Raw genomic sequence first — 130,734 nt, forward strand, 5'->3', positions numbered from 1 at the left:
AAATCGACATGTACGATTTATTGAACTCATCCTTACACCAATGATATTCATATAAGGTCTGGGCCAACAGGCAGCTTGCTGGTGTTAGAAGTAAAAATGTTGTAAACATTCCTGAACATCTCCGAACAGATAGAAATACGTCACTGCCAACATACTGAGAACAGATAGAAATACGTCACTGCCAACAGCTGTTTCGTGTAAAAAGATAAACATTGCAATAAAATACGAACACCACTAAACATTTGCACATTTCACTAACACCAATAAGCCCTTTGGCCCAGACCTTATATAAACGTCATTGTCCTTACACGGCGTTGCTCCCGTTAGTGTGCGTGCGTTAAAGGTCATTAATCTGTATATGTTATATATAACACTAGCTGAGTGTGCCCGGCCTTGCTCGGGATTCAATATTAGCTTGAGTTTATGCGCCAATTAATAAAAAGCATGCTATATTGTATGTAGCCCCCCCTCCCTCCTTTATCTAAGGGGCTACCCCGTATGACCTCCACATGCCAAATTTGGTTCCATTTGCTTGATTAGTTCTCGAATTGGGTTCTTTAAGGGTATTGAGGTAAATGCATATTCGTAATCTGCATTAAAAATGGAACCCAAACTCAAAATTTCATCAATTTTGGTACACTGGAACTATTTTAAATAAGTACGATTACATTTGCAAAAAATCACCTTATTAGCACTCCTCGGTGTCACTTTGGTTAAAAAAATTTATCCTTGGATTAAATTTTTGCTGAAAATGGGTTTAAATAAATATATAGCCTTGTTCATACTGCAAGCCTTGTTACATGTTATTCAAAATATGATCATATCATATTAATACCATAGGTAACTCTAAGACTAGAAGGTCTCGAAATAACGTGCTCAACTTTTTGGCTCAGCTATGGTACTCTCTTTGGTCCCAAGCTAATCGATTCACCCCTCGAAACATAAGAAAAACCAATAACCCCTCATTGTATCTGTCAAACTTTCATAGCGAATCAAAACAAACATTGCGTAGTACTAGAATTTCGACTAGAATGGGGTACGTTAATGGTTTGCTTGGGACCAATAGGCTACCCAAGTAACCATAAGCATTAAGCCATAGCTCTATATTGGCACTAATTCAGCATTCCTAATGCCAAAAAGCCGTATATTAGCATTTTTAATGCATATGAGCCTCATATTAGCATTGCTAGTGCACAGAAGCATTAATAAAAATAAGCATTACAGAAAGCTTAGTATGCGCATATAGTGCAATGATTTAGTGCTTACATGCATTTAGAAAGCCTAGCATTAAAACTTTCTTGAGTGCTTATAAAGGGCTTGATTAAAGTTTAGAAGGGCTAAAAAGTTATGTGTTGATCATCAAAAATACTTTATAAAATCAAAATAACATGGACGGTCCTCAGAAGTGGAAAAAAAACGTTAAAAAGTGGACATTTCAGACGAAAAGTACATGTGTATCGTAATATAAACGTTTCTGATGTTCCCAATGCTACGGAAATTGAGCAACCGAATGAACTGGGATCAGAATCAGCATTATTTGTTTGTGCGGTTCCGGAACGTCCAACAAATTCTGCAGACGAGGAGACTGATGAAGGCAATTCTCAGACAGCTTCCCTGGATAATTCCCTGACAGATTATAGTCCCGATTTCTTTTTTGTTTTCATTCAGTTTGGGTCGATGAAAATAAATTAAATTTATATAAAAATTTCTAAAAATAGAGCGCGGTAAAAAAATTTGACGTTTTATAAGATACCCTAGATCAGCATTAGTAATGCTTATTTGAGGCTGCCATCGTAGCATTTTATTAGCCCGCTATTTCGCCTTTTTAGCTTTATATCAGCCCTTTATAAGTATATACTGCATGATAAGCATTTAATCACTGTTTTATATGTGAATATAGTGCTAAATTAGAGCATTGTTCTAATGCTTACTGGTTACTTGGGTAGTTAAGTAGTGAACCAATTTAAAATCGTAAGTTTCGTATGGATTGTTATTAATACCTAGATCACATGTTTCCAAGTGATATTGTAAAATATCGCAAGGCTTTTAGTGGAAGCAAAACGAGACATTGAGTAATAAATTTGATAAGTTTGACAATCAAACTTTTCTGAAAAAAACACTTTTATTGAAAACAGCAACAATTTCGTATTACTCACGCTCTAGAACGCAAAGTATTTCGGACGGAGGGGGAGAATTATCGCTTCTCTCACTTGACTTCATTTGTTGTTGACTTGCCATCTTCACGAGTAATGTTTGTCATCTGCGTTTTTGACATTTGCTTCCAAAAGCAAAACTAATCAAATTCAATGGATGAAAACACTGGTGGATAATCATTTTGATTTAAAGGTTTTATACGGTACATATTTTTCAACGACAAATCACTTTGTTTCAAAACGCAAATAACTTGAAAATCAATGATAAATCGCTTCGATTCGTAGTACCGCATAACAGACTGAGTCGAGTGCAAGATCATTTTGATTAGATGTGATAACTTTTTACCGTGTAGATATACAGATTAGTGACGTTTAACGCACGCACACTAGCGGGAGCAACGCCGTGTAAGTTGTTTATTATTTTCCTCTGACTACCCTAAAAAATGTATGAAAGTAGATTTGTCAAAATGAGTTTGACATCGTTTTGTTATATATCAGGCGTAACATTTGATAACGGCACAAAAGCATGTGTAAACAAACTTTCCAAAGCCCATAGACGAGTGCACGGATGGATTTGAGTTCACTCACTCGACAAAAAGTGACACAACAGCGGGGCCCTGTTTACTAAAAATGAACATATATGTGTTCATTTTTAGTAAACAGGGCCCTGCTGTTGTGTCACTTTTTGTCGAGTGAGTGAACTCAAATGCATCCGTGCACTCGTCTATTACACGCGAACCAAAATACGCTTACGAAAACGAATCAGTGTATCCAAAAGTGGGACAACATTTTTGATCATCAAGCGATGCTTGTGGATGCGGTTCACACGGGTTTTCTATGGGCACGCACAACATTAAAGCATGCTGTCCATATAAACTACACACAGCAAAAAAAGTTGTTGAATATTACATCGAAACTGCTGCAACCAGGTCAATCCATCGGTTGTGTAATATCACATTGTACGATGTACATCGATTTTGCGAACAAAATTACATCCATTGATGTAATATTGTATCTGCTTTTTGCTATTACATCATTATTTCATACATCAGCTTGAATTACGTTGATCGATATTACATTTTTTTTTGCTGTGCATGTAAAGCTGGCCTTCTACCGCTAGGTTCACATAAATAAATGGAGCCACGTTTGGATCCGAAGTGTTATTTCTGTTCTGTGCAATTAGAGAAATCGTCAGCCATTTTATCTCATGTGTGCAACAGGATAAACATTAATCCTTTTGTTACATATGCAGTCTGGTATCAATGACGTTTATAGAAGGTCTGAGCCACCAGGCAGCTTGCTGGTGTTCGAAGCAAAAATATTTTAAACATTGCTGAACGTAGAACAGAACAGATAGAAATACGTCTCTGCCAACAGCTGAAAAAAGATAAACATTGCAATGAAATATGAACACCACTATACATTTGCTCAATTCACTACCAGCAATAAACCCTTTGGCTCAGACCTTATATAAATGTCATTGGTCTGGTATAAGAGGTACGAGCCGTACGAGCACGACGTGCGAGAGGCTCAGCGAGAGGTTTTTAGTTTCCCTCGGAAGTGGGTGAAATCGTATGATATTTGCTAGCGCCTGTTATTATTCATTACGAATCGATTAATCCGACATTAATCATACTTCATAATATGTCTGATTGGTTCAGTGTGTTGGGAGTGAGGTAAATACATATTCGTTATCTGCATCAAAAATGGAACCGAACTCCAAAATTTCATCAATTTTCGAACACTGGAACAATTTTAAATAAGAGCGATAACGCCCCTTGGAGGGACTTTGTATGGGAGCGAGCTGTCAACGAATATATTTAGTGTCAACGATCAAAAATTTAAATCTTTAATTAAAAATCGAGATGAATGTCTACACTGATAAAATTTCAAAGATTGTTTTTATGTGTCCCACACATGAATTTTTGCAAAGTGATCAACAAATGATATCTATGTGTTGACACATACTTAATATGTGTATACATAAAAGCCATGTGTAACCACACATATTATTCATTTGACTCATAAATTTCATGTGTGCCTCTGGGTGGATTCTATTTATGTGGAATTTCACATGGAAATTCGTCAATAAAAATGTGTGGCATTTTATTAGTGTACGGGATTAATAAAAATATCGTTGTGCTCAGAAAACGAATTTCTATTGTCACAATTATAACATGTCGGAAAATCGGTGTTCAGTGTCAAACAGTGAAGTTATTATTTTGATTTAAATCTTGATTTAAAAATCGAGATGAAAGTGTGTGGGTTCGGAAAAAATCACTGTGCTCCGAAAACGCTCTTTCAGATGATGTATAAAAAACGAAACAAAAAATGTTTACAAAATTGATAGGCTCTTCTCAAATCTTACGCGAGCTTTTATCACAGCAGAGACACACACCGTAAAATTACAGTTGTTTTTAACGTTCTCCTTGCTTCACTTACCCCTTGTTCGAATGTCAGTTGTTGTTGCTGTGCTGCGCTGCTCTAGTAATCACATCAATTTGCTGTCGTACGCGATTAATATTATGGGTCGTCCTAAAATTGTTCGAATCCATTGAATTATTCTGTAAATAAGTGCTTTAAGTGCTTTTATTCTTTACTCGGATCATAGAGTGTAACAGTTGAGAGGATTTTTTTTAATCAAAGCCGTATGAAAGTACGTAAAATGAGGCGTACTTTAGCGTAGGTTCGGATTCTTCTTTTTTTTTTGCTTTTTTTTTCTAAGTGCATTTGGTTTCTGGAAAAAGTGAACCATTCAAAATGGATGACGAATCGGCGATATAATAAGTGTTTTTTAGTGTTCCTAAACTTCCACAGTGTAAACTATGTGATTGACAGGGTAATATTTCCTATTTAGAGAAGAAAAACGTAAAACAATTGAGACGCGACTAACGGTACTCATTCAAGATGTGCTGCAGGTATGAATCTCAATATTGTCATTAGAAAAGCTACGATGGTCATGATATGAGTTATACGCGTTGGAAAATTCAGTTTCTGAATACTGTTTGCAGTTAAATGTCGTTTTATGCTGAAGAATGTTTTTTATAGCTTTTATCCAGAGAAATATGTAACATCGGGCATTGTCATACGTGAAAATTTTTGGTCCATTATAGAAACGCACACATTAAGCCCATGCAAAAGCATACAAAAACAATACTAATACAAGCATAATATTTCGTACGGTGCGTAATCAACATGTAAATATTTATTTACACATCCCGATGATTAGATCATTCGCCACTTTTTTTTTGTCTCACAACACGCCTACAAAAAACAAAAAAAAAACATCTCTGTATCTAATGTTTTCTAATGGATATAGTTTATTTTATTAATCAAAATTATTTTATTTTGTATTTCTTTAACAGTGACTGTTAATATGGAATGAAATGAAGATTGGATCATAAGGTTCATCAGCCTGCTAATATCTTATGTGGATAAAAACAATGTATTATCTACGGAGTTGCTGATAGTGAAAAGTGTTTATTTATAAAAAAGACGAACATAGTAATAAATGCTAAAGACGAACATAGCAGTATAATCAAAACAAACGTTAAGTATACATCGAAAAAACAAACATTCCAAAAAATCTCGAAGTCAAAGCCCTTTTAAATTGACAATTGCACGGCTCAGTGTAAATAAGGATGGCGTACCACAAACCAACAGATATAGATGGGTTCATCACACAGATGGCAAAAGCAGATATGCGAGTTAAAGCACAACTTGCAGAAGACTTGGTATTGTATCTCAGCGATTCGGAAAACTCGATAGAATGCGTGGATTTAGGCCTCCTCATAGATGGATTAATCCCGTGGATGATAGGGAGCCATTTCAAGGTATGGTTTATGCGTTTGATTTCAATAACCTTCGAATATTTGCGATTGCTTACTAATGTCACGCTTCAATGATGCCAATCCTAGTATATTATATTTAATTTTGTTTTGCTGACATAAGCTCTATACCGCCTGAGGGCTATTAAAATCACCGAATAATTTCATGTTTAACCCGGAAAACCCGGAAAAACTCAGAAAGTCGATGGAAGAACCGGGAAATCATTGAACTATCTCTCTAACATTTTATGCATAATGCTATATGCTATCTCATAACATTTTGACAAATTTTTCATTGCGAGGACGGCCCCAGCGTAGTGGTTAACATCGATACCTCTCACGCCTAAGTCACAAGTTCAAACCTCATCGAACGTTTTTTTTTAAATATCATTTATGATTTCGTTGATTTTGGACCATCTTTTTGGCATAGACGTTATTAATTATTATTATTTTATTAAAAATTTAATCACAAGGAGCAAAAAAACATAATTTTCTAAATCCGTTTGATACGGTGCCAAAATCGAACCCCATACCAAAAAAGAACGGTTTTGGTGTTGTTGCCAACATCGAACGGGTACTGTACTTCGGAAAGTACTGAATCACTTAAAAGAAAACTGGAATCACTACTAAAATAACTAAATCACTTCAGAAACGTTCGGAATCACTTCGAAAAATATTGAATCCAGTGGCTTCCCGTAACCTCACTTTTTACCTGTGCACCAACTTTCAAAACCAGATTTAATGTCATATTCATACTCGAAAAGTCTCGTAAATAAAGCTAAATAATAAATAATATTTCTGTCACTGACAGAGCGTCATTAAAAATTTAACCACTTTAAATTTAAGTGAAATTGAATGGCAAAATTATTTTCCGCATCAACAAAAGTTTATAAAAATATATTAACTTAATTTTGTCAAGTGAATCATTATATCAATCCATTAGTCTTCTATTTTAAAACAAGTAAATTTGATTTTCATGTTTATAAATTGTATGTGCATGGTCATTTTTGAAATAAATATTTCAATAAAATGAAGAGATAGCTGTTTAATAAAATTCCTAGTTGAGTTGGTATCATCTGTGGACTCAGCAGCACTAGGTACTTGTTTCTTTCGGTGTCGATCGCTTTATCGACAGTTGTTTACTCGGCCACGGTGTTCGTTTAATGCCTTTGTTCTTTGCTTGCGCTCGGTCAGTGGTCTTTGCCGTCGCCGTAGAAGCAATGATTTCGATAGGAATGTGCGAAATAAAACACACTTTGTGTTTTGCCTATTCAAACGGCAACCCAAAGCCTGTGATGGTAGAAATAGCCAATTTCTTGACAGGATCGCCACATATCGCATTGCTTAGGAAAAAGCGACCTTCATCAAATTTAAATCAGAAGCAAGTATGCATTATGCCCTGATGCACAACCCGGAGCAATTGGCTTTCCAATATACTAATGGAAAGGCAGTGGAGGTACGAATGTCGCTTGCATGTCACGTGCAACACGTGCGAGTGTATCATTTACCACCAGAAGTACCAGGTGAGGATCCAACGTTGGTGTTAGGGAAATACGGGATTTAAAAAAAGTTTATTGAGGTGAAAATGGACGTGGTGACCCCGGAGACCGAAGCCCAACAGTCTGAACCCGAACTGACGGCGGAACATTGAGTGAATCTGGCGGCACACGAAGCATAGGAGAGGAAAAAGAGATCGGAGAAGAAAAATCATGACCCAATAACTGTGTTGAAAAAGATAAATATATTAGTCTCTCGGTTCCGACATTGAGCCTACCAAATGAACACTATGGAAAAAAAAAATCCCAGTAGGTACGCCAGTACTGTCTATAACCGAATCTCAGTCCCGTATGCATTTTCGCCCATTTTGAGACGCTATCTACTATCAATTGGCATCTACTTCCATATTAGGGTAAATTATAGCTTCGGCACCCATTGACTGTTTTCGGCAACCGAAATTGAAACGTTTATTTCACTGTATTTTCCCATCAAAACTCTTCGCTGAATGTATTAAGCCGATTCCTTACCTTTTCAGCTTCAATCTGATTACATTTTTACGACTGTGAATTCCTGTTATACCATATTTTTCTTTAAATGAAATATATATACTACAAAGTACGGCTGATTTCGAGTTGCCGATAATAGAACAGCTGGTTAACATGCAGTTCAAATGGAAAGGGTGCCGAAGAAAAAGAGACTGCCGACAATAGTCACTCTCACCTGAGAAGTTTGGAGCGTTGTAAAAACATGTTCAACCCGTTTTGATCAATTCTGTCGATTGGAATTGGTAGAACAGCAAGCAGCAGATAAATGTTAACAAACAAACCTGTCATGTATGTGTGTGACGCTGAGAAATCGCTAATAGAAGTTCGGATGCTGCTTAGATTGACGAGAATACGTAAATTCCCCTATGTAATAAAACTACTGACTTGTATCATAAATTGTTCACACAGATTTGTCCGGGCCAATGAGTAACGTCACTCCCGGAGGAAGTAGATACTTTATGGTGAAAATCGATGACTTCATTATTTCTCGCCCTGTATGTACCTGCAATAAAGGACATGCAAAGGATTGCATCAAAAGTGACGTGAGACACATCGAAAACCAATTCGGATGAAATCCTCAGATTATTTGTTCCTGCTGGGTTCGTATACAAGCAGTTCAATCAGTTTTACCAAGACGAGGGTATCAAGATGCAGGTGGAGTGGCTGTAGGAGATGGCAGTTTGTTTGCTCCATATTACTCGGCTCCGTAGAGTTGTTTTTACGACATTTGAACCTACCAAGACAACCATGGAAGATAACCATGCGAGGTTTCTTGAACTCGGCTTTAAGCTTTTTTTTTTAAATCTTTATTATGGAGATGTTTAGCCATCTGGCAAGTTCATCTCCGCCGGTGTTAGGCTTCGGCGCTGGCAGTAAATAAAATAGGTGAAGAAGTGCTCAGTGAAGACGAACATTTAGTGAGTGATAAAGATGAAAAATCAATCGAGGTAGAATCATTGCTAGATAGTGATGACGAGGAACAGTTTAGTGATGACGCGTTCCTAATGATTAGCGATCGAATGCGGGGGCGTTGCACAAGAAACTCAGTGATTTTGTTGTGGGCGTGACCAGGATGGAGGAGCGTAATCTAATGAACTTTAAAGAAGCAGCTGGAAGTGTTAATAAAAAAGAATGGCTAAATGCCATGGACGATAAACATGAATCACTGCAATTGAACGATGCTTGAAAGTTCGTTCCTCCGCCAAAAGACCGTCATGCGATCACTACTCTACATTGCGATTAACTCCATGGGTGGATGTAGCAGAAGCGGTATTGATCCTGAGCCACAATATCAGCTGTCCCACGCAACGGGATTGGGTAGAACTAACGCGCGTGGTTCGTTATTTGATCGGGACAAAACTATCAACTGATACTGGCTAGTGACGGTCATCAACAAAGACAATCGCGGCTGTATTGATGTTGTCTCGTCGGAGCAACAGAACTAGAAGAGTAAACACACCGATACGAAGTTCTATCATGCCAAGGCTATCTGTACCCGTGGAGTGATCCAGTCACGCTATTGCTCTACGGACAACATGGTGGCTGACGTTTTTAGTAAATACTTGTTACTAATGTCGTTTTCGTTTTTACTACACTACACCGGTGTAATGTAAGCAGCAATAAGCGCGAGTCATTGACAGCCCATCAAGCGGCGCCGGTGGTGTAGTGGTAAGCGTGATTACCTCTCACCCCAGCAGGCCTGGGTTCAATCCCAGTCGGCGTCGCCGGAATGTTCTGAGGCACAGTGTTGGGAAAATATAAAAAAAAATCAAATCTCACCAACGCCCAAGATCACGCTTGATTTTCGTAGACAAAAATCAGCAAGCAAACAACTGCGGTTGATTTTCCAAGCTGTGATATCGCAGCTCGGAATATCAAGCTAACAATTTCCAATTTCCTCGGCTCCTTGTGCACTAACTAAGCTAGTTCCACATCACCCTCCTCTAATTGTCACTGTTGAGGACAAACTCGTGCGTGATTTTGGCGACTATACTGCTACGGTTTCTTATGACTTCCGTAAAGCTGACCACCGTAGCATCATAGATGTATTGTCTAGCATGGTATGGGAGAACATCCTTGATCCAGATGACGTTGAGGCTGCAGCGCAAACCTTTTCACATGTCTTGGCATATGTCATTGACAGACACGTCCCGAAAAGAACTCACCACAAAGTGTCTCACCCTCCCTGGCAAACGAGAGAGCTACGTAGGTTGAAGTCAATCAAGAGAGCAGCATTGAGAAGATTTACGAAGTATCGCACGCTTCCTCTGAAACTACATTATGTGAGGCTGAATCACATGTACCAGCGAGTCAGTCGTGAATGCTTTTCAAATTTCCAACGAGGCATCCAGCGCAAACTTAAGCTACACCCGAAATCCTTTTGGAACTACGTGAACGAGCAACGCAGGGAATCCGGCCTCCCATCGTCTATGGAATTCAACGGAGAAGTTGCTGCCACTGTTCAGGATATATGCCACCTTTTTTCCGAAAAGTTTTCCAGTGTATTCACTAATGAGACACTAACTGACGACCATATTAACCTGGCTGCCAGGAACGTTCCAGTAAACGATCAAACGCTGGGTGCAATTGATGTTAATGCAGAAATGATTTCTAAGGCCGCGACTCTGCTCAAGTCATCCTTCAATCCTGGACCTGATGGAGTTCCATCTGTATTTTTGAAGAGACATATTACTAGCTTGTTAATTCCGCTTCTTCGCCTGTTCCGAATGTCTCTCTCAGGTGGCATATTTCCATCTTGCTGGAAATTTGCGCACATGTTTCCCGTCCACAAAAAAGGAAGGAAACGAGCTGTGGATAACTATCGAGGAATTACATCGTTAAGTGCCGTTTCGAAGCTATTCGAGCTAGTGATTATGGAACCGTTGCTGTCCCATTGCAAGCAGTATTTGAGTGCTGATCAACATGGGTTTACTGTCGGCCGCTCTACAACTACCAATCTGCTGTGTCTCACATCGTATATAACCGAAAGCATGTCGGATCGGGTTCAAACGGACGTTATTTATTCAGACCTATCCGCAGCATTCGACAAGTTGAACCATGCTATTGCGATTGCTAAACTCGGCAGGCTCGGTGTATGCGGTAATCTTCTGAGTTGGTTTCGATCATATCTTACTGGTCGGCAACTAAAAGTTACCATAGGAGATTGCAGATCAGCTAGCTTCTTCGCCACATCAGGTATACCTCAGGGAAGCCACATGGGACCGTTAATTTTTATACTGTACTTCAACGACGTGCATCTGGTCATCGAAGCTCCTCGGTTATCATATGCAGATGACCTCAAAATCTTCCTACGAATCTGCTCCATTGCTGACTGTCACTTTCTTCAACGTCAACTGAATGTATTCGCTAGTTGGTGCAGGTTAAACAGAATGGTAGTGAACCCAGCCAAATGCTCCGCTATTACGTTCTCACGAAAACAACAACCGATAATATTTAGCTATGACCTGCTTGGCTCGACAATCGAACGCGTGAATCAGGTGAAAGACTTGGGTGTGATCTTGGATTCGCAGCTTTCTTTCAAGCAACACATTGCATATGTTGTTGATAAGGCGTCAAGAACTTTAGGGTTCATTTTTAGGATAGCTAAAAACTTCACTGATATCTACTGTCTAAAATCTCTCTATTGTTCGCTTGTTCGATCGACGCTTGAGTATTGTTCAGCGGTTTGGAACCCAAACTACAACAACGGTGCCGAGAGAATTGAATCTGTTCAACGTCGCTTTCTTCGTTTTGCGTTGCGTAGATTGCCTTGGAACGATCCGTTTCGATTACCAAGCTACGAAAGCCGTTGTCAACTTATCGACCTAGAACTTCTCCGGACTAGAAGAGACACAAACAGAGCCCTTACCGTGGCCGATATCCTACAAGGAAGGACAGATTGTGAGGCTATCCTGAGGCAAATTGACCTGAATGTTCAACCCCGACCGCTTCGTAATAACCTTATGCTAAGACTGCCTCTACGTCGCACAAATTATGGAGCGTACGGTGCGATTTGCGGACTGCAGAGAACATTCAACAGAGTTGCATCTGTTTTTGACTTTCATCTTTCCCGTGATGCGCTTCGTCGAAAGTTTTCTTCTGTTTTTCGCCAGCAGGAGTTAAGATATTGACTATAAGATATACGTTTTTTAATGTTTTTTTTTTTTATGTTATGACCATGCTTGAATGTATTTTTTTTCCATAGTTGATAAGGTTTAAATCATTGGGGCTTCATCCAGCCTGTTGATGTAAATAAATAAAATAACAAAATAAAAAACACGGCGCTAATGATCATCTGACCCTCAAAGTTGCCTCAAAGTGTAATAAAAAACATTTTTTTATTATTATTATTCTGATCTGGGATCTTTAGCCACTTCTGGGCTAGTTCATCACCAATACATTGTTTTGTCATTCTTTTCCCAAACCAAGCAAATTAAACACGTACCTACTTCCTTCTCCACAATAGTGAACTTTTCGACGCTTTGTGTCGTTGTTTCGGGATGCTGTGCTCTACTTTGACCATATCTTTTCCGATATTGGGGACTGTATACAAAAATCAAACATGGCTGCATCAAACAATTTTACAGATTAGAACACCTATGAAGAGAAATCGGCGATTAATATGTTTGTTTACAAAAGCATGTACGCGCTTAATCACGATTCAGTTCGGAAATTAACTTTTTTGTAATAAATATCGTTTTAATTTTATTTCAATGCACTTAATAACATACAATTAATACATTATAACAATAATTTCAGATTGCTCAACGTGCACTAGAGGCATTCACAGAGTTGATCGTACGTCTTGGTCAGGATTTCAACGCGTATACCTCAACAATCCTGCCACACACCGTGGATCGCTTAGGAGATAGTCGTGATACAGTTCGAGAGAAAGCACAATTACTGTTGCATAAGCTAATGGAATGTCGAGTAGTTTCTCCACAATCAATGTTAGATAAATTGACGGTTTGCTTCAAACATAAGAATGCGAAAGTGAGAGAGGAGTTTTTGCAAACAATTATTAATGCTTTAAATGAGTATGGCACCCAATCACTCTCAGTAAAGATGTACATCCAGCCCATAGTGCTACTTCTAGGAGACCCAACACCTACAGTACGAGATGCAGCAGTGCAAACTTTGGTTGAGATTTATAAACATGTAGGAGATAAACTAAGAACTGATCTCAGGAAAAGAGATGTTCCGGCTGCAAAGTTTGCCATCCTTGAACAAAAATTTGATGAAGCAAGAAATGATGGACTACTACTTCCGTCAGCGATCAACTCAGCCATTTCTAACGATGATGTTGATACTGCCATTGTGGCAAGACCAACACGCTTAGTGAAAAGGACTCCATCCGCCACGCCACGGAAACCCTTATTTGAAACGCAAGGATCTGGAGATTTGTTGGCCGCTGGTGCTGTGTCATGGGAAATATTTGAAAATTCTTTCGAGAATGTTCCACAGCTGACTATATTTTCACAACGAGATATGGATGAGCACATGAAATCAATCAATACTGTAATTGGTGATAAAAACATGGACTGGGAGAAGCGAGTTGATGCGCTGAAAAAAATTCGGTCGCTTCTTATGATCAATGTGCAAAATTCGCCCACATTCACTCAGCAGCTTAAAGACTTGTCCATTGCATTCCTCGATATATTGAAAGAACTGAGATCACAAGTTATACGCGAAGGGTGTATTACTTTGGCGTATATGTGCAAAGTACTAAAAAATCGAATGGATCAGTTCGTGATATACATCTTGCAGGAGTTAATCAATTTAATTCAAAACTCTGCAAAAGTCATATCGTCTGCGGGACTTATTACTCTCAAATACGTCATCAAACATATACATGCTCCAAAAATAGTGCCAATAATCACCCAGAATCTCATGCAATCCAAGTCAAAGGATATCCGTAGTATGTTGAGCGAAATAATGCTCTTGTTATTGGACGAATGGCCCACTAAAGCTTTAGAGAAAAACAATTCTTTATTAAGAGATGCTTTACGCAAAGGATTTTCTGATGCAGACAGTGAAGCAAGAAGGCACAGTCGATGGTATGTAATGTAAGGCCTGTTTATAGCTTGAATATTACTTAACTCCTTGTTTATTGTGCTTTCAGTGCATTTTGGAGCTTCCGAAGACATTTCCAGGATCTAGCAGATAATCTTTATTCATCATTGGATCCCGCTACACAACGTATGATGGAGCGAGATCGAGACAATTTAGGAACAAATGGTACCAATTCAATGAGTGTTAGCTTGCGTGGCAGCAATAGTAGCTTGAACTCTGTCCCTGGTGGGGTGATAAGTATGTGTTTTGTTTTCGTCTTTATATTCTAAAACATGGCCTGTTAGATTTTGGCATCACACGATTTTTGGCCTTAGCTTGCCACACATTTTTAATTTAGCAATCCTGATTAGCTGGTCACATCCAAGCTTCAATTATCCGAATAATCTAAGAAAAATATTGAATAGAGTTTAAGCTGTTAAACTGCAGAGCACAATCTAATTAAAGACATTGGAGACGTGTTGCCAAAATCGATCGGACACTGTATACGTTGATTTCATTGATGGATTACTAAAATTTTGTTTCTAAACTATTCTAATATTCAACTATTGATAATTCAAATATTCTCTCAGTAACTTATAACTATCAATTCTATACTTTCATTTGTTACTTCACGCTAACCAGAACGTAGGCAATCTTCGGGACTAAGAAGTCCAGCGTCTGCTCAACCACCAGGTAATTATGATATACCTGATGTTTTTAGTCATCTATTGTAATACGTAATAACTATGTAATAATGCCGATAATGAAAAACAAAAATGATACTGTAGTTGTCTGTCATTCTGCAGGAACTTACAGTTACTGTTATAAAAAGTTGTTACAGTATTTTCTGCTTTTCCTCTACAATTGCAATTCGAGAACAGAACTTACAAACACTTAATTTCGCGCCTAGATTCGCTCAGCCGAGATTCGCTCCACCGAGATTCGCTTAGCCGAGATTCGCTCAGCCGAGATCTCGGAAATAATGTTTTACTGATATATCAACAAAAGTGACGTTTGGTTGTTGAGTATCGAAAATTGTTTCCATCTCAGCCAACTAACTTAATATCTGCTGATATCTCAGTAAAATTTATTGGCGAGATCTAGATTGTGTAAATTTCGGCAGAATATTGCAAAGATGGGGAAATAAAACTTCAGCGACATACAGATATTTTTCATCCCAATGAACAATAAACTAAAGTCACATAAAATCATAACAGAATAGGCATACATATTTCAATTTATAAATATAATGGAGAATAAAATTAATTAATAATTTATGTACAATTTGATTCTTCAGAGCCCCTCCTGGCTACGTAGCTGCTCATCACCGCTAAAATGTTTGATTTCATCATATTTTTGCTATTATGTTGATTCGAATAATCAATCTGACAACAAAAATAGTCCCATTTGAAAATTCAAGGTCCCTTGTAAGAAGGGTCAAATTTAGATATAGAGGTCTTCCTCGTCAGACATATGTAGGCTATAAGCTGTTTTTTTTTTAACTATTCCCTGTTTTCCCCACGAACGGTGTTTTAGATAAAAATCTAATGTAGTTAATTTTCACATTTCCTTATTCCTGCACGCACACACCAACATGGATTATTACTTACGTATGTCTACTAATGACGGTATATCCTTAAAAAGGAAATGCAACTAGTATCAGTACAGAAAATTTATCATGTGCCCAAGCGGCTTCTTCACGATTACAACGGACTCCGTCATTACCTCGAACTTACTCTCGCAATCGTAGCGGAATTCCAGTTGCGCATCGAGATAACCAATCATCTGTGCGAGGTCTATATACTTATACATTAAACGTTCGCTAACTGAAAAGAACTTTTTGAATATTTTCAAAATTTAAACTTATCGTACAGAAATATTTTCCGCTGTCAAAAATTGCTCAGCCAGTAACTTATCTTTTACAGTTTTCAAAAAAGGACTGAAGAAAGATACGATTTTTACAAAAATCAAAAAGTCGTTTTCATTTAGCCAACGTTTACTTACGAACTTACTTATATTACTTTGTTTTTTTTTTATTTGTCTTATTTTTCAATGATTGTTTTAACACATCGTTCCATTATTTATACAATTTTCTTGTTTTTTTTCCTGTTTGAAAAATCACTCAAAGCATCACTTATGAAATTTATTTCCGATATATTGTCTTATGATATTTTCTGATTGTATACTCATTCAAAGTGTCATATTTGTTTAACTAAATTGTTTGAGCTACAGTCATGTTTTTCTACATTCATCGGGCATTATCAAAGTAACCCCAAATCAAAATTCAGTCATTTCAGTCACAAGACTAAAAAAATAGTGCAAATGCAATAATTTCCGTTAAAACCAGTAACGCTGGTAGATCAGCTTTTCGTGGTGCGTTGTATAAGATCTACCTCCGAACCCTAGTCCTGACAACTTCAAACAAGGGGATCAGGATTCTTCAGTAATCAAAGGAACACATTTTAGTCCTTGTTGCTTTTTATGCCTTTTTATGCGGAAATCGGGCATAGCAGCCTGCATGCCTTATCGAACGACAACAGCCAACGATGCGCGAGCTTTGCAGCCTCCCGTGGTATGGTAATCCGAAGTACCTTTTCCCCCCGCAAGTATATCCACAAAGCCACCTGGAGATCACCTGACCAACACACAGAAAACCAAATCGATATTTCTAATCGACGGGAAATTCTTCACCGACATCATCAACGTCCGCACGTACCGCAGTGCGAACATAGATTCGGACCACTACTTAGTTGTAGTATGCATGCGCTCAAAACTCTCGACGGTGCATAACACCGTGTGTCGTCGTCGATACTAAGATATGGTGGTCCAGCCTGGGTTGCAGCGCTGGAAACCAAGCAGAACCAAAGGAAACTGAGCAGTACATTCCGGCTCATGGCCATGCGAGTCGTGAGTGCGTACTGAACCATCTCGTCGGAAGCAGTATGCGTTATCACCGGAATGTTCACAGGCAAAAGAGTGCGGTATTTCCTCAAATACTCTTTAGAACTTTCTCTAGCCAATAAATCATCAAACTAAAGCTTCGTGTTGATATTAGTATAGCATTTCCTCCCAATTCTTAAAATCGTAAACTTCACGTATGCAGTAACAAAAACTTTGATTGAATGCAATAACTCAGGGCGGGAATAACCATCAACAATGCTGATGATGGTACAGCACCCAACAACACCCTTCTCCTTCTCTCTGAGATGACTACGTTGGACAATAGTTGGGTAAAGAAAAGTTGCAAAACATACATTCGGCTACGTGGGTTAGGTAGTGATAAACGTTGAACATAAAACTATTCATAGAACTACATAGGAAATACCTCAAATCCCCTCGCCCATAAAGTGTGAGCTAGGTAAATAAGTGTGCATTTGATTAGTATGGTCCTTCGCTCAATTTCAATTTCTGGTAAATTTTCACACTTTTTTTTTATAACTGTTTTTTTTTTTAGTAAACTTCACATGAAGTAACAAAATACCATGATGATTTATGGTCGCCATGGGTGAGATAGCATTGAAAATGTATTTATTTCCAAAACTGTTGGGGGACTCTTGCCCTATATGGCACATTTTCCCCACTACCCTACCAAATAAACTGAACGCGTAAAGGCCGCATGTTCTTTTTTGCAAACAGCTTAATATTTACGTTTTATCAGTTGTTGCACAGATTTGATTGAGGTTAGGAAGACCCGCCAAGTTGAGAGTTGTAAACAAGATTGATGATCATGTAGATTTACTTCATATCGAGTATTGACTTAACATATGTTAGAATCGCTAAAACATGAATATCTTCAATTGAGCAAGGCATTATTGATAAAAAAATAAGTGATAGGGTTAGGAACTACGTGCATGGTGTATGTTCGACATTAATTTTCCAAAATTATCAGTTTTGTACGTTAAAAATGCGATTTTGTTGTATGTGTGTAAATATGTATATGTATATGTATAAACCACTGTTAAGGGATGTCATATGCGTATACGTTATGTTATGTTGTACGTGTGTATGTTTCCAAAATATGAAATGCTACATCATACTTTCATCACAGACAAACAGATATAACACATTTTCGTTGTCACTAAAACACTACTGCCATCTGTTGTCACGGGTAGTACGAGCAAGAGTTATGTTTGTCTGTGCTTCCATCCTGCATGTGTCTTAATTATGATTTCAAGTTATAGCTCGTTATACCAGATAAATTTATTACACTAAACGAATACTTTCATTTCCCGTTCTATGCCATAAACACTTCATTCCATTAATACAGCTGGCTTGCGCAGTGTTTCTGCTGTTGATACTGCTGCTGCCCAGAGAGCTCGCGCAAGAGCACAGTACTCAAATATGGCACGCATGAAAATATCTTCAGGGTCAGCATCGCTACGTAAGTACCATAGTTTCGCATTTAATTATTACGGTTGGCAAACGGCTTCGTACCCTCCTCCCCTCCCGAGTTCCTATTCCAAGCATAGGGTAAACATTTCCTGCAGCATGATACTTCACATCATAGAACATCTATTAGATAGATTTCCGATGAATTTTCTTTAAAAAACGTGCTTGGAATAGGGTCTCGGGGTGAGGGTTGAAGCCGTTCGTGACCCTTCTTGATATTTTCTGTGATACCTTATCTCATCAAAATTCTTTGTGGCTAGTTCATTTCTAGTCCATAAAGAAGTTAGAATTTTTATATAATACATATCTATGGTCTAGCATAGATTTTAAGTGAATAAGATCGAAACATCTCTGTAGAGGGTGACTAGAGCTTGGACCAGTATTGATGCATTACCACCCCAGACAACCAGAATGCATGTAGGGTAAACGTATCAGTTTTGGCCCTAGTGGTCGTCTAATTGGTCCTATCTTAAATTTAAATATTTTTCATTCTTTACTAAATTTATTTCGATGCAAAGTAGAACATACATTTGTCCGCCAATAAAACCATGAAAAATTATTTAGAATTTCAGATAGGCCCTAGCATTAAAAGCTGTAGCACTAGTGCCATAATTGGAACACAGCCTATACACTGAACAATTACAATTACAATGAACATGTATACCGTGAGGTCATCCGCTCGACCTCCTTTCACTGCTCACTACATATATATTTATTATCGTTATTTCTGTAAATTATTGCAACGAAAACCTATACTATTATACAACATCATTATGCTATTAAATTTTAATTTTGTTGAAATAAGGCTGGATCAAATCATAATTTTGACTTTTGTATACCCCTCCCCCTTCAAATATTCTGAAAATCAGGAAGTAAAAAAATGTGAAATATGTGTTTTTTTAAAGCTGCATGGAGGAAATTTCGTGCTCTTTTAAACATAGTAACACATACTCATAATCTGTATAATGTTTATTTGGTATATAAATAATTAAACTATATTTTATAATTATAAAACTGATTTTAAAGAATATGGATGATATTTTTCCGTTTTTCCAACCTCTTTACCATACTCATATCATTAAGATAATCGGGTTGTGATTGCCGTTCTTATTTTTCTAACATATAGGGGAAATGGCTCTAATGTTGGCCTATGGACCTAAGTTTGGGTCCATCGCTAAAAATCAACTATTCATCAATTGGATATTTTTGGTCACTAATGAAAATTTAGTCGATTGCTGAATGTATATATGGGTCCGAATTAGGGGTGTTAAGGCCGACATTACATCCATTTCCACTATTTTCTAATTTAAACTATTTATAAACTTTTCCATATACTTTATTTTCCCGTTAACTGTCTATCTGATCGAGTTTGTATGAGAAATTTCACGAAATGTCGTTGAAAATTGAACTACAAGCATTTCTTAATCCACCGGTGCCCTTAGATTTTTTCGCAAATTTTCTCACACACACGTCTCTTACCGATGATATGTGCTTACCTCTCAGTATGTTCAAACTTTCCTATAAAACAATTAAATTGACTGCAAAGTCGCTAAACCGTAAATCAAAAAGTAAAAGTAGGATATTCATCAACTAAGGCCCGGTCGTCGGAGGTGAGGCCGGCAGCTCAAAATGTTATAGTCATACTGTACTGGACATATTTCAGCATGTAAGATGTACAACAAAAATGAGCTGTGTTTGTTCACATCGACTGATACTGAGTGGTTGCGGTACAAGCACATATCGTCGATAATAGACGATTGTTGTGTATCAGAGAACGCTTGCGCAAAAAGACTAGGGTGGGGAACGGATTCGAAACTCAAATGTCATTAGCCAAATACATCCGTAGACCCACCGTAGGTCCACCGTTGTATAATTGGCAATGCACCCGTGTACTGAATGGGAATTGTGGGTTCGCATCCCACCGGTGCCCTTAGATTTTTTCGCAAATTTTCTTACACACACGTCTCTTACCGATGATATGTGCTTACCTCTCAGTATATTCAAACTTTCCTATATAAAAAAAAAATTCCTAAAATATAATTATTTTTTTTATTTCCTAATAAGTATCCCAGGATCTCTTCAAAGTTTTTTTTTTCACAATATCCTAGCTAAATTTTGGGATTCTTTCTAGAATTCCCCTGAAATTTTCTCTACACCATTCTAAAATTTCTCTGCAGAACACAATGAAATCTTGGTTTTTATTTAACAATTTTCTTCTATTTTGTCAAAATTCTTGCAATAATTTGCTAAAATGTATTTCCATAACTTTCTTTGACGTCTCCTTGAATTATTCAGACCAATTCTTCTGAATTCCCTTGGAGTTCTTATCCGAATATGTTCGCACATATCCTTTAAATATTGTCCTAGAATTTCCACAGAAATTGTTCAGCTTCAAAATCTTGATATGTCTATAAATAGACCATGTTCCGGAAACATTCATTAAATTATGGCAGTTTCCATACAGAGCACTCCCAGCTGTTCATCTTTTTACTCCTTGCCAAAAATTATATGAAGAGTTAGTATATTCAGAAAATATTATCAGAAGCAATTCTGCAGTGGATGTTACCTATCTTTTGCAAAGGCATACTCAGGCTTCTACGCATAAACGCAAACCATAACTTGACCTTACCGAAAATGCTTAAACATTGTTTATAATCCCTGCTAAACTTTAACTGAAATGGTTATGGAACTTTACATGAACGTTTGTGTAATAAAGTATTAACCTTATGAATTATGGTTTAATGGAAGTGAACCTTACAAATGATGGGTTGTTAAGAACCATTACCATTCAAAAAACTTGTTTTCTCCATAGATTTTCGGAAAGAAAACTATTTTAGAACCTTTTAACTTATGGCTTGAGAATTTTTATGGTAATGGTTATGGTAGTCAGCTGAAAATCAAATTGAGATTAAAATTTGCTGTCATGATGTAACTTATTTTGAATACTCCAGTTGATCTAATTTTGGTTGACTTACACAGCAAAAATGAGAGCAAAATTTGAATCAAACGGAAATCTAATCCTGCTTTCAATTAAATCAATTTGATTACTGATTCTGCATTCATAATATTTAACTGAATACGGGCCTGGCGTAAATAGTTAGCATCCATGCTTCTCACGCTGAAAGACTTGAGTTCAAATGTCACCACGCACAAGTCACGAATGACCTAAAATTTGTTAAACAAATCAAATAAACAATAATCGTTAGTTCAACAACAGATGAACTTAAATTAAATTTTAAACAAGACGTTAATAGCAGAACTTCATGTCAAGTTGCTTTCATTTAAAAATGTCATTCGACTACTTAATGAAAGCACAATATGATATCAGACTTATGTCACGACAATTGAAATCAAAATGAGTTTTCATTATGATAGGAACTGCAAACTGTACTACCGATTTGGTTTCATTTTGTTAACCCACTTTGCTCGGGCTATGCCAGGGATCGCTAAGTGAGAAAAAACTGGCGAATCAAAGCAAAGCCAAAACTGGTCATGCGACACCTAGTTTTCAGATCAACAATTACAAACATGATGATGTACTTAAAAGGTCATCCAACAGATATCAAAACGTCATTACAATTTTCACCCACTCGCCCCCACACAACGGAGCGCGAAACAAGTCGCCCGTATTTGATTTCAAATTTAAGAAAAACATTTTTTATAGCGAAGTGAGTAGAAGTAACCCTGTGTGCATTGTTATACGACTTCTGGTTGTCTGGGACATTATGGCACAGACAAACATACATAACACTCGCAAGTTGTTTATCAAACAAGCATTTAACGGTCAATTTAATAGTATCGTAGTCGGTAGTACCGCCAGCTGTGGCGCGCATAGTCATTTCCATTGAGTTTGACGTTTACACACTACCGCCATCTGTTCAACGTACTACCCACCACAGTGTACTCAACAAATGGCGGTAATTTTTCAGCGATGATGTTTTACAGTGAGAAATATTCAATTTTTTTTTTTTTTTTTTTTTTTTTTTTCCTTTATTATAGAGATTTTTAGCCATAGGCTAGTTCATCTCTTAAACAGAAATATTCAATGTGTTATGTCTGTTTGTCTGTGTTAATACCATAACCTGTACATATTTTATTACTTTTTAGTCCATGACAGTTCATAACAGTTATCATACATTACTATATAATTGTTGAAAGTTTGTACATTCATATTCATCCTTCGATATATTTTATTTATTTGCATGTATCGCCTTGGTGGATGACCCTGACCTAATAGAAGGTCAATACGCTCAGCAAGGTAATTATACTCTTAATCTATACACAGGGCGTTTTTTTTCCTGATTTTATATTTTTTCAGAGTAGATAGGAATCCGCGATGTATGAACAAATGTCCATAAAACATAGATCGGAAAGACTGCTAAGTGAGTTATTCAACATTTTTATGCATACTCAATGTTTTTCTGATTTCAATATACCAAATGAAAGATTGAAGTCTAATCGATCAAAGCTCCTTTAAGAGGAACTCGATTAAAGTTAATTATGATACATAAAAATTGAAAAGTATCTTGAAAGTACCAACAAATCTGGTCAAATTACGTTCATTTTAGTGTTTTTACGTTGAACATTTTCATTACTATTAATTCATTTGTTCTACAAAATATTCTAGATTTGTGCCTTTGGTAGTAATCTTCAAGGTTATAAAGTTTATTCGTATTTATTAATTTAAAATACCCATGAAAACTTGCGACGTTTTCTTTAAAGTGCGCTATGGGTACCCCATTCGTTCGTACCAGCTGTTCCAGTTCAATACGTGCGCGGAAATTGGCAAAAATATTATTGTGAATTTTACCGCACCATCATCTGTTCCGAAATGCGAAGATGTTTTGCGGTACATATTGATATTTCTCAGTTTGAGTAGAACACACAACGAGAGACACCTAATCGGTGAATCCTGGGAGAAAGGGAGAGAAGTATATAGTGGTAGTAAGTCGATATCCCTTTTATATCATTGTACACGCAGGCAGATGTTGAAACGGTAGACGTGGCTACTACACTAGCTTCGTTATCGTGCGCGACAGTCTGCAAAAAAAAAATGTAATATCGATCAATGTAATTCAAGCTGATGTATGAAATAATGATGTAATAGCAAAAAGCAGATACAATATTACATCAATGGATGTAATTTTGTTCGCAAAATCGATGTACATCATACAACGTTATATTACACAACCGATGGATTGACCTGGTTGCAGCAGTTTGGATGTAATATTCAACATTTTTTCTGTGTACCGTCATCTCTCTTACACAGCACAAACGGTAGAACAACATTCGTGCAAAATAAAAAACGGAGTAATTAAAAAAACTTCTAAGAACTTCAAAAGACGTTCTTATAGAAAATAAAAACAAACTTAAGAAAAGTGCTGTAAAATTCGAAGAACTTCTGCGAGCTTCAGAGAAATTTAATTAAATTCAGAGAATTTAACAAAGCTATAGATTTTTTTAAAATTATTAATGTTTGCTTTCTTTAAAATAGAATTCAAGAATATTCTCAATGGATTGCAGATCTTCTCTGACAATCATTGAATGTTTCTGATGTTTGCAGAATTTTGCAAAACTTTTCAAAACTCATTTTAAATAGACAGAATTTAAGTGACACTTGCTGAACTTTTCTGAAGTTTACAGGTATTTTTTGAAGTCCGCAGATGTAACCGAAGTAATTAAATTGATCAAATACCTGCGTAATGTTCTCTGGGTATTTTGGCAGTTATTCTGGTTATTTACTAATTATTTTGAAGATCTCTAATTGTTCCATAAAATAAAGCATACCTCTAAGATATTCTTACGAGAAATTCGGTTGGTCAGGAATTATCCCAAAGACCTCAAATTGATCAAAAACCTGCACAATGTTCTCTGGGTATTTTGGCAATTCTTCTGGTTGATTAGTTAGTATTATGAAGATCTCTAATTGTTCTAATTGTTCAATAAATCAAATCATGTCTCTAAGATATTCTTGCAAGAAAGTCAGTTGATTGAACAATTAGAAATCTTCAAAATAATAACTTATCAGCAAGAAGAATTACTAATATACCCAGAGAACACTGTGCAGCTACTTGATCATATTAAGCTCTTTAGAGTAATTACAGTGGTTAAATTATCACAATAGGCCGATATTTATACAAACTAGCCAACTATTGCATGTTGCAACTATGTTTTGTTATGATTAGTTGAGCTGAAATTTTGACACATGACTACAAATAAACTTATTATCTAATAAATAAACCCAGGCAATCACTCTTACCACTACACCACCAGTGCCGCAAAACATCTCCGCAGTAATATTTTCTTTCGGCACATGTGCGGTAATCAAAAGTAAATAATGTATCTCAGCATTCACAATAATATTTTGCCTACGTACGTATTGAACTGGAACAGCCGAACGCACGAACGAATGGGGTGCCCATAGCGCATTTTGAGGAAAATTTCAGTTTTCATGGGTAATCAATAATTACGAAGAAATCATGAAAGAGATGAACTAGCCTTAGGCTAAAAATCTCTAAAATAAAGATTAAAAAAAAAGAAGAAATCATGAAACCTTAAAGGTTACTACCAAAGGCGCATATCTAGGGAACTGCATAAAGAAAGCTTTGTAGAACAAGTATATAGACTGCCTCTCACTCCAAAGGGCCTAGGTTCAATCCCATGCGTCGGAATTTTCTGAGGTATAAAACATCTGATCAAGGGAATTAAAGCCGTTGGTCTCCGGTCCATGAGTTGATGGGTAGGTTCCAAGTGGTGGAAGCTGCCTCTCTGATGTCGGTAGCATTGCAAAACAAGATCGACGGAAAAAAAATCATAGGAAAATAAAGAAGTACCTATATTAGCAGTAATGAAAATTTTCATCTCTAAAAAACCCAATCAATTTTTGTGTATCATAATTAACTTTACTCGAGTTCCTCTCAAATGAGCTTTGATAGATAAGAATTCAATCTTTCATTTGGTATGTTGAAATCAGAAAAACATTTAAAGGTTGAACAAATATAGCTAATCAATGTTGGGTATGCAGACAAACATAGACTGTTGAATAACTCACTTAGCAGTATGTTCCGACCGTATGTTTTATAGGCCTTTTTTTTCATATCTCGGGAAGCCGTATCTACCCTAAAAAATATGACAGTAGGAAACAAGCATACTGTATAATTTTCGATTGTATGTAAACAAAAATTGATATTCTCATGATTCAAATAGTCAGTGATAGAATCCAAAATATCCGACTTCCTATAACACTACCCCGAATGATACATTACCTCGAAAACCATTTCCACGAATGACAAAGTACCCCGAGTTTTTCGCATTGTGTTTATTTTGCAAAATATGAGATCTTGTTATATTGCCGTTGAACGCATAACTGTTCCATGCGCTATGGAGTTTAATATACACATAGGACAATAATTATTATGCGTTTATCGGCAGTGGGGTAATATGGCTAACATGAATGAATGAAGAATGATTTATTCCTTCTTATTGATCATAAGCTGTTGTTCGAATTTTAATGAAAGAATCAACGTTTTCGAATATTCCTCCTCGTGATAAAGATCTGTTAAACAATATGAAAAAATGTTTCAAATGTTTGATTTTTCTACTTTTAATCATAAGCTGTTCTTCCATATTCCATTGAACAACCATTTATCTTCGAAGATGCGCCGACACTCGTCAACGCATCAACCGACTATCGCTGACAGAACGTTTTGTCACGCAGTGAGAGGTAGAGCCATGACAAACAACAATCACCAGTAATGGTCGCTGCTCACAGACAAACTGCAACACTCGCTACTGATGATGTAAAGCACAACGGAAACAGTGAAGACTGAAGCACAACGAAAACAGTGAAGTGTGCAGTACGATGATGAGAATTAGCGAACGACAGAAGGAAATGAAAACAACGCCTACGCATTCCAATTTCGTCTCGGCATGCGCGACTGTGTGAGTTACAAACTGGCAAAATTAAACGGAAGCTGTTGGGCTCACTCACCAACACACTCACATAAGCAAGCAAAGCAGCAACTGATTCAAAACGACACTTATCTGTGCGTGATTGTCGGGAATGACCAGATCGGTGATGGATCACCACCGAAGACGACATTCACAAGTTGGTTTTTACTTCTTTCGTCAACTTGATGGATGGTCATGCAGAGTGCTTCGACAAGCATATGATAGGAATGTACCAAACGTTACTACCATCAGCTGTTTGACGATCGTGATTGTAATAGGTCGCAACTCTGGTTCTCAATATACAATATTGCCATACAATTTTTTGCTGCAAATGTGGTCTACTTTCACCTCCTTACGGGTGTAACACGAATTACCAGTCACCGTGTATAACGTGAAATTTTGTTGTTGAATGTATAACTCAAACGTTGGACATATTTTGCCATTAGAATGCACCTTCGTGAGTTATGGTGGGTAAAAAAAAAGGTTATTTTCAACCAACTTTAAAAAATCATAACTTTTTAACTACTAAAGGGTGATACGGTCAAAATTTGGTCAATATCAACTTGACGTATTTCTTTCAATTTTGCATTTAAAAAACCTGAACACCCCTCATTTTGAAGGTGTGTGTGTGTAGAATGTTGCTCCTATTTTGATTTTGGAATTCACTCTTCAGTTGTCAAAATGCCGTCCAAGCAAGAAGAGCAGCGTATCAAAATTTTGCTCGCGCATCGCGAAAATCCGAGCTACTCGCACGCAAAGTTGGCAAAATCGCTAAAAGTTGCCAAATCAACCGTTACAAATGTAATTAAAGTGTTTGGGGAACGTTTGTCGACAGCCAGGAAGTCTGGATCGGGGGGAAATCGAAAACCGGAAGCCGCTGAGACGACAAAGAGAGTTGCCGGTAGTTTCAAGCGAAACCCTAACCTCTCTCTCCGAGATGCCGCAAATAAGCTGGGTGTATCGTCTACAACCGTGCATCGAGCCAAAAAACGAGCCGGACTATCGACTTACAAGAAGGTAGTGACTCCAAATCGCGATGATAAACAAAATACGACGGCCAAAGCGCGATCCCGGAGGCTGTAAACGACGATGCTGACGAAGTTTGACTGCGTGGTAATGGACGACGAAACCTACGTCAAAGCCGACTACAAGCAGCTTCCGGGACAGGAGTTTTATACGGCAAAAGGAAGGGGAAAGGTAGCAGATGTTTTCAAGCACATGAAACTGTCAAAGTTCGCAAAGAAATATCTGGTTTGGCAAGCCATCTGTACCTGTGACTTGAAAGGCAGCATTTTCATAGCTTCCGGGACTGTCAACCAAGAAATTTACGTGAAAGAGTGTTTGAATAAACGTCTGCTGCCTTTCCTGAAGAAACACGGTTGTTCCGTACTGTTTTGGCCGGATTTGGCATCTTGCCATTACGGTAAAAAGGCCATGGAGTGGTACGCCGCCAACAACGTGCAGGTGGTTCCCAAGGACAAGAACCCTCCCAACACGCCAGAGCTCCGCCCAATTGAGAAATACTGGGCTATTGTCAAGCGGAACCTAAAGAAGACCAAAAAAACTGCTAAGGGCGAGCAGCAGTTCAAGGCAAACTGGCTTTCTGCGGCGAAGAAGGTGGACAAGGTGGCTGTACAAAATCTGATGGCAGGGGTCAAGCGTAAGGCCCGGCAATTCGGATTTGGAAAAGCGGAAGCCTAACTGAATATTTTTCCTGAATTTTATACTAATTGAACTTGAAAAAGAAATTTAATTTGATTTTTTAAATAAACGATTTCACCGATTTACACGCGTTTTCCCTTGACCAAATTTTGACCGTATCACCCTTTAAGCCGATTTTCGAACTTTATGGGAACTTTAACGGGATGGTCAAACAACATCGGTTTCTCATGTTTATGCATTTAAAGTACAAAGTCTCCATTGAGTCAAAGCAATTGAATAATCATGTATTTTTATTAATTAAAACTGACCTCCCTGATAAAACATTACCATACACGAACGATAACCCAAATGATTGAACTAGTCCACAAATGATTAGATGATACCCCGAACACGTCGGCAAATTAACCATAACATTTTTATTAGGGGTAGAACACTGGCTATTTTCAATATGAAAGTAGTACCCATATCTTTCAGCTATGTTAGTAAAGTTATGATGTGTGTTATTAAGTCAATGTTATTTTACCTGTTTGGGCTTCTCACTGTGACCAGTATTTTGTTGTTTTGTGATACAGGTTTCTTGTTTTTTTTTTCGATTCGCCACCTGCTTCATTGGGATTTTTTTTTTCTCAAAATAAATCCAGAATATTTATTTGTCTGTCTATTTATTCTATAGTAGTATTATACAATTTTACAGTTTTACACGTATTTTTTCATCCGATAACGAAAATCGTTTCACAATTATATTATTTTTCATCTATTGGCTTGAAAATATGAAACGTCTGTGTTCCGGAAATTTGTTTTACACTAGTAGGTATTAGGAAAATTAAAACCCGTTATAATAACGGGTTTTAATTTTCCTATCGATTGCTTTATTATCTGTTTCTGAAAAAAAAAAACTCAGTGCACTTTTCAATTAGGATTCCCGCATAAATGCGAACCATAACTTGACCTAACCGTAAATGGTTAAAAATTGTTTATTATTATTTTTCAAGTTTTTCAAATAGTTGCCCAGTTGATAAGCGATGAAATTGTGTGGCAATAAATCGTTTATTTTTTTAATTAACATTTGATTTACTACAAAGAACTTTGGAAAATAAGTCATCAAAAGAATTCACTCCGGATAAATGAACTAATTAGCACATTTATAATTCGAAATTTTCGAAGTCTATTATTTCGGAAGTTTTCGACCATGTCGTAAATAAATTTCTTAAGCACGCCGTCGTTTATTGGCAATATGGTTGAAAATTTTAAAACTATCACTTCGGAAATTTCAAATTATAAATATGCTAATTAGTTGACCTTTTTCAACCAACCCGTCAATTTCCGGCAAGCGCTTCCAATAATTTTATTTACCGAAAACATCATATCAAGAAGACTGGCAACTTTGCCAGAATCCAAGTGACAGATACAGTAGCGCTGCATTTGAGCGAAGGTGGAATCAACGCATAGAAAAACGAGCAAATACACAAACCTTTCTTCTGAGGATGTAATCTTTGCTATCAAATTCATTCGAAGCATTTACTTTTGAGCGGCAGATGACGCTTTTGTACCTGCCTCATAGCGATCGTTCGAGAAAAATGGAAGAGTTGCCAGTCTTTTTGAATGGAAGAGTTGCCAGTCTTCGATATTACGTACACGCAAAATTCAGCATATTTGTAGTTCTGTACTTCAGCATATTTGTAGTTCAGCTCAATTTCACATCATAAAACATAGTTGCAACATGCCAAAGTTGGCTAGTTTGTATGAAAATTGGCCTATTGTGCTAATTTAAAAACCACCATTTTTTTTTTTTTTTAACTTTATTAAAGAGATTTTTAGCCTTAGGCTAGTTCATCTCTAGTTAAAGGCCACCACCGTAAAACAACCCTACGTTGTGTTTATGTTTGCGTGGATTTGACAGCTAACCCATGAGTTATCTGTCACTTACGTCAATAAGCAGCTTACCTTCAATAAGCAGAAATGATTACCTCCACTTGGCAACATAATTATGTTAGATGATCATGGATGACACTATAGGATCATAATAAAATTTACATGGCATTTGGATCAGGCCATTACGGTATGCGTAGAACGCCAACATGGACTTCGGTCCGCACGGTATAAAGTATATGTTTTTGTTATATTCGTAAAATTTTACACTTAAAAAATATTATTAATAATTTATTGTTATTACCATACTTTGTACGCATTTCATGTTAGCGCGAGCTAAAAAGCTACCAGCATCGATAAATACCCCACAACAACCTCCAACCCCTGAACGAAGAATCCGTTCGAGGTCAGGCGTGTCTCAATCACAACGTAAGCATTACTAACGCAATGTGATATCATTCAAGTTCATATGATAATTCTTTGTTATTTTGTTCCAGCAACATCAAGAAGCACTTCTCCTTCCAGTAGGTTACGTGACAATTTTGGTATTCCTTCAATTTACAAACAAACTGGCACCGTGCCGAAAAAAAATTCTGGTATTCCGCGATCACTGGTCAACTCCCGTGAAACAAGTCCTACAAGGTGAGTTAATATTTCTAGCCCACAATTTTCGATTATCACTCGGGAAGCATATTCAAAATATCTGCTTTTAAAATAATTGACCAAGTTGTGCAACATACTGCTACAATGTAAGCTCAACACACGACAGATAGATAAGCAGACCTGGAAAACGGGCCTTTTCTATGTGATACACAAAAACGAACAAGCATTATTTTGGTTGTGTTCCATTTGGTGAATTTTCACTTAAAATTGAAACTTCAAAAATAAAAAAAAAATGTTCGAAAATCCCTCTGGCAACATGTCGATCGAGAAGCGCCGGTGGTGTAGTGGTAAGCGTGATTGCCTCTCACCCAAAAAGGCCTGGGTATTATCCCAGTCGGCGTCGCCGGGATTTTCAGAGGTATAAAATCTCTGATCACGCCTTCCTTCGGAAGGGAAGTAATGCCGTTGGTCCCCAATCCATGAGTTCATGGGTTTATAGGTAGGGTCCAGGTGTAAGAGCTGCCTTTTGGAGTCGGTAGCATTGAGGGAACTAGGGGCATTATTACCATCCTAAGGATTTTGACAAGTTTGACTTGATAAGAAACAAAATATTGTTATGTATTATTTACTACACACTTTTGTCACTAATTTAGCAACAGTAGCACATAGAAGCAAATTAAAAAAAAATGACTTTTTTCTTCTTCAAAAACAATTTGAAAATTTGTTACATTACATTGACATCGTAAAGTTAGTGGGGTAAAATGGACACCCCTTCTACCCCAACGGGAGAAAATATTGTATCGTTAGTTTTTGATTGTTTTAATGTACCTACCAAAAATGAAGTAATCAACGATTTAGGGCTTAGATCTAATTTTGGGCCTACTAAGCACAACCCGTCCTTGCCTCTATTTTTCGATTGGATTTTTTTCACAAAATGGATTGTTTTCAGATGACTTCTTAATTTATTTACCTTTCCGTACGTACCGAAACCAAAACGCGTATCGTACCAAACACATAATTGACTTGTTAACTCTGAAACAATGGATTTATTTGATGTTTTCTTCTCGATAGGCCAAATGGCCGCTTAGGCCAAAGTAGGGCTCTGCCCTATGTTGGAACAAAAAAAAAATTGAATATTCCACAACAAACGATAATTGCAGTCTAATTACCGTAATCTGCTCGCTGAGAATTATAATTTTTCAGCCACAGAAAGCCTGTGCGTTTTTTCAAGAATTTACGGTGATTAGGAAAATATTGAAATTGGTTTACTCGTTAAATTACTCATTCAGAAGAGAAATCGAATATCTTCTAAATTGATTGATGAGCGTTTTAGTAGAATAATTTTATACCTTTTTCGTCGATTTTTACTTTTAATTCTACTACGTTTTTATCACTTTCACTAATTCGCTTTCACTCTTTACTTTCACTATCACTTTGAACTATATCAGATCGTTTTCAAGTAGTAAACGAATTACGTATCTGTTATAGTTCAAAGTGAAAGTAAAAAGTGAAAGTGAATTAGTGAAAGTGTTTTAGTGAAAGTGAAAGTGATACAAACGTAGTAGAATTAAATCGACGAAAAAGGTATGAAATATCTGTTACATCTAAATTGAAAAAATGTTGATATTTTGAAAAATATAGGGGGTGTCCAGTCTGGGTGTTCATAATGCCCCTAGTTCCCCTCCTCATTTAGCAAACAGGATCGACGGAATAAAAATCAAGGAAAAAATGTCGATCGAAGCTAGTGTGGGAATGCATTCTTTCTTTAAAACAATTGGCCGAAAGGAACGTAGTTACATTATACTGGCACTGGGTGTCCGGTCATTGTTTATTTATTCGTCAATCAAAAACGTAGACTACATTATAACTTATGATCTATGATTTCGCAGTGCTTGGAAATATTTTTTTCACTTTTAGGGGCGGCATATTTAGGTCTATCATTTTACAGTGTAGATTATGAACAGACATCATCCGATAACCATATTTCACGTAGTTAGTGAGGTGACGATCTACCGCGAACAAATGTCGATTACGCAATTGACGAGAGTGTACATAAAAATTAAGTCTTGATAATAAATAAGCTGAGTCAATGCGTTGCGAAGCAATACTGTTCACGTAAGAGACCATAGCCTAATCCCGAAGCTCTTTCAATGACTGAATGTTGATTAACAAGCAACAAGCTTCATAAGATTTTTTTCTCCCTTTATTTACAAGGCTTTCAGTCATTGGCTGGTTCGCCTGCTTCATAAGATGGGAGAGGAAATTCTGTCCATCCCACATCCCACGTAGTGCATATAATAAAAATTGCCTTTGGATTGATTCTATTCGTTCTGCATGCCTTTTCATATAAGGTGACCAAACAACACTGCAATATTCTAATATTAGCCTTACATACACACTAAGATTATTTCACCGCAACCTGTGAAATTTTACCGAAATCTCAACAGCTGAACGTTCGGTGATTTTTCACAGATTTCCTGTAATTTTTCACCGAATATCTGTGAAAAATTACAGGAAATCTGCGAAAAATCACAGAACTGTTTACCGAACGTTCAGCTGTTGAGATGTCGGTAAAATTTCACAGATTTCGGTAAAATAATCTAAGTGTGTAGGCAACATAAAGTGTTTTAATTGTGTAAGGATCTTTAAAGTGGAAACCAAAACCCTTTATAAAATTAAGCATATTGCCTGCTCTATGAATTATTGTGTTATAATGATCCACAAATGTAAATTTAGGTAATTATATAATTGTGGTATCAGTGATGGCTCGCTGTTTTGGGGTCTTTTTCATTACTTTTTATAATAGATTGCTAACGAGCATTTCTAGCTCAAATCGTTAAAAAAAATGTCAATTTTGTCTCGACCCCTTCTGATTTGAATGAAACATTGCTCACGTGTTCGCTGCTACTAATGGTTGCATTTTTCATTTAAATATGATTTTTTCCTCCAGAGTAACTTTTGAAAAGGGCGTATAAAAAATGGATTATTTTTTTCCAAAAAATCATAACTTGAAAACTATTGATCTGATCAAAACGGCATATGAAAAGAAGTTTTAGGTAATTAAATTATCTTTGCGGAAAAAATACACTGAAAGAAAAAACTTCGTAAATTAGTATTTAAAAAACGTAAAACGATGATTATCTCAAAACACCCCCCCTCCTATCTTTATAATTTTTTTTTCAAGAAAATTGATGGAATACTCTTAAATTTCATGAAAAGTGTATGCTGGTAACTTTCTTAAAAAGAAAGCTATAATTTTTTTAAATTTTTGTTGATTTTTACAAGTTGATGAAAATGCATATTTTTTTATAAAATAATAATTTATTTGGATTTTACGCATAATTTTCAATAACTTTGCATATAGAAACTTTTTTCCTAAGTCCAGCCGTTCTCAAGTTAATGCGAATTAAAAAAATATAATTATAACAATTTTCAACATATTAGGCCATTTTCAAATGTTCGTCGAGATGTCCAGCAACGAGATTTTATTTCATGATTGTATATTAAAAACCAAACAATTCATTCTCAGATATGGTAGCTGTCAGACTTACCCGTTTCTATCTAGAGGCAGCGGAAGAGAAGCACGTTGATGTGGTCAAATGAAAGATTTGTTGAGATAAGAAACAGTATATATTTATTATTTTATTTTACAACTCATATTATTTGAATACATTGAAAAATTTGGGTGTATCGTTTGAATTAGAGAATATTTTTACTGCAATTTGGTTGTTTGAAACTGGAATATAGCAATGATATTTTCGAGTTCCAGGAATTGGTTTCACTTTCTTAAAAATTGGATCAAATTCCGTGTCAGCCTTTTTGTATTCTTCCGTAGAAACATAACAAAATGACATTTTTGTTTGAAGATCTTCTTTACGCCTATTTGCCCAGTCGTACAGTTGTTTAGGGTTCGTTATAGGGTGCTCGTGTTGCTTAGCTAAACTTGCTCTGGTTGCCATTCTCTTAAGGGTACCGCCAATCGCATCACAAGGACCTTTGCCGTGTGAAGTTGCAAAAAAAAGCCATTCCATTTCTATATTATGCTTATCTTTAAATCCACAAAGGCTAGCAAATTTTTTTATGTTTTTGTATTGTGATGCTGCTCTATCTAACATAAAAATACACTTTTGGACTGTTATTTGCGACTTTAAAAATTCTAATAATTTTGAGATAAACAACTGAACTGCTACTGTGTCATGCTTTGAAATTGATTTAGGTAGAGGTTTACAACACTTGAAATTGTTATCCATCGTAAAAAACTACTTGCTTTTTAACTTGAAACGCTAAGAGAGATGAACTGAATGGAACAGGTGAAGAACTTGCCTTAAATGATCTTTATTTCATGTATTGTGTGGTTTACATGTATACCTTATCAAGTGACACAGATGCGTCTTTTCAGCTTTAGTTCCTTTTCAATTAAAATTATTATTAATTACAGTTTTTAGTCCTATCAGGCCTGTTTTAAGAATGACAACCTTGGTGGGATTGGTTTGTTTAAAATTTGAAAAAAGGAGACTACTTATAACTACTATTTACAACTACAACTAACCTACAACTACTATATACATGTTCTGATAAAATACATTTTTGTGCAAATTTAGTCTTAATTTCGTTAATTCGGGAATCTATTTTGGCAATGCCTGCCTCTTCATGTAAATTTGTTATTCTAGTGTCGAAAGGACGATCAAGAACCATCCTCAGCACTCTATTCTGAGTGATTTGGATTTTGTTCCTGTGAGTCTGTGCACATGATTCCCACAGGGGAGCTGCATAGAGGATCGCAGGTGCTATGATTTGTTTGTAGACAGCCAGTTTTTTCACCCTTGAGAGGCGGGATCTGCGGCAAATCAGCGGATACAGAACAGGTGAAGAACGTCCCAATATATGTATATATATATATGTAGCAGAATAATTACAATGTTGACATTATACCTATCTTCATTAGGTACAATTGATTATAGCAAACTTTTTTAAGTGTGAGTGTAAGAAGCCTCCACGGGGTGCCTTTTTATGTAGTTGTGATATCGCGGGATGAGCTCTTAAGGCACAATATGGTATACGTCAGAGAAGTACCTAGAGAATTTATCTCAATTACAGGTTTAATAACATATTTGTTTACCTGTTTATGTTTTGAGCCTCTGTTATGACATACACAATTCTATCCAGGTATACAACTAATAGAGGACAGAAAAAAGGCACATGAGTGGGTTTGTTGATTATTTGGGTATATTTGAGAGTATTTACTTATAAACTTGTTTCTTTTCTGCTGCGTCTAAATAGAAACGGGTAAGTCTGACAGCTACCATATTTGAGAATGAATTGTTTGTTTTTTAATATATATTCATGGAAAAACATCTCGTTGCTGGACATCACGACTAACATTTGAAAATGGCCCAAAATGTAGAAAATTATTATAATTATTTTTTTAAATTGCATTAACTTGAGAACGGCTGGACTTAGGAAAAAAGTTTCTATATGCAAAGTTTTTGACAATTATGCGTAGAATCCAAATAAATTACTATTTTACTAAAAAATGTGCAATTTCACCAACTTGTAAAAACCAACTAAAATTTCAAAAACTATAGATTTTTTTTAAAGAAAGTTACCAGCATACACTCTTTACCAAATATTAGTGCATTTTTTCAGTTTTCTTGCAAAAAAAAATATAAAGTTCGAAGGGGGGGTGTTTTGAGATAATCATCGTTTTACGTTTTTTAAATACTAATTTACTAAGTTTTTCTTTCAGTGTTTTTTTTCCGCAAAGATAATTTAACTACCTAAAACTTCTTCTGATATGTCATTTTGATCAGATCAATAGTTTTCAAGTTATGATTTTTTCGAAAAAAAAAATAATCCATTTTTTATACGCCCTTTTCAAAAGTTACTCTGGAGGAAAAAATCATATTTAAATGAAAAATGCAACCATTAGTAGCAGCGAACACGTGAGAAATGTTTCATTCAAATCGGAAACACTCATGACCAACCAGTTTGCGTTTTGGGCTGGAAATGCTCTAACGTAAAATCCAGTTAAATTTTAAGTTAACCCATCGTAAAAAATTTAATCAAATATATTATGTTAACATATTTTTCGGAGACACGATGTTCGGCCAACAAGTGCGTCTTTACACCAGAAGTGGCTACTAATGTATTATATAAATATTACGTGGGATGCTTCAAAGCTACAGCAGAAGTTTAAGTCAAAACTTGTTTAAACAATTTCAATTAAATAAAAACAAATTTAAACAATTATTTTCGTGATCCCATAGACATCTACAGATTTAAGCAATGTTCAAAACTTTTTTCCCTGATTATAATTAATGTAATAAAATTATATTTTTCATGCGTAACAGTTTTAGCTCACTCACAGCTCGACTGTAATCATATGCATATTGTTTGCCTTTTCTGACGTTAGGGTGTGTTTCGAACAGGAAGTTTCTGTTCCTTACGTGATGTATTGAAAATCTAAGTGTAAAATATATTGTTAATGTAGCATATTTGGTTTAATGCTATTAATTTCCGCACCCTAATTTAAAATGCAAAATTTCCGCACCGTAGAGCCACGCTCTGTGCTCTGCAGTGCGAAAATTATTTTTTATTTGGAGATTAATAGCACAAACTATCTATTTTAAGATGGGTTAACTGATTTTTTTTATTTCTTTATTATAGAGATTTTTAGCTGTGGGTTAACTGAAATTCAATTGGATTTAACGTAAGCATTCAATATTAAAAAGTAATGAAAAAGTCACTAAAAAGCGACCATCCCATCGGTCGGATGGATTTTGGGGAGTCCTTGAGTGCCCTTTTATTTTTTTTTCTTTTTAAATCTTTATTTAAGAGATTTTTAGACGAAGACTAGTTCATCTCTAAGAGTGCCCTCTAAGGATAGAACTAAAAACATAGGAAACGTCTATGGTAGAATCCAACTGGAACGCCATGGATACAGAAATTTATTAGACCGAGTGCAGTAAAAGTCCGGACTTTACTTAATCTTACAAAAATAGATCTTCGGGTTATAACTACAGACGGTATTGTAAACACAGACTGGGGAATAGAAATTCCGTGCTACTAACAGCACTGATATTTTTATATTCATTAGGTCTGTTCGCGTGCTTGCTTGGGTACCTCAGGGTAAGTGGCCAGTTTCTGACTTCGACCGAAACCCGGCGACACTTCAAAACACATGGTAATTAAAAAACAAGTTAAATTGTGGATACGAGGGTGGATAGGTATATAAAGTGCTCAGGACCAGGCATGAAAAATCATTTACATTCATTTCGTGCATCCATTTATATTCATTTGCTTCTAACTTTTTTCATCAACAGAATTTTGTAAAATGATGTATTAAGTTTTAATAGTTTGGGATATTAGTAACAACTTTAGTCATTAACTCAAATCTATATCTCATATGCATGACGAACTAGAGCGGACAGAACTTGTTATTGGTTTTCAGTGAACGTAATTCACATTCACTGTAAAACAATGGTGGGCTCTGTTCGAATGTTCTATTTACAAAAGTTGTAGCTTATTTGCAAACCTACAAAAGCTTCATACATCATTTTACGGAATTCTGTTGATGAATAAAGATAGAGGCAAATGAATGTAAATGAATGCACTAAATTAATGTAAATGATTTTCCATTTCTAAGGATTGGATACATTCGGACATGTTTCGGGGACCCTAAAGCTCGATTCATTTAAGATCTGGACGTAAGAAATCAGCTCTATTTCGGGATTGTTTTGATGAAATAAAACAGTTGAGCAGTCAAAATAAATGTTTTTTATTGCACTTTCAAAAAATATCAACAGTCTTAGAGATTCCGATTTGATTTTTATGAAATGACGAACTTTTCTTGAAAACCTCGCATCATCTTTTGGACACTCTGTTCGTCAACTTGAGCGGCTATTTTATTCCACCATTTCTTCATCTCTGCAGCATACCGAGTCACTTTTCCATTCTTTTTCAGCTTCCGCTGAACAATTGCCCAATTGCTCAATTGGGCGAAATTGAGGGCAATTGGGTGGGTTGAGGTCTTTTTCGATGAAATCCACCCTGTTGTCAATGTTGCTTTGATGAATGATAGAATGCGTTTTTTCAAGCACTCTTTCTTGTAGAGCTTCGAGTTAATTGACTCATTTGTAACAAAAACTTGAGTTTTTTTTGTCCGCAGCTGCAAATCGCAAATCAAATCAGAAATTTTCTAGCGAATTTATCAGCAAAAGCAATGTCCCTCATTAATATGTTTTTCCTTGATTTGTTTTCCGTCGATCTTGTATTCCGTGCTGAGAACCAATGCTACCGACGCCAAGGAGGCAGCTCCCACACCTGGACCCTACCTATTGACCCATCAACTCCCCGAAGGAAGGTGTTATCAGAGATGTTATGCCTCAGAACATCCCGGCGGTGCCGACTGGTATTGAACCCAGGCCTGCTGGGGTGATCCCTCATTAATATATTATTGTAATTATAAAATGTTTTAGAACTCCGTGGAGTCGGGAATGAAAATTGCGATTATAGGCAGCCTGTGTCTGTCTCCTCTTTAAATTTGTTTCCGTTTATTATGAACAACCCTCCTATTGTCCTCCTCTATGAATTGAAAGCAAAATATAATGTTTTGATGTTACTAATTTTGTCTACTCATGTTGCTTGTGTTTACGGTTATCCTATTGAAGACAGCGCATTGCACTGAGTCTCCCCGCACCCACTCATTACCCACCAATTTGATTTTTGTTTTATCTTACAGAGGAACACAATTCGGATCACTACGCCGTAACGCATATGGAACAAACAGTCCTAGAAGATTGGATCGACCACCAGTGAATCCGGGACGGCCTGTCTTAGCGCAAAAAATACTACAACAAAGCAGAGAAGCTGAAAATGCTTTAGCAGATGCACTTTCACCAGATGATCATGATCTGTCATCAGATTTTTCTCGTTTAGGATTGCATAGAAAAATATCACGAGACGAATCTGATGAAAGTGAAGCTTCGTCTGTTTGTTCAGAGAGAAGTTTTGACTCGTATAGAAGAGGAAATGATGTACGTATGCTTATATGTGATGATGTTCATTTCGTTAGAAAAGTATTAGTTATGAAGCAAGCGTGTCTTACTCAGCACCGGTTTCTAAATGAACACGTATATAAAGAAATGATTAAATAAATTTTAAAACTAAGAAACATATAATTTATAGTTACTATATTCATAGTCACTATATTTATAGTCACTATATTTATAGTCTTGTGGATAAACAATCCTGCAAACTGATAAATTTGATTTCATCAATTAAAATCTTGCACCACGTGAAAATGCTCAAGCTTTTGCAGAACGTTTTCGTTTTACGCAACATACACATTTTTCATGTGTGCAGTATCAATATCATTGTTTAAAATGTTATGCGGAGATGGAGAGAAAAGAATATCGATCAACTTATACTTTTCAACGCATATCTGCAATGCATTTGCCAAATTACTATTCCATCCGTTAAAAAACTATCGAAAAGTACCATCAGAGTACTAATTTTCGCTCATTTAAGGCAATGTTAAAGTAAAAGAAAAACGCTGGAAAAGCCCAACATTGTTTTTGGTTTATGTTTTTTCATCATTCGTTAGGGTAACTTATACGCTATACGAGGGAAAAAGAAAATAAATTTTAAACAGCAAAACAATATTTATAAAAATTGAATCTAAATTCAGTCACATGTACCAATTACCGCTCACGTTTTGATGAGGTGTTCTAATTAACGGTCATTTTTATTAGATTCTAATTGTGTTTATATTGTATAGACATTTTTTTTAAGGCTTTATTAAAGAGATTTTAGCCTTAGGCTAGTTCATCTCTAATTGTATAGACATTGTTTTGAACGGAACAACAGTTAACGGGTTCAGTAGCAGTTAATTTTATTATACATATTAACGTAACATTAACGATACAATTGTTCTTTTAATAGTTATTTTTTTCAACTTATGTTCGAAGATTGTTGTTTTTCCAGAACTTTTTTTATGCTTCGAGTAATGTTCAGTTTAGGATGCTTAACTGTGCGAGTGGCATTATTCATCCAACTCACAATTCAAACTTCTTCATCTGGCATTGAAACAGTCAATGAACCAGGATTTTCACTACAATGTTTTCAATATTTACCCAATAATTTATCTCTCAAAGTTCTGGAAGTTTTGCAGCGTGCACTACAATATAGATTGCCTTTGCGCTATATATATTTTCTTTGAGACTGTTTATCAGTTTTCGGAAAATCATTCTCAAAGCTCATTCGCGAGAATAAACTCGCGTGCGAATGCGGCAAATAAAATGGACGCTAGAGAATCTCATAAATATTCACGCACTCACACGCACAACGCCGAAAAATCTTTTTAGCTTTAAACTCATAAAAACCACTCAAACGTCAATTGATAGCATGCTTATGTATGTTGTTAGTTTTCCAACCCAGTAATAACAATTCATAGCGCCGACATATAAAGAAATTAATTTTTGAACCTGAAAACTCATCGGTGATTTTAGCGAGGTTTTTTCTTCTTCCTTGATTTGTTTTCCGTGCTGAGCACTAATGCCACCGACGCCAGGGAGGCAGCTCCCACACCTGGACCCTATCTATCGACCCATCAAACTCATGAACCGGGGACCAACTGCTTTACTTCCCTTTCGAAGGAAGGCGTGATCAGTAGAGTGATGCAAAATTTGAAATTTTCGCTCCACAATACTTAAACGATTCCAAATCGGATCCTGACTAACCTCTCAAAATTTGAACTCATTTGGTGAGAAACTGAGATGGCACAAACCATTTGAAGTTTGTATGGGAATTACTATGATAAAACCAAGATTTTTGTTCATGTCTCTCTAATAATTCACCATATCGGTCTGCTTCAAAAACTTTCAACTGTACTTGTAGGAAATTTTCCCAGCTACAACTTTGCTCAAGACCACTTTTTGATTAAATGCAAGGATCGAAAGTTATCAATGGTTCAATGCACTGATGTCTTATGATCATGCTCAATCAACTGCTCAACAGGCAACATTGGTGTTTCTGGGGCGTTGAATAGGACACAAAAATCATGGCTACTATGTCACACTGCAAAATACAGTGTTGCCTACAGAGCAGCTGCTTGATCATGTCATAAGTTTACCAATCTCTTAAATAATTAATAACTTTTTCCTGTCTCGTTTTACATAGAAACGATCTTCAGCAATGTTGTAGCTGAGAAAATTTTATATAAGAATGGCTATCGAACTGTTTCGCAGCTCAATATGGAAAAAGACTAGAAGGTAATGAACAAAAAGTTGAGATTTCCCATAGTAATTTACATGTAAACTTCAAATGGCTTGTGCGAAGTCTGTTTCTAACCAAATGAGTTGTAACTTTGGGAGGCTAAATAGGACCCGATTTGAAACCATTTAAGCACTGTGGAGCGAAAAAGTCAAATTTTGCATCAGTCTAGTGATCAGAGATGTTATGCCTCAGAACATCCCGGCGGCGCTGACTGGGATTGAACCCACGCCTGTTGGGGTGAGAGACAATCACGCTTACCACTACACCACCGGCGCCGCTGGGTTTTAGCGACGTTGAATTATGGAAGGCAAAACTCATAGGCAAAAAAAAATTCTTGCATGAGATTTGAGTTTTTGAGTTTTTCCGAGCACTGCTATTTATATACAACGAAGATACTTTAGGAGAGAGGGGCAAATCCATGGTCCATACAAATTTCTAAAACATGTATGCATGATTGTCCACGCATGGCGTTGTTTGGTCTAAAACCTCTCAAAAGCTGTCCACATGGTATGTGAACAGCCCTGTTGGCGCGTTTACCGTGGCCAACTCCGGTGGGTTGGAAGTGGACTGTATTTCGTTCGGATTGAAAGATTCAACACACTAATCAAATTATCACCTTATCCCTACTTTTATTCTAACTAGTTCACTATTTCTCTACAGATTGCTTTCTTACTTCACTGGATGTAACTTGGATGGTGGTCGGAATAATACTCAAAAAAAAAACGCTGGCTGGCTGTGTCGCTTTTATAGCAGTAGTCCTATCGTATTTTGCTACTTTTGGTCCTATATACTTGCCTGCCGTGCGCTACGGCGAGCAGCAGGCAGCAGCATGTTGAAGAGAAGTATATAGTGCTTCTCCCTTCTCGTTCGGTGTCCTTAAAATTCTACCTGGAGAGCGTTGTTGCCACGATGGGTGGTTTGAATGACGATCGTTTGCGTTGTGTTTTGGAAGCTACTATAGCTTGTTTCGCACGGAACAAGCCCTTTACAGTTCCTAAACACGACCAAAGTTTAAGGATGTTGTAATGAGCGGAAACTGGTACTCATCACATTTGCAGTGTATCAAAAAACCGCTAAATACATTTTTGGTTCAGAAACAAGTAAAAGTGCTGTGGCTCTCAAGAAACTTTGTTTGAAGCATGCATACTACATTCAAATTTACCCACCTATGCTGTTTTGAGCCAAAAAACTTAAATTTCAAACGCCGACACCTTAGACAAAACAATAACAACGCGTGACGTCTGACATTTTCGTCGATCATGCAACTGGAAAAGATGTTTTTCGGTAATTAGACATTTTTTCAGCAAAATTAATAATAATCAATGAAAGTTAAAGGGTTTTACCGGGCTTACAAATTTATAAACCTATTGCAATTGATCTAAAAAATAACCTTTATTTACAAAAGTAGCGGTATATGGGGCATGAGCGGAGGCTGGTTCATTGATGGTATATTGCTTATTGTCTACACGCCGTCGGGTCGATGTTCTGCGTTAAAAACGTAAAATTAGCGTTCAGAATTGTATTGATAAATTACTACCGAAATGATTTCCTTTTTGTTCGTTTTAATTATCGTCACGATCATTGATACAGTTATGCTCGATTAAATCCAGCGAGTGACAGGTGAACTTGGCTCCCATCATTATCTCGGCCAGTGCTGAATTTACAATCAATGATTACTCCTTCTTTTCATTGCTGCTCTTCTTTCGCATAAGATTATTATTGTTTAAATATTTCCTACTTCGAATATTTAATAAAGTAGGGAGCATTCCATTATTTGAATGTATCGTAAAGAAGTGAATGCTTCTTTCATCAAATATCAAAAATCAAATATTTCGGAGATGAACTAGTCATAGGCTAAAAATCTCCTTAATAAAGAACTAAAAAAAAATTAAAATATTTAGTAAAGAAAATACTCACTTATTTGAATATATAGTACATGTGTTGTGCGTGAGCGCTTAGAATATTTTTGGGTAAAAGATCCGGAAGAATGATGTGCATTGATCGAGGAGCACAAGAAGAGGATTGATGCCACCTATTTAGAGCAGTTAATGCATAAAAAAGAAAAAAAATGTTTCCTAATTTAAATCAATTGTTTTTTTTTTTCAAAGCATGCGGCTCCGTTGCTGTAGCAAATTTTTCCTTCTTTCAGACGTGAGCAGCCTTTAATTACCCCAGAAGAACATGGATAGGTATTATAAAAGAACAAGCAAAAATTAAAAGGAGGAATAATCATAGATTGAAAAGTTATTGGTTTAAAAAATATGTCGAGTAATAGAAATTATGCCAAACGAACAAGACCCGTTTTAAACACATACCATACTAACAGTCGGTACCAACATTTTTGATAAGTTAATCGGATTTTTTTATTGTTATTCTCCTGTTGACAAGTTCTTGATCTTTTCACCTAATTCTGGCAATATGGATATTCAAAACCGTAAACACTATTACTACTTAGTTTTAGGTTTGGTGATTTGTTTATAACTACCTCCAACTCCGAAATGCTCCAATGTCACTTGTCATTGACTAGAAATTAGACATTTCATTGTCAACATTTCAAAGGGGCGTAATTGCATTTGTAAACAATGGCTTTAGCCATCGATTTCTCGCGAATAAAAGTTTACTCATGAAGATTAATGACACCAGCAGGTAGATGAATGTTTCCTTTACCAGCTAGCAGCGATAGCTCAATCCATTGTTTTCAAAAGCAATTACGCCCTTTTGAAATGTTGTACATTCAAATCAATGACATCCTTTGAATACACATAAAATCATACATAATTGTCTTATTTGTACTTCTCCCCAGGTATACATACTTATAATTTAGTTTACCATTAAGACTGAACCCGAGCATTATTAGCATATAAAAAAGCTAGCGCCATCATTGTATTCATAATAAATCAACTGCTTTTATTTTTTAGTCATACTCGTGGAACGGATCACGAACGCGTCTTGATAGTTCGAGGACCATGATTGAGGACATCGATACTATAATTCAATTCTGTGCATCCACTCATTGGTCTGAGCGAAAAGATGGCCTTATCAACCTTACACAATATCTGAGTGAGGGGAAAATGTTAACTTCACAACAACTTCAAGTATGTAGTATTTGACCAAATCTCTGCATAAGGAGCATTGCTTTATAGTTATATATTAGGGTGTCTCTAACAATATTTCTCAGAGTTGCCTTGATACAATTTTTCTGTAGCCCTTCAAGCTATTATTTGGAGATTGAGCCCTAAGGTTTCATGACAAAGAGGCTATTTTGGGACACCCTTTTATACATAGATCTTTTCTCTTCATTGATTTTCTCTTTCAATTGCGACGGACGGTGGTATAATCTTTTTACATTAGGGGTATTCACAAAGCGCATAACGTATGCATCCTAGTAAATGTGTAAACTTCCATTACACTCCAATGAACCCTGGTATTTTTACGATAGTGTATATGTTTACGATGCTCAGTGAATAACCCTATTATGAAGACATTTTCGGCTATTTAATCACACTGTTGGGCTTCGTAGTCGCTTCGGTTTCGTCCAGCCGGTGGAACTTTCCCAACCTGGAAATTTTACTACTACTACTGGGTATTGTGTTGTCCGTTATCAAGGTTCAATTTATTTGATGTATTTTCGAAAAATTCAAAAGTAGATTGCAAAAAAGCTCGCGTCATTCTTTTCCCTTTGCGTTGAAAAAAAAACTGTTTTCGAATTTTTCGAAAATGTATCAAAGTAAACTGAACCTTAAGGGTTTAGTCTGTACAACCTCTGGTTGAAGACGGTGTCAATCTTTATTATTTATTATTTTCTTGCCATATGACCACCCAACAGCAACTTATATTTGTTCTCAACTTACATGTAGCGCTTTTAGTTACTGGACTATCGGTAGTTTCTAGCCTAGGTATTATCTACTGGTTAACCGACTTAATACGTTATACGTTGTATCCGCAGGATCGTATAGCTCGCCTAATTTTTCATAGCAAAATGATTTTTTTCCTTTATTTATAAGGCTTTCAGAATTAAATATACGATCCCTCGGATACTACGTATATTCGTTACAAGTCAGGTAACTCAGAAACCCTTAAAGGACAAACACAAGGAAACGTTTTCCTGGTTGGGTTCTTAACGAAAGAGAAAATTGACGAAGAAAATCGGTCAATGTACCACAATGGATTTTTTTTTTGCTATTTCGACATGAATTATGTATTAATTAGAATTGCTTTAAAACATTACTTCTTTTTTTCAGTGTGTTCTTGATTTGTTCAGAAAAATGTTCATGGATCCACACATTAAAGTCTATGCTCTGTTTTTGGATACTGTCAACGAACTCATTCTTTCGCATTCGAATGATTTACACGATTGGTTGTTCATTCTGCTTACAAGGTTGTTTCAAAAGTTAGGCGGTGATTTGTTGGGTTCTATGCATGGGAAAATTTGGAAAACGTTACAGTTGATTTACGAGTACTTTCCAGCAGATCTTCAAATGCAGTGTGTCTTCAGGTAAAATATCGCGGGTTATATTTCTGTATTTACCGAATAATGAATCATCCTGATTTTAAGGATTCTTATTGATGCTGCTCAAACACCAAATATCAAAACACGACAAGCAACGTTGAAATTTTTGACTACACTCGCTACTACATATTGCACCGCTGCACAGTTTGTAACACATAGCCAAACTCAACAGTTAGTTGATAGAGCAATATTAAAAATTGTTCAAACTTCGTTGGACCAAAAAAGTCTTGAATTGAAGTCACAAGCACGATCATGCATCGTAGCATTGTATAACTGCAATCCATCACAGGTAAGATAACTTCATATAAGTGAAACGTTTTGTTTTTTATATTTTAGATTTTTTTCTTATCTTTTTAGATGACAATGACTTTAGCTAATCTTCCTAAACAATATCAAGATACAGCAAAGGCAATCATACAACACCATATGCGACGTAGTACCTCAGGTATTTTCTAATTTAGATCGGTTAGGTTAGGTTATCTTTATTAGCGAGACTTTCAGCCAGAGGCTGGTTCATCTCTTCTTTTTTAATTTATATCGGTTATTCGAATCCCAGGAATATTTTTCACATTCATTGTTTCCACTTCTGGGGTCTGTATATATGTGTAGCCCGTAAAATTGAGACGTTTCTCAATTTTTGCCGTCACCACCGAAAAAAAACGAAATAAAACGCGTCTGAACTTTGCAAAGCGGAAGTATGGAATGTTTTATTGTCTGAGTTTGGAGAGTTTTTTCAGTTCGTTCGAAATCTACACAGTTTACACATTTCGTAGATAGTGGTAGGGATGTACATTAATTCGTTGTGGATAAAATATAGTTGATCTATGCTAAGTAGTCTTGGGGTTATTAGTTTTGGCCTACAGCTCGGCCATCCTGGCTAATTGTCCTCAATAGACGTTTATTTTTTTTTTTTCTATAACAGTTTTAAAGTAAACTTAAAATTAAAGTTAGTATAGGGTGGACCGTTTACTCGGTGGCACGAGGTTAGTGATTGACATTTTTTTTTTTTGTTCTAGGAAAGGAAGGAAGGAAGTGTTACAAAAATATGTTATTATGTTCTTCTATTTATCGCTCAGAATGTCGGTTAAAATGTTCCCTGCAATTTAAAAAAAAACTTAAATTATTGATTCTTATTATCAACTATTCCCTAACCATCACTCGAGCTGGATTTCTGGTAAAGTTTCATTGTGGTTGGATCAAAAATCCCAGTGAATGGACGATTTGACACCTGAAATCTGTCAATATCAGTAATGACGTACCGATTATGATCTAACACCTTCTTGACCACATACGGACCTTTGTACTTCGGCTTAAGCTTTTGGCTCTCTCCTACCGTCCCCACATTACGAATCATTACCAAATCACCAACCCTATAAACAGAATTAGCCGTCACTTTGCTGTCATAATACTTTTTATTATATTCTTGAAGGCGCTTCACGTTGTCCGAAGATCTTTGTCTAATTTCATCCAGATTGCGTTCCTCACAATCATTCATATCTTGCATGTACTCCAATAAGCGTTGATCTACTTTTAACTTTTGAGCCACGCCGAATAAAACTCGCGATGGCACGTCAGCAATCGCTCGATTGTAAGTGTTGTTCAACAGATATTCTGCTTTGTACAAAACATTATCCCATTGTGCTTTGCCTTCATCCGATAGCTTTGCCAGTAGGGGTATAAGGGTTCGATTGTATCGTTCAATTTGTCCGTTAGCCTTCGGACAAGCGGTTGCCACTTGTACGTGATAAAAGCCATGATCCCGTACGAACGAATCGAATTCATTTGAGGTAAATGCGGAGCCCCGATCAGATACTATAACCTTAGGGACAGAATATGCCATGAAATACGATTTAAGACACTTCATCACCTCCTTAGTACCTGTTGACTTCACAGCATATAACTTCAAGAACTTGGTACACCCATCACAGACAGCTAATATATGCAAATTTTTCCCTTTTGTTTTCTCCAATGGCCCCAGATGATCGATATGAATGGTCTGGAAAGGCTTATCAGGTTTTTCATAAATATGCAAAAATCCATCAGTTTTCCTTTGCTTAGGATTATAGCTTATGCATGTAATGCATTCACTTATATGCTTCTTCAACTTTTCTGTCAAGTTAGGAATGTAAAAGTTTCGCTTGATCATTTCAGCAACCTTGTCCACTCCAAAATGACCCAATTCATTATGGTACTTGAACATAACGGAAGTTTCCATAATTCGAGGAACATAAAGAAGATTTCTTCTACCACTCTTCTTATAGACAATCTGATCAATTACTGTGAAACTTTCGTTTTTACCTTCTTCTACTGCCTGTTTTATCTTCTGAACGTTCCCATCCTGTAACTGATTCACATATAGGGCACTTTCCTCGACTCCAAATCCACCTAATTGACAGTCCTCCAAAGCATAAACGTGTACCCGCGATAATGCATCGACATGCTTCATTTTATCCCCAGATCGATGAATGATTTCAAAATCAAACTGCTCTATGTATAAAGCCCATTTCGAAATTTTAGGATTCAAATCTTTCTTATTTAATGTCAACTGCAATGCACTACAGTCTGTAACGATCTGGAAATGTAGACCAAATAAATAGTTACGGAAGCGCTTAAGACTGTATACTATGGCCAGTGTTTCAAGTTCGAAAGAATGAAGCTTTCTTTCAGCTGGAGAAGATTTTTTGCTAAAATACATCACCGGGCGGAAGTATTTATCTTCTTTTCTTTTCTGCAAAAGAATTCCCCCAAAACCATATGACGAGGCATCGGTGTGTAGCTGCGTTTCTGCTGTAGATGAATAAATTCCAAGTACAGGTTTCGATGATAGAATCTTGCATAAAGCTTCAAAAGATTCTTTGTGGGTTTGATCGAACACGAATGGCTCATCCTTTTTGATTAAATCATACAATGGATTAGCAATTTTGTTGAAATCAGGAATAAACTTCCGAAAATAGCTGACCAGTCCTATAAAGCGTTGTACAGCCCGTAGAGAATCCGGAAACGGAAATTCTCTGATTGCAGCAACGTGCCGATCGGATGGCTGAATCTGATTAAAAGTCACATCGTACCCCAGATATTCAATCCGAGTTTTTAGGAAATGGCATTTAGACAAATTTAGCTGCACATGATTATCGGAAAGAACACGCAACAACGTCAAGAGCACTTTAATATGTTCTTCGATTGTAGATGTAGCAATCAGTATATCGTCGAAGAAAACAATTACATATCCAGACTTAATTAGTTCGGAAAGCATTTGGTTCATGTATTTTACAAATATCTCGGGAGCATTACAATACCCGAATGGCATACGAGTGTATTCGTACTGTCCATTTTCGACTACGAACGAAAAATATTTACGTGAATCTTCATCAATTTCAACGTGGTGAAAGCCGTTTTTCAAATCCAGCGAAGTAAAATACCGTTTATCTTCAAGTTTCATAATTTGGTCCTCAATCACAGGGATTGGAAAATGATCACGCTCAACCAATTTATTCAAAGCTCGAAAATTGACACATAGACGAAAGGTGCCATTTTTCTTCTTAGTCAAAACCACCTTGCTAGAATAAGGAGAGTTACTTTCCCTTATCACACCAGAATTCAAAAGTTCATTGATCATCTTATCAAGCTCATTCCGTTCGAAGACCGACAGTCGCTGAGGTGAAGCATGATAGACTTTATCTTCTTTCAGCTTGACTCCAAACGAATACGACACTAATGGAGACAATGGTCGAGCTCGATTTAAATATTCTGTTTTAAACAGTTTCGTTACATCCTTGATCATAGAAAATGTTTCCACGTTGTCCCCAATATCTAGACACAACTCGTCATTGTTAAGTCCAATAAGATCACAATCGTTTCGTATAGGTCCATAAACTTCTGACATCATCTGACAGTCATAACTGTTAGAAGAAGTTATCGTGGATCGAGACAGCATCTTAACTTTCTCAATGTCGTTATTTTTCAAAAATTTCCGGCCTACCAATCCATTAACATTCATCGTATTATCTGAAACCACCAAGAAATCCACCTCGTAGCTAACCGACTTGCAAATAATATTGGTTTTATAGATACAATCTGCCATAACCGGCACATTATTCAATCCTACTATCATCAAATTGTCAAAATGCACCGAGTGCAAATTTGCCCCATGTGGAACAAATTTCTTCTTCAACAGACTCACCTCACTACCAGTGTCAAGTAGCAGTTCTGTCTCGAACTGATCTGCTACATTCGCTTGGAACCGACCGTTTTCATCAATTTCGAACTCAGCCGGTGGCCGCTCATCCGCCGTTTCTGCTAGATGTACATATCGCTGTCGTGATTGTATCTGGTGACGCTGCTGCTGATCGTGTCCAGTCTCCTTCTGACAATGTTGAGTTAGTGCTTGTTCGCATTTTGATTCGTCATGTCCAATTCGCTGACATTTCGTGCAACGGATCATTCGCTGTGGTTGAGAGCAATTAATTGACAAATGACCCATCTTGTTACAATTGAAGCATTTCCTGTTGAGGTGTAGATCGTCCATCCGTGGTGGTTGATCTGGCTGCTTTTGGTTGATCCTGTTGACAATACCCACTGGTTGACGTTTACGCTTCATGTTGTTGTTCGCTTCGCACAAACGGATATGGTTGAGTAAGTCCAGGCTGTTGTCGAAGTTACTGGCGGAGATTTGATCGTAAATTGGATCCAACGAAAGTCCTCTGACGATGTATGTCACCCTTGCTCTTTCACTCATCTGTATACGGGCCGCCATTGCTTCAACTCGAAAAACGAAATGTTCATAAGTTTCATCCCTTGATTTCACGACGTTGGATAACGACAAATGAACCTCCGCTTCGTTTTCGCTATCCGGAAATGCCACTTGAATTTTCTGCTGAAACTGCGCCCAATTTGCAATCCCCATTTGCGCACTGTGATACCATTGTCTAGCTGCTCCTTCCAAACGACAAGAAGCATAAATCAGCGTCGTTTGTTCTGTCCAGTGATACAAGGTTTTGAAATGGTTGACATTGGAGCACCATTTCCTGACATCTCTTCCACTTGAAAACGTTGGAATCAATTTACTGACTTCATCCGGGTGCAACTGTCTTTCTCGATGTTCCTGATTATTCGGCTGCACTGCCACGTCACGAATAAACAACAATCGCCTCATCAGCGTCAGCAGCTCCCGCTCGCCCGTTTGCGCACCACGCGCACCGCTTGCACCGTTTCCGCTGCTTGCTCCGCCCAAAACACCGCCGCCGCCATGTTGTCCTCCTTGATTTTCATCTCGCTGCACCAACTCGTCCTCATCGAATCCGTGAAATTCGTCGTCCGACATTTCAACAGAAACACTCGCGGATACTAATCCCACTTCTGAGAAAATTGTAGCCCGTAAAATTGAGACGTTTCTCAATTTTTGCCGTCACCACCGAAAAAAAACGAAATAAAACGCGTCTGAACTTTGCAAAGCGGAAGTATGGAATGTTTTATTGTCTGAGTTTGGAGAGTTTTTCAGTTCGTTCGAAATCTACACAGTTTACACATTTCGTAGATAGTGGTAGGGATGTACATTAATTCGTTGTGGATAAAATATAGTTGATCTATGCTAAGTAGTCTTGGGGTTATTAGTTTTGGCCTACAGCTCGGCCATCCTGGCTAATTGTCCTCAATAGACGTTTATTTTTTTTTTTTCTATGACAGTTTTAAAGTAAACTTAAAATTAAAGTTAGTATAGGGTGGACCGTTTACTCGGTGGCACGAGGTTAGTGATTGACATTTTTTTTTTTGTTCTAGGAAAGGAAGGAAGGAAGTGTTACAAAAATATGTTATTATGTTCTTCTATTTATCGCTCAGAATGTCGGTTAAAATGTTCCCTGCAATTTAAAAAAAAACTTAAATTATTGATTCTTATTATCAACTATTCCCTAACCATCACTCGAGCTGGATTTCTGGTAAAGTTTCATTGTGGTTGGATCAAAAATCCCAGTGAATGGACGATTTGACACCTGAAATCTGTCAATATCAGTAATGACGTACCGATTATGATCTAACACCTTCTTGACCACATACGGACCTTTGTACTTCGGCTTAAGCTTTTGGCTCTCTCCTACCGTCCCCACATTACGAATCATTACCAAATCACCAACCCTATAAACAGAATTAGCCGTCACTTTGCTGTCATAATACTTTTTATTATATTCTTGAAGGCGCTTCACGTTGTCCGAAGATCTTTGTCTAATTTCATCCAGATTGCGTTCCTCACAATCATTCATATCTTGCATGTACTCCAATAAGCGTTGATCTACTTTTAACTTTTGAGCCACGCCGAATAAAACTCGCGATGGCACGTCAGCAATCGCTCGATTGTAAGTGTTGTTCAACAGATATTCTGCTTTGTACAAAACATTATCCCATTGTGCTTTGCCTTCATCCGATAGCTTTGCCAGTAGGGGTATAAGGGTTCGATTGTATCGTTCAATTTGTCCGTTAGCCTTCGGACAAGCGGTTGCCACTTGTACGTGATAAAAGCCATGATCCCGTACGAACGAATCGAATTCATTTGAGGTAAATGCGGAGCCCCGATCAGATACTATAACCTTAGGGACAGAATATGCCATGAAATACGATTTAAGACACTTCATCACCTCCTTAGTACCTGTTGACTTCACAGCATATAACTTCAAGAACTTGGTACACCCATCACAGACAGCTAATATATGCAAATTTTTCCCTTTTGTTTTCTCCAATGGCCCCAGATGATCGATATGAATGGTCTGGAAAGGCTTATCAGGTTTTTCATAAATATGCAAAAATCCATCAGTTTTCCTTTGCTTAGGATTATAGCTTATGCATGTAATGCATTCACTTATATGCTTCTTCAACTTTTCTGTCAAGTTAGGAATGTAAAAGTTTCGCTTGATCATTTCAGCAACCTTGTCCACTCCAAAATGACCCAATTCATTATGGTACTTGAACATAACGGAAGTTTCCATAATTCGAGGAACATAAAGAAGATTTCTTCTACCACTCTTCTTATAGACAATCTGATCAATTACTGTGAAACTTTCGTTTTTACCTTCTTCTACTGCCTGTTTTATCTTCTGAACGTTCCCATCCTGTAACTGATTCACATATAGGGCACTTTCCTCGACTCCAAATCCACCTAATTGACAGTCCTCCAAAGCATAAACGTGTACCCGCGATAATGCATCGACATGCTTCATTTTATCCCCAGATCGATGAATGATTTCAAAATCAAACTGCTCTATGTATAAAGCCCATTTCGAAATTTTAGGATTCAAATCTTTCTTATTTAATGTCAACTGCAATGCACTACAGTCTGTAACGATCTGGAAATGTAGACCAAATAAATAGTTACGGAAGCGCTTAAGACTGTATACTATGGCCAGTGTTTCAAGTTCGAAAGAATGAAGCTTTCTTTCAGCTGGAGAAGATTTTTTGCTAAAATACATCACCGGGCGGAAGTATTTATCTTCTTTTCTTTTCTGCAAAAGAATTCCCCCAAAACCATATGACGAGGCATCGGTGTGTAGCTGCGTTTCTGCTGTAGATGAATAAATTCCAAGTACAGGTTTCGATGATAGAATCTTGCATAAAGCTTCAAAAGATTCTTTGTGGGTTTGATCGAACACGAATGGCTCATCCTTTTTGATTAAATCATACAATGGATTAGCAATTTTGTTGAAATCAGGAATAAACTTCCGAAAATAGCTGACCAGTCCTATAAAGCGTTGTACAGCCCATAGAGAATCCGGAAACGGAAATTCTCTGATTGCAGCAACGTGCCGATCGGATGGCTGAATCTGATTAAAAGTCACATCGTACCCCAGATATTCAATCCGAGTTTTTAGGAAATGGCATTTAGACAAATTTAGCTGCACATGATTATCGGAAAGAACACGCAACAACGTCAAGAGCACTTTAATATGTTCTTCGATTGTAGATGTAGCAATCAGTATATCGTCGAAGAAAACAATTACATATCCAGACTTAATTAGTTCGGAAAGCATTTGGTTCATGTATCTTACAAATATCTCGGGAGCATTACAATACCCGAATGGCATACGAGTGTATTCGTACTGTCCATTTTCGACTACGAACGAAAAATATTTACGTGAATCTTCATCAATTTCAACGTGGTGAAAGCCGTTTTTCAAATCCAGCGAAGTAAAATACCGTTTATCTTCAAGTTTCATAATTTGGTCCTCAATCACAGGGATTGGAAAATGATCACGCTCAACCAATTTATTCAAAGCTCGAAAATTGACACATAGACGAAAGGTGCCATTTTTCTTCTTAGTCAAAACCACCTTGCTAGAATAAGGAGAGTTACTTTCCCTTATCACACCAGAATTCAAAAGTTCATTGATCATCTTATCAAGCTCATTCCGTTCGAAGACCGACAGTCGCTGAGGTGAAGCATGATAGACTTTATCTTCTTTCAGCTTGACTCCAAACGAATACGACACTAATGGAGACAATGGTCGAGCTCGATTTAAATATTCTGTTTTAAACAGTTTCGTTACATCCTTGATCATAGAAAATGTTTCCACGTTGTCCCCAATATCTAGACACAACTCGTCATTGTTAAGTCCAATAAGATCACAATCGTTTCGTATAGGTCCATAAACTTCTGACATCATCTGACAGTCATAACTGTTAGAAGAAGTTATCGTGGATCGAGACAGCATCTTAACTTTCTCAATGTCGTTATTTTTCAAAAATTTCCGGCCTACCAATCCATTAACATTCATCGTATTATCTGAAACCACCAAGAAATCCACCTCGTAGCTAACCGACTTGCAAATAATATTGGTTTTATAGATACAATCTGCCATAACCGGCACATTATTCAATCCTACTATCATCAAATTGTCAAAATGCACCGAGTGCAAATTTGCCCCATGTGGAACAAATTTCTTCTTCAACAGACTCACCTCACTACCAGTGTCAAGTAGCAGTTCTGTCTCGAACTGATCTGCTACATTCGCTTGGAACCGACCGTTTTCATCAATTTCGAACTCAGCCGGTGGCCGCTCATCCGCCGTTTCTGCTAGATGTACATATCGCTGTCGTGATTGTATCTGGTGACGCTGCTGCTGATCGTGTCCAGTCTCCTTCTGACAATGTTGAGTTAGTGCTTGTTCGCATTTTGATTCGTCATGTCCAATTCGCTGACATTTCGTGCAACGGATCATTCGCTGTGGTTGAGAGCAATTAATTGACAAATGACCCATCTTGTTACAATTGAAGCATTTCCTGTTGAGGTGTAGATCGTCCATCCGTGGTGGTTGATCTGGCTGCTTTTGGTTGATCCTGTTGACAATACCCACTGGTTGACGTTTACGCTTCATGTTGTTGTTCGCTTCGCACAAACGGATATGGTTGAGTAAGTCCAGGCTGTTGTCGAAGTTACTGGCGGAGATTTGATCGTAAATTGGATCCAACGAAAGTCCTCTGACGATGTATGTCACCCTTGCTCTTTCACTCATCTGTATACGGGCCGCCATTGCTTCAACTCGAAAAACGAAATGTTCATAAGTTTCATCCCTTGATTTCACGACGTTGGATAACGACAAATGAACCTCCGCTTCGTTTTCGCTATCCGGAAATGCCACTTGAATTTTCTGCTGAAACTGCGCCCAATTTGCAATCCCCATTTGCGCACTGTGATACCATTGTCTAGCTGCTCCTTCCAAACGACAAGAAGCATAAATCAGCGTCGTTTGTTCTGTCCAGTGATACAAGGTTTTGAAATGGTTGACATTGGAGCACCATTTCCTGACATCTCTTCCACTTGAAAACGTTGGAATCAATTTACTGACTTCATCCGGGTGCAACTGTCTTTCTCGATGTTCCTGATTATTCGGCTGCACTGCCACGTCACGAATAAACAACAATCGCCTCATCAGCGTCAGCAGCTCCCGCTCGCCCGTTTGCGCACCACGCGCACCGCTTGCACCGTTTCCGCTGCTTGCTCCGCCCAAAACACCGCCGCCGCCATGTTGTCCTCCTTGATTTTCATCTCGCTGCACCAACTCGTCCTCATCGAATCCGTGAAATTCGTCGTCCGACATTTCAACAGAAACACTCGCGGATACTAATCCCACTTCTGAGAAAATTGTAGCCCGTAAAATTGAGACGTTTCTCAATTTTTGCCGTCACCACCGAAAAAAAACGAAATAAAACGCGTCTGAACTTTGCAAAGCGGAAGTATGGAATGTTTTATTGTCTGAGTTTGGAGAGTTTTTCAGTTCGTTCGAAATCTACACAGTTTACACATTTCGTAGATAGTGGTAGGGATGTACATTAATTCGTTGTGGATAAAATATAGTTGATCTATGCTAAGTAGTCTTGGGGCTATTAGTTTTGGCCTACATATGTATTTATAAATTACTAGAGCTGAGTTGAACCAGTTACTACGTTCAGACTACAGCTGATATTACGTGATATAGGCTGTCTTGCAATGAGCACTCATACGTCATTTTTTTTTCCGGAAATCATATGTATTACTTTTGAACGTAGTATTACGTCTGAACGTAGTATAAGGCTAAACATCCCTAATAAACAAATACTAAAAACGAACTGTATCCCGGATCGGTAAACTATCCCACAAATGGTTTGGATGATACCTCGAACACGTTGAGCTCTCTTTTATGGTTATTTTTATTAGGGTCTCTTTAACTCTTCGAGTACCAAACCAAAATCGATTTTCGTTATTTTTGTAATATCTTTTTTTTAACCTTCCAAGTGCATTGGGGTCATTTTGGCCTGCAAACACTGTGTAAATTTTTCCCATGGATTAGGAAGTTTAAATGGATATATGATGTTTTTCCTTGTTGGAAAGAAAATTAGTTCATCTTTCTAATGGTTAAATTGTAAAATGGAGGTGGTTGGTACGAATGCTACATAGGTATTCGAATTGTTAATTGCACTACTAAATAAGTACTGGCCTATAGAAAATGATGTTAAAACATAATAATCTGCCATTGTTCATGAAGAATTAAGAACATAATATTCTGGTTGATTCTATAGATACCATTGTAGACGAGTTGGAGAACAGAGTTAGTATATTCATACTGTGATTGAGTTAGAAGATGATACCCCGTTTGGTCGTATGGATGTTTGGCATAAAGACTATTGCCAAATGGACGTTTGGCTGAATTTTGTTTTGTGTGAACGGATATCATGATTATCAAGAATGATTACACATAAATGAATAGGATACTTGTAGTACTACAAAGACATTTTAAGTTTATTCAAATGCTTTGAGCGTGATGAAGTGTAACATAAATATATGCGAAATAACCTATTCAGTGCTTGTTTTGAGAAGCTCATTTTGAAAAATACCAGGTCTATCAAAAGTTGTTTTACTATTTTTAAGCGTTTCGCGCGGATTTCACGCGTTTTCATAGCTCTGTAGCGCGGATTTAGTGGAAAGCTTATTTATAAATATGTTATTATCAACAAATTTTTGAAAATTATTTTAGTTGCTTTTAATTTCTAGATTCTTAATCAATAAAACTCATCTAACTTACTCAGCTCTTTTAAACATGATAATTTGTTGCTGCCAAAATCATGCGACTTAAAGTTCTATGAATAGTTAAAGGTGAATAGAAGATTAATTCATTTTACTAATATCCTGCTTTTCGAAAACTCCTAAAGCATTGAAAAATTTCGGAGTTATCGGAACTTCAGAAACCTAGAACCCTAGAAACTTAAAGATATTCGTGGTTATTGAGACTTGAGCTCCAGAAAACCCCACTGTGGCATACTGTGGTTGGTTGGTTGGTTGGTTGTCTTTATTGACGAGATTTTCAGGCAGACGCTGGTTCATCTCCGGGCAGACAAAGTTGAGTTTTAAATAATAGTATTGTATTCCACCTAGGCGCATAACCTTTAGTAGAGTTAGAATAAAACGAGTGCTTCAAACCAGGGTTGAAAATTGACTGATGGTTTATTACATAGGTAACTAAGAACAGTCGTGGGTTACTATTGATGTGTAGTAACCCGCGACTGTTCTTAGTTACTTTTTACACTTTTCAGCACTGAGTTGCAAAAATCCATTTTTCGACTTGTTGCTACTGCTGAGCTGAACTTATGTTTTTGTTCATATCTATCTAACAATTCACCACATCACTATGCTTTTAAAAATGATAGCAGTGATTGCAGCAAATTTTCTCAGCTACAACTTTTTCATTCAAATGTAAGGAACAAAAGTTATTAATAATTCAAGTCACTGATGTCTTATGATTATGCTCATTCAGCTGTTCAGCAGGCAACTTTGGTGTTTCTGGTGCGAAGAATACCTAGAGCACAAATCTTCGCACCAGAAACACCAAAGATGCCTGCTGAACAGTTGAATGACATGGCTACTATGTCACACTGCAGAATACAGTGTTGCCCACAGAACAGGTGCTTGATAATGCCATATGATGATAAATCTCTTAAACAATTATTTACAATTTAATTTGACATTTGGCTGAAAAACAATATTCCGCAAAGTTGTAGATTAGAAAATTTCCTTCCTATTTCCTAATTCTATAACTTAGAATAGTTATAGAATTTTTCTAAAAAGCAATATGGAAAATGGGTAGAAGACAATGAACAAAAAGTTTGGTTTTCCCATAGTAATTTCCATACAAACTTCGAATAGTTTGTGCAAGTCAGTTTGTTACCAAATGAGTTTAAGTTTTGGGAGGCTAATAGGACCTGATTTGAAACCGTTTGAGCACTGTGGAGCGAAAATTTCAACTTTTGCATCAGTCTAGTGGTTACACATGGCTTTTATGTGTACACATATTAAGTATGTGTCCGAAACATAGATATCATTGGTTGATCACATTGCAAAAATTCATAAAAACATAAAAACAATCTTTGAAATTTTATCAGTGTGGGGTTCTTTCTTACAACTTACAACGTGAACGAATCAATCATACGTCTGGTACTGAAGTTTAGTTCAAGAGCTACAATACAAGGTCTATCCAACTTTGCCCACGCGGTAATGGAGGTTTGCACGGGTAATTCATCGTTCAATGTAGTTTTTGATACTAACTGGGTGTTTGGATTTTCATTCCTAGCAACAGAGGAAAATGAAACGATTTCCGATCTCTAGAGTCCAGTGAACGATGCATTTTAAAACCCGTGCGAGTCACCATTACCGAGCATGGAAAGCTGAATAAGAACGCATAATAAACAAAAGAAAAGAAGCGAATCGTTTTTTTCTGTCTTCATCCGTATACCGAAGTTAATCCAATGACGGGTAAATGTGTTTGGAAGGAATTTAAACTCGTATGACGAAATTGGAATCAAGAAGCAGTGTTAGATTTTTTAACAATATCTCAACAATGTGAAAGATAAATAATTTTAGAAGTCATCTTTGAAATAAACATTCCATTTCTGGTTAAGATAAAATATCTCAACAATGTGAAAGATAAATAATTTTAGAAGTCATCTTTGAAATAAACATTATTATTATTATTTATCTTTATTAGGGAGGCTTTCAGCCTTGGGCTGGTTCGCCTCCACGTTGAAATAAACATTCCATTTCTGGTTAAGGTAAAATGCGGGTTGTGGTTAGTATATCGAAAATTAGATCTTCTCTTTTTATTTCCTTTATTTAGCGTCGTTCTATGTTCCGCAATCTAGTGTCAATCACCGACGAATATCGATTGCCATCCATTAACGACAATCCAAAAAAAATAATCCTCTAAAATCCTTATCTCAAATTTTGATTGGGTAGGGCACTTTACGCATTCACGGAGATAATAATATTATGATGGTGACGATGATGAATCACACAATACTTTTTTCAAAAGTTGCTTATAATCAGTCTTGAACTCTTGAATAAATATTTTTTGATACTAACTTTATTTTGACGGACTTCATTCAATAGATTAAACGTTTCTCTAAGGAATAAAGGCAAAATCCGCTTTTGGACTTGTTGGCGATTACAATTATTCTTCACATATACATAATCCCTTTGTCCTGGCATGGCTCTGCTAATGTCATCGTTGTCAAAAAACTGCAGCACTTCGTTCGTTATTTCCGAATCTAAACGGTTTCCCAAATAATAGGTGGGAACAGGGGTTGAAACTGTTGACGTTTTTTACGACACTCGCTTCGTTGTCATGCGCGACAGTCTCTTTTTATTCGTACTCTCATGCTCTACCGTCGTCTCTCTTATACAATACAACCGGTAGAATAACATTCGAGCAAAAAGAAAATTATCAAATAACTATCATATGACATGAGTGAGTTCGTTCTAATTCCTCAGTTTGGTGTAAATCAAACCATTTCTGATCAGAAATGTTATTCCTAGGACATCATTGCTTGCTATTTTTAGAATTCACACAAGCACAACATCAGCAGCTCTTATTATGAGAAAAACTAAAATACATACATTCGTAATGATCTTCGGCGACAGTGTCGTATGACAGAGCCTGTCAAATGACATTTGAGTTTGGTACTGTACTATGATAGCTTGTTTTGCAAGTGTCGGAGGCAAAGGCAGTCGATTATCACAGAAAATGTGTCGACTACCGTGACTGCTTACAAGACTGGGTGGGAATAGCCAATGCTCATTTGTCAGCAGCTAATTCTTTTGCTTGTAATGCCATGTATTTGTTCATTTGAGGCGAACGTTGATTATCTTCTGAACCGACCATGAATTCAGCAAAATCGTTAATATCCAAATTCTGCCAATTCTCGAACAATCTGGTGCTTTGAATTTATCTCCCAGTTTAGCAATAATTTCATCATATGCCGCAGCTTTTGTTTTCAATGTATTAAGCACTTCAGAATCTTCTTGAGGTGGGAGACTGAATAAGTGTTTTCGGAAATTCGGAAGTCTTTTTTCGGCGGTAGCTATCGTTCCTGCAATCTCTCAAGGATATTAGGGACACGTTGATTCCCGCAACACCTTTATTGAACAACTCAATGTTATGCTTCTTGGAACCTGATATTATTGAGACTGTCGATGGTATTTATGTTCGGAGATGAACTAGCTAGTGACTAAAAATCTCCTTAATAATGTTTAACAACACTTGCTTATTATGGATTTCTGGCTGCTCAATACACTGCATGCAGGAAGCTGAAAGTAGAAACGGACAATCATTTTGAGTTTCCACATTGAATATAATAGTTTTCTCGATGAACATTTCAAATGGTCCTATCTGCTTTGATCGATTCTCTTCATCGACTTTCTCTTTCGTTAATAACTCAGCTGCAAAACCTTTCCCTGTTGTATTTGACGTTTTGGATGCTAGATAAGAACCTCCTTTATCAAACTATGTGGTAGAATTAGCGCGAAATCTGTTTGCATAGCAGTGGTTATGAAAAGAGAAAGTCGATGAAGGGATTCGATCAAAGCAGATAGGACCATTTGAAATGTTCATCCAATTTTTTCTACTCATCTTGCGTAATTCGTAGATTGCATACTTGTTTCTACTTTAGCGTACTCATTCTGATTGCTTAACAATATGGGACTGAATAGTTCTCCAATCAAAGTTCAGAATAGGTAAAGCATGACAATTACCATCTCCGTTACGGGAAAAGGATGGATATTGTTGATGTAACATCTACTTAACGGGAGTTGGCTAGTTGGGTAGGAGATGGTAACCCGCGAGCATAACACATTTCGATTTTTTTTCAATATTTTCTTTTACTCATCCTTTTCTTTTACGGTTCAACAAACCATCATTGTTTTTTTTTCAATCATCATCAAAAAATCAAAAGCAGTTTTTTCGTTCAAATTCAAAATTCTGCCAACGAAAATGTCATCATTGCATTCTACTGGCTTACCGTAACACAGTGATGACATTTTCATTGGCAGAATTTTGAATTTGAACGAAAAAACTGCTTTTGATGATTGAAAATTAAATGATGGTTTGTTGAATCTTACTCATCTTTTGCATAAAAACAGTTCTTCAAATCTTCTTGGTGTTAAAGGGTGACCTGTATGGAATTTTATGAGCATCTTTGACATTGTACCACTATACATAGAGAATCATGAGAAACTTATGAAAAGGGCTTATTCTCGAGAAAATACCAATTTCTAAACATTATTTTTACAATATCTCAAACACGGCTACGTTTAGGATGTTGGTCACCAAGATCATTTTGATTTGTTATAACCTAAAGAATCAAATTCAGTTATTGTAATATTCTTATTCATTCTAATTCATCAAATTTGAAAAATAATGAGCAGTTTTTTTTTATTTGCAATTGTTTCATCTTGGATTAATCTTTATAAATTGCCTTATGACATAAGGTCTTTGCAGAAAAAAAAAATAAAAAATCGTACGTTGTAATGAAGAGAAATTCTACAACTTCTTTTCAAACACAATTTTGATACAATAAATTTTTCGAAAAAATCATGTGTGAAAACGCATACGAAATGGTCTCGTGATCTGTGGAAAAATCATAATCTCCCATAATGAAGACATGTTGAAAGTTTCATCAAAATCGGAGGGGCTCGTGCCAAGTCGTTTGCTCATTTGATAGAGAATTGCTCATGATGTCTTCGGTTAAGGTGATCCCTTGTAGAGTCCACAAATGGCCACCACGTAGGCTATAAATGCATTTCCACCTCGAATTTTCAATTCTCGGAAATTAGAGTTCCATTTCACCTGAAATTGCTACTGCATGTATGCTGCAGCGCAGCAAACGTGGAGTAACAGTTGCATTGTAGTACGTGTCGTGGAAGCTGATATTTGTGCACTAAAAGTTTCGAAGTGGTAGCGAGAATAAGGATCTCACAGCGAACCACCTTAAAGGCACTCTCAAACTGTTTAGCAAGTTTTGTGAATTAAATATTTTCTTTGTATCAAGGGGGTGGGAATTGTCTTGTCGAAACTCCTGATGAATGTTGGCGACAATAGTAGAATATCTTTGTAAAAATTGATATGAATTAATAATTTTCATTTTATTGTTTTATCTTAATTGTGTATCCTTTATAGATACGCGCATTTCGTCTACAGTGTGCATACTTCTTTTGTATCTTGTACCAATACTCGACTAATAAAAACATCGTATCTAAAATCGATTCTCAACCTCATTATAGTCCGTTGAACGAATAGCACGTAATAAGTAGCGATGTTGAGCGAGCTTGATCTCACGGTGAGGGTACGTTGAGAATCGATGATAGGGCTTTTGATCTAATTTCCGTCCTACTAAGCACAACCCGCGCTTTACCGCTTTTTTCTGAACGAGTTTAAACAAAAAATAGAATATTTCTGTCAAAGATGACTTCTAAATTTATTCACCTTAACTCTATCCAACTAACGCATAGGAACAAACCTAATATGCTTTGTGCACGGTGAAATCATTGATATTATTGATCTTTTCTGATCGATATCACGGAAATGGGCGATTACGACGAAGTAGCGCTCTACCTTATAGATAACCTAGTCACAATGTATTTTTGTGTGTGTTGATAGTGTTCAGTAAAAAAATATTACTATGCCTTTTCGATTTTCAGAAACTCATTATATTATAATCTTTATTAAAAAGCATTCCAATTTTCAGGAACAGATAGTCCATCATCTCCATTATCGTCGTCGAGCCCTAAGCCATTGTTGAGCCCACAGCAAGGGCCATATAGCTTACAGAGCGCATGTGGTAAGTAGTAGTTACACCTTGTGCACTCATGCATGTTGAACCGCATCTCGATCACATTTCAATATTGTAAAGATTCCAAAATCATGGAGGACAATGGTTCATTTTCGCTGTAGTATTAAGTAGCATCACTCCTTTGTTGTTATGTCAGAATGTGAACTGCAGGACACATGAACACCGACAAGTTGAACGCATATTGCACATCGTACAACAGTACGATGTACACATTTTTGAGTGCCTATATTTATCTATTCAACTATACGCGCTGCGCGTTTCACTTCGGGTGGACAGGCGCAGCGCGTATGCGTAGTGATGTTACTTAATACTACTGCGGGTGCAGTACAACCACATACCATACCAGCACACGACCACTGCTCTCAACCTGCTCTTTCGATCTGTTTGAGATCTCCAACAACTGTGCCACATTTCACAGTGGTCCAGAATGTAGATTTAGCTGGAATGATATGTTTTGAGCCTGAAATTGAAACTTTAGACTAAAAGTCTCTTCTACAAAGTTGTTCCTTATAGTTAGGCCCTCATTTTTATGACAATGAATTCTAGGGTGGTTCCTATTATCATTAAAATCAAAAATCCAACTTTTTTGTTTGAATAAATTAAGGTATACAATCTTCGGCAAAGTTATAGCTGAGCTGATTTAGAGCTATTTTCTTGAATTGAGTTAGGGTGGCACTTAAAAAACAGTTTTTTTGCTCTATTTTTCTTATTTCGAATTTCTCAGCAAAGGTGTCTCGAGATAACTTTTAGATCTTAAGAAGGCGCAAATTTTTGCTGCACAAAGCTTGTCAATATCTTTCGCCGATCAAGAGTTATTGACGTTTTTATACTAAGAATATACACTTTTCAAATGTTAATATCTCTGGTTGGGGCAAACAAAAAAAAAAATTTTTTTTGCAGCATTTGAAAGAGCGTATATTATTCTCAATAATATGAAAAAAAAAAAAAAACTGGAGGTGTGTTATTTTTTAAACTCGTATAAAATCAATTTGAATTTATTCATATTTTTTACTATATTTGAGTATATCTTTTTTATTAGAAGAGATACAGGCAACAAATTCAGCTATAAAACATTCGTCTTAAAGAGTTTTAAAAGTCTGTAGAAGATGGCTTTCATGATAAATTTCAAATAAAAAAGTTATTGGCAAAAGATGGATTTCACAGGACCACTCTAATGACAAATTTATATAAAATGTGCTAGTACATTTGTTTCAATATCTGGACATTTAGTGTCTCCGAAGAAGTTTTTGTTCTTAAAAATTCCCTTCTTTTGGTGTTTGCAGACGTCAGGGTGGTCCTCAAATTGGGAAATTTTTAAAACTAACTTTTTTGTTTTACAAAATATAAACATGTGTTGTTCAAAAAAGTTGTAGTTAAGTTACTTGCAAGCAACTTTGTCGAACAAAATTTTTTTTCTATCTCTTAACGTTCTCATTTTAGAGTAATTTTTCGGAGTTGACTTAGGGTGTTCCTGGAAAAAATAGTTTTTTAGCAATAACTTTTTTATTTGAAAATTCTCATGAAAGTTATCTTCTAGAGACTTTTAAAACTCTTTAAGACGAATGTTTTACAGCTGAATTTGTTGCCTGTATCTCTTCTAATAAAAAAGATATACTCAAATATAGTAAAAAATATGAATAAATTCAAATTGATTTTATACAAGTTTAAAAAATAATATACCTACAATTTTTTCATGTTATTGAGAATAACATACGCCCTTTTAAATGCTGCAAAAAAACATTTTTTTTTTGTTTGCCCCAACCAGAGATATTACCATTTGAAAAGTGCATATTTTTAGTATACCAACGTCAATAACCCTTGATCGGCGAAAGATATTGACAAGCTTTGTGCAGCAAAAATTTGCGCCTTCTCAAGATCTAAAAGTTATCTCAAGACACCGTTGCTGAGAAATTCGAAATAAGAAAAACAGAGCAAAAAAACTGTTTTTTTAAGAGTCACCCTAACTCAATTCAAGAAAATAGCTCTAAATCGGCCAATTTAAGAGATACAAAAAAGTCATTTTCAACAAAGTTGCTTAACATTAGCTCAGCTATAACTTTGCCGAAGTATGTATACCTTAATTTATTCAAACAAAAAATTAGATTTTTGATTTTAATGATAATAGGAACCACCCTAAAATTCATTGTTATAAAAATGAGGGCCTAACTATAAGGAACAACTTTGTAGAAGAGACTTTTAGTCTAAAGTTTCAATTTCAGGCTCAAAACATATCATTCCAGCTAAATCTGCATTCTGTACCACTGTGCATTTGTACGAATTTGGTTCCGATCTGGATGTGTGGGAGAACATTAATGTTTGTGTGGGACATTGAGGAACTGAAAGAAACTATTCATTTGCATGTTAAAAAATATCCACATGGATCAATATTGACCATATCTGAGACATATATAGACCCAACTATGCAGAACAATTTTGTCGGAGACGGCAAATCGATACGACTTCTGTTCAAACAGTTATTAACCTTTTACTTTAGGCCATTCCCATGTAGGTATTTACGGCAAAAATCTCAAATATAAAGTTAAAAAACCAAACCATTTAGCTATCCATTCCCAGAAAATATAGTACTACAAATCACGTTTCCCAATTCCCGGGAATTTTATTGGCTTTCCCGGGAAACGAATATATTTTTAGAAAAGGCATGCTAAATATAAATTTTTAATATTTTGTTTTAACTTTATTTTTCGTAAAAAAAAATTCAATAGATTTTATTCATATTTTCGGGTAAAGTCGGATGAAGCTTTCTAGGGATGTGGGAAAAGTTTCTTACACAGCTACATAAATGGTCAATGATTTCTAATTTAAAAAGATGTTTCTCTATGTTTCTCAAATAATACTTCTTAAGTCCATTCGGGTGTTGATATGAGCATCCCTCATATTTCAAACATTTTCTTCATTATTTTACAATTCTGCCCCAGGTTCTGATTCTTCTCAGAAAATTTGAGCTCATTGCATCCAACTCGTACTTTAACTTTAACTTTTTGTGTTCATTGTACTGTAACTGTATAATTAGTTTTACCAGTTTTCTATTAGCTTACACATTATAGCAAATGATTTTTTTTCCTTGATTTGTCATCTTGTTTTCCGTACTGAGTACCAATGCTAACGACGCCAGGAAGGCAGTTCTCACACACCTGGACCCTACCCTATCGATCCATCAACTCATGGACCGGGGACCAAAGGATTTACTTCCCGTGATCAGAGATTGTATGCCTCAGAAAATCCCGGTGGTACCGAATTTTTAATCTCCTTTAAAGAATTAAACAAAAAAGGTGGCCCTGACTAGGATTGAACCCAGGCCCTTAGGGGTAAGAGGCAATCACGGTTACCGCTACACCACCGGTGCCGCTATTTTAGCAAATGATCAATGATTCTAGTGGTATTTATTGTAATTATACTACTGGTATTTGTTGCAATTGTATGTTAATAATGATAATACGTATGCAGTGAGCGATGAAGGAAACATGAGGGGTGAATGGTGGCCTTACGTTAGTAGCCCTTCTCATAATACCCGGAGATGAACTAGCCATTGGCTAAAAATCTCCTTAATAATTGAATAAAAAAAAACTTCTCATAATGTAGCTTATAGCTGGAATAATTTCACATAAGTAGAAAACTTTTCATTATGGCGAAGAGCTAAGACGGTGACCCACCCCTACCAATCGACCCATCAACTCAATATTATTATTTTTTTTTGTATTAGTTTAAGAAAGGAAATTTTCAGCTAGTGATTGATCGATCTGTTAGAGGAGAAATGGCTCTAATGTTGGCCTATGGATCTAAGATTGCTAAAAATCTGCTATTTATCAATTTTATCTAGATGAACGCGTCATTGGGACGGTACTTATGGATATTTTTGTTTGCTATTGAAAATTTAGTCGAATGCTGAATTTATGTATGGGCCCAAATTAGGGGCACTTTGGTCGGCATTACATCCATTTCCTCTATAACATATATGTTATATCTTATGAATACTGATGTTTGTTTGTTTTTTCTTTTTCTTTTTCTTAGTTTCTAGATCACGCCAAACGTCAATCGATGTCACAGATTCTATGAACTCAGAAGAAGTTTATAAAAATCTCCGTAAAACTACAGCTGAAATTCAAAACTACAGCTTTGAAGCAAAACTTGACAGAGATGCCAACAGCAAAGATTCTGGAATAAGCCAAATGGGAGAAGTTCAAATGCAAAATTCAGACAACTATTTACTAGGTTCGAATGGTTTAAATGGTCATGTTGGGTAATAACTAATTTTAAAATAATGGTATTCATTATATTATCGTATCTGGATATATTATAGCTTTGAAAAAGACGACTCCTGTAATGGATCTAAGACGCAATCGGCTACCACTACTGAATCGAATACTCCAGAAAACACTGTGCGTTTGGATGGTATCGATATGAACCAGAAACCCCTAGTACACTCGCAGCGACATCATCAGTACACGTTTACGGATACAGGAGAACTTGTCGTAGACAGTAATTAATTTTTCACATTTGTAAGCGTAGCATCAAAATAATAACCTGTTTTAATGTACAGGTGGCGTAAAGGAAAACGATGTCATCAAAGCAGCAATAGTTTTATCTCACGACACCAATACAGAAACAATAGTTCAAGTTCTGGAAAATTTGCAAACATGCATTAAACACGGAAACTGCGAATTACCAATCAAAAACTTCAAGTAAAATTGTAATTATTTTTAAATTTCTCACATATTAAAAAATTTTGCTTTTAGGGCTATCATGAAAATGTTATTGAATCTAATGGAGTCACAAAACTTCACAGTACTGATTGTAGCACTACATACACTTGGACGAATCGTTCGTAGTTCTGAAATGAAATCATGTTGGAGCAATTTCTTGGAATTAATTTTATTGAAGATAATCGACTGCTACAAAATTAGCAAAGAGGTAAAATGATCAGGTTTCTGCTTTGAAATAATTGTAACAACTTTTTCTCGTTCACAGGTATCAAGAGAAATCGACATCATCGTAGTAAAAATTGCAAGTGTTCTACCATTAGATATTTCTGTAAACATCCTCAACCCAGTTATCGCAACCGGTGACTTTCCAGCAAACCTTTGCGCGCTAAAAATTTTGAAAGAATTAGCGCATAAGCAGGGCAAAGATTTGACAGATAATCATTTGGATAGTATAATGCCAAACATAGCTAGGGTATTAATTAAATTATTGATAATACAAATACGTTGCTTAAATTATCATATTTTATTACAGTTAGCTGACGATAGTCAATCTATGGTCAGAAAGGCGGCAGTATTTTGTATGGTAGAGTTGTACGTTGTGATGGGAGAAGAGAAGGTGAAACCAAAATTTGCGCTTCTTAATGCTAGTAAAATAAGGTACACCCTATCATTGAAGATATTTAGAGAATGTACTAATTTTCTACTTTTACAGGTTGCTGAACGTTTACATCGCAAAGTCGTTGAGCAGTAATAAAGGATTGAACTCATGATCAAAACAGGCCATGTGATTTCTGTTCAAAGGACGCAAAATCGCTAAAAAACTTTGTAAATTTGGTAAAAATATTTCGGTTATTAATGAATAATATTTATTTGACATCTATACCAGGTCGACTGTAATGTTGCTCTTTATGTGGAAAAACGAAGTTCTTACAACGTCTCTTGAATGGCTTAACATGCCTTTATTTAGTTGCAGTTATTCATGTTTAAAATCTATAGAATGAAACAATTTATGTTCAAGAATAAAAAATCTGGTTAACAGAAACATCCTACACCAACGTAAGGTTATTAAAGTTTTAAAAATTACCACAATTCCCATGAATACTAGGCATATCGCATGACCAACATAATGTAGGGTAATTTACGGCTTCATCAATTCTTTTACATATTATCGTCAGGTGGTAAACCATGTTTTTTAGGGCCTTTAGCCCTACGGATGCCCTGGACCCAGGGCTGGCAAATGTCATGTTCAATGAAAGATCTCACGCGATATTTAAAGAGATACTTCTGTCATTGGATGAGAAAACAATGATAGAGATTTTCTTAAAAATCTCATCGAATTTTTTGTCATGACAGAACGTGACAGTGTTCTGATCATCGTAATTACTAGTTCATTTAATGCTATTAAAGTTACTTGTACCGAGGAAATCTTAATAATATATTCACTCTACCGATTACATACGGTTGTTTGCTTAAATTCATCTAAATCAGTTAGAAATGTTGATGTCAAAACCGCATAAGAATTATTCTCATAAGTGCTTGATTATTGAAAAATGACAAGAAAGCTAATGATAGGTAGTTTCGTCTCGTGATATCGTCACATGACAACCGTGATATTTACCAGCTATGGCCCTGGCAAAAAACTGATTGTATGACATTTCTCGGAAAACCAATACCCGGAAACCCATTACCCGAAAAATCATCAATCTCGGAATGAACCAAAGATTTTGATCAAATCATAGTATGAAATGCGTAGGTTTGCCTTAAATGTCTTCATGACATTCTGCTGACGGTTGACAGTCGCTTCTTCCATTATTTGAATTTTTCTAGCCTTGGTCTTATTGTATTTTATCAATACGCCATATGATTTTTGTGTGTGAAACAACGCTTTTCGCTAGCTTTGATACAAACCATTGCGTGGTGGAAAATAATAAATAATATAAAATCAGTTATAGCTTTATTACGTTTTAATCTAGTTATATCTCTTTGGGATGTTCTGCAAAGATTTAGACATCAATATAACACACATTTTTTCTGAAGACTCCAAAGTAACACATTTCCATTTGTGAGAGATACAACGATATTTTAGCCCTTTTTCAAGACCACATGTAAAACAGAATGTAATGTTAGCCTTGTTAGAACTTATAAAAAAGTTTAATTTACTAGAAATTCATTTTTAACCTCGGCTTAATTTCGTCGCCAAAGTCCATATTCAAGAAGAACTTTGCATATTGCTATTTTTCCGCCCTTCAGAAATGTTTTGGTGGCAAATGCCACCTTCGCCATCGCCATCTGATGAACCTTCAACTTAAAGCAATGACAAATGTTTGCTTAAGGACTGTTCAGTATATAACACTTTCAGTCACAATTTTATTATTTGACTATTTAGCTTAATACTTTCTTCGGCAAGTTTTTCGTCTTTGTATTTTTACTAAATCTTAAATCACATGTGCTCTAAAATGCAATTTTTATACTCATGTCAATATAACTTGAACACCAGGATATTTTTTTCCAATTGTGTCAAGCCAAAAATGTTTTATTTCAGCTTTTCTAAAATTTTATACACACAAATTCAAATAAATATGAATTTCGTAGAACAAAGTGTTTGTACGATTTTGCTCGATTTTCAGTATCATTTTTCGTTCAACGTTTACAACTTCAGAAAATTAATAATAATGTCTCATAAATCTGATTCTTCCTAATACCGTAAGCTTAATCTATTAAGTTATAGTTTTCATTAAATTGAAAAACATATGAAACAGTTAACATAAATTTAGTTGTGATTATTAACTCTGTCAATACATTGTTTTATCACGTTGTGTTCTAATTAAGTGATCTGACCAGTGTAACTTTCAACTCGGGGAGCATGCATTAAGTACGTCACGCAAAATTTAGAGAAAATTAAATCCCTTCTCTCTTTCGCCAAGTTTTTCTTATAACCTAATGCATTGCTTAGAGTGTGACGTACTTTATCGATGTGGCGAAGGATACTATTTTGCTTATGCATCATAGATTCAACATATAGTCTAATATTTTTGTTTTGATTATTGTGATCACCGTAAAACAAATACCAGTAAAAGCCAATTAATCAGTTTATTGTTCCTCAGTACACATTGCCTTGAAAAATATTGAAATCAGATTGAAACTTTGATTTTTATATCGAAATTCCAAAATTAGTTCACTGATTTAAATGAGCCATTTGCCCCATTGCACCAGTTTTAGGGTAATCTAATCAGAAAGTGGGCACCAAAATCAATGTGAGGTAGATGCGCTATATATTGTATTCGGCGGCTTATAGATCAAAGCACAGTTCCTACCACACTTTGCTCCCTATAATTTTACATCAGATTAAAGGAGATGGGAACGAATGGGAGCCAAATCAAACCAACCAAAAAATGTTAAAATTTATGAATGAGAGAAGAGTGCGGCGAAACCCTATAGGGCAGATGGGGGCAATATGTAATTGTTTTACCGGTTATGTTTCGTTTTCTACTTAAGATAATTGAATTACACTTTTTAACATTTAATTATATCAGACTTTTGTAACACCAAGAATGGAATATCTGTATTTCCTTTTTGAATGTGTTAATGTCTTCGGCATCTTTTATTTCCAAAAAAGTTTAATGTCGTCAGCATAGATTAAAACTTTCAATTTCTTAATAATGAAAGAGATGTCATTGAGATGCTTTGAGGAACTCCCGAAGTGACCTCAACGGGATTTGATGTCTTTCCTTTGTATTTGGCTATTTGATGGCGATTAGTTAAATATGATTCAAGCCATTTGAGGAGTGCGGAATGAATTACCATTTTTGAAGTTTAAATGCTTCTCAGGTATGTCAATTCGATCAACCGCTTTGCTGCTTTGCAGATATACGAAACTTCTATGTGGTTTCCGTTATCCATTGCTTACAAGGAATAATTAATGAATTCGAGCAAATTCGTAGTTTTGGAACGGTTATTAAAAAAAAAGTATTTATTCTGTTTTTAATTTGAAGAAATAGTTTTTCATTTACAATCGCTTCGAAAAGTGCATCTAACCTTTAGATGCATCTAAATTTTTTAAACCCTTTTGAACGTTGATTTGACTTACGCTGATGTCACTTGAAGATTATGGATAAGATCCAAAATATTCACGGCCACGATCCTATTCTGAAATACTAAGGAGTTGAATTAAAAAAGATGAAAATAAATAACGGATCATCGTAAATTTTCGTCGAAAATTTCATCGAATCTCAATTTTCATCAACAACAATAGTACGTGACGAATGCATGGAAAGTCATATAAGGTGTGAACAACGTTTGGGTTGCAAGTGCGTGTGAGAAAATATTATCATGTTGCCAGTTATTTTATTTGTCTTTTATTTGTCTTCGCGTTTCTCTTTCTTATAGGGCTCTAGTCAAAATCAGAATCAAAAAATGTCTTTTTGGTACGTGTGACGATTATGGAAGGCGAAAAAGTGCAGTAATAGAAAAGTACCATAAAAAGCGCATGTCGTAACATGTTCCTGGTATCATCCAGATTATTTTTGGAATAATTTTAACATTCGTAGCATCACGTTCTCAGGGTTTAGCAGGAGTTAATGCATTTGGTATAGGAAGAACGTGACAAAAGGGGGGAACGGGTTAATTTTCTCAAAATAATTTATTTTAGAATTTTAGGTCATTTGTGACTTGTTCGGGATGAGAGTTGAACTCTTGACCTTTAGAGTGAGAAATTATCCGTGGACAACCTTTTTTAATACGACTTGTCGATTTCCACAAAGAGCGATAATTACAGGAAACATTGGATAAGATTGAAGACAACATATCAAGAAGATTGAATAATTTTCCCGTTTTCTCGTACGACTTCTATGATACAAGCACAATCACGTCATCTGCTGCGCAAAGGTAAATATGCTCCGAACAAAACTGATAGTAAAAATATTAACCTCAAAAGAGTAATTTACATGTTTGTTCATGCGTTCCTTCACCTTTGCTCAGACGCAGCGCTACTGTATCTGACTCTTAGATTTTAGCAAAGTTTCCAGTCTTCTTGATATGATGTCTGCGATAAAATGCAGAATTACTATATTATTATCAGTCATTTTATTTTACTGTAACCACAGTGTTGTTTATTTTGTCAGCTACCTTTTAAAATGAACAAGTAGAATATTTTAATCGAAAAATTGTTAACTTTAAAACGATGTACACTAAACCACCCACGATAATATACGTTACGCTGGGAGCCGGATGAATATTCTAATTCTATATTTATTGTATTCACTGTAATATCTCGGAACCCTCATTGCTACTAATTTTTACAGTGTTAATTAGGAAAAGCTTTGGTGTTTACTAAGATGTCCGGCGGCTAACCAGCATTTCTAGTCGCCTATAGTTAAGAAGATACAAAGATAACTGAATAAAATTGCAAACTAATCTCTTAGCGAGTATGTGTTTTCTTTAGAACCGTTACAGATATGAAGTAATACTATGTTCAGACTGGCGAGTTATAACATGATTAGATTAGATTAGATTTCTTTATTAAAGAAAGTGTTTTTCTGTAATAACAATTATTATAACATGTTCTAACTCGCAGTCTGAACATAGCATCAGAGTCAACGGATCGTGCATAGGAGGAGAGGGGGGGGGGGGGGGATTCGATCTACATTGGCCTCATAGCCTAGTCAGTAAAGGCACGGTTTTACCAAGCCGGAGGCGGCGAGTTCGATTCCCGGTCCGGTAGAGGGAATCTTTCGGGTTGGTAATTTTCTCGACTTCCCTGGGCATAAATAGAGTATCATTGTGCTTGCCACACAATATACAAATTCATGCATTGGTATTGGCATCGAAAGCTCTCAATTAATAACTGTGGAAGTGCATTTAGAACACTAAGTTGAGAGCACGCAATAAGCTAATATGCGCTAAGCAATAAGCTTGAAATGTGAACAAGAAGAAGAAGAAGTGTTAATAAATTCACATAAAAAACATTTTCTGGTCATGCTGCCATGGCGGACGCATATGAAAAAAATGAAGTAGGGGGAAAACATTCCTATTGTTGCGGTTAGAAGTGTTAATACACATCAATAAAGATGTCCGGCATTGACGGCAATCGAATGTGCAGGAAGGCAGCTTCCACACCTGCGTAGGATACCCTAATAAACAAATACCATTACCGGATGGGTAAACTATCCCACAAATGGTTTGGATGATACCCCGAACAAGTCGTTAAGCTCTCTTTTATGGTTATTTTTATTGGTTATTTTTATTAGGGTATCGCATCCATTCACAACACACATGGGTCGGGACCAACGACTTTACTTCCCTTCCGATGGAAGACGTGACCAGAGATTTTTATGCCTCAGAAAAATCCCACCGACCTCGGCTGGGATTGAACCCAGACCCATCGCCAAGATGTCGGTGGAAAAGCAACTTGACGTGCGTTACACCTGTCATTTGACGAACGAACCCCTTCGTCAACGCTCAAAGCAATTCCAATGGCAATATTCTGTTTGATGATTGTTCTGCAGGTTATTACACTATTCAATATCCAAACAGCCCAACATGCTTTTCTTCTGCAAGAAATCCCTCAACTATTGATTTGGTCTTAACTGATTCATGTCAACTTTGTAGCCAATTGGTTACCATGCCCATGCTGACTTCGGTTCTGATCACCTTCCAGTAACTTTTGAAATATCCCAAGAAATAGTTTCTAATCCCAACATGAGAAATGATGAAGCATCATTCGATTTTTTTACAGTTGCCACTCTTGCATTTATCGCAAGGATCCGACTCTAATTGAAAGGTCCCACTATTTATACCCTTCGGAGTGTTGAAACACCCTCCAAAGGCGCGCCCCTTTGTTAGTGAAAATTGGATTCCTTAGCAACAAAATTAAGGTATGACACCGATAATGACCATGCATCAGAACCCTAGTCTTAACCACTTCAAACTAGGGAACAACGTATAGAAGATTAGGAATCACATAGATGAAGACAACTAACTCATTTTTTTTCCCTTGTTTCAAGATCATCCTCGGTAGACAAAGCCGAGTCTTGTCACTATCAACAAGGCATAAAAAGTAACATGTTCCCCTAGTTTTAAGTAGTCAGGACTAGGAATCGGTGGTAGATCTTACATACCGTAACGTACCACGAAAAGTGATCGTTACGGGGCATTCTTGGGCCTATCACCTCCCTGATTTGCCTCAGGGTTGCCACAAATCTTTGTTCGCTGATGAGGCATTTCCGCTAAAGGAAAAAGTCTTCGTGTTATTTGGAGCAGGCTGCAGAAAAGTTTAGATATTTTATATAGAACTTAAATTATAGAACTTATAATATTTCCACATACGCCTAGAGCTTCCTTTTTGAAACCTAGTAGTAGTGAAATATCTTGGATTAATACTTGACCAAAAATTAACTTTTAAAGTTCACATTGAGGGCATTCAAGCCAAATGTAACAAATATATGTGTGCTTGATGTGGAGGTAGATGTAAACCCAGATATGGGTGATGACGACGAAGAAGCTTCAGGTGATTCCCACACTTGCGCAGATGCCTCGGGTGTCGGTACCCCAAGCAGTGTGGATTGCTCAGTTGGAACTCCACGCGTGGTTGACGTCTGGTCGGTGACTGTAGATGACGATGGTAGTGGTGGTGTAGTGATAGTGGTTGCTGTAGTGGTGGTGTAGTGATAGTGGTTGCTGTAGACCGTGGATTAGGTAAGTTCCAGCTTGATGTGGAGGTAGATGTAAACCCAGATATGGGTGATGACGACGAAGCTTCAGGTGATTCCCACACTTGCGCAGATGCCTCGGGTGTCTTGTGACTTGTCACCAGATGCTCGACAGCGCAATTGATTGAGATGCGATCGAAGCATACGCTTATCTTCCACCCATACGTTGTACATAACACGCCCAATAGGTTCCAGAACTACACCGGGTGCCCATCTCCACTGGTTGTTTGAGTAAACCTTCGCGTATACTGCATCGCCATTCTGAAAGGATCGCCGTTTACTCATTTGTTCATCACTATGTTCCACTACTGGAACGGTTGGTGGACGCAGCAAGTCCAGGCTAGTACGAATCATTATTTCGGAGGAAGGGTTTGGTGTTGATCTAAAAGTCATCAGGAACACGTCCAAAGCTTCCTGAATGGCTCCTTTCCCCTCTCTGATTTTTTTCACTGACCTCTTGGGTGGTACGGTGCTGTTGTGATGTGATTGACACCATTCTCTAAGCAGAACCTATCAAATTCGGCACTAACGAACTGTGGTCCGTTAGCATGCCGAGACGAGAGAATAGACTTCGGAGGATGCTGATAGTAGCAGAGGAAGTGATGGATTTTGTCCTGACGATTTCGATCCACTTGGAATACGAGTCGATGCTCAGCAGGAAATACTCGCCTTTGATCGGTCCAGCATAGTCTACGTGCACTCGCTGCCATGGATGCGTTGATTTTGGCCACGACAATGGCACGGACTTGGGTGGGCTTTTGGCTACAGCTACGCAATGGCGACATGCGCTGACGTGTGCAACAATGTCTTCGTCCAGGGAGGGCCAGTAAACATAACTGCGCGATATTGCCTTCATGCGCTGCATTCCTGGATGACCTCGGTGAAGATGATGCAAGCAGCGAACATGATGCAGCCTTGAACTGTCGAAAGCGACTCTCGCCTATCGTGGAACCGCTTTTGAAGCTGAGTGGAAGTACATCCACTGAATTTGCAGCAATTGCCTTGACATCCTTCTCCAAAATAACGCTAGCTACTACAAAATCCTCCTCTGGCTTGACATGGTGTTCAATTAGCCGAGACAGAACATCTGCGTTGCCGAATTTCTCCGTGTTGACATAGACGAACTGTAGCGCCCAACGTTGTAAGCGGTTTGCAGTATAGACCGGGATACCTTTCTTTGATCCGAAGTGATCCGTCTGCAGCATGAAGCTTCGCCCGAAAACCATTTTATGGAATTTGGTTACGGCGAAAATGATCGCAAGACCTTCGCGATCTGGCTGGCTGTAGAACGAACGTACTCCAGACACGTCACGTACTCCAGACACGTGAGGTACCCCAGGTATTTGATCTGGCGCTGGCCAAACGAACACTTCTCTTCTTTGATGGTAAACCCGTAATCCTGGATTCACGGAGGACGGCTTGAAGTTTGCGTTGATGATCTTCTTCGTCCATCCCACCCACTAGAACATCGTCGAGGTACCCTGATGAACGTTTGAGTCCAGCCAGCATGGTGTCCACCAGCTGCTGAAATGCCCCGGGCGCTGCCTTAACACCGGGTGGAAGTCGATTATAACGATAGAGTCCCCGATGCGTGTTGATGGTTAGCATCTCTCGAGACTCTTCTTGTACCTCGACCTGCAAAAATGCGTCAGAAAGATCTATTTGGCTAAATACCTTACAGTTGGCCAGCTTTGCGAAGATATCTTGCGGCAGCGGAAGTGGGTACTGGTGCGGCTGAAGTGCATCATTCAACCCTGTTGAGTAGTCGCCGCATATCCTTATTGCTCCGCTTGCCTTCCTGACGACAACGATCGGTGCTGCCCAATCCGAATGCTTGACTGGTGTGATGATTCCAGCGGTCTCCAAACGGTCCAACTCATCATCGACGGTCTTGTACATCGCATACGCCACTGGCCGCTTCGGACGGAACACGGGTTGTGCCCTTTCCTTCAGCGTGAAATTCGCCTTTGCTTTCGTACACAAACCAAGCAAGTTGAGTTGCTGCTTCACGACGTAGAAACGACCTTGCTGCTTCGTCCCGTTGCACAGAGGAGTAACTGGAACAAAAACCTGGCCAAAATTATATTCACTGGTTTTGAGCAATTTTCTGCTAATATATATTAAAATATTAAATAATAAAAGGTTTTTAGACTTCTGTTAACTTTAAGTTTTAAAATACATCTACTTAGCAGTGCATATCTGGCCTTTCATCATCCATACGAATAACAAAAGTAATGGGTTTTGAAAGTAGGATTTTTTTATTCTTCTGTTTAATATAAGGATTAACAGCGCCGGTGGTGTAGTGGTAAGCGTGATTACCTCTCACCCCAGAAGGCCTGGGTTCAATCCCAGTCGGCGCCGCCGGGATGTTCTGAGGCATAACATCTCTGATCACGCCTTCCTTCGGATGGGAAGTAAAGCCGTTGGTCCCCGGTTCATGAGTTGATGGGTCGATAGGTAGGGTCCAGGTGTGGGAGCTGCCTTCCTGGCACGTCGGTAGCATTGGTGCTCAGCACGGAAAACAAGATCGACGGAAAAAAACAAACCAAAGGAAAAAAAAAAAAATAATATAAGGATTATTTAACAAAAAAGAGTAAGGAAATAATCCAAGAATCCTGCCCTGAAATAAAAAAAAATAATAAAAAACACGGGATTTACGCTCCGTCTTTGTATGTTTACATTCAAGAATGCGCTGAATAGGTATATAGCGGCATTCAGCTCCAACCTGGTCGATAAAAGGTGTGGAAATGAAGGGCTGAATGTATTGATGATGCAGTTCGTTTTTCACTCGACTAAAAATTATGCATTTTCGAGGGAAACTTTACAAATTTTTACCCATTTTTGATTAATTATGACTCAAAATAGAATAACTTTTACTCATTTTTGTAGTAATAATTACTCATTTATGAGTAAAGTTTTACTCATTTATTGTGTAGTCCCACTTTTCCTCGAAAATGCGTACTATGTATTCAATATTGAGTAGTTTGCGGTTACCGTGCACAGATTCTGCGTTATTTTCATTCGTTATCGCCAGCTATGACGCTCTGCTAGTTTAGCTTGAACGAACCTATGTGTATGTAAAATCGAATGGGTAAATGTGTGTGTGTGTGTATGAGAGAGTATTACAACCAAATGGCACTCGCTAATTTTCAAAATTTACAGTATCTACCTGAAAAGTGAAATACTTTATGGGGTAAACGGTCTGTGATAAACATTGAATTACAAGGCAAAGAAACCTTACTCTTGCTACACACACAAATTATAAAAATAAACTAATGACAAATGGTTTTTCTAGCGTTACACTCCTTTATGCAAGTACATCAATTGAGGTACTAGATTTAAAAACTTAGCAACATTAGTAAAATGATGCTGGCCATGGGTATCAAACCGGGAGTAGTTTACTGAAGTGTAATTTTAATCTAGTACCACAATTTATGTAACAGATTAAAGAAGGACAGAAGTAGTACTCGGTAAGTTTATCATAGGTATCTGCAGAAAACCGTTGTGTTACGGAAGTTTTCTGGAAGTATGACCTTATAAAGGGATAAAATATTGCCATGAAATGATGCAAAACATGCCATTTTCAAATGGCTCGCAATCGCCAACCCGGACGTCTTCTTTTATCTCATAACTTGTAAGAAAAGAGCCCAAATTACCCATTGTATTATAACACTTGCCTCTTGATCAAATTGTTTATATCTGGTAGGCATAATTTTTACATGGTTACTTTTTGGAAAACAAGAAGCTTCGAATTTCTTCAGTTTTTGAACACGTCTCTAAATTTGTAAACAAAATGTAACGTTTTTATTCCGTTGCCACTTTATGCTGCATATATTGAAATATATAAACAAAATATAGAAGCATGAAAAATCAAGAAAATCTTGTTTTCTTATTTTGGCCAGGTTTTTGTTCCAGTTACTCCTCTGTGCGTCGCGTGAAAGTGGAACTTAATGAAGGCCTAAGTACTTTTTCGTAGTTTTTAGTTTTCGGATTTGAAAGATCGTCGGTTACAGTGGCCTGCTTACTGAGCAGAAAAACGCGGTCCCAGGTCCTTACATATCAAAGAGATTTATGGTAAAATCGCTTGTGTATCGTGTATTTTGCGAAACTCGTTGTTGTCGTTGGTTCCGGGTTTGAATGGATACACAAATTTGAGCAACGGTATTATGTGATATGAGGGGCTCGGTGGCCTTAGAGCAACCGCTTTTGCTTACTGAGCAGAACATCATGAGTCTAATCTCAGGCCCATCCACATTCAAGATTCGTCAATCGTTTTATTTGTTAATATGACTACATGGTAATAACCGCAACTCGGTGATTAAAAAGGTGCTCGTCTGCCTAGTGGCAAACGTTTTTGCTTACTGAGCAGAAGACCGTGGGTTTAGTCCCAAGCTCCTTCGCGTTATATGATCGTTAGGACATCAATTCAGCTTATCGTTTACCAAAACGAATCCTGCTGCAAACCCAACCCTCTTATCCAACATCCCAGTGATTCCTCGTGGAAGTGCAGAGGTGTTCTCGGCTTCCATCAAAGCGAGTGTCATGTCAACACAATCCTTCCCATTCCTTTCTTGACCTGTGTTCGGGCGCGGCCGGCGCTGGTATTGCCTAATTTAAGATCACCAGTTTTTACACATTGAGGATGATTGCTAGTCCCAAGCATCGTCTATTGGTTCTCTGTGTAATTACAGCTGATCTGGCAATAACAGAGTAGCAACCGTGGGCGGTCAATCAAGCTCAAGCTCAAGCTCAAGCTAGAATTTCGATTATCGTTGAATAGAGGAGTCCGTTTGAGCAATTTAAATGCAGATTGGGTCAAATAATGTTTTGATGTTGCATTTGATTGCGGTTTCCGTTGACGATCAAATTTAGGACGGAGAATGTTCCGTTGTTTTGATCATGATTTGTTGTTCAGTTATTTATTTAGGTTTATTATTGAACAGAATTCGATACGTTGATGAACAAGTGATTGTAGTTTATGTTGCTTTAAATTTGGCTGTTTATGTGCGACTTACCTGAATGAAAGAACTGTTGACAACGTTTGCGTTTATAGTGTTTTTTTTAAGTTATGAAAATTTGATCAATTTCTTTGATCAAATTTTCATAAAGCTGGGTGGTGTGATGTAACGTTTTACGTTTATTTGTAAATAGTTTTTCGTTGAAATCTAATTTAATTAACAATTAAATCCTTTTTATGTCAAGTTTGCTAAGAAATGAAATATTTCAACCGTGTAAATAAAATCAGACCATTACCGTGTCGATTTAACAACTTTGCCATATTTACTGTGTCTAGGCTACAACTTCGCCATAAAAGCTCAACTTATAGTGAGCTGTATTATATTGTACATGCTTTCTGGAGGCGCCATGAAGTCCGTCGCCATTCGAAAGGTTTGGCGCAACTCTCGAATAAAGAGAGAGTTTTTTAAAAGATGACCTATCTGAATAGGAAAAGGTCGTTAGGAATTTTCCTGCTCGCAAAATTATTCTGACTCATCCATTTCGCTTTCGAATCGGCTGGATAACAGAAGTGCGCGAATTACTTTACGTTCTCGAGTTATATTAAATCAAATTGATTTTGTGCGATAAGTTTCTCTAAAGGTACTAAATAGTAGTGAGTGAGTTTTTATCAACCAGTGGTTTTTTAAACGTTTTCTTTCTTTTTGTACAGTGGACATAAGTCCGTATTAAGTTCCGCGTAGTCTGTTCAGTGCGTTTATTTGTGATATTGTACAAAAAAGGTAATTTTATTGAATTTTGTTAAAATTTAGAATTGTATGAGTAATGTGAGTTCGCGTTGGATTTCCAGCGCGTTGCGCTTTTTTTGTACGGGCTGGATATACGTTCCGTTCGGCTATCGTCAACGCCGGATCGGGTTCCATCTGTGGCATCGCCATCATCGTTCGTGGGAGACGGACATTTCCCGTGACTCGTGCGCCCTGCTAAGGCCCGCCTTTTCGAAGGTAGCTAAACGGAGGTGGGTGAAGTTCGCTAATCTTCGAAGCGAAATATCTTCCGACGGTCGCCAATCATCCGTCGACAAGGTCCCTTCCACTGCAACCCCGTGGACCATTATTTCCGAGAGCTCGGACCGTGTGAGTGCGTCGCCAAAAGCGTGCCGCGGTCTGGATTCAATCCAACGGGAGAGGGGGTTCATTTCATCACGGATGGTCATAGCGGAAACAAAGTACGCGAAGCCGTCCGAAGGTAAGTTGGCCTCTTCTCTTTGCGGAGCGAATCTCCCGGGACAGCACGACTTCTCGTCGTAGCTCAGCTCTCGATTGCCAAATCGGAAGTCTTCCGTCCAGCCGCCACTCCCTCCGCAACTCTAATTCGGCCATACCGCATACGAGTCACCTTCCGTTGCTGCGCGCCATACTGCAGCACGTGAGTGGCACCATCACGTTTACGCCGCCATCGCTACACCGCCATCATCGAGTCATCGAGCCCTCATCGGTCAGCAGTCATCGATTCATTGTTTCGTCAAGTAAAACCTGCGCAGGTATGTGAGAGCATGTTTAATTCATGGCCATGATTTGCTCTTTCCCGTAAACCCCTCTCAGAAATCCAATGCGAATGAATGCTAGAATATAGTTTAAAGAAAAAGTTGAAGATTAGTTTTTCGAACGTTTTGAATGCTACTCCCTGAATAAAACCACTTACTACGTTACGTTCTGTTTTCTTTCGTTTCCGCTCAGTTGAGTCAGCATTCCTTCGTTCTCTTTCCGTTTCGTTTCGGGGGTGAGTCAGAGTAATACCTTGGTTTATTTATTTGGTCCAAGCGCTCCATTCCTGTATTACTGAAGGACTTGGCATTTCCAGAAAGTTAATAGTTTTTTTCATTGCCGTTAGTAACCAACGACCGTTCAAGAGGTCCTCTGAGAGAAAAGTCTCATTTGTCGGGCAAAGCTTTAACACGACCAGTGGTCTTTCTTAATAGAGAGTGGCGCTTAAGCCACTGAGTTAAATCAAAACCTCAGCGAAATTTCACGAACGGTTACACCCTTTGTGAAACATGGCTCTCTTCAGACAACGATCTTGCTTTCCACGATTTCAACATTATTCGCCTTGATCGGGCAGATTCGTATGGAGGGGTGCTTCTGGGGATCAACAAGCTCCATTCCTTCTACAGAATCGATCTGCCTTCGGTGACAGGCATTGAAGTTGTTGCATGTCAGGTTAATATTCGAGGTAAATGCCTCAGTATTGCCTCAGTATATCTTCCACCGCGAACTGCGATTTCTCGTCAAAGTTTCTCGGATATCTGCACGGCTATGCCAGAGCCACGGTTGATCTTGGGAGATTTTAACTCTCACGGTACAGGCTGGGGGGAACTGTACGACGACAACCGCTCAACCTTGATATACGACATGTGCGACTTCTTCAAAATGACAATTCTAAACACCGGGGAAGCAACACGAGTAGCCAAACCTCCAGCAAAAATAAGCAGATTAGACCTCTCACTTTGCTCGAGTTCACTATCGTTGGATTGCTCGTGGAAAGTAATTCAAGATCCCTACGGTAGTGACCATTTGCCAATCAAAATTTCTATTACCAATGGTTCATCTTCTACTCGCTCGGTCGACATCGCGTACGATCTTACGAAAAACATTGACTGGCGAAAATTCGCGACCGCGGTTCTTGATGCCAGTCAATCGGTTGACGTACTTCCTCCGCTGGACGAGTACTCCTTTCTCGCGCGTGTCATCATAGATTCTGCGCTGCAAGCACAGACGAAACGTGTTCCGGGTGTTTCCGTCCGCAAGCGACCTCCCACCCCGTGGTGGGATAAGGATTGCACCGACGCGAACAGCGAGAAGTCCGCCGCGTTTAAACGCTTCCGCAAACACGGCAAGGTCGGGGATTTCGAGCGGTACACCGACCTCGAGAAAACTTTTAAGGACTTAATTAAAGCAAAAAAAACGCGGTTACTGGCGTCGGTTCGTCGATGGTTTGTCGCGAGAGACTTCCATGAGAACACTCTGGAATGTCGGCAGGAGAATGCGAAACGCGTCTACACCGATTAACGAAGACAAGGAGTACTCGGACAGATGGATTTTCAGCTTCGCGCGGAAAGTTTGCCCGGATTCGGTGTCGGTTCAAACCAACGTTCGTGATCGTCCGTCGGGTAATAACGAAATAGATTCCCCGTTTTCGATGGTGGAATTCTCACTTGCTCTCCTTTCATGTAACAATTCAGCTCCAGGAATGGATAGAATCAAGTTCAACTTGCTTAAAAATCTCCCAGATGTCGCGAAGAGACGCTTGTTGAACTTATTCAATCAATTTCTGGAGCACAACATTGTTCCGGATGACTGGAGACAAGTAAGAGTTATTGCCATTCGAAAACCCGGTAAACCCGCGTCGGATTATAACTCGTCCTGTATACGGAAATTGTTGGAGAAAATGATTCTTTTTCGTCTAGACAAATGGGTCGCGTCGAATGGTTTACTTTCAGATACGCAATTTGGATTTCGGAGAGGCAAAGGAACGAGCGACTGTCTTGCGTTGCTTTCAACTGAAATTCAACTGGCCTATGCGCAAAAACAGCAAATGGGTTCAGTTTTCTTGGACATTAAGGGGGCTTTTGATTCTGTTTGTATCGATGTCCTTTCGGATAAACTCCACGATAGTGGGCTTTCACCAATTATGAACAACTATTTGAGCAACTTGTTGTCTGAGAAATATATGAGCTTCTCTCATGGAAACTCGACAACTTCACGAATTAGTTACATGGGTCTCCCCCAGGGCTCATGTTTAAGCCCCCTTCTTTATAATTTTTATGTAAAATACATTGATGGTTGTCTTGATGAAAATTGTTCGCTAAGGCAGCTTGCAGATGACGGGGTTGTGTCCGTTATAGGGCCAAGTGCACCGGACCTGCAAGGACCATTGCAAGATACCTTAGACAATTTGTCTACTTGGGCTATGAAGCTGGGTATCGAATTCTCTCCGGAGAAAACTGAGTTGGTTGTTTTTTCTAGGAAGCATCATCCTGCACAGTTACAGCTTCAACTAAAGGGTAGAACAATCACTCAAAGTATATCTTTCAAGTATTTAGGTGTCTGGTTCGATTTCAAAAGCACGTGGGGAAAACATATTGCGTATGTGAAACAAAAATGCCAACTTAGAATCAATTTTCTTCGTACAATTACTGGAACTTGGTGGGGAGCACACCCGGAAGATCTGATCAGGTTGTATCGAACAACCATCTTGTCGGTTCTAGAGTACGGTAGCTTCTGTTTTCAATCCGCGGCGAAAACACATATCCTGAAGCTGCAACGGGTTCAATACCGTTGCCTCCGAATCGCGCTTGGCTGTATGCACTCGACGCATACGATGAGCCTCGAAGTACTTGCGGGTGTTCTCCCACTGACAGATCGTTTCGCGGAACTGTCCTTCCGGTTTCTTATCCGTTGTGAAGTAATGAACCCATTGGTAATAGAAAATTTTGAGAAGCTGCTCGACAGAAATCCTCAAACAAGATTCATGAGTCTCTATTACGAGTACATGACGCTGGAGATTGGCCCTTCTTCATTCAATTCCTCTCGTGTTTGCCTCCAAGACTTTTATAGTTCCTCTGTAAATTTAGATCTGACCATGTTGCAAGAAATCCGTGGAATACCAGATCACCATCGGTCGATGGTTGTTCCCTTAATTTTTGCAAACAAGTACCACCATGTTAGTAACAATAAGAGTTTTTTCACAGATGGGTCAACTATAAACGCTCCCACTGGATTTGGAGTATTCAACGAATTTCATAGCGCCGCATATCAACTGCAAAAACCCTGTTCCGTATACGTTGCGGAACTAGCAGCCATATTCTACGCAGTAGAGCAAATTGCCTCACTACCATCTGATCACTATTTTATTTTTACTGATAGCCTTAGCTCGTTGGAGGCTATTCGATCAATGAGGCCGATGAAGCACTCCTCGTATTTCCTGACCGAAATCCGAGCTAAATTGAGTACTTTATCTAACTGCTCCTATACTATCACCTTAGTTTGGGTCCCATCTCATTGCTCAATTCCGGGCAATGAAAAAGCGGACTAGCTAGCTAAGGTGGGCGCTATGGAAGGCGATATTTTTGACCGACAAATCGCCTTTGCGGAATTTTTCTCAATTACCCGTCAGCACGTCCTCACCTTTACCCTTTATACATTTTGCAAGTCCATTGCCTCCCTATTGTAGTTTAATTTTGCCTCGTGGCGCGTGACTCTGTCTCTCACCCCTGGTAGGGGAGTATGGGTCATAGTGAGACAACTTTTTGCAAGTAGATATAAGTTTTTTTTTTTTTTTTGTTTCGATTTTTTTTTTCTTTTTGATTTGTTCGTACGTCGGGCAAAAAATTTAATTACTAGTAATTAAAATTAATTAATTAGTGAAGATTTTATTTTTTTTTCCTTCTTAAGTGGTTGCGCACCGCTTTTGCGCAACACTTATGGCATCTTCCGATGCCTACGTTACGCGAACCAGATACTATGAACCGTCTTCGAAAGGACCATGGGTTGTCTTTTTTCGGCCCAAAAATAAACCTTTGAAAACTCTCGACATAACGAGAGATTTGCTGCGTAAGTATCCGGGAATCTTGGTACACAAAGAAAGATTCAACAAACTGCGTGTAGAAGCACCGACTTATGATGTGGCAAATAAAATTGCTGATCACGAGTTGTTTAGTGTTGAGTACAACATCTACATCCCTTCTCGAGATGTGGAGATAGAAGGCGTGGTCTCCGACGCGAGTCTGACTGTCGAGGACTTGAAACATGCCTCGGGAACTTTTAAAAACTCGACATTCGCTACCGCGCTAGTGAAGATACTGGATGTAAGGCAACTGCATTCAGCATCTTTGCTAGACGGTAAAAAAGTTTATAAACATTCAGACTCGTTCCGGGTGACTTTCGCAGGTTCAGTTCTCCCAAACTTTGTTAAAATTGATAGTGCTTTTTTTCCGGTGCGACTGTTTGTACAGAGGGTATATAATTGTACCAACTGCAAAAGGCTGGGACACTCGGCCAGCCATTGCGGCAACAAAACTCGTCAAATGTGGTGAAAACCACAAAGAGGATTCTTGCCACAAAGAATCAGTAAAATGCGCTTACTGTGGCGAGAATCCTCACCCCTTGCAGGAGTGCCCGATGTACAAGCAGCACTCCGATAAAGTGCAGCGTTCAATCTCTGGACGCTCCAAGCAGACTTATGCTCAAATGTTGAAGGCTGCATCAGCCGTCCAAGATGCAAACCAATTTTCGGTTTTGTCAGTTGAAGAATCGGACTCTGACTCATCCGATGAAGGTGATTCTACGGTGGTACACGCACCTTCAAAAATAGACGGTTCCTCAAAAAGAAAATGCCCCTCCCCGAAAGTGCGCCGTAAGAAAACTAAAGTCACCTCCAGACGATTGCCAAATTCCCAGGGTAATGGGGATGAAAAAACAAAACCGAAGGCTCCTGTTGATCCAATCCCTGGATGCAGCAAGAATTTTCCGCCATTGCCCAACAAAGATAAAAAAGCTGCTCCTCAAACTTCTCAAAAGAAATCCAAGTCCGAACGAGGTTTGCTAGCTTTTTCGGACATTGTGGAATTCATATTAAACATGTTCAACATACAAGACCCTCTAAGAAGCTTAGTTTCTGCCTTGCTTCCAACGTTAGAATCATATCTTAAGCAATTGACTGTTTCATGGCCCCTCCTTGCATCAATCATATCTTTCGATGGATAATTCGTCGAACGAGGTTGAAGATATGATCACTGTGCTATAGTGGAACTGCCGTAGTCTAGTGCCTAAACTAGACTCGTTCAAATTCTGATTGTGATATATTTGCTCTCTGTGAAACATGGCTTTCTTCCGATAAAGAACTCAACTTCCACGATTTTAACATTATACGCCTGGATAGAGACGATTCTTATGGAGGAGTACTTTTAGGGATCAAAAAGTGCTACCCTTTCTACAAAATTTCCCTTCCTGCTCTATCCGGCGTCGAAATCGTTGCTTGCCAAATAAATGTGAAGAACAAAGATCTTTGCATAGCTTCAGTATACGTTCCACCAAGAACCTCCATTAGCCGTAGTCAACTCTGGAATCTAGTTTCGATTCTTCCATCCCCAGTATTAATTCTGGGTGATATGAACTCCTATGGTACTGGGTGGGGCGATCTATATGACGACAATAGAGCGGCTATTTTTTACGATTTATGTGACGATTTCAATTTGACTATTTTGAACACTGGTGAAGCGACACGTATAGCAAAACCTCCGGCTCGAGAAAGCCGACTCGACCTATCTTTGTGTTCAAGATCGCTATCATTGGATTGTCAGTGGAAGGTTATCAATGATCCCCATGGTAGCGATCATTTGCCAATCATCATTTCAATAAAGTGTGGCCCTTACTCTGCAGAACCATCTCGGGTTCCATTTGATCTTACAAGGAACATCGACTGGCAGAAATATGCAACGGCGGTGACAATCGGTGTCGAATCAATAGATGCGCTTCCACCATTGGAAGAATATCGATTCCTAGCCGATTTGATTGTGCTCACTGGAAGCACAAAAAAGAAAAGTTCCAAGTGACCCTTTAAAAGGAGACCAGCCACACCTGGTTGGGACGAAGAATGCACAAAATTGTATGTAGAAAAATCTGATGCTTTCAAAGCTTTTCGTAGACACAAAACCTCCACTTACTTCGAGGAATATTCAAAGCTTGAGACAAAGCTGAAACAATTAATCAAAGCAAAAAAACGCGGTTATTGGCGCAATTTCGTCGAGGGACTCTCACGAGAAACCTCAATGAACACCTTGTGGAGGGTGGCTCGCAACATGCGTAACCGCTCATCTTTCAATGAGAGTGAAGAATACTCCAACCGATGGATATTCGATTTCGCTAAAAAGGTCTGTCCGGACTCAGTTCCAGCACAAGATATTCTTCGAGAAGCGTCTCCTAGCGGCGGCTCTCTGGATAGACCATTCTCAATGCTGGATTTCTCTATGGCTCTTCTTTCATCGAACAACTCCTCACCGGGAAGCGATATGATTAAATTCAATCTTCTGAAAAATCTCCCAGATATCGCTAAAAGACGCTTGCTAGATTTATTCAATTCCTTGCTAGAAAACAACATTGTACCGCCTGAATGGAGACAGGTCAAAGTAATAGCCATTAAAAAACCTGGCAAATCAGCGTCTGACCATAACTCATACCGTCCGATTGCTATGCTTCGTGCATTAGGAAATTGTTGGAGAAAATGATCCTTCGGAGACTCGATCACTGGGTCGAATCAAATAACTTGCTATCAAATACACAATTTGGGTTCCGCAAGAGCAAAGGAACAAACGATTGTCTAGCGCTGCTTTCCACAGATATTCAACTGGCCTTTGCACACAAGGAGCAATTGGCTTCAGTATTCTTGGACATTAAGGGGGCTTTTGATTCAGTTTCCATTGAAATTCTGTCAGACAATCTGCACAGATGTGGACTTTCTGGAATTTTAAATAATTTCTTGTACAATTTGTTGTCAGAAAAGCAAATGAACTTTTCTCTTGGAAAACTGACAACTTCCAGAATTAGTTACATGGGCCTGCCCCAAGGCTCATGTCTCAGCCCTCTTCTTTATAACTTTTATGTCAAAGATATCGACAACTGTTTGGCAGAACAATGCACGCTAAGACAACTTGCAGATGACGGTGTGGTTTCCGTAAGAGGTCCACATGCCGTGGACTTGCAAGGACCAATTCCTTAGATAACTTGTCTTCTTGGGCTATGAATCTAGGGATCGAATTCTCGCCGCAGAAAACTGAACTGGTAGTGTTTACTCGAAAGCGGTACCCAGCCCAAATGCATCTTAATCTTTTGGGCAGAAACATTACTCAATCATTGTCTTTCAAGTACCTTGGGGTCTGGTTTGATTCAAAGTGCACTTGGAATGCCCATATTACGTATTTGAAGCAAAAATGTCAGCAGAGGATCAACTTTCTCCGTTCAATTTGCGGCACATGGTGGGGTGCTCATCCGGGAGACCTCATAACGCTTTATAAAACAACTATTCTCTCTGTTCTAGAGTACGGCTCTTTCTGCTTTCTCTCGGCAAGAAAAAGTCACCTAATAAAATTGGAACGAATTCAATATCGTTGTCTGCGTATTGCTCTAGGCTGTATGCACTCAACGCATAACATGAGTCTCGAGGTTCTGGCAGGAGTAACACTCCTCCAGAACCGTTTCTGGAGCTCTCTCTCAGAATACTAATCAAATGCGGAGTGACGAACACACTTATAATTGCTAATTTTGAAGAAATTCTTGGGCTGAACACACAATCTCGATTTATGAGAATCTACCACCACTACATATCATCAGATATGTGTCTTCCTTGTTATACTCCAGACCGTGTTCACTTCACCAATCGCAGTTCCTCAATTGAATATGATCTGACCATGAAACAAGCAACTCATGGGATTCCCGATCAACTTCGACCTATTATTATTCCGCGTATTTTTACTGAAAAGTACCAACAAGTCAATTGCATGAAAAGATATTTTACAGACGGGTCCCGTCTCAATGGATCCACTGGCTTCGGTGTCTTCAATGAAAACTCTAGCGCCTTCCGCAAACTTCAGGAACCTTGTTCCGTTTTTGTTGCTGAGCTGGCAGCAATCAACTTCGCATTGGGGATGATTTCCAACATGCCCGCAGACCATTACTTCATCTTCACGGATAGTCTCAGTTCGATTGAGGCTATTCGGTCGATGAAACAAGGTAGGCACTCATCTTATTTCCTTTCAAAGGTAAGGGAGCAGATGTGTGTGCTGGTCGAAAGATCATATATGATTGCCTTTGTATGGGTCCCCTCACATTGCTCAATCCCAGGCAATGAGAAGGCGGACTCTCTCGCAAAGGTGGGCGCGCAGGAAGGCGAATTGTATGACAGGCAAATTTCACACGATGAATTTTACCATTTAGTGCGTCAGAGTACCTTTTCGAGTTGGCAAACCGATTGGGACACTGGAAATCTTGGACGGTGGTTACATTCAATTATTCCTAATGTTTCTTCGAGAGCGTGGTTTAAAGGCTTGGGCTTAAGTCGTGACTTCATTCGCGTGATGAGTAGACTTATGTCCAACCACTACTCGCTAGATGCTCATCTCAATAGAATAAACCTCGTGGACAGCAACATCTGTCGGTGTGGAAACGGTTACGATGACATCGAACACGCAGTTTGGCAATGTACGGATAATGACGCCGCCAGAGAGCGACTTTTGAATACCCTCGAGGCCCAAGGAAGACAACCCTATGTTCCTATCAGAGACGTGTTGGCAACCCGTGATCTCTGCTATATGCAGTCCGTTTATGTTTTTCTTCAAATGTCTAGTATAAGAATTTAATTCCTTTTGTCTTTTGTCTCTCTTTATTAGTTTTTGTTTGCCTTGTCCCCCCGTCTCGATGAGTCTCATCGTCGCCCACTGGTCACCATAGCCGGTCGAACTCCGGACGAAGCTAGAACAGCACTACCGTTCATACTGGCGACAACGCTCTGATGAGACAACAAAACCCTACCCCAAGCTCCTCCCCTGATCCTATCCTTCGAAAATGTACCCTTCTAACCTCGAGTAAGCCGCGAGTAATCGGCCCAACTCCTACTAGACATAGAATTAAGTGAATTTTGTTACACACAGTGAACAATGAATTATCGGCTCCGTAAAGCTAACGCGATTGAGCCTTCCAAATAAACGAACTAAATAAAAAAAAAAAACGTCCTCACCAACTGGCAACAAAAATGGAATGAGAGTGATCTGGGAAGATGGTTACATTCTATTCTCCCACAGGTATCGAACAAGCCATGGTTCAAAGGATTGGACATGAGCCGTGACTTTATACGGGTCATATCAAGGCTCATGTCCAATCACTACTCGTTAGACTCGCATTTCTTCCGAATCGGGCTCGCAGGCAGCAATTTGTGCGCTTGTGGTAGTGGCCATCACGATATCGACCACGTGCTTTGGTCATGCACTTTACATTGTGTTGCTAGATCCGAGTTATCCGCATCCCTCAGGGTCCGAGGAAAACAACCCATGCGGCCCGTTAGAGACATCTTGGCGAGCCGAGATCTCGACTATTGTAATTTAATATATGTGTTTTTAAAACGGATAGATCTGAGGATTTAGTAGTTAGTGTCATCTTGTGTTCCCCCAAGTCGTTAGCTGCCCATCGGTGTACCCCCATGTTTGTCTTTTTCATCAGAGTGTCGCTTGGTTCGAGATCAACATTGCTCTCCAAACCTTGTGTTCTCAATCCCTACCCTGCCATCCATTTGTTACAATTTGTTACCCCTAACCTCGAGATAGCCGCGAGTAATCGGCCCCCGCTTTACTAACGTTAGTCTTAAGAAGTTTTGTAACCTAAACAATGAATATCGGCTCCGCAAAGCTACGGCAAATGAGCCTGGAAAAATAAACACATTATAAAAAAAAAACATTTACATGTCACCCAACATTTTCATGTTGTGCAACATTTTTCAGGTCACGCAACATTTTTCATATCACGCAACATTTTTCATATCACGCAACATTTTTCATATCATGCAACATTTTTCAAATCGTGCAACATTTTCCATATCATGCTTCATTATTCATTTCGTGCAACATTTTCCATATCATACAACATTTTTCATGTCACACAACATTTCTCGTATCACGCAACATTTTCGTGTCTTACAAAATTTTTCGTTTCGCGCAACATTTTTCCTGTCGTGCAACATTTTTCATGTCATGCAACATTTTTAATGTCGTGCAACATTTTTCTTGTCGTGCAACATTTTTCATGTAGTGCAACATTTTTCATGTCATGCAACATTTTTTATGTCGTGCAAAATTTTTCGTGTCGCGCAACATTTTTCATGTCGTGCAACATTTTTCTTGTTGCGCAACATTTTTCAGGTCGTTCAACATTTTTCTTGTTGCGCAACATTTTTCAGGTCGTACAGCATTTTTCTTGTCGCGCAACATTTTTCATGTCGTGCAACATTTTTTATGTCGTGCAACATTTTTCTTGTCGTGCAACATTTTTCATGTAGTGCAACATTTTTCATGTCATGCAACATTTGTCATGTCGTGCAAAATTTTTCGTGTCGCGCAACATTTTTCATGTCGTGCAACATTTTTCTTGTTGCGCAACATTTTTCTTGTTGCGCAACATTTTTCATGTCATGCATAATTTTTCATGTCGTGCAACATTTTCCATATCGTGCAACATTTTCGATGTCGTGCAACATTTTTGATGTCGTGCAACATTTTTGATGTCGTGCAACATTTTTCATGTCATGCAACATTTTTCATGTCGTGCAACATTTTTCATGTCGTGCAACATTTTTCAGGTCGTTCAAAATTTTTCATACTCGCAACATTTTTCATGTCGTGCAGCATTTTTCGTGTCGCGCAACAATTTGCATGTCGTGCAACATTTTTATGTCGTGCAACATTTTTATGTCGTGCAACATTTTTCGTGTCGTGCAACATTTTTCATGTCTTGTAACATTTTACATGTGGTGTAAAGGTACCAAAAATGCAAAAAAAATCGAAGCACGCTATACTTTTGATAGCCCCTCGGCTTAATCTTCGGACCCCCCGTCTTCCCAATCACCCTATAACCATCTTCTTAAAGTGAGGAATACGTATGCTAAGTTTGGTAGAAATCGGTCCATGCGTTCCAGAGTAATGCTGGAACATACATACAAACATACAAACATACATCCACTTTTATATATAGATAGATAGAAGAATAGAAGATAGATAGATAGAAGATAGAAGAAGAAGAAAAAAGAAGAAGATATGACGAATGTTTGGAGCAGAAGTCTCCGGCGATAAAAGATAATTTCATAATATGTTGTGGTATGAAATTGAATGAATCCGATGTATGTTTTTGTTTCCGTGCAGAGTATGTCATAATATCCTGCTAATACGTCATATACGTCAATACAAATACGTGTTCAGTAACATCCATCGCTACAAGTCCATGCTGTCCGTGGATAAAACCAGCAATATGCTGATATACATAGTCAGATGACTACCTTAACTTAACATATTTTCTTATCTAATGATTTATTTTTTTAAGGCTTTATTAAAGAGATAAGGCTTAAACTATCCTTTAAGACATATCTAATGATACTTTTTCCATCCAAGTAGGGAAGTTCTTTTTCTTTTGAAGTACTTGTAACCATTCTAGCATGCAAAAATGCATTTTTGGCGATGTTTGTACCGTCAAAATGGCACCCTAAACGGGTTCAGAAGTACTTGTAACCATTGTAGGATGGTGCATTGTCTTGTCCCGTGGGTGTAGGGAATGATAAAAACAGGATCAGAATGCGTTTAGTATGCATTTTTGGGGTTCAACCGAAGTGAAAAAAATGCATTTTTGGCGATGTTTGTACCGTCAAAATGGCACCCTAAACGGGTTCAGAAGTACTTGTAACCATTGTAGGATGGTGCATTGTCTTGTCCCGTGGGTGTAGGGAATGATAAAAACAGGATCAGAATGCGTTTAGTATGCATTTTTGGGGTTCAACCGAAGTGAAAAAAATGCATTTTTGGCGATGTTTGTACCGTCAAAATGGCACCCTAAACGGGTTCAGAAGTACTTGTAACCATTGTAGGATGGTGCATTGTCTTGTCCCGTGGGTGTAGGGAATGATAAAAACAGGATCAGAATGCGTTTAGTATGCATTTTTGGGGTTCAACCGCAGTGAAAAAAAAATGCATTTTTGGCGATGTTTGTACCGTCAAAATGGCACCCTAAACGGGTTCAGAAGTACTTGTAACCATTGTAGGATGGTGCATTGTCTTGTCCCGTGGGTGTAGGGAATGATAAAAACAGGATCAGAATGCGTTTAGTATGCATTTTTGGGGTTCAACCGAAGTGAAAAAAATGCATTTTTGGCGATGTTTGTACCGTCAAAATGGCACCCTAAACGGGTTCAGAAGTACTTGTAACCATTGTAGGATGGTGCATTGTCTTGTCCCGTGGGTGTAGGGAATGATAAAAACAGGATCAGAATGCGTTTAGTATGCATTTTTGGGGTTCAACCGAAGTGAAAAAAATGCATTTTTGGCGATGTTTGTACCGTCAAAATGGCACCCTAAACGGGTTCAGAAGTACTTGTAACCATTGTAGGATGGTGCATTGTCTTGTCCCGTGGGTGTAGGGAATGATAAAAACAGGATCAGAATGCGTTTAGTATGCATTTTTGGGGTTCAACCGAAGTGAAAAAAATGCATTTTTGGCGATGTTTGTACCGTCAAAATGGCACCCTAAACGGGTTCAGAAGTACTTGTAACCATTGTAGGATGGTGCATTGTCTTGTCCCGTGGGTGTAGGGAATGATAAAAACAGGATCAGAATGCGTTTAGTATGCATTTTTGGGGTTCAACCGAAGTGAAAAAAATGCATTTTTGGCGATGTTTGTACCGTCAAAATGGCACCCTAAACGGGTTCAGAAGTACTTGTAACCATTGTAGGATGGTGCATTGTCTTGTCCCGTGGGTGTAGGGAATGATAAAAACAGGATCAGAATGCGTTTAGTATGCATTTTTGGGGTTCAACCGAAGTGAAAAAAATGCATTTTTGGCGATGTTTGTACCGTCAAAATGGCACCCTAAACGGGTTCAGAAGTACTTGTAACCATTGTAGGATGGTGCATTGTCTTGTCCCGTGGGTGTAGGGAATGATAAAAACAGGATCAGAATGCGTTTAGTATGCATTTTTGGGGTTCAACCGAAGTGAAAAAAAAATGCATTTTTGGCGATGTTTGTACCGTCAAAATGGCACCCTAAACGGGTTCAGAAGTACTTGTAACCATTGTAGGATGGTGCATTGTCTTGTCCCGTGGGTGTAGGGAATGATAAAAACAGGATCAGAATGCGTTTAGTATGCATTTTTGGGGTTCAACCGAAGTGAAAAAAATGCATTTTTGGCGATGTTTGTACCGTCAAAATGGCACCCTAAACGGGTTCAGAAGTACTTGTAACCATTGTAGGATGGTGCATTGTCTTGTCCCGTGGGTGTAGGGAATGATAAAAACAGGATCAGAATGCGTTTAGTATGCATTTTTGGGGTTCAACCGAAGTGAAAAAAAATGCATTTTTGGCGATGTTTGTACCGTCAAAATGGCACCCTAAACGGGTTCAGAAGTACTTGTAACCATTGTAGGATGGTGCATTGTCTTGTCCCGTGGGTGTAGGGAATGATAAAAACAGGATCAGAATGCGTTTAGTATGCATTTTTGGGGTTCAACCGAAGTGAAAAAAATGCATTTTTGGCGATGTTTGTACCGTCAAAATGGCACCCTAAACGGGTTCAGAAGTACTTGTAACCATTGTAGGATGGTGCATTGTCTTGTCCCGTGGGTGTAGGGAATGATAAAAACAGGATCAGAATGCGTTTAGTATGCATTTTTGGGGTTCAACCGAAGTGAAAAAAATGCATTTTTGGCGATGTTTGTACCGTCAAAATGGCACCCTAAACGGGTTCAGAAGTACTTGTAACCATTGTAGGATGGTGCATTGTCTTGTCCCGTGGGTGTAGGGAATGATAAAAACAGGATCAGAATGCGTTTAGTATGCATTTTTGGGGTTCAACCGAAGTGAAAAAAATGCATTTTTGGCGATGTTTGTACCGTCAAAATGGCACCCTAAACGGGTTCAGAAGTACTTGTAACCATTGTAGGATGGTGCATTGTCTTGTCCCGTGGGTGTAGGGAATGATAAAAACAGGATCAGAATGCGTTTAGTATGCATTTTTGGGGTTCAACCGAAGTGAAAAAAATGCATTTTTGGCGATGTTTGTACCGTCAAAATGGCACCCTAAACGGGTTCAGAAGTACTTGTAGCCATTGTAGGATGGTGCATTGTCTTGTCCCGTGGGTGTAGGGAATGATAAAAACAGGATCAGAATGCGTTTAGTATGCATTTTTGGGGTTCAACCGAAGTGAAAAAAATGCATTTTTGGCGATGTTTGTACCGTCAAAATGGCACCCTAAACGGGTTCAGAAGTACTTGTAACCATTGTAGGATGGTGCATTGTCTTGTCCCGTGGGTGTAGGGAATGATAAAAACAGGATCAGAATGCGTTTAGTATGCATTTTTGGGGTTCAACCGAAGTGAAAAAAATGCATTTTTGGCGATGTTTGTACCGTCAAAATGGCACCCTAAACGGGTTCAGAAGTACTTGTAACCATTGTAGGATGGTGCATTGTCTTGTCCCGTGGGTGTAGGGAATGATAAAAACAGGATCAGAATGCGTTTAGTATGCATTTTTGGGGTTCAACCGAAGTGAAAAAAATGCATTTTTGGCGATGTTTGTACCGTCAAAATGGCACCCTAAACGGGTTCAGAAGTACTTGTAACCATTGTAGGATGGTGCATTGTCTTGTCCCGTGGGTGTAGGGAATGATAAAAACAGGATCAGAATGCGTTTAGTATGCATTTTTGGGGTTCAACCGAAGTGAAAAAAATGCATTTTTGGCGATGTTTGTACCGTCAAAATGGCACCCTAAACGGGTTCAGAAGTACTTGTAACCATTGTAGGATGGTGCATTGTCTTGTCCCGTGGGTGTAGGGAATGATAAAAACAGGATCAGAATGCGTTTAGTATGCATTTTTGGGGTTCAACCGAAGTGAAAAAAATGCATTTTTGGCGATGTTTGTACCGTCAAAATGGCACCCTAAACGGGTTCAGAAGTACTTGTAACCATTGTAGGATGGTGCATTGTCTTGTCCCGTGGGTGTAGGGAATGATAAAAAGAGGATAAGAATGCGTTTAGTATGCATTTTTGGGGTTCAACCGAAGTGAAAAAAATGCATTTTTGGCGATGTTTGTACCGTCAAAATGGCACCCTAAACGAGTTCAGAACCACTTGTAACCATTGTAGGATGGTGCATTGTCTTGTCCCGTGGGTGTAGGGAATGATAAAAACAGGATCAGAATGCGTTTAGTATGCATTTTTGGGGTTCAACCGAAGTGAAAAAAATGCATTTTTGGCGATGTTTGTACCGTCAAAATGGCACCCTAAACGGGTTCAGAAGTACTTGTAACCATTGTAGGATGGTGCATTGTCTTGTCCCGTGGGTGTAGGGAATGATAAAAACAGGATCAGAATGCGTTTAGTATGCATTTTTGGGGTTCAACCGAAGTGGAAAAAATGCATTTTTGGCGATGTTTGTACCGTCAAAATGGCACCCTAAACGGGTTCAGAAGTACTTGTAACCATTGTAGGATGGTGCATTGTCTTGTCCCGTGGGTGTAGGGAATGATAAAAACAGGATCAGAATGCGTTTAGTATGCATTTTTGGGGTTCAACCGAAGTGAAAAAAATGCATTTTTGGCGATGTTTGTACCGTCAAAATGGCACCCTAAACGGGTTCAGAAGTACTTGTAACCATTGTAGGATGGTGCATTGTCTTGTCCCGTGGGTGTAGGGAATGATAAAAACAGGATCAGAATGCGTTTAGTATGCATTTTTGGGGTTCAACCGAAGTGAAAAAAATGCATTTTTGGCGATGTTTGTACCGTCAAAATGGCACCCTAAACGGGTTCAGAAGTACTTGTAACCATTGTAGGATGGTGCATTGTCTTGTCCCGTGGGTGTAGGGAATGATAAAAACAGGATCAGAATGCGTTTAGTATGCATTTTTGGGGTTCAACCGAAGTGAAAAAAAATGCATTTTTGGCGATGTTTGTACCGTCAAAATGGCACCCTAAACGGGTTCAGAAGTACTTGTAACCATTGTAGGATGGTGCATTGCCTTGTCCCGTGGGTGTAGGGAATGATAAAAACAGGATCAGAATGCGTTTAGTATGCATTTTTGGGGTTCAACCGAAGTGAAAAAAATGCATTTTTGGCGATGTTTGTACCGTCAAAATGGCACCCTAAACGGGTTCAGAAGTACTTGTAACCATTGTAGGATGGTGCATTGTCTTGTCCCGTGGGTGTAGGGAATGATAAAAACAGGATCAGAATGCGTTTAGTATGCATTTTTGGGGTTCAACCGAAGTGAAAAAAATGCATTTTTGGCGATGTTTGTACCATCAAAATGGCACCCTAAACGGGTTCAGAAGTACTTGTAACCATTGTAGGATGGTGCATTGTCTTGTCCCGTGGGTGTAGGGAATGATAAAAACAGGATCAGAATGCGTTTAGTATGCATTTTTGGGGTTCAACCGAAGTGAAAAAAATGCATTTTTGGCGATGTTTGTACCGTCAAAATGGCACCCTAAACGGGTTCAGAAGTACTTGTAACCATTGTAGGATGGTGCATTGTCTTGTCCCGTGGGTGTAGGGAATGATAAAAACAGGATCAGAATGCGTTTAGTATGCATTTTTGGGGTTCAACCGAAGTGAAAAAAATGCATTTTTGGCGATGTTTGTACCGTCAAAATGGCACCCTAAACGGGTTCAGAAGTACTTGTAACCATTGTAGGATGGTGCATTGTCTTGTCCCGTGGGTGTAGGGAATGATAAAAACAGGATCAGAATGCGTTTAGTATGCATTTTTGGGGTTCAACCGAAGTGAAAAAAATGCATTTTTGGCGATGTTTGTACCGTCAAAATGGCACCCTAAACGGGTTCAGAAGTACTTGTAACCATTGTAGGATGGTGCATTGTCTTGTCCCGTGGGTGTAGGGAATGATAAAAACAGGATCAGAATGCGTTTAGTATGCATTTTTGGGGTTCAACCGAAGTGAAAAAAATGCATTTTTGGCGATGTTTGTACCGTCAAAATGGCACCCTAAACGGGTTCAGAAGTACTTGTAACCATTGTAGGATGGTGCATTGTCTTGTCCCGTGGGTGTAGGGAATGATAAAAACAGGATCAGAATGCGTTTAGTATGCATTTTTGGGGTTCAACCGAAGTGAAAAAAAAATGCATTTTTGGCGATGTTTGTACCGTCAAAATGGCACCCTAAACGGGTTCAGAAGTACTTGTAACCATTGTAGGATGGTGCATTGTCTTGTCCCGTGGGTGTAGGGAATGATAAAAACAGGATCAGAATGCGTTTAGTATGCATTTTTGGGGTTCAACCGAAGTGAAAAAAATGCATTTTTGGCGATGTTTGTACCGTCAAAATGGCACCCTAAACGGGTTCAGAAGTACTTGTAACCATTGTAGGATGGTGCATTGTCTTGTCCCGTGGGTGTAGGGAATGATAAAAACAGGATCAGAATGCGTTTAGTATGCATTTTTGGGGTTCAACCGAAGTGAAAAAAATGCATTTTTGGCGATGTTTGTACCGTCAAAATGGCACCCTAAACGGGTTCAGAAGTACTTGTAACCATTGTAGGATGGTGCATTGTCTTGTCCCGTGGGTGTAGGGAATGATAAAAACAGGATCAGAATGCGTTTAGTATGCATTTTTGGGGTTCAACCGAAGTGAAAAAAATGCATTTTTGGCGATGTTTGTACCGTCAAAATGGCACCCTAAACGGGTTCAGAAGTACTTGTAACCATTGTAGGATGGTGCATTGTCTTGTCCCGTGGGTGTAGGGAATGATAAAAACAGGATCAGAATGCGTTTAGTATGCATTTTTGGGGTTCAACCGAAGTGAAAAAAAATGCATTTTTGGCGATGTTTGTACTGTCAAAATGGCACCCTAAACGGGTTCAGAAGTACTTGTAACCATTGTAGGATGGTGCATTGTCTTGTCCCGTGGGTGTAGGGAATGATAAAAACAGGATCAGAATGCGTTTAGTATGCATTTTTGGGGTTCAACCGAAGTGAAAAAAATGCATTTTTGGCGATGTTTGTACCGTCAAAATGGCACCCTAAACGGGTTCAGAAGTACTTGTGACCATTGTAGGATGGTGCATTGTCTTGTCCCGTGGGTGTAGGGAATGATAAAAACAGGATCAGAATGCGTTTAGTATGCATTTTTGGGGTTCAACCGAAGTGAAAAAAAATGCATTTTTGGCGATGTTTGTACCGTCAAAATGGCACCCTAAACGGGTTCAGAAGTACTTGTAACCATTGTAGGATGGTGCATTGTCTTGTCCCGTGAGTGTAGGGAATGATAAAAACAGGATCAGAATGCGTTTAGTATGCATTTTTGGGGTTCAACCGAAGTGAAAAAAATGCATTTTTGGCGATGTTTGTACCGTCAAAATGGCACCCTAAACGGGTTCAGAAGTACTTGTAACCATTGTAGGATGGTGCATTGTCTTGTCCCGTGGGTGTAGGGAATGATAAAAACAGGATCAGAATGCGTTTAGTATGCATTTTTGGGGTTCAACCGAAGTGAAAAAAATGCATTTTTGGCGATGTTTGTACCGTCAAAATGGCACCCTAAACGGGTTCAGAAGTACTTGTAACCATTGTAGGATGGTGCATTGTCTTGTCCCGTGGGTGTAGGGAATGATAAAAACAGGATCAGAATGCGTTTAGTATGCATTTTTGGGGTTCAACCGAAGTGAAAAAAATGCATTTTTGGCGATGTTTGTACCGTCAAAATGGCACCCTAAACGGGTTCAGAAGTACTTGTAACCATTGTACGATGGTGCATTGTCTTGTCCCGTGGGTGTAGGGAATGATAAAAACAGGATCAGAATGCGTTTAGTATGCATTTTTGGAGTTCAGTACTTGTAACCATTGTAGGATGGTGCATTGTCTTGTCCCGTGGGTGTAGGGAATGATAAAAACAGGATCAGAATGCGTTTAGTATGCATTTTTGGGGTTCAACCGAAGTGAAAAAAAATGCATTTTTGGCGATGTTTGTACCGTGAAAATGGCACCCTAAACGGGTTCAGAAGTACTTGTAACCATTGTAGGATGGTGCATTGTCTTGTCCCGTGGGTGTAGGGAATGATAAAACAGGATCAGAATGCGTTTAGTATGCATTTTTGGGGTTCAACCGAAGTGAAAAAAAATGCATTTTTGGCGATGTTTGTACCGTCAAAATGGCACCCTAAACGGGTTCAGAAGTACTTGTAACCATTGTAGGATGGTGCATTGTCTTGTCCCGTGGGTGTAGGGAATGATAAAAACAGGATCAGAATGCGTTTAGTATGCATTTTTGGGGTTCAACCGAAGTGAAAAAAATGCATTTTTGGCGATGTTTGTACCGTCAAAATGGCACCCTAAAAAAAATGCATTTTTGGCGATGTTTGTACCGTCAAAATGGCACCCTAAACGGGTTCAGAAGTACTTGTAACCATTGTAGGATGGTGCATTGTCTTGTCCCGTGGGTGTAGGGAATGATAAAAACAGGATCAGAATGCGTTTAGTATGCATGTTTGGGGTTCAACCGAAGTGAAAAAAATGCATTTTTGGCGATGTTTGTACCGTCAAAACGATGTTTGTACCGTCAAAATGGCACCCTTAACGGGTTCAGAAGTACTTTAACCATTGTAGGATGGTCGTACTACTGAGTATAAGCAGTGGATCAACGCGGAGTACTTGCATGTTTGGGGTTCAACCGAAGTGAAAAAAATGCATTTTTGGCGATGTTTGTACCGTCAAAATGGCACCCTTAACGGGTTCAGAAGTACTTGTAACCATTGTAGGATGGTGCATTGTCTTGTCCCGTGGGTGTAGGGAATGATAAAAACAGGATCAGAATGCGTTTAGTATGCATTTTTGGGGTTCAACCGAAGTGAAAAAAATGCATTTTTGGCGATGTTTGTACCGTCAAAATGGCACCCTAAACGGGTTCAGAAGTACTTGTAACCATTGTAGGATGGTGCATTGTCTTGTCCCGTGGGTGTAGGGAATGATAAAAAAAGGATCAGAATGCGTTTAGTATGCATTTTTGGGGTTCAACCGAAGTGAAAAAAATGCATTTTTGGCGATGTTTGTACCGTCAAAATGGCACCCTTAACGGGTTCAGAAGTACTTGTAACCATTGTAGGATGGTGCATTGTCTTGTCCCGTGGGTGTAGGGAATGATAAAAACAGGATCAGAATGCGTTTAGTATGCATTTTTGGGTTCAGTACATGTAACCATTGTAGGATGGTGCATTGTCTTGTCCCGTGGGTGTAGGGAATGATAAAAACAGGATCAGAATGCTTTTAGTATGCATTTTTGGGGTTCAACCGAAGTGAAAAAAAAATGCATTTTTGGCGATGTTTGTACCGTCAAAAATGGCACCCTAAACGGGTTCAGAAGTACTTGTAACCATTGTAGGATGGTGCATTGTCTTGTCCCGTGGGTGTAGGGAATGATAAAAACAGGATCAGAATGCGTTTAGTATGCATTTTTGGGGTTCAACCGAAGTGAAAAAAATGCATTTTTGGCGATGTTTGTACCGTCAAAATGGCACCCTAAACGGGTTCAGAAGTACTTGTAACCATTGTAGGATGGTGCATTGTCTTGTCCCGTGGGTGTAAGGGAATGATAAAAACAGGATCAGAATGCGTTTAGTATGCATTTTTGGGGTTCAACCGAAGTGAAAAAAATGCATTTTTGGCGATGTTTGTACCGTCAAAATGGCACCCTAAACGGGTTCAGAAGTACTTGTAACCATTGTAGGATGGTGCATTGTCTTGTCCCGTGGGTGTAGGGAATGATAAAAACAGGATCAGAATGCGTTTAGTATGCATTTTTGGGGTTCAACCGAAGTGAAAAAAATGCATTTTTGGCGATGTTTGTACCGTCAAAATGGCACCCTAAACGGGTTCAGAAGTACTTGTAACCATTGTAGGATGGTGCATTGTCTTGTCCCGTGGGTGTAGGGAATGATAAAAACAGGATCAGAATGCGTTTAGTATGCATTTTTGGGGTTCAACCGAAGTGAAAAAAATGCATTTTTGGCGATGTTTGTACCGTCAAAATGGCACCCTAAACGGGTTCAGAAGTACTTGTAACCATTGTAGGATGGTGCATTGTCTTGTCCCGTGGGTGTAGGGGAATGATAAAAACAGGATCAGAATGCGTTTAGTATGCATTTTTGGGGTTCAACCGAAGTGAAAAAAATGCATTTTTGGCGATGTTTGTACCGTCAAAATGGCACCTAAACGGGTTCAGAAGTACTTGTAACCATTGTAGGATGGTGCATTGTCTTGTCCCGTGGGTGTAGGGAATGATAAAAACAGGATCAGAATGCGTTTAGTATGCATTTTTGGGGTTCAACCGAAGTGAAAAAAATGCATTTTTGGCGATGTTTGTACCGTCAAAATGGCACCCTAAACGGGTTCAGAAGTACTTGTAACCATTGTAGGATGGTGCATTGTCTTGTCCCGTGGGTGTAGGGAATGATAAAAACAGGATCAGAATGCGTTTAGTATGCATTTTTGGGGTTCAACCGAAGTGAAAAAAATGCATTTTTGGCGATGTTTGTACCGTCAAAATGGCACCCTAAACGGGTTCAGAAGTACTTGTAACCATTGTAGGATGGTGCATTGTCTTGTCCCGTGGGTGTAGGGAATGATAAAAACAGGATCAGAATGCGTTTAGTATGCATTTTTGGGGTTCAACCGAAGTGAAAAAAATGCATTTTTGGCGATGTTTGTACCGTCAAAATGGCACCCTAAACGGGTTCAGAAGTACTTGTAACCATTGTAGGATGGTGCATTGTCTTGTCCCGTGGGTGTAGGGAATGATAAAAACAGGATCAGAATGCGTTTAGTATGCATTTTTGGGGTTCAACCGAAGTGAAAAAAATGCATTTTTGGCGATGTTTGTACCGTCAAAATGGCACCCTAAACGGGTTCAGAAGTACTTGTAACCATTGTAGGATGGTGCATTGTCTTGTCCCGTGGGTGTAGGGAATGATAAAAACAGGATCAGAATGCGTTTAGTATGCATTTTTGGGGTTCAACCGAAGTGAAAAAAATGCATTTTTGGCGATGTTTGTACCGTCAAAATGGCACCCTAAACGGGTTCAGAAGTACTTGTAACCATTGTAGGATGGTGCATTGTCTTGTCCCGTGGGTGTAGGGAATGATAAAAACAGGATCAGAATGCGTTTAGTATGCATTTTTGGGGTTCAACCGAAGTGAAAAAAATGCATTTTTGGCGATGTTTGTACCGTCAAAATGGCACCCTAAACGGGTTCAGAAGTACTTGTAACCATTGTAGGATGGTGCATTGTCTTGTCCCGTGGGTGTAGGGAATGATAAAAACAGGATCAGAATGCGTTTAGTATGCATTTTTGGGGTTCAACCGAAGTGAAAAAAATGCATTTTTGGCGATGTTTGTACCGTCAAAATGGCACCCTAAACGGGTTCAGAAGTACTTGTAACCTGGGAGGGAGAAACAGACTCGGAAAATGTGAATGTCTAGTGAAGCCAGAAATGAGCTGTCACAAACTGTCAATGGGAGCCAGCAGTACAAAACATCAATCAATGGGAAGTATTGATATCGAATACAAAATATTTTCTTGCTTGAAAACAATTTGCACTGCAAAATTTTCGTTTCTTCAGTTCAAGAATCGGTATGTAATTTAGCTAAATTGTAGTGTATCAAGCATGTTATATCGTAAATTTGATAGTTTTCTCAAAATGGAGGGGGTTGTAGAGATATTCAGTACCGTAACTCTAAATTTTCGGGTTCGTGTCGGGTACGAGTATACGAAGAAAATATTGTTCAGTTCAGATCGGGTAGGGGGTATATTTGGGTACGGGTAGCATCGAGGGGCACACAAAAACTTCAACTCCGGCACAGGAAGTAGCCGTAATTAAATTAATTCCATTAATTACAGGGGTCAGGTCGGGTTCGGGTTCTTGAAATTTTTATGAATTGGATACGGGTTTGGTTCGGGTATTCAAATGTCTATATCTGACCATTTTTATGGGATTGTTTGTTAATGTGATGTATTGTTATTGGTAAATAAAGGAAATGCTTAAAATATTCACACATTTATTCATCATTTCATAACAGTTGGTAACAACAAAATTTCAGCTCAAATCAACTCAACATACTTCGGCTATCAATGGGACGGGATTTATAAAAGTCCAACAACCGATCGCTCTCTTCCGGTTCGTCTTCAGGAGGTAGCAAGAAAACTTCAATCGACGGAATGGTATCTTTTTTTTTGTTTTCTTCCCATTTTTATCGACGCGGAAGCAGTCCTCTTAAGGGCCACCCACATTAGATCCGTTTGCGTTGCGTTGACGTAAATTTGACAGTTAGACTTTGTTACACTTTGCAATTGCATATGTGAAAATATTAAGGTTTCTGTAAATGCACGCAGCTGAAACTACTACTTGTTGTTTGCTGCGGAGAAGCAAGCAATGTTTGAAATTTGCAGATGTATAAACCTCGTAGATCTTTAGTTGTGTGCTCTTAAAATTGCGAGGTGTATTGAAAAATGGACTCTACAAGGAAACACCTTAAGAAATGGGCCTGCAAATAATTAAAAAAGATCGTAGCAACATTGATAAAATGCAAAACACTTGTACCGTCAACACTTTCGCTACGATGGTGCATTGTCTTGTCCCGTGGGTGTAGGGAATGATAAAAACAGGATCAGAATGCGTTTAGTATGCATTTTTGGGGTTCAACCGAAGTGAAAAAAATGCATTTTTGGCGATGTTTGTACCGTCAAAATGGCACCCTAAACGGGTTCAGAAGTACTTGTAACCATTGTAGGATGGTGCATTGTCTTGTCCCGTGGGTGTAGGGAATGATAAAAACAGGATCAGAATGCGTTTAGTATGCATTTTTGGGGTTCAACCGAAGTGAAAAAAAAATGCATTTTTGGCGATGTTTGTACCGTCAAAATGGCACCCTAAACGGGTTCAGAAGTACTTGTAACCATTGTAGGATGGTGCATTGTCTTGTCCCGTGGGTGTAGGGAATGATAAAAACAGGATCAGAATGCGTTTAGTATGCATTTTTGGGGTTCAACCGAAGTGAAAAAAATGCATTTTTGGCGATGTTTGTACCGTCAAAATGGCACCCTAAACGGGTTCAGAAGTACTTGTAACCATTGTAGGATGGTGCATTGTCTTGTCCCGTGGGTGTAGGGAATGATAAAAACAGGATCAGAATGCGTTTAGTATGCATTTTTGGGGTTCAACCGAAGTGAAAAAAATGCATTTTTGGCGATGTTTGTACCGTCAAAATGGCACCCTAAACGGGTTCAGAAGTACTTGTAACCATTGTAGGATGGTGCATTGTCTTGTCCCGTGGGTGTAGGGAATGATAAAAACAGGATCAGAATGCGTTTAGTATGCATTTTTGGGGTTCAACCGAAGTGAAAAAAATGCATTTTTGGCGATGTTTGTACCGTCAAAATGGCACCCTAAACGGGTTCAGAAGTACTTGTAACCATTGTAGGATGGTGCATTGTCTTGTCCCGTGGGTGTAGGGAATGATAAAAACAGGATCAGAATGCGTTTAGTATGCATTTTTGGGGTTCAACCGAAGTGAAAAAAATGCATTTTTGGCGATGTTTGTACCGTCAAAATGGCACCCTAAACGGGTTCAGAAGTACTTGTAACCATTGTAGGATGGTGCATTGTCTTGTCCCGTGGGTGTAGGGAATGATAAAAACAGGATCAGAATGCGTTTAGTATGCATTTTTGGGGTTCAACCGAAGTGAAAAAAATGCATTTTTGGCGATTTTTGTAGCATCAAAATGGCACCCTAAACGGGTTCAGAAGTACTTGTAACCATTATAGGATGGTGCATTGTCTTGTCCCGTGGGTGTAGGGAATGATAAAAACAGGATCAGAATGCGTTTAGTATGCATTTTTGGGGTTCAACCGAAGTGAAAAAAATGCATTTTTGGCGATTTTTGTAGCATCAAAATGGCACCCTAAACGGGTTCAGAAGTACTTGTAACCATTATAGGATGGTGCATTGTCTTGTCCCGTGGGTGTAGGGAATGATAAAAACAGGATCAGAATGCGTTTAGTATGCATTTTTGGGGTTCAACCGAAGTGAAAAAAATGCATTTTTGGCGATTTTTGTAGCATCAAAATGGCACCCTAAACGGGTTCAGAAGTACTTGTAACCATTATAGGATGGTGCATTGTCTTGTCCCGTGGGTGTAGGGAATGATAAAAACAGGATCAGAATGCGTTTAGTATGCATTTTTGGGGTTCAACCGAAGTGAAAAAAAATGCATTTTTGGCGATTTTTGTAGCATCAAAATGGCACCCTAAACGGGTTCAGAAGTACTTGTAACCATTATAGGATGGTGCATTGTCTTGTCCCGTGGGTGTAGGGAATGATAAAAACAGGATCAGAATGCGTTTAGTATGCATTTTTGGGGTTCAACCGAAGTGAAAAAAATGCATTTTTGGCGATTTTTGTAGCATCAAAATGGCACCCTAAACGGGTTCAGAAGTACTTGTAACCATTATAGGATGGTGCATTGTCTTGTCCCGTGGGTGTAGGGAATGATAAAAACAGGATCAGAATGCGTTTAGTATGCATTTTTGGGGTTCAACCGAAGTGAAAAAAATGCATTTTTGGCGATTTTTGTAGCATCAAAATGGCACCCTAAACGGGTTCAGAAGTACTTGTAACCATTATAGGATGGTGCATTGTCTTGTCCCGTGGGTGTAGGGAATGATAAAAACAGGATCAGAATGCGTTTAGTATGCATTTTTGGGGTTCAACCGAAGTGAAAAAAATGCATTTTTGGCGATGTTTGTACCGTCAAAATGGCACCCTAAACGGGTTCAGAAGTACTTGTAACCATTATAGAATGGTGCATTGTCTTGTCCCGTGGGTGTAGGGAATGATAAAAACAGGATCAGAATGCGTTTAGTATGCATTTTTGGGGTTCAACCGAAGTGAAAAAAATGCATTTTTGGCGATTTTTGTAGCATCAAAATGGCACCCTAAACGGGTTCAGAAGTACTTGTAACCATTATAGGATGGTGCATTGTCTTGTCCCGTGGGTGTAGGGAATGATAAAAACAGGATCAGAATGCGTTTAGTATGCATTTTTGGGGTTCAACCGAAGTGAAAAAAATGCATTTTTGGCGATTTTTGTAGCATCAAAATGGCACCCTAAACGGGTTCAGAAGTACTTGTAACCATTATAGGATGGTGCATTGTCTTGTCCCGTGGGTGTAGGGAATGATAAAAACAGGATCAGAATGCGTTTAGTATGCATTTTTGGGGTTCAACCGAAGTGAAAAAAAATGCATTTTTGGCGATTTTTGTAGCATCAAAATGGCACCCTAAACGGGTTCAGAAGTACTTGTAACCATTATAGGATGGTGCATTGTCTTGTCCCGTGGGTGTAGGGAATGATAAAAACAGGATCAGAATGCGTTTAGTATGCATTTTTGGGGTTCAACCGAAGTGAAAAAAATGCATTTTTGGCGATGTTTGTACCGTCAAAATGGCACCCTAAACGGGTTCAGAAGTACTTGTAACCATTATAGGATGGTGCATTGTCTTGTCCCGTGGGTGTAGGGAATGATAAAAACAGGATCAGAATGCGTTTAGTATGCATTTTTGGGGTTCAACCGAAGTGAAAAAAAATGCATTTTTGGCGATTTTTGTAGCATCAAAATGGCACCCTAAACGGGTTCAGAAGTACTTGTAACCATTATAGGATGGTGCATTGTCTTGTCCCGTGGGTGTAGGGAATGATAAAAACAGGATCAGAATGCGTTTAGTATGCATTTTTGGGGTTCAACCGAAGTGAAAAAAATGCATTTTTGGCGATTTTTGTAGCATCAAAATGGCACCCTAAACGGGTTCAGAAGTACTTGTAACCATTATAGGATGGTGCATTGTCTTGTCCCGTGGGTGTAGGGAATGATAAAAACAGGATCAGAATGCGTTTAGTATGCATTTTTGGAGTTCAGTACTTGTAACCATTGTAGGATGGTGCATTGTCTTGTCCCGTGGGTGTAGGGAATGATAAAAACAGGATCAGAATGCGTTTAGTATGCATTTTTGGGGTTCAACCGAAGTGAAAAAAAATGCATTTTTGGCGATGTTTGTACCGTCAAAATGGCACCCTAAACGGGTTCAGAAGTACTTGTAACCATTGTAGGATGGTGCATTGTCTTGTCCCGTGGGTGTAGGGAATGATAAAAACAGGATCAGAATGCGTTTAGTATGCATTTTTGGGGTTCAACCGAAGTGAAAAAAAATGCATTTTTGGCGATGTTTGTACCGTCAAAATGGCACCCTAAACGGGTTCAGAAGTACTTGTAACCATTGTAGGATGGTGCATTGTCTTGTCCCGTGGGTGTAGGGAATGATAAAAACAGGATCAGAATGCGTTTAGTATGCATTTTTGGGGTTCAACCGAAGTGAAAAAAATGCATTTTTGGCGATGTTTGTACCGTCAAAATGGCACCCTAAAAAAAATGCATTTTTGGCGATGTTTGTACCGTCAAAATGGCACCCTAAACGGGTTCAGAAGTACTTGTAACCATTGTAGGATGGTGCATTGTCTTGTCCCGTGGGTGTAGGGAATGATAAAAACAGGATCAGAATGCGTTTAGTATGCATGTTTGGGGTTCAACCGAAGTGAAAAAAATGCATTTTTGGCGATGTTTGTACCGTCAAAATGGCACCCTTAACGGGTTCAGAAGTACTTGTAACCATTGTAGGATGGTGCATTGTCTTGTCCCGTGGGTGTAGGGAATGATAAAAACAGGATCAGAATGCGTTTAGTATGCATTTTTGGGGTTCAACCGAAGTGAAAAAAATGCATTTTTGGCGATGTTTGTACCGTCAAAATGGCACCCTAAACGGGTTCAGAAGTACTTGTAACCATTGTAGGATGGTGCATTGTCTTGTCCCGTGGGTGTAGGGAATGATAAAAAAAGGATCAGAATGCGTTTAGTATGCATTTTTGGGGTTCAACCGAAGTGAAAAAAATGCATTTTTGGCGATGTTTGTACCGTCAAAATGGCACCCTTAACGGGTTCAGAAGTACTTGTAACCATTGTAGGATGGTGCATTGTCTTGTCCCGTGGGTGTAGGGAATGATAAAAACAGGATCAGAATGCGTTTAGTATGCATTTTTGGGGTTCAACCGAAGTGAAAAAAATGCATTTTTGGCGATGTTTGTACCGTCAAAATGGCACCCTAAACGGGTTCAGAAGTACTTGTAACCATTATAGGATGGTGCATTGTCTTGTCCCGTGGGTGTAGGGAATGATAAAAACAGGATCAGAATGCGTTTAGTATGCATTTTTGGAGTTCAGTACATGTAACCATTGTAGGATGGTGCATTGTCTTGTCCCGTGGGTGTAGGGAATGATAAAAACAGGATCAGAATGCTTTTAGTATGCATTTTTGGGGTTCAACCGAAGTGAAAAAAAAAATGCATTTTTGGCGATGTTTGTACCGTCAAAATGGCACCCTAAACGGGTTCAGAAGTACTTGTAACCATTGTAGGATGGTGCATTGTCTTGTCCCGTGGGTGTAGGGAATGATAAAAACAGGATCAGAATGCGTTTAGTATGCATTTTTGGGGTTCAACCGAAGTGAAAAAAATGCATTTTTGGCGATGTTTGTACCGTCAAAATGGCACCCTAAACGGGTTCAGAAGTACTTGTAACCATTGTAGGATGGTGCATTGTCTTGTCCCGTGGGTGTAAGGAATGATAAAAACAGGATCAGAATGCGTTTAGTATGCATTTTTGGGGTTCAACCGAAGTGAAAAAAATGCATTTTTGGCGATGTTTGTACCGTCAAAATGGCACCCTAAACGGGTTCAGAAGTACTTGTAACCATTGTAGGATGGTGCATTGTCTTGTCCCGTGGGTGTAGGGAATGATAAAAACAGGATCAGAATGCGTTTAGTATGCATTTTTGGGGTTCAACCGAAGTGAAAAAAATGCATTTTTGGCGATGTTTGTACCGTCAAAATGGCACCCTAAACGGGTTCAGAAGTACTTGTAACCATTGTAGGATGGTGCATTGTCTTGTCCCGTGGGTGTAGGGAATGATAAAAACAGGATCAGAATGCGTTTAGTATGCATTTTTGGGGTTCAACCGAAGTGAAAAAAAATGCATTTTTGGCGATGTTTGTACCGTCAAAATGGCACCCTAAACGGGTTCAGAAGTACTTGTAACCATTGTAGGATGGTGCATTGTCTTGTCCCGTGGGTGTAGGGAATGATAAAAACAGGATCAGAATGCGTTTAGTATGCATTTTTGGGGTTCAACCGAAGTGAAAAAAATGCATTTTTGGCGATGTTTGTACCGTCAAAATGGCACCCTAAACGGGTTCAGAAGTACTTGTAACCATTGTAGGATGGTGCATTGTCTTGTCCCGTGGGTGTAGGGAATGATAAAAACAGGATCAGAATGCGTTTAGTATGCATTTTTGGGGTTCAACCGAAGTGAAAAAAATGCATTTTTGGCGATGTTTGTACCGTCAAAATGGCACCCTAAACGGGTTCAGAAGTACTTGTAACCATTGTAGGATGGTGCATTGTCTTGTCCCGTGGGTGTAGGGAATGATAAAAACAGGATCAGAATGCGTTTAGTATGCATTTTTGGGGTTCAACCGAAGTGAAAAAAATGCATTTTTGGCGATGTTTGTACCGTCAAAATGGCACCCTAAACGGGTTCAGAAGTACTTGTAACCATTGTAGGATGGTGCATTGTCTTGTCCCGTGGGTGTAGGGAATGATAAAAACAGGATCAGAATGCGTTTAGTATGCATTTTTGGGGTTCAACCGAAGTGAAAAAAATGCATTTTTGGCGATGTTTGTACCGTCAAAATGGCACCCTAAACGGGTTCAGAAGTACTTGTAACCATTGTAGGATGGTGCATTGTCTTGTCCCGTGGGTGTAGGGAATGATAAAAACAGGATCAGAATGCGTTTAGTATGCATTTTTGGGGTTCAACCGAAGTGAAAAAAATGCATTTTTGGCGATGTTTGTACCGTCAAAATGGCACCCTAAACGGGTTCAGAAGTACTTGTAACCATTGTAGGATGGTGCATTGTCTTGTCCCGTGGGTGTAGGGAATGATAAAAACAGGATCAGAATGCGTTTAGTATGCATTTTTGGGGTTCAACCGAAGTGAAAAAAATGCATTTTTGGCGATGTTTGTACCGTCAAAATGGCACCCTAAACGGGTTCAGAAGTACTTGTAACCATTGTAGGATGGTGCATTGTCTTGTCCCGTGGGTGTAGGGAATGATAAAAACAGGATCAGAATGCGTTTAGTATGCATTTTTGGGGTTCAACCGAAGTGAAAAAAATGCATTTTTGGCGATGTTTGTACCGTCAAAATGGCACCCTAAACGGGTTCAGAAGTACTTGTAACCATTGTAGGATGGTGCATTGTCTTGTCCCGTGGGTGTAGGGAATGATAAAAACAGGATCAGAATGCGTTTAGTATGCATTTTTGGGGTTCAACCGAAGTGAAAAAAATGCATTTTTGGCGATGTTTGTACCGTCAAAATGGCACCCTAAACGGGTTCAGAAGTACTTGTAACCTGGGAGGGAGAAACAGACTCGGAAAATGTGAATGTCTAGTGAAGCCAGAAATGAGCTGTCACAAACTGTCAATGGGAGCCAGCAGTACAAAACATCAATCAATGGGAAGTATTGATATCGAATACAAAATATTTTCTTGCTTGAAAACAATTTGCACTGCAAAATTTTCGTTTCTTCAGTTCAAGAATCGGTATGTAATTTAGCTAAATTGTAGTGTATCAAGCATGTTATATCGTAAATTTGATAGTTTTCTCAAAATGGAGGGGGTTGTAGAGATATTCAGTACCGTAACTCTAAATTTTCGGGTTCGTGTCGGGTACGAGTATACGAAGAAAATATTGTTCAGTTCAGATCGGGTAGGGGGTATATTTGGGTACGGGTAGCATCGAGGGGCACACAAAAACTTCAACTCCGGCACAGGAAGTAGCCGTAATTAAATTAATTCCATTAATTACAGGGGTCAGGTCGGGTTCGGGTTCTTGAAATTTTTATGAATTGGATACGGGTTTGGTTCGGGTATTCAAATGTCTATATCTGACCATTTTTATGGGATTGTTTGTTAATGTGATGTATTGTTATTGGTAAATAAAGGAAATGCTTAAAATATTCACACATTTATTCATCATTTCATAACAGTTGGTAACAACAAAATTTCAGCTCAAATCAACTCAACATACTTCGGCTATCAATGGGACGGGATTTATAAAAGTCCAACAACCGATCGCTCTCTTCCGGTTCGTCTTCAGGAGGTAGCAAGAAAACTTCAATCGACGGAATGGTATCTTTTTTTTTGTTTTCTTCCCATTTTTATCGACGCGGAAGCAGTCCTCTTAAGGGCCACCCACATTAGATCCGTTTGCGTTGCGTTGACGTAAATTTGACAGTTAGACTTTGTTACACTTTGCAATTGCATATGTGAAAATATTAAGGTTTCTGTAAATGCACGCAGCTGAAACTACTACTTGTTGTTTGCTGCGGAGAAGCAAGCAATGTTTGAAATTTGCAGATGTATAAACCTCGTAGATCTTTAGTTGTGTGCTCTTAAAATTGCGAGGTGTATTGAAAAATGGACTCTACAAGGAAACACCTTAAGAAATGGGCCTGCAAATAATTAAAAAAGATCGTAGCAACATTGATAAAATGCAAAACACTTGTACCGTCAACACTTTCGCTACGATGGTGCATTGTCTTGTCCCGTGGGTGTAGGGAATGATAAAAACAGGATCAGAATGCGTTTAGTATGCATTTTTGGGGTTCAACCGAAGTGAAAAAAATGCATTTTTGGCGATGTTTGTACCGTCAAAATGGCACCCTAAACGGGTTCAGAAGTACTTGTAACCATTGTAGGATGGTGCATTGTCTTGTCCCGTGGGTGTAGGGAATGATAAAAACAGGATCAGAATGCGTTTAGTATGCATTTTTGGGGTTCAACCGAAGTGAAAAAAAAATGCATTTTTGGCGATGTTTGTACCGTCAAAATGGCACCCTAAACGGGTTCAGAAGTACTTGTAACCATTGTAGGATGGTGCATTGTCTTGTCCCGTGGGTGTAGGGAATGATAAAAACAGGATCAGAATGCGTTTAGTATGCATTTTTGGGGTTCAACCGAAGTGAAAAAAATGCATTTTTGGCGATGTTTGTACCGTCAAAATGGCACCCTAAACGGGTTCAGAAGTACTTGTAACCATTGTAGGATGGTGCATTGTCTTGTCCCGTGGGTGTAGGGAATGATAAAAACAGGATCAGAATGCGTTTAGTATGCATTTTTGGGGTTCAACCGAAGTGAAAAAAATGCATTTTTGGCGATGTTTGTACCGTCAAAATGGCACCCTAAACGGGTTCAGAAGTACTTGTAACCATTGTAGGATGGTGCATTGTCTTGTCCCGTGGGTGTAGGGAATGATAAAAACAGGATCAGAATGCGTTTAGTATGCATTTTTGGGGTTCAACCGAAGTGAAAAAAATGCATTTTTGGCGATGTTTGTACCGTCAAAATGGCACCCTAAACGGGTTCAGAAGTACTTGTAACCATTGTAGGATGGTGCATTGTCTTGTCCCGTGGGTGTAGGGAATGATAAAAACAGGATCAGAATGCGTTTAGTATGCATTTTTGGGGTTCAACCGAAGTGAAAAAAATGCATTTTTGGCGATGTTTGTACCGTCAAAATGGCACCCTAAACGGGTTCAGAAGTACTTGTAACCATTGTAGGATGGTGCATTGTCTTGTCCCGTGGGTGTAGGGAATGATAAAAACAGGATCAGAATGCGTTTAGTATGCATTTTTGGGGTTCAACCGAAGTGAAAAAAATGCATTTTTGGCGATTTTTGTAGCATCAAAATGGCACCCTAAACGGGTTCAGAAGTACTTGTAACCATTATAGGATGGTGCATTGTCTTGTCCCGTGGGTGTAGGGAATGATAAAAACAGGATCAGAATGCGTTTAGTATGCATTTTTGGGGTTCAACCGAAGTGAAAAAAATGCATTTTTGGCGATTTTTGTAGCATCAAAATGGCACCCTAAACGGGTTCAGAAGTACTTGTAACCATTATAGGATGGTGCATTGTCTTGTCCCGTGGGTGTAGGGAATGATAAAAACAGGATCAGAATGCGTTTAGTATGCATTTTTGGGGTTCAACCGAAGTGAAAAAAATGCATTTTTGGCGATTTTTGTAGCATCAAAATGGCACCCTAAACGGGTTCAGAAGTACTTGTAACCATTATAGGATGGTGCATTGTCTTGTCCCGTGGGTGTAGGGAATGATAAAAACAGGATCAGAATGCGTTTAGTATGCATTTTTGGGGTTCAACCGAAGTGAAAAAAAATGCATTTTTGGCGATTTTTGTAGCATCAAAATGGCACCCTAAACGGGTTCAGAAGTACTTGTAACCATTATAGGATGGTGCATTGTCTTGTCCCGTGGGTGTAGGGAATGATAAAAACAGGATCAGAATGCGTTTAGTATGCATTTTTGGGGTTCAACCGAAGTGAAAAAAATGCATTTTTGGCGATTTTTGTAGCATCAAAATGGCACCCTAAACGGGTTCAGAAGTACTTGTAACCATTATAGGATGGTGCATTGTCTTGTCCCGTGGGTGTAGGGAATGATAAAAACAGGATCAGAATGCGTTTAGTATGCATTTTTGGGGTTCAACCGAAGTGAAAAAAATGCATTTTTGGCGATTTTTGTAGCATCAAAATGGCACCCTAAACGGGTTCAGAAGTACTTGTAACCATTATAGGATGGTGCATTGTCTTGTCCCGTGGGTGTAGGGAATGATAAAAACAGGATCAGAATGCGTTTAGTATGCATTTTTGGGGTTCAACCGAAGTGAAAAAAATGCATTTTTGGCGATGTTTGTACCGTCAAAATGGCACCCTAAACGGGTTCAGAAGTACTTGTAACCATTATAGAATGGTGCATTGTCTTGTCCCGTGGGTGTAGGGAATGATAAAAACAGGATCAGAATGCGTTTAGTATGCATTTTTGGGGTTCAACCGAAGTGAAAAAAATGCATTTTTGGCGATTTTTGTAGCATCAAAATGGCACCCTAAACGGGTTCAGAAGTACTTGTAACCATTATAGGATGGTGCATTGTCTTGTCCCGTGGGTGTAGGGAATGATAAAAACAGGATCAGAATGCGTTTAGTATGCATTTTTGGGGTTCAACCGAAGTGAAAAAAATGCATTTTTGGCGATTTTTGTAGCATCAAAATGGCACCCTAAACGGGTTCAGAAGTACTTGTAACCATTATAGGATGGTGCATTGTCTTGTCCCGTGGGTGTAGGGAATGATAAAAACAGGATCAGAATGCGTTTAGTATGCATTTTTGGGGTTCAACCGAAGTGAAAAAAAATGCATTTTTGGCGATTTTTGTAGCATCAAAATGGCACCCTAAACGGGTTCAGAAGTACTTGTAACCATTATAGGATGGTGCATTGTCTTGTCCCGTGGGTGTAGGGAATGATAAAAACAGGATCAGAATGCGTTTAGTATGCATTTTTGGGGTTCAACCGAAGTGAAAAAAATGCATTTTTGGCGATGTTTGTACCGTCAAAATGGCACCCTAAACGGGTTCAGAAGTACTTGTAACCATTATAGGATGGTGCATTGTCTTGTCCCGTGGGTGTAGGGAATGATAAAAACAGGATCAGAATGCGTTTAGTATGCATTTTTGGGGTTCAACCGAAGTGAAAAAAAATGCATTTTTGGCGATTTTTGTAGCATCAAAATGGCACCCTAAACGGGTTCAGAAGTACTTGTAACCATTATAGGATGGTGCATTGTCTTGTCCCGTGGGTGTAGGGAATGATAAAAACAGGATCAGAATGCGTTTAGTATGCATTTTTGGGGTTCAACCGAAGTGAAAAAAATGCATTTTTGGCGATTTTTGTAGCATCAAAATGGCACCCTAAACGGGTTCAGAAGTACTTGTAACCATTATAGGATGGTGCATTGTCTTGTCCCGTGGGTGTAGGGAATGATAAAAACAGGATCAGAATGCGTTTAGTATGCATTTTTGGGGTTCAACCGAAGTGAAAAAAATGCATTTTTGGCGATTTTTGTAGCATCAAAATGGCACCCTAAACGGGTTCAGAAGTACTTGTAACCATTATAGGATGGTGCATTGTCTTGTCCCGTGGGTGTAGGGAATGATAAAAACAGGATCAGAATGCGTTTAGTATGCATTTTTGGGGTTCAACCGAAGTGAAAAAAATGCATTTTTGGCGATTTTTGTAGCATCAAAATGGCACCCTAAACGGGTTCAGAAGTACTTGTAACCATTATAGGATGGTGCATTGTCTTGTCCCGTGGGTGTAGGGAATGATAAAAACAGGATCAGAATGCGTTTAGTATGCATTTTTGGGGTTCAACCGAAGTGAAAAAAATGCATTTTTGGCGATGTTTGTACCGTCAAAATGGCACCCTAAACGGGTTCAGAAGTACTTGTAACCATTATAGGATGGTGCATTGTCTTGTCCCGTGGGTGTAGGGAATGATAAAAACAGGATCAGAATGCGTTTAGTATGCATTTTTGGGGTTCAACCGAAGTGAAAAAAATGCATTTTTGGCGATTTTTGTAGCATCAAAATGGCACCCTAAACGGGTTCAGAAGTACTTGTAACCATTATAGGATGGTGCATTGTCTTGTCCCGTGGGTGTAGGGAATGATAAAAACAGGATCAGAATGCGTTTAGTATGCATTTTTGGGGTTCAACCGAAGTGAAAAAAATGCATTTTTGGCGATGTTTGTACCGTCAAAATGGCACCCTAAACGGGTTCAGAAGTACTTGTAACCATTATAGGATGGTGCATTGTCTTGTCCCGTGGGTGTAGGGAATGATAAAAACAGGATCAGAATGCGTTTAGTATGCATTTTTGGGGTTCAACCGAAGTGAAAAAAATGCATTTTTGGCGATTTTTGTAGCATCAAAATGGCACCCTAAACGGGTTCAGAAGTACTTGTAACCATTATAGGATGGTGCATTGTCTTGTCCCGTGGGTGTAGGGAATGATAAAAACAGGATCAGAATGCGTTTAGTATGCATTTTTGGGGTTCAACCGAAGTGAAAAAAATGCATTTTTGGCGATTTTTGTAGCATCAAAATGGCACCCTAAACGGGTTCAGAAGTACTTGTAACCATTATAGGATGGTGCATTGTCTTGTCCCGTGGGTGTAGGGAATGATAAAAACAGGATCAGAATGCGTTTAGTATGCATTTTTGGGGTTCAACCGAAGTGAAAAAAATGCATTTTTGGCGATTATTGTAGCATCAAAATGGCACCCTAAACGGGTTCAGAAGTACTTGTAACCATTATAGGATGGTGCATTGTCTTGTCCCGTGGGTGTAGGGAATGATAAAAACAGGATCAGAATGCGTTTAGTATGCATTTTTGGGGTTCAACCGAAGTGAAAAAAATGCATTTTTGGCGATTTTTGTAGCATCAAAATGGCACCCTAAACGGGTTCAGAAGTACTTGTAACCATTATAGGATGGTGCATTGTCTTGTCCCGTGGGTGTAGGGAATGATAAAAACAGGATCAGAATGCGTTTAGTATGCATTTTTGGGGTTCAACCGAAGTGAAAAAAATGCATTTTTGGCGATTTTTGTAGCATCAAAATGGCACCCTAAACGGGTTCAGAAGTACTTGTAACCATTATAGGATGGTGCATTGTCTTGTCCCGTGGGTGTAGGGAATGATAAAAACAGGATCAGAATGCGTTTAGTATGCATTTTTGGGGTTCAACCGAAGTGAAAAAAATGCATTTTTGGCGATTTTTGTAGCATCAAAATGGCACCCTAAACGGGTTCAGAAGTACTTGTAACCATTATAGGATGGTGCATTGTCTTGTCCCGTGGGTGTAGGGAATGATAAAAACAGGATCAGAATGCGTTTAGTATGCATTTTTGGGGTTCAACCGAAGTGAAAAAAATGCATTTTTGGCGATTTTTGTAGCATCAAAATGGCACCCTAAACGGGTTCAGAAGTACTTGTAACCATTATAGGATGGTGCATTGTCTTGTCCCGTGGGTGTAGGGAATGATAAAAACAGGATCAGAATGCGTTTAGTATGCATTTTTGGGGTTCAACCGAAGTGAAAAAAATGCATTTTTGGCGATTTTTGTAGCATCAAAATGGCACCCTAAACGGGTTCAGAAGTACTTGTAACCATTATAGGATGGTGCATTGTCTTGTCCCGTGGGTGTAGGGAATGATAAAAACAGGATCAGAATGCGTTTAGTATGCATTTTTGGGGTTCAACCGAAGTGAAAAAAATGCATTTTTGGCGATTTTGTAGCATCAAAATGGCACCCTAAACGGGTTCAGAAGTACTTGTAACCATTATAGGATGGTGCATTGTCTTGTCCCGTGGGTGTAGGGAATGATAAAAACAGGATCAGAATGCGTTTAGTATGCATTTTTGGGGTTCAACCGAAGTGAAAAAAATGCATTTTTGGCGATTTTTGTAGCATCAAAATGGCACCCTAAACGGGTTCAGAAGTACTTGTAACCATTATAGGATGGTGCATTGTCTTGTCCCGTGGGTGTAGGGAATGATAAAACAGGATCAGAATGCGTTTAGTATGCATTTTTGGGGTTCAACCGAAGTGAAAAAAATGCATTTTTGGCGATTTTTGTAGCATCAAAATGGCACCCTAAACGGGTTCAGAAGTACTTGTAACCATTATAGGATGGTGCATTGTCTTGTCCCGTGGGTGTAGGGAATGATAAAAACAGGATCAGAATGCGTTTAGTATGCATTTTTGGGGTTCAACCGAAGTGAAAAAAATGCATTTTTGGCGATTTTTGTAGCATCAAAATGGCACCCTAAACGGGTTCAGAAGTACTTGTAACCATTATAGGATGGTGCATTGTCTTGTCCCGTGGGTGTAGGGAATGATAAAAACAGGATCAGAATGCGTTTAGTATGCATTTTTGGGGTTCAACCGAAGTGAAAAAAATGCATTTTTGGCGATTTTTGTAGCATCAAAATGGCACCCTAAACGGGTTCAGAAGTACTTGTAACCATTATAGGATGGTGCATTGTCTTGTCCCGTGGGGTGTAGGGAATGATAAAAACAGGATCAGAATGCGTTTAGTATGCATTTTTGGGGTTCAACCGAAGTGAAAAAAATGCATTTTTGGCGATTTTTGTAGCATCAAAATGGCACCCTAAACGGGTTCAGAAGTACTTGTAACCATTATAGGATGGTGCATTGTCTTGTCCCGTGGGTGTAGGGAATGATAAAAACAGGATCAGAATGCGTTTAGTATGCATTTTTGGGGTTCAACCGAAGTGAAAAAAATGCATTTTTGGCGATTTTTGTAGCATCAAAATGGCACCCTAAACGGGTTCAGAAGTACTTGTAACCATTATAGGATGGTGCATTGTCTTGTCCCGTGGGTGTAGGGAATGATAAAAACAGGATCAGAATGCGTTTAGTATGCATTTTTGGGGTTCAACCGAAGTGAAAAAAATGCATTTTTGGCGATTTTTGTAGCATCAAAATGGCACCCTAAACGGGTTCAGAAGTACTTGTAACCATTATAGGATGGTGCATTGTCTTGTCCCGTGGGTGTAGGGAATGATAAAAACAGGATCAGAATGCGTTTAGTATGCATTTTTGGGGTTCAACCGAAGTGAAAAAAATGCATTTTTGGCGATTTTTGTAGCATCAAAATGGCACCCTAAACGGGTTCAGAAGTACTTGTAACCATTATAGGATGGTGCATTGTCTTGTCCCGTGGGTGTAGGGAATGATAAAAACAGGATCAGAATGCGTTTAGTATGCATTTTTGGGGTTCAACCGAAGTGAAAAAAATGCATTTTTGGCGATTTTTGTAGCATCAAAATGGCACCCTAAACGGGTTCAGAAGTACTTGTAACCATTATAGGATGGTGCATTGTCTTGTCCCGTGGGTGTAGGGAATGATAAAAACAGGATCAGAATGCGTTTAGTATGCATTTTTGGGGTTCAACCGAAGTGAAAAAAATGCATTTTTGGCGATTTTTGTAGCATCAAAATGGCACCCTAAACGGGTTCAGAAGTACTTGTAACCATTATAGGATGGTGCATTGTCTTGTCCCGTGGGTGTAGGGAATGATAAAAACAGGATCAGAATGCGTTTAGTATGCATTTTTGGGGTTCAACCGAAGTGAAAAAAATGCATTTTTGGCGATTTTTGTAGCATCAAAATGGCACCCTAAACGGGTTCAGAAGTACTTGTAACCATTATAGGATGGTGCATTGTCTTGTCCCGTGGGTGTAGGGAATGATAAAAACAGGATCAGAATGCGTTTAGTATGCATTTTTGGGGTTCAACCGAAGTGAAAAAAATGCATTTTTGGCGATTTTTGTAGCATCAAAATGGCACCCTAAACGGGTTCAGAAGTACTTGTAACCATTATAGGATGGTGCATTGTCTTGTCCCGTGGGTGTAGGGAATGATAAAAACAGGATCAGAATGCGTTTAGTATGCATTTTTGGGGTTCAACCGAAGTGAAAAAAATGCATTTTTGGCGATTTTTGTAGCATCAAAATGGCACCCTAAACGGGTTCAGAAGTACTTGTAACCATTATAGGATGGTGCATTGTCTTGTCCCGTGGGTGTAGGGAATGATAAAAACAGGATCAGAATGCGTTTAGTATGCATTTTTGGGGTTCAACCGAAGTGAAAAAAATGCATTTTTGGCGATTTTTGTAGCATCAAAATGGCACCCTAAACGGGTTCAGAAGTACTTGTAACCATTATAGGATGGTGCATTGTCTTGTCCCGTGGGTGTAGGGAATGATAAAAACAGGATCAGAATGCGTTTAGTATGCATTTTTGGGGTTCAACCGAAGTGAAAAAAATGCATTTTTGGCGATTTTTGTAGCATCAAAATGGCACCCTAAACGGGTTCAGAAGTACTTGTAACCATTATAGGATGGTGCATTGTCTTGTCCCGTGGGTGTAGGGAATGATAAAAACAGGATCAGAATGCGTTTAGTATGCATTTTTGGGGTTCAACCGAAGTGAAAAAAATGCATTTTTGGCGATGTTTGTAGCCATCAAAATGGCACCCTAAACGGGTTCAGAAGTACTTGTAACCATTATAGGATGGTGCATTGTCTTGTCCCGTGGGTGTAGGGAATGATAAAAACAGGATCAGAATGCGTTTAGTATGCATTTTTGGGGTTCAACCGAAGTGAAAAAAATGCATTTTTGGCGATTTTTGTAGCATCAAAATGGCACCCTAAACGGGTTCAGAAGTACTTGTAACCATTATAGGATGGTGCATTGTCTTGTCCCGTGGGTGTAGGGAATGATAAAAACAGGATCAGAATGCGTTTAGTATGCATTTTTGGGGTTCAACCGAAGTGAAAAAAATGCATTTTTGGCGATTTTTGTAGCATCAAAATGGCACCCTAAACGGGTTCAGAAGTACTTGTAACCATTATAGGATGGTGCATTGTCTTGTCCCGTGGGTGTAGGGAATGATAAAAACAGGATCAGAATGCGTTTAGTATGCATTTTTGGGGTTCAACCGAAGTGAAAAAAATGCATTTTTGGCGATTTTTGTACCATCAAAATGGCACCCTAAACGGGTTCAGAAGTACTTGTAACCATTATAGGATGGTGCATTGTCTTGTCCCGTGGGTGTAGGGAATGATAAAAACAGGATCAGAATGCGTTTAGTATGCATTTTTGGGGTTCAACCGAAGTGAAAAAAATGCATTTTTGGCGATTTTTGTAGCATCAAAATGGCACCCTAAACGGGTTCAGAAGTACTTGTAACCATTATAGGATGGTGCATTGTCTTGTCCCGTGGGTGTAGGGAATGATAAAAACAGGATCAGAATGCGTTTAGTATGCATTTTTGGGGTTCAACCGAAGTGAAAAAAATGCATTTTTGGCGATTTTTGTAGCATCAAAATGGCACCCTAAACGGGTTCAGAAGTACTTGTAACCATTATAGGATGGTGCATTGTCTTGTCCCGTGGGTGTAGGGAATGATAAAAACAGGATCAGAATGCGTTTAGTATGCATTTTTGGGGTTCAACCGAAGTGAAAAAAAATGCATTTTTGGCGATGTTTGTACCGTCCAAAATGGCACCCTAAACGGGTTCAGAAGTACTTGTAACCATTATAGGATGGTGCATTGTCTTGTCCCGTGGGTGTAGGGAATGATAAAAACAGGATCAGAATGCGTTTAGTATGCATTTTTGGGGTTCAACCGAAGTGAAAAAAATGCATTTTTGGCGATTTTTGTAGCATCAAAATGGCACCCTAAACGGGTTCAGAAGTACTTGTAACCATTATAGGATGGTGCATTGTCTTGTCCCGTGGGTGTAGGGAATGATAAAAACAGGATCAGAATGCGTTTAGTATGCATTTTTGGGGTTCAACCGAAGTGAAAAAAATGCATTTTTGGCGAATGTTTGTACCATCAAAATGGCACCCTAAACGGGTTCAGAAGTACTTGTAACCATTATAGGATGGTGCATTGTCTTGTCCCGTGGGTGTAGGGAATGATAAAAACAGGATCAGAATGCGTTTAGTATGCATTTTTGGGGTTCAACCGAAGTGAAAAAAATGCATTTTTGGCGATTTTTGTAGCATCAAAATGGCACCCTAAACGGGTTCAGAAGTACTTGTAACCATTATAGGATGGTGCATTGTCTTGTCCCGTGGGTGTAGGGAATGATAAAAACAGGATCAGAATGCGTTTAGTATGCATTTTTGGGGTTCAACCGAAGTGAAAAAAATGCATTTTTGGCGATTTTTGTAGCATCAAAATGGCACCCTAAACGGGTTCAGAAGTACTTGTAACCATTATAGGATGGTGCATTGTCTTGTCCCGTGGGTGTAGGGAATGATAAAAACAGGATCAGAATGCGTTTAGTATGCATTTTTGGGGTTCAACCGAAGTGAAAAAAATGCATTTTTGGCGATTTTTGTAGCATCGAAATGGCACCCTAAACGGGTTCAGAAGTACTTGTAACCATTATAGGATGGTGCATTGTCTTGTCCCGTGGGTGTAGGGAATGATAAAAACAGGATCAGAATGCGTTTAGTATGCATTTTTGGGGTTCAACCGAAGTGAAAAAAATGCATTTTTGGCGATGTTTGTACCGTCAAAATGGCACCCTAAACGGGTTCAGAAGTACTTGTAACCATTATAGGATGGTGCATTGTCTTGTCCCGTGGGTGTAGGGAATGATAAAAACAGGATCAGAATGCGTTTAGTATGCATTTTGGGGTTCAACCGAAGTGAAAAAAATGCATTTTTGGCGATTTTTGTAGCATCAAAATGGCACCCTAAACGGGTTCAGAAGTACTTGTAACCATTATAGGATGGTGCATTGTCTTGTCCCGTGGGTGTAGGGAATGATAAAAACAGGATCAGAATGCGTTTAGTATGCATTTTTGGGGTTCAACCGAAGTGAAAAAAATGCATTTTTGGCGATTTTTGTAGCATCAAAATGGCACCCTAAACGGGTTCAGAAGTACTTGTAACCATTATAGGATGGTGCATTGTCTTGTCCCGTGGGTGTAGGGAATGATAAAAACAGGATCAGAATGCGTTTAGTATGCATTTTTGGGGTTCAACCGAAGTGAAAAAAATGCATTTTTGGCGATTTTTGTAGCATCAAAATGGCACCCTAAACGGGTTCAGAAGTACTTGTAACCATTATAGGATGGTGCATTGTCTTGTCCCGTGGGTGTAGGGAATGATAAAAACAGGATCAGAATGCGTTTAGTATGCATTTTTGGGGTTCAACCGAAGTGAAAAAAATGCATTTTTGGCGATTTTTGTAGCATCAAAATGGCACCCTAAACGGGTTCAGAAGTACTTGTAACCATTATAGGATGGTGCATTGTCTTGTCCCGTGGGTGTAGGGAATGATAAAAACAGGATCAGAATGCGTTTAGTATGCATTTTTGGGGTTCAACCGAAGTGAAAAAAATGCATTTTTGGCGATGTTTGTACCATCCAAATGGCACCCTAAACGGGTTCAGAAGTACTTGTAACCATTATAGGATGGTGCATTGTCTTGTCCCGTGGGTGTAGGGAATGATAAAAACAGGATCAGAATGCGTTTAGTATGCATTTTTTGGGGTTCAACCGAAGTGAAAAAAATGCATTTTTGGCGATTTTTGTAGCATCAAAATGGCACCCTAAACGGGTTCAGAAGTACTTGTAACCATTATAGGATGGTGCATTGTCTTGTCCCGTGGGTGTAGGGAATGATAAAAACAGGATCAGAATGCGTTTAGTATGCATTTTTGGGGTTCAACCGAAGTGAAAAAAATGCATTTTTGGCGATGTTTGTACCGTCAAAATGGCACCCTAAACGGGTTCAGAAGTACTTGTAACCATTATAGGATGGTGCATTGTCTTGTCCCGTGGGTGTAGGGAATGATAAAAACAGGATCAGAATGCGTTTAGTATGCATTTTTGGGGTTCAACCGAAGTGAAAAAAATGCATTTTTGGCGATTTTTGTAGCATCAAAATGGCACCCTAAACGGGTTCAGAAGTACTTGTAACCATTATAGGATGGTGCATTGTCTTGTCCCGTGGGTGTAGGGAATGATAAAAACAGGATCAGAATGCGTTTAGTATGCATTTTTGGGGTTCAACCGAAGTGAAAAAAATGCATTTTTGGCGATTTTTGTAGCATCAAAATGGCACCCTTAACGGGTTCAGAAGTACTTGTAACCATTATAGGATGGTGCATTGTCTTGTCCCGTGGGTGTAGGGAATGATAAAAACAGGATCAGAATGCGTTTAGTATGCATTTTTGGGGTTCAACCGAAGTGAAAAAAAATGCATTTTTGGCGATTTTTGTAGCATCAAAATGGCACCCTAAACGGGTTCAGAAGTACTTGTAACCATTATAGGATGGTGCATTGTCTTGTCCCGTGGGTGTAGGGAATGATAAAAACAGGATCAGAATGCGTTTAGTATGCATTTTTGGGGTTCAACCGAAGTGAAAAAAATGCATTTTTGGCGATGTTTGTACCGTCAAAATGGCACCCTAAACGGGTTCAGAAGTACTTGTAACCATTATAGGATGGTGCATTGTCTTGTCCCGTGGGTGTAGGGAATGATAAAAACAGGATCAGAATGCGTTTAGTATGCATTTTTGGGGTTCAACCGAAGTGAAAAAAATGCATTTTTGGCGATTTTTGTAGCATCAAAATGGCACCCTAAACGGGTTCAGAAGTACTTGTAACCATTATAGGATGGTGCATTGTCTTGTCCCGTGGGTGTAGGGAATGATAAAAACAGGATCAGAATGCGTTTAGTATGCATTTTTGGGGTTCAACCGAAGTGAAAAAAATGCATTTTTGGCGATTTTTGTAGCATCAAAATGGCACCCTAAACGGGTTCAGAAGTACTTGTAACCATTATAGGATGGTGCATTGTCTTGTCCCGTGGGTGTAGGGAATGATAAAAACAGGATCAGAATGCGTTTAGTATGCATTTTTGGGGTTCAACCGAAGTGAAAAAAATGCATTTTTGGCGATGTTTGTACCGTCAAAATGGCACCCTAAACGGGTTCAGAAGTACTTGTAACCATTATAGGATGGTGCATTGTCTTGTCCCGTGGGTGTAGGGAATGATAAAAACAGGATCAGAATGCGTTTAGTATGCATTTTTGGGGTTCAACCGAAGTGAAAAAAATGCATTTTTGGCGATTTTTGTAGCATCAAAATGGCACCCTAAACGGGTTCAGAAGTACTTGTAACCATTATAGGATGGTGCATTGTCTTGTCTCGTGGGTGTAGGGAATGATAAAAACAGGATCAGAATGCGTTTAGTATGCATTTTTGGGGTTCAACCGAAGTGAAAAAAATGCATTTTTGGCGATTTTTGTAGCATCAAAATGGCACCCTAAACGGGTTCAGAAGTACTTGTAACCATTATAGGATGGTGCATTGTCTTGTCCCGTGGGTGTAGGGAATGATAAAAACAGGATCAGAATGCGTTTAGTATGCATTTTTGGGGTTCAACCGAAGTGAAAAAAATGCATTTTTGGCGATTTTTGTAGCATCAAAATGGCACCCTAAACGGGTTCAGAAGTACTTGTAACCATTATAGGATGGTGCATTGTCTTGTCCCGTGGGTGTAGGGAATGATAAAAACAGGATCAGAATGCGTTTAGTATGCATTTTTGGGGTTCAACCGAAGTGAAAAAAATGCATTTTTGGCGATTTTTGTAGCATCAAAATGGCACCCTAAACGGGTTCAGAAGTACTTGTAACCATTATAGGATGGTGCATTGTCTTGTCCCGTGGGTGTAGGGAATGATAAAAACAGGATCAGAATGCGTTTAGTATGCATTTTTGGGGTTCAACCGAAGTGAAAAAAATGCATTTTTGGCGATTTTTGTAGCATCAAAATGGCACCCTAAACGGGTTCAGAAGTACTTGTAACCATTATAGGATGGTGCATTGTCTTGTCCCGTGGGTGTAGGGAATGATAAAAACAGGATCAGAATGCGTTTAGTATGCATTTTTGGGGTTCAACCGAAGTGAAAAAAATGCATTTTTGGCGATTTTTGTAGCATCAAAATGGCACCCTAAACGGGTTCAGAAGTACTTGTAACCATTATAGGATGGTGCATTGTCTTGTCCCGTGGGTGTAGGGAATGATAAAAACAGGATCAGAATGCGTTTAGTATGCATTTTTGGGGTTCAACCGAAGTGAAAAAAATGCATTTTTGGCGATTTTTGTAGCATCAAAATGGCACCCTAAACGGGTTCAGAAGTACTTGTAACCATTATAGGATGGTGCATTGTCTTGTCCCGTGGGTGTAGGGAATGATAAAAACAGGATCAGAATGCGTTTAGTATGCATTTTTGGGGCTCAACCGAAGTGAAAAAAATGCATTTTTGGCGATTTTTGTAGCATCAAAATGGCACCCTAAACGGGTTCAGAAGTACTTGTAACCATTATAGGATGGTGCATTGTCTTGTCCCGTGGGTGTAGGGAATGATAAAAACAGGATCAGAATGCGTTTAGTATGCATTTTTGGGGTTCAACCGAAGTGAAAAAAATGCATTTTTGGCGATGTTTGTACCGTCAAAATGGCACCCTAAACGGGTTCAGAAGTACTTGTAACCATTATAGGATGGTGCATTGTCTTGTCCCGTGGGTGTAGGGAATGATAAAAACAGGATCAGAATGCGTTTAGTATGCATTTTTGGGGTTCAACCGAAGTGAAAAAAATGCATTTTTGGCGATTTTTGTAGCATCAAAATGGCACCCTAAACGGGTTCAGAAGTACTTGTAACCATTATAGGATGGTGCATTGTCTTGTCCCGTGGGTGTAGGGAATGATAAAAACAGGATCAGAATGCGTTTAGTATGCATTTTTGGGGTTCAACCGAAGTGAAAAAAATGCATTTTTGGCGATTTTTGTAGCATCAAAATGGCACCCTAAACGGGTTCAGAAGTACTTGTAACCATTATAGGATGGTGCATTGTCTTGTCCCGTGGGTGTAGGGAATGATAAAAACAGGATCAGAATGCGTTTAGTATGCATTTTTGGGGTTCAACCGAAGTGAAAAAAATGCATTTTTGGCGATTTTTGTAGCATCAAAATGGCACCCTAAACGGGTTCAGAAGTACTTGTAACCATTATAGGATGGTGCATTGTCTTGTCCCGTGGGTGTAGGGAATGATAAAAACAGGATCAGAATGCGTTTAGTATGCATTTTTGGGGTTCAACCGAAGTGAAAAAAATGCATTTTTGGCGATTTTTGTAGCATCAAAATGGCACCCTAAACGGGTTCAGAAGTACTTGTAACCATTATAGGATGGTGCATTGTCTTGTCCCGTGGGTGTAGGGAATGATAAAAACAGGATCAGAATGCGTTTAGTATGCATTTTTGGGGTTCAACCGAAGTGAAAAAAATGCATTTTTGGCGATTTTTGTAGCATCAAAATGGCACCCTAAACGGGTTCAGAAGTACTTGTAACCATTATAGGATGGTGCATTGTCTTGTCCCGTGGGTGTAGGGAATGATAAAAACAGGATCAGAATGCGTTTAGTATGCATTTTTGGGGTTCAACCGAAGTGAAAAAAATGCATTTTTGGCGATGTTTGTACCGTCAAAATGGCACCCTAAACGGGTTCAGAAGTACTTGTAACCATTATAGGATGGTGCATTGTCTTGTCCCGTGGGTGTAGGGAATGATAAAAACAGGATCAGAATGCGTTTAGTATGCATTTTTGGGGTTCAACCGAAGTGAAAAAAATGCATTTTTGGCGATTTTTGTAGCATCAAAATGGCACCCTAAACGGGTTCAGAAGTACTTGTAACCATTATAGGATGGTGCATTGTCTTGTCCCGTGGGTGTAGGGAATGATAAAAACAGGATCAGAATGCGTTTAGTATGCATTTTTGGGGTTCAACCGAAGTGAAAAAAATGCATTTTTGGCGATTTTTGTAGCATCAAAATGGCACCCTAAACGGGTTCAGAAGTACTTG

General features: G+C 38.5%; 2 protein-coding genes across 7 annotated transcripts; one reads left to right on the top strand and one right to left on the bottom strand.

The window, feature by feature from the left end:
• Positions 1-4,633: 4,633 nt before the first annotated feature.
• On the top strand, positions 4,634-74,104 carry chb (chromosome bows). Of its 6 annotated transcripts, none has more exons than XM_065238510.1 (23): positions 4,634-5,071; positions 5,519-5,986; positions 12,781-14,078; positions 14,144-14,331; positions 14,716-14,766; positions 15,718-15,867; positions 18,341-18,454; positions 22,700-22,720; positions 30,274-30,372; positions 30,441-30,585; positions 39,287-39,581; positions 44,739-44,915; positions 46,062-46,315; positions 46,376-46,619; positions 46,688-46,775; positions 63,860-63,952; positions 67,994-68,222; positions 68,283-68,461; positions 68,523-68,664; positions 68,719-68,893; positions 68,951-69,157; positions 69,218-69,342; positions 69,398-74,104. In XM_065238510.1, exons 2-23 carry the CDS (start codon positions 5,795-5,797, stop codon positions 69,453-69,455), a joined length of 4,524 nt encoding a protein of 1,507 aa, XP_065094582.1. In that variant the 5' UTR covers positions 4,634-5,071; positions 5,519-5,794; the 3' UTR covers positions 69,456-74,104. The 6 variants fall into 6 exon arrangements, with proteins under 6 accessions (XP_065094582.1, XP_065094583.1, XP_065094585.1 ...); XM_065238511.1 differs by having other exon boundaries at positions 4,634-4,839; XM_065238513.1 differs by having other exon boundaries at positions 4,634-4,809.
• A 3,595-nt stretch (positions 74,105-77,699) lies between these two features.
• LOC135715100 (uncharacterized protein K02A2.6-like) lies at positions 77,700-78,290 on the bottom strand. Its single transcript, XM_065238517.1, has one exon. The coding sequence runs from the start codon at positions 78,288-78,290 to the stop codon at positions 77,700-77,702; it is 591 nt and encodes a 196-aa protein (XP_065094589.1).
• Positions 78,291-130,734: the final 52,444 nt, after the last annotated feature.

This window comes from Ochlerotatus camptorhynchus, unplaced genomic scaffold (genome assembly GCF_037179485.1).
Source record: "Ochlerotatus camptorhynchus isolate MF236.1 unplaced genomic scaffold, CSIRO-AGI_Acam_v1.1 ptg000809l, whole genome shotgun sequence".
In the NCBI taxonomy this organism is placed as follows: domain Eukaryota; kingdom Metazoa; phylum Arthropoda; class Insecta; order Diptera; family Culicidae; genus Ochlerotatus; species Ochlerotatus camptorhynchus.

Bases quoted from the DNA above. Each gene is read 5' to 3' on its own strand.
- chb (XM_065238510.1), top strand. From the start codon at position 5,795: ATGGCGTACCACAAACCAACAGATATAGATGGGTTCATCACACAGATG. The intron at 5,987-12,780 runs GTATGGTTTATG...CAATAATTTCAG, and splicing joins TGATAGGGAGCCATTTCAAG to ATTGCTCAACGTGCACTAGA. The intron at 18,455-22,699 runs GTAAGTACCATA...CTGACCTAATAG, and splicing joins TTCAGGGTCAGCATCGCTAC to AAGGTCAATACGCTCAGCAA.
- LOC135715100 (XM_065238517.1), bottom strand. From the start codon at position 78,290: ATGTACAAGACCGTCGATGATGAGTTGGACCGTTTGGAGACCGCTGGA.